Here is a 128,764-nt window from a genome sequence, read left to right as displayed (position 1 = left end):
GAAAGGGACATTTGACCCTCCCAACCCTTTTTCCACCCCTTTCCTGTCCATCCTCTTCCTCCTCCATCGTGCTCCAACAATTCCTTTCCCACACCACATTTTGGGATGAAAATCCCGGATTTTGGCTGCTGAGGGATAATTCCTCCCCCTCAACCCCAGCCAGGGAATGCGACCTGGAAATCTGGGACCACTCCCATCCCATCCCATCCTCCTCCTCGGGGGCTTAAAAGCAGTAAAAAAATCCCCATTTTCCAGGAAATTTGGGAATTCTAGGCCAAGGTCACCCCCCGAGGGGTGGCAGCGCCCGGCTCAGGGGACCCAAAGCTGCGGCCCCGGTTCCCGGTCCCTGTCCCGGCTGTCCCCGGTTGCCATGGAGATTTTCCCTCTTCCCGATGCCCGCAGGGAAGCAGCGGGAGCGGCGGGGACAGGGAGGGGACACTGCCGAGCGCTGCCACCGCCGGGGGACTGCCACCACCGCAGAGCTGTCACCATCGGGGCGCTGTCACCACCGGGGTGCTGCCACCATCAGTGCACCTGCCACTGCCACCATCACAGCGCCGTCACCAGCAGGGCACTGCCACCACCGGGACACTGTCACCACCGGGGCACTGCCACTGCCAGGGCACTGCCACCACCGGGACACCAGCAGGGCAGTGCCACCACCGGGACACTGCCACCACCGGGACACTGCCACCACCGGGGCACTGCCACCACTGGGACACTGCCACCACCGGGGCATCCCAGAGATTCCCAGGAGCGGGGCTGGCGGGTGACACCACGGATTTAGGGGATTGTGTGGGAAATGTCCTCGCTTTTCCCAGGATTCCAGGCGGATTCTTTCCAAGATTCCGGGTGGATTTTGGGAATAGAGCAAGGAACAGGAGGAATTTTGGAGATATGACGGGGGAGCGTGAGGAATTTTGGGCATGGAGGATGGGAAAGGCTCATTCCCGGTCCAGCACCGCAGGCAGGACCCCACAGGAGCGGGGCTGGGGGGTGACCCCACAAATCTGGGGGATCGGGAATATTCCTGCAGGATTCCAGGCGGGTTTGGGGTCGGAAAAGGCGAATTCCCGGGATGGGCTGCGAGGGCCGGAGCGTGACTGGGAGCGGTAAAACCGGGAGCGGGGGCGCGGGGCCGGGCCCGGCGGGGACAGATGGCGGTGGGAGGGATCCGTGAGGAGCTGCGGCAAAACCCAGCGAGAAGAGCTCGGGAGAGGATCGGGATTGGCTCGGGAAACTCCTCCCGGGAGAGGGAGGGAGAGGAGGGTGAGGAGGGAGCGCAGGGCTGAGCTTGGGGAGCAGAAATCCTCTCCTGGTTGTGGGTTTGGGGTGGGATGGACAGGATTCCAGCCCTGAATGCCCGGGAATCCCAGTGGATGGCTCTCGGTGGCACTGGAGGCACTGGGAATGTCCCAGCGCTGTTTGAGGGGCACTTCCTGGCCCTGTGTGCGGCCCAAAAAAACCCCAAATCACCCCAAATCTGCTCCTTGGGATGGATACATGGGATGGGGGATGGCCCCCGGCACCAGGAGGCCCCAAATTCCCCGGTGGCACCTCCAGGAGAGCAGGATTTGGGGTTAATGAGGGGTTCTGAATGCCAGGGGTGGAATTTTATCTCCACACCAAGGCAGGGACGGCACTGAGGGGTTGTGGGGTGGCACTGGGAGGTTGTGGGGTGGCACTGGGGGGTGGTGGGGTGGCACTGAGGGGTTGTGGGGTGGCACTGGGAGGTTGTGGGGTGGCACTGGGGGGTTGTGGGGTGGCACTGGGGGGGTTGTGGGGTGGCACTGGGGGGTTGTGGGGTGGCACTGGGGGGTTGTGGGGTGGCACTGGGAGGTTGTGGGGTGGCACTGGGAGGTTGTGGGGTGGCACTGGGGGGTTGTGGGGTGGCACTGGGAGGTTGTGGGGTGGCACTGGGGGGTTGTGGGGTGGCACTGGGAGGTTGTGGGGTGGCACTGGGGGGTTGTGGGGTGGCACTGGGATGTTGTGGGGTGGCATTGAGGGGTTGTGGGGTCACCCAGGATCACAGGACCAGCAGCCCGTGCCCATCCCAGGGCAGGGACATGGGGACACGTTGCAGCGGGTGCTGTCCCCCGTGCCCCCTCGCGTGCCCCGTGTCCCCCCCAGCCCGCCCCGCTGGCCGCGGCTCCACGGGGATGCGCTGGGCCGGAAAAGGCGCCGGTCCCTGCACGATCCCCTAATGGAGCCCGGGGGCGGCTCTGCCGTTAATGCAGCCATGGGGGCGGGGGGGCTCCGGGGGGACTCCTGACCCTGCCCTGACCCCGCCCCACCCCCCTCGGGCTCCCTCGGTTCCTCTGTGAGCCTCCCCACCCCCCCCGACACCCCCCTGAGCCCCCCCTGGGCCCTCCTGAACCCCCCCTGGACCCCCAGGGTTGGGTCCCCACTGGGTGGGTGGCGCTGGGTGTGTCCCCAAGGCAGGGGGCGCTGCCAGGCAGAGGCGGAGCCCCCCCGTCACGGTGTCCCCACCCTGGTGGGTGGCACTGGGTGACACCGGGTGTGTCCCCACGGTGGTGGGCCCTGCCAGGCAGAACCCGAGCTCCCCTCACGGTGTCCCCACCGCGCTCGGTCACCGTTGTCCCGGCCGGCACCCGCGCCGGTGCCACCGCGCCAGGATCCGCGCGCTGCCCCTCCCACCTGCCCAGGTGCGCTCACACCACAAATCCGCCCTCTTTTCCCCCAAAAAGCCACCCCTCAGCCTGTGCCACCTCCGGGCACATGCCCAAGCGCTGTCCCCAGCCCACGCCAGCCCAGGTGACCCCACCGACAGCATCCCCTTCCCCCCCTCACCCCCCGGCGACCCCGAACCTCGCGGGGCCGGCTCCTCCCTCCCCGTGCGCGCTCCCGCGGGTCCCCGCTGTCACCCAGCGACAGCCACGCGCGCGTGCCAGCGAATCAGGGCGGAAAGGGGAGAAAGCAGCAGCAGCAGCACCAGAAAACCCTTCGGGAGGGACAGAGAGGCCTTGGAGAGGCGGCGGGGGCCGGGGGCGGCCGTGCCCCCCTCCCCGCTCGGACCATCGGGAGCTGATGCGTTTGTGCCGCTCCTCGCTCCCTTTTGTACCTCGCGGGGCCGCGCGCTCTCCCACGCGCAGCCGGGCGCGCTCCCGGCGCGCTCCCCGCGCCCACTCCCCGCCGCCGCCGCCGCCGCCGCCGCTCCTGCCGAGCTCGGCCGGGCCTGAAGCCCCTTCTCCCCGCAGGAAAGGAGAGGAGGAAAAATAAAAATAGAGGAAAAGCCACCCCAAAAATCCCAAAAGCGGCGCAGCAGCCTCGGCCAGCAGCGATGGGGAATACACCCTCTCAAGGCATGTCACTCTCACTATGTGCATCCATTCTTAAGTAGCAGGTATTTTTTTTTATTTGTGTTGTTTTTTTGCCTCCCTTTCCTCCCTCCTCCCCAGCCCCTCTTTTCTCGCCCGGGGTGGGGTGAGGGGGGTACAAAATGCCGCCGGAGTTTCGGTGGCCGCCCAGCGCGGGGCTGTGGCGCTCCGGAGGGGCGTGTGACCAGCCCGGGACGCGGTGACCCCCCCCGCCCCTCTGGGGACAGCAGGGCCGCGGCTCTGGGGCCGGGGCTGGCGGCGGGGCCGCTTTCCGGGGCGTTGCTGCCCCACCGGGATGGGGAGCGCCGCGGGCTCGGGGGGCGCTCGGAGGGGGCGGTTTGGTGCCCGTGGCCGCTCCAGACGCCCTGGCCGGGATTTGACCGGGATGTTTTGGCGGCCGGGCCGCGCCGGGAGAGGCCGGGCTCGGGATTTGTTCCCAGCTGGGCGCGGAGGGAGCCGCGGGCTCGCCCTCACCTGCTGCGTGCGCTCTTTCTCCTCGCCAGCCTCTGCCGAGACACAAAGGCCAGCACGAGCCACCGGGTGGCCCCCGGGGCGACATTTTCAGCATCCTCGCAGCACGGGGGGGAAAAATAAAAAATAAAAAAAAAAAAAAAATCTGGCCCATGCCGGGCTGGGCTGGGGCGTGGGGGGAGGAGGCGCGGAGGGAAACTCAAAATAACTCCGGAGGTGGCCAGCCCTGAGCTCGCGGAGCCTCCGCCCTGCCCCGCGCCAGCCCCGCGGAGGTGACAGCGACACGGGCGGGGGTCCCTTTGTCTGCGCTGGCCGCGGGCAGCTCCGCTCCGCTCTCTTTGTTCTCGCGGTGGCACCGGGGCTGGCGAGCGGCGATGCCGCCGTGCCCACCCAGCCTGGCAGCCCCCGGCGGGCACCCAGCTCCCCGGGAAGTTGGGCCGGGGGCCGGGGGTCGCGGCCGGAACCGGCGGCAGGGCCCTCGGGAGCTGCGCCCCTTCCCGGCGCCCCTCGGGGTGGCACGGGGGGCGCATCTCAGGAGAGGGGTCCCGCGGCGGGAGGGGCCTTCAGCCCTTCCGGGGACCCCAGAGTCGGACCCTGGGATCCCCAAAGCCCCAGGCCGCGTTCTGGGTGCTCTCCAGCCCCCATCCCGGGGGTGCAGGTGCTCCCCAGCCCCTCTGAATGCCCCACGGCTTTCCCAGCCCTGGCAAAAGGGGCGGGGGGCCCTTCAAGGCCCCTCCTGTCCCCCCCAAACCCGCCCGGGCTTCAGGGCAGTGCAGCCCCGGGGCTGTTCCCGCCCCCAGCGGCGGCTGGTGCCGGGTTTTAATGAGGAATTCATTTCCAGCGCGTTAATTATCTCCCACCAGGCTGCCCCCGGCAACGCTCAGCAGCCCCTGGGAAGGGCTCGGTGACCCCGGCGGAGCCCCCTCCCCACCGGGAGCTGCTGGGCGGGACTGGGACCCCCTCGGGGGGCGGCTGACGAGCCCCCGGCCGTGGCAGGGCGGTCACAGCGGGTTTTTGGTGGCTTTGTGCAGAAGGAGCTGCGGGCTTTGTCCCCTCCCAGCAGGGTGGGATGGGCAGGGACAGATGCCCACCCACTTTTTTGGAAATCTTGGTTTTTATGGAATGTCCTTGTCGCGGTCTGGGGGTGCTGGTGCCCCTCCTGGGACAGGGGAGGCTGGGGACAGCCCTGGCTGGGGACTGGCACTGACTGGGAGCTGTGGGGCACTGGCGGGGTGGGGGTGTTGCTGCCAGCCTCAGCTCTGCTCCCCCACTCAGGAAAACCGCGGATTTCTCCCCCAAAACGTGTTTTTCCTTTAGGAAAAGGGGGCTAAAGGCGCCTCCCTGCTGGGCTGGGGGTGAGCCCGGGGCACAAACCCCATCCGTGCTGGCTGGACACCCTGGTGGGGGTGGCACCTCTGTCCCCTCACACCTTCCCTTCCCTTCCCTTCTCCCTTCCCTTCCCTTCCCTTCCCTTCCCTTCCCTTCCCTTCCCTTCCTTCCCTTCCCTTCCCTTCCCTTCCCTTCCTTCCCTTCCCTTCCCCTTCCCTTCCCTTCCCTTCCCTTCCCTTCCCTTCCCTTCCCTTCCCTTCCCTTCCCTTCCCTTCCCTTCCCTTCCCTTCCTTCCCTTCCCTTCCCTTCCCTTCCCTTCCCTTCCCTTCCCTTCCCTTCCCTTCCCTTCCCTTCCCTTCCCTTCCCCTTCCCTTCCCTTCCCTTCCCTTCCCTTCCCTTCCCTTCCCTTCCCTTCCCTTCCCTCCCCTCCCCTCCCCTCCCCTCCCCTCCCCTCCCCTCCCCTCCCCTCCCCTCCCCTCCCCCTCCCCCTCCCCTCCCTTCCCACCCTCCCATGCCAGCAGGGTGCCCTTGGCTCCCGAGTGTCCCCCAGGGTCCCCAGGGGCGGCCTCGGCGGGGCAGAGCCATCAGGGCAGGGTTTAATTAGAGCCATCGATTGTCGCCATCGATCCTCCGTGTGCTCCGCGCCCTGGGGACAGCGGCGACACGTGGCAGCCGCGTCCCACGGCAGAGAGGGCCCGGGGGCTGGCGGAGGGGACCGGGCCGGGCTGGCGTGTCCCTGTCCCTGTCCCTGTCCCTGTCCCTGTCCCTGTCCCTGTGACAGGAGGCGGGAGCGATCCTGGGAGGGGCGGGAGCGGCGGAGGGGATGGGAATGTTCACCTGGAGAAAAGGGGACCGGGAGGGACCCTGCGAGTCCCTGAGAGGAGGGGACAGCTGGGGGGCAGGCTGTGATCCCAGGCGACAGGAGGAGAGGGAGTGGCCATGGCTGGGATGAGGGGATCCCACAGGGTTGGGATGAGCAGATCCCACAGGTCCTTGCAGCGCAAATCATTCCGTGACCCCATGGAATTCCCTGATCCCATGGAATTCCCTGATCCCACAGACCCCAGCTCCAAGCTCTCCCGGGTGAGGAGCTGAGGCCGTTTCCCCAAACTCTGTGGGATTCTCCCATTCCAGACCCCCAAACTGGGGCTCCGACCCCCCGAGCCAGCATCCCCACCCCCCCCAGGCTTTGGGGACACCCCAAGTCCGTCCCCAGGAGGATTCTCAGGCTCTGAGACCCCTCCCCTCCCCTCGCTGCCCTCCCTCCCCGTGCCAGCTGCAGGTGCTGCGGGACTCGAGGGCTCTTCAGGCTGAGCCCTCCCCGATCTCAGCTCGGCGACAATGAAACTTTGCTGTCAGCTGGTTTTATTTTATTTTTATTTTAGCCCTCCCCCCACTCGCTTTCCACTTTCAGAATCCGTGCAAATGATGGGGTTGGGGTTTTTTCTCAATTTTTTTTTTTTTTTGGAGATTCATCTCCAGCAGATGATGGAGAGGGTGGGAGGAAAAGGAAGGGAAGGGAAGGGAGGGGGACAAAACACTTCGGGGTTGTTTGTGTTGTTCTCTCGCTGCTGAAATGTTCTGATTGCGGAGGCAGAGGAGGAGTTCAGAGATCCGGGAACAGCGAAAAGCTGGGAAATGTGGGAGCTGCATCCCAGCCCCAGACTGGGAAATGTGGGAGCTGCATCCCAGCCCCAGACTGGGAAATGTGGGAGACAAATCCCAGCCCCAGACTGGTCCTGTCAGGGTGTGGGCGGCGCTGTCTCCAGGTCCTGTCAGGATGTGGCCCTGTCCCCTCCGAAGGTCCCCAGGTCCTGTCAGGCTGTGGCGCTGTCCCCAGGTCCTGTCAGGGTGTGGCGCTGTCCCCAGGTCCTGTCGGGGCGTGGCGCTGTCCCCAGGTCCTGTCAGGCTGTGGCGCTGTCCCCAGGTCCTGTCAGGGTGTGGCGCTGTCCCCAGGTCCTGTCAGGCTGTGGCGCTGTCCCCAGGTCCTGTCAGGCTGTGGCGCTGTCCCCTCCTTCCCCCGCTCCTGCTCCGTCCCTCCCTCCCCGCGGTCCCGGCCATCAAATCCAGGCGCGCTCGGGGATTTTCAGCCCTTCCCGAGCCGCGTGCGCCTCCGAAGGACTCTCAAGGACACCGCCATGGAGCCTTCCCTGCCCTCCTCCTCCTCCTGGGAATCTCCCAAATCCATCCCCGCCTCCCTTCTGCCCCCCAGGTGACACAGCCCCGCCCACCCCCGAGGGTCTCAGGTGGGCTCTGGGCTCCTCCTCCCCTCCAAATCCCATAAAATTCCCTGCAGAATCCCGGGAATCGGCGCATGCAGGGAGCTCGGGAGGGATGGATTCTCCATGGCGTCACATTCCCGGAATTTGAGGGAATTTTTGTCTGCCCCATCCCAGGAAAAATAACTCAGGAGAGTGAAAACTGGGAGCTTTTCCCACTTTTATCTCCCTTCCATCCAAACTTTGGGAAACCCAGCTGTTCCCAGGACAGGTCCCAGCCCCGAGGCTGTGCAGGTGAGGCCGAGACCAAAGCCTGGGAATTCCAGGATTTGGAATTCCAGCTGGGAATTCACGATTCCAGTCAGGAATTCATGATCCCAGTTGGGAATTCACAATTCCAGCTGGGAATTCAGTATTCCAGTCAGGAATTCATGATCCCAGTTGGGAATTCACAATTCCAGCTGGGAATTCACGATTCCAGCTGGGAATTCATGGTTCCAGTTGGGAATTCATGGTTCCAGCTGGGAATTCATGGTTCCAGCTGGGAACCCAAGCTGGGAACAGCCCCGGCCTCCCCCTTCCCTCCAAAATCCTGAGGAGGGGATTGGAGAGCTCCATTCTCCCTCGAAAACCATAGGAGCCACCTTTGGCCTCCTCCTTTCTCTTCTTCCCCTAGAATTCCCAAACTTTCACCTCTCAGGTGTCACGAGGGAGAGGAAGGAGATCCCCGCAGGTTTTCCTGGCAGGTTGCAAAAGCGCGCATAAATAATTCATCCCCTCCTCAATTACCAAAACAAAGGAATAAAGCGAATTTCCGAAGGATTTTCTACTCACATTCCATGGTTTTTATTGGCTTTTTGTTTCCCTGCTTTTCTCATGCCTCAGAGATGATTTACTCTCAGCAGCCGTGAAATTCCTTCCCAGATTTCGGATCCATGGCCAGGAGCCCCCACAATCCCTCTTTTTGGGGGTGAAACTGCCCCAGAAATCCCGGGAGATGTGGGTAAAAGGGCTTGGCCAGGTTTTTTATCCTCTGGGGGGGTTTTGGGGTGGAGGAAAGGTCATGGATCCCTTTCCCACCCTGTTCCTGGCAGGAAAAGGGATTCCTGTGGGGTCTGTGTCCCCTCCCGCCCTGTCGCTTTCATTTCGGGTTTTTTCTCTGTGTTTCCCTTGTTCTGATTCATTTCTTTCTTTCTCCCTATCCAAATTCCTGGGGGGTGGAAAAAGAAAACAACCAAAAACCCAACAGAAATAATAAAAATTCCCGGCTGGAATTTCCCAAATTCATGAATGTCCTCCTTTCCTGTCCCTACCCAGGGCTCCATGGAATTGCGGGCGGGAAGAAGCCAGGACTGTGTTCCCTTTGTTTAAAGTCTCCAGGTCAGTACCAGGGGCCAACAGCGTCCTCCCCTTTTCCCTGGATTTCCCACAATTCCATGATTTTCACTCTTTCCCCACCCTTCTCCCCAGAGCAGGGCCGTGGTGGGTGAGGGCAGCACCTGCAGCCCCGATTTTGGGGTGGTTTAAAGGGTCCCACCCATTTCTGGGCTGTTTCAGAGGGTCCTGCCCAGAGCTTGGGATGTTTTTAGGAGGGTCCTGCCTGGATTTTGGTTGGCATCCAAGGCTGAGGTGTCGCTTCCCAAACTTCTGGTGGAGGACTGGATGGAATTGTGGAGTTTTGTGCTCCTGGAGGGATCCCTGGTGATCCTAAAAGGATCCTTGGTGCTCCTGGAGGGATCCCTGGTGATCCTAAAAGGATCCTTGGTGCTCCTGGAGGGATCCCTGGTGATCCTAAAAGGATCCTTGGTGCTCCTGGAGGGATCCCTGGTGGTCCTAAAAGGATCCTTGGTGCTCCACCTTTTTTCAGGATTCAGTTGGGATTACTTTTGGGATTCAGTGATTATGAGTTTTTGGGATTCAGTGGCTACATTTTTTGTAGTTTTGGAATTCAGTGGTGCTGCTTCTTTGGGATTCAACAGTAATTTTTGGGGGGGATTCAATCGTTATTTTGGGGAGGGTTGAGTGATGATGCTTCTTTGGGATTCAGTGGTGAAGATTCTTTGGGATTTGGTGGTGATGGTTTTTTGGGATTCAGTGGTGATGATTTTTTGGGATTCAGTGGTGATGGTTCTTTGGAATTCGGTGGTGATGGTTTTTTGGGATTTGGTGGTGATGGTTTTTTGGGATTCAATGGTGATGGTTTTTGGGATTCAGTGGTGATGGTTTTTTGGGATTTGGTGGTGATGGTTTTTGGGATTTGGTGGTGATTCTTTGGGATTCAGTGGTGATGGTTTTTTGGGATTCACTGGTGATGGTTTTTTGGGATTCAGTGGTGATTCTTTGGGATTTGGTGGTGATGGTTTTTTGGGATTCAGTGGTGATTCTTTGGGATTCAGTGGTGATGATCTTTTGGGATTCAGTGGCAATCCTTAGGGATCCAATGGTTGAACGGCCAGGCAGGTCCTGGAGGGGTCGAACCCAGCACAAGGAAGCACGGCAGAGAATTTGTAGATTTCTGGGATTTGGGGAATCTTTTCCAACCAGGAAAGCCCTTCCCGACCCCTCTCCCCCCCCAGCCCCGAACCAGGGCCCACAAAGCCTCGGTGGCATCTCCCGAGTCACGAGCGCCAGGGTGACATCCCGGAGGACGTTGATGTGGGATCAGGAGTGAGAATTATGAAAAAAACCCATTTTCCCGACCTTTTGGAACATTTTCCCTGCCTCCCGTCTGCGTTTCCGCCTCTGTCTGGGGGGATGAAAGCGCCGCCGCGTCCTGGCGGAGGTGACAGCGCCGCGAGGCCACCGCTAATGGGGACATTAATGAGCTTCGTCTCCCGGCCCCAGAGCGCCTCCTGACCCCTCCCGAGGGTTGCGAACACCTGCAGGAAACCGGCGCCGCTTTCATCCCGGCGCTCCGGCCCGGAAAAACCCTGGAGCGGCCAGGGACGGGTGGAGGTGGCTTTTGTCCCCAAAAGTCCTCGGGTTTTATCAGCAAAGTCCTGCTGAAGGTGACAGGAGGCGGCTGGGATGGGATGAGCCAGGAATTCTGTGTGGGATTGGTGGGAATACTTGAGGCTTTCCAGGGGAGGGGCGGTGGCCACAGGTGTTCCAGAGCAGGGGACAGAGGAAGGGACCCGTGGGACAGGGGAAGTGTCCCCAACCCGGTGGGACAGGGAAAGGATTGTCCCCATCCCGCTGGGAGAAAGGAAAATATTGTCCCCAAGCCGGTGGGACAGAGGAAGTTTGTCCCCATCCCAGTGGGACAGGGAAATGTCCCCATCCCCCAGTCCCCACTGCCCTCTCCTGTTCCCGGCCACCGTTTGCCTTTTAATTGCAATTATCCAATTATTGCTCCACCCCCATGGGCACCTTCCTCCCCCTTGTAAAATCGGGGCACCACCAGTGGCATCTTCATCCTCCTCATCCTCCTCATCCTCCTCATCTTCCTCATCCTCATCCTCCTCATTCTCATCCCGTGCATTCTCCTTGTCCTCCTCCTTATCCTCATCATCCTCGTCCTTCTCTTCATTCTCCTCTTCCTCCTCCTTCTCCCCATCCTCCTCACCCTCCTCCTCCTCCCTGGAGCTGTCTGAGCTCCCCGTTCGTTCTCCCGCTGGCTCCTGGCCCCGGCTTCCTCCTGGCCAGCCTCGCTCCAGACCCTTCCCCCCGGGAATTCTGGGGTGCATCCACAGGTGATCCAGCCGGGAGAAGCTCGGGGTGAGGTGAAATCAATTCCCCGGTAAAACCCCCCGCTGGAAACAATTCCCGGTGGAATTTCCCCAGGATGCGTGGCCTGGAGCCGCTTTTCCAGCCCGGAGAGCGGGATGGGCCGGCTCTCGCCCTGAGCAGGTGTCCGGGGGCCGGGGCAGCGCCGAGAGCTCCCCAAAATAGAGCCGGGAGCGGGGGGAGAGGATGCGGGCCCGGCTCCCCGGGCTGCTCCTGCCAGAGCCGCCTGACGGCTGCAGCCTCGTCAGAGCTGTACCTATAATTACTGCACCTATAATTACCGTCTGATGTGCCGCAATTAGAGCGCCGGCAGAGGAGCTGGAGCAGACAGGAGCGGCCTTGGCTGCCTGAGAGGGGTTCCAGCCCCAGCCCCAGCCCTCAAGCCGCTCCTGGTTCCATCCAACCCCTCCCGGTTCCTTCCATCCCCTCCCGGTCCTTCCCAGCCCTTCCCGGTGCTCTCCAGTCTCTCCCGGTGCCTCTTTCCAGATCCTTCCAGCATTTCCTGGTCCCTTCCAGCCCCTCCTCCCCTGCTGGGAGATGAATTCTGGAAAAGGTGTGAGACCAGCCTGGGACCCGCGGCGTTGGAGGGCAAGGGGATCTTTATGGGATCTTTATGGGATCTTTATGGGATCAGGGAATGGTGTGGGATGGAAGGACCTTCAACCCCACCAGCCTGGCCTTGGGCACTGCCAGGAATCCCGGGGCAGCCACGGCAGCTCTGGGAATTCCACGCCCGCCCCTCCCCACCCAAAATCTCCTCCCGAGTCCATTTCTCCATCTGCAGCCCCTGGATCTGTAAAGTTCTGGAATCCCAGAAGGATTTGTGCTGGAGGGCACCTCCAAGCCCACCCATCCCCACCCCTGCCAGGGACAGGGCCCCCTCCCACCATCCCAGCTGCTCCAAACTCCCCTTTCACCCCTAAACCCCAAATCGCCTGTCTCAGCAGGGATCCCTCATCCTGAACCACGGGGCTGAGCTTCCCTCCCTCCGAACACCCCAAATTTTATTTTTATCCGCGCAAAATCCTTACACAAAGCCACAGAAATTCCCCGGGAGGGCAGTGAGCATCCCCCAGCTCCCTCCTTTCCTGCTTCCCTCTCCATTTTCCCCCAATTCCCGTTTCCTCACCCCCATCCGGCCGTGCCCAGTTTAAACCACAACTCCCAGCCCAGTTTAAGCCACAACTCCCAGCCCTAGGCGAGGTTTTAAAGCTTTTATCGGAGCCCAGGGCCTGAAATTCACAATAAAACCCAACAAATAGCAATGATTCAGAACCTCTCCGCTGCAAAGCGCCAGACCAGGACCTCAATTAAGCCATTTGCAAATCGTTAATTTAAGAATTGCTCTCGGATGCCTTTAAACCGCTCCCTCCTGCCGCTTCCGAGCGGGTAAAGAGCGCGGGGATACAAACGGGGAGGTCGGGAAATGCTGATTTAACCGCGGATTTTGGCACCGGCCGCAGCTCCGGACTCGACTGAAATCCCGGGGCTGCCTTTGGAGGCAGAGCAGAGGCCCCAGGTGAGGTGGGAGCTGCTGGGGGTCCCCAGGGGATGGAGCTGGAGAGCCAAACCGCACTTGGCTTGAAAAATTCCATTTATTTCCTCTGGATTTAACCATTTCCAAAGCTCCAACACACCTGGAAAAGCCCCGGGATCGCTGGGGCTTTGGACATGGTTAAATCCAGAGGAAATAAATGGAATTTTTCAGGCCAGGTGAGGTTTGGCTCACCAGCAGCACTCCTGGAGCGGGATGGTCCCAGGGGTCTGAGTGACCCCCTGCATTTATCCCACCCTGCAGATTGTCCCCTGGGAGCGGGGACAGCCTGGCAGTGGCACGGCCAGGAGGTTTGAGACCTCTCCTGTGGCATTTTGGGATCTTCCTGCACGAAAAGGGGAGAAAATCTGGGGCTGCCTCATCCCTGGAAGTGTCCAGGGCCAGGTCGGAGCAGCCTGGGACGTGGGAGATGTCCCCAGCCATGGCAGGAAGTGAACCTTAGGGTTCCCCCCATCCCAAACCCTCCTGGGATCCTTCCAACCATCCCAAAGCTCCGCGAGGAGAGGGTTTGTGCCCCCAAGCCCCAGCGCTGCCCCTGTCGAGGCTTTTCCCCCTCCCCTCTCCCCAAATCTGGACTCTCCTGCCCGGGCCCCGCTCCCAGCGCTGCCGCAGCCGCTCCTGGCACTTGTCCTTCCCCTTCCCCCTCCCACGGGTGGATTTTTGGGATATTTTAAGGCAGAACCAGGCACATCTCCCGATCCTGTGGCCGATCTGAGCGAAGTGAGCAAAGGAAAAGGTTCTGGAGCAGCGGGGTTTGGGGCCGCGCCAGGGCGCCGGGTGCGGGCGGTGGGCGCCGGGCGCGCCGGGCGCCAGCCGGGCCCGAGGTGTTGCTGCAGCCCCGGGAGGCTGTGCCAGGCTCCGCTCGGCTCCGGGGAACAAATCCTCGCTTCTCCAGGAGGGGCTGGGTTCCGCCACCAGCTGGGGAGCAGAACCCCAAATCCACGGGCTGATCCAGAGGGTGCCGGGGCGGCCGCGGGAACAGCTTGGGATGAGAGGGCCGTGGGAGGCTGGAGGGGACCTGCGGCTGCCAAAATCCCTCGGCTCCACCTGGCACCGCTTGGCAGCTCCCGTCTGGGAGCTGCGCCGGGCGCTGCCAGCGCCGAGGGCGATGCCAGGCTCGGCAGATGTTGCCCGCGGATCCGAGCAGGCTGAGCCATCCCCGCCGCACCTCCGGCTGCTTCTGCTCGGGCTTTGAGGAGTTTTTGGTGTGATTTGAGCGCTCAGCAGCCGTCACTTGGCTGGGTTTGATCAGGAGCCGCATTTCCGGGCCCTTCAGCTGTGAAAGGCTCGGAGCCGCGCCGAGCCAAAAGGTCCTTGAGGGATTTCTTCACTGCTTAGCTCGGTTTCCTCCCGACCCGACTCCTCACTGGCACTCGCAGCCCCAGAGTGGAAAAGGTTTTTCTGTCCGCCGGGTGAGGGGGTTTTGCTCATTCGAGACCCCCCCAAGGGTTGGGGCTGGGTCTGGTGTGTCCCACCTGTGCTGCTGTCACTGTCCCTGCGGCCTCCAGCGCTGCCACCCCCACCCCGGGGCACAGCTCAGGGGCTGTGGTGCAAGGAGCGGGAATTTGGGAATCTGGGAATTTGGGAATCTGGGGAAGTGCTTCCTGACCAGGCTCTGACATAGCAGCGCCCACGGGAATGAAGGGGCACATCCCTCCCACCTGGAACCACCCGTGGGCACATCCATCCCACCTGGCACTGCCCAAGGAATGGGGCACATCCATCCCACCTGGCACTGCCCAAGGATTGGGGCACATCCATCCCACCTGGAACCACCCGTGGGCACATCCATCCCCACCTGGCACTGCCATCCAGGATTGGGGCACATCCATCCCACCTGGAACCACCCGTGGGCACATCCATCCCCACCTGACACTGCCCAAGGGATTGGGGCACATCCATCCCCACCTGGCGCCCCCACCCCGCCCTAAGCCGTGCTGGGCACAGGCTGATCCAACCATGGGCCGAGCTTTGCTGGCCTCCGAGTGTCCCTGCCCTGCTGGGTGACCCCTCTGCCCCTCTGTGCCATCCCCGATCCTCCCCCTGCAGCGCCCTGTTTGTCCCCATCTCTGGTGGCCCTGCTGGTGACACAAAGGCCCCTCTGTGCCGCCGTGAGGGCACCGCCTGTGCGAATATTGCTCTATAGACTGGGCCAGGGCACAAAGCCCCGCTGTCTGTGCCAGCTCCGGGAGGGCGCCCGCATTCCTGATCCGTGACTGTCCCACTGTTCCCACCCCAATCCCAATCCGTGACCGTCCCACTGTTCCCATCCCAGCCCTGATCCATCCGTGACTGCCCCACTGTTCCCATCCCAGCCCCGATTTGTGACTGTCCCACTGTTCCCACCCCAATCCCAGCCTGTGACCGTCCCACTGCTCCCACCCCAGCCCCGATTTGTGACTGTCCCACTGTTCCCACCCCAATCCCAATCCGTGACTGTCCCACTGTTCCCACCCCAATCCCAATCCGTGACCGTCCCACTGCTCCCACCCCAGCCCCGATCCGTTACTGTCCCACCCCAGCCCTGATCCGTGACTGTCCCCACTCCAGCCCTGATCCATCTGTGACCGTCCCACTGTTCCCATCCCAGCCCCGATCCGTGACTGTCCCACTTCTCCCACCCCAATCCCAGCCTGTGACTGTCCCACTGTTCCCACCCCAGCCCCGATCCGTGACTGTCCCACTGAGTAAAGCAGGACAGAATCTGAAAAATATAAAAGCTAAAACTTGGGGTGTCGTGAGGAGCTGAGCTGCGGGATTCACGGAGGGATGGGCTGGGAGCGGAGCGGGAATGGAATGAAGGGAGCATCCAGCGGCTCCCCGGGAGCTGCTGAGAGCCAAATCGTGTCCGGGAGCGCAGGTGTGAATGCGGATGTCTCACCCCGACGTGTCGGAGCTGCTTTTAGCGGCTTTTTCCCGGGAATTGCCTCCTGGACACGCCGCGGCTCCAGCGGTGTCACCAGCAGTGGGGTGACACCTTTGTCACCGCTCTGCCAGCTCGGGGTTCTGCCGCAGGGAAGTCACCGCCTTGGGAGAGCCCAGAGTGGGGGGAAAAAGGGGTTTGGATTTAAATCCAGGCCTTTCCCTCCTTTCCGGGGGGTTTCAGGGTGCAGGGAATGGTGGCGCTCCCCCTGGGGACAGCTGGACCCTGCTGGGGACTGTCCTGTGCTGGCTCAGCAGTGCCAGGCGCGGGTGATGCTGGCTGGGATTTATCCCGGGACAAACCTGAGCGCTGGAGCTGCCCCCGGCTCCTTCCCCCATCCCATGGCATAATACCTAACGGCATTTATATAATAGATGAGTTTATAATTTTTATATTTCTGTGTGTTAATAAGAGGAAATGAATCGTAGTCTTGATTTGTAACCTTGTTTTGATCGGAGCGTGGCAGCTCCAATCCTTGTGGAATGGGGGACCGTGGGGACAGTGGGTGACAGCGAGGTGGCAGCTCATTAACCCCTCGTCGGCAGCGCGATCACAATTAAAAGGTCACCGCATCCTCAATTAATCCTCCTCGCGTTTATCTGCCAGCATTTTCCCGGGAAAATCTCCGCTATTCCCGAGTTTTTCCAGGGACAGGGAGCGCCTTCCCTGGAGCTGCAGGTCCTGAGAAACGTCCCTGTCCCTGTCCCTGTCCCTGTCCCTGTCCCTGTCCCTGTCCCTGTCCCTGTCCCTGTCCCCATCCCTGTCCTGTCCCTGTCCCTGTCCCCGTCCTGTCCCTGTCCTGTCCTGTCCCTGTCCCTGTCCCTGCCCCTGTCCCAGTCCCTGTCCCTGTCCCTGTCCCAGTCCTTGTCCCTGTCCTTGTCCCCGTCCCCGTCCCTGTCCTGTCCCTGTCCCTGTCCCGTCCCTGTTCTGTCCCTGTCCCTGTCCCCGTCCCTGTCCCTGTCCCTGTCCCTGTCCTGTCCCTGTCCCTGTCCCTGTCCTGTCCCTGTCCCGTCCCTGTTCTGTCCCTGTCCCCGTCCCTGTCCCTGTCCCCGTCCCTGTCCCTGTCCCTGTCCCTGTCCCGTCCCTGTTCTGTCCCTGTCCCTGTCCCCGTCCCTGTCCCTGTCCCTGTCCCTGTCCTGTCCCTGTCCCTGTCCCTGTCCCTGTCCCTGTCCCTGTCCCTGTCCCTGTCCCTGTCCCTGTCCCTGTCCCTGTCCCTGTCCTGTCCCTGTCCCTGTCCCTGTCCTGCGGAGTGTCCTTGGTCACCTCTCCTCTCCATTTGTGCATCCAAGCTTTTTTTCCCCTTTGTTTTCGGAGCAATTCCCCTCTCTCCTCCAGGACGGAGCCAGCCTCACGTGGATAATATCAGGTATTATAAACGCGCAGGGAAAGATTTCCTGGGCCGCAAGGAGAGGGAGAGAAGGGGGGGAAATCCCCCGCGGTGCGTGTGGGGCGCGGGAGCCGGCCCAGAGCGCTCAGCTGCGAGGAGAAGGAATTTTTTGGGAAGGTTCCTGGTGTCGTGAGCGCCGCCGGTGCCAGCTGTGACTCACGGCTGCGGCTGCTGGGAGCCTGGAGAGGCTCCAAGAGGAGCTCAGGGCTCTGGAGTTTCTCCCTTCTTGCCCCGGGCTGGGAACTGGGGGCGCTCCTGGCCCTGCTCCCTCCGCGCCTCAGTTTCCCCAGAGTCAAAAATCGGGGGAAATCCAGGGGGGTATGAGCATTCCTGAATTCTCAGCTCTTCCCCCCTGGAGCCATCTGAGCTGCCCGGGAGGTGTGGAGTCACCATCCCTGCAGGGGGTTAAAGGTCAGGAGGAGGTGGCTCCTGGGGACACGGTGACACATCAGCACTGGGGGAATGCTTGGAGGGCTTTTTCAGCCTTATTGATCCCAAAATTCCAAGGTTTTTAATCCTGTGGCATCAGATTTGGATTGAAATAACCCTGGGGGACCACAGCCCTGTGGGGAGGGGCGAGGTCGGGCTTGGAGTCCCTTGGCTGGGGCAGCGTGTCCCCAGAGCCCTGGGGGTGGCACCGTGCGAAACCCCCCGAATGTGGGGGCAGGGATGGTTTTATGGGGTTGGGAGGAGCGGGCTGCGCCCCTCAGGCGTTCCCCTCACCCTGGGAATTTTGGGAATGGTCAATTCTGTCCGTGGAGGTTGTGGCCTGACCCTGCCTGCAGTGACCAGCGCCGTGTCCTGGGGACAAACCGGGAAAACCGCTGGAATTCCTTCCCCGAGCTCCCCTAGGGATCAGCCGTGGGCTGGCAGCGGGGACATTTCGGGGTGTCAGTGCCCAGGGTGGGCAGCTCAGTGCCATCAGGGACATCCTGGCTCGCTGGGCCCTCGGGGCTGGCTCCTGGGGGTGGTGGCAGCGCGGGCAGAGCCCCGCGAGTGTCACCGGCAGGGACACGGGGAGGACAGCGCGACAATCCGGGCGCTGATGGCACTGCCCGGCTGCTGGCACTGCCCGGCTGCTGGCACTGCCCGGCCCATGTGATGCGTTTGAGGGGGCACGCTGACATTTCCAGGGGAAGGAGGTGGGGGAAAATCCCCGGGGAACCCGCAGGGAGCTCCGGAACGGCGGAAAACAGAGCGAGAGCCGTCCGCGCCCAGCGGAGCGAGCGGAGGGACAAACCCAGGGGGAAAGTTGCCGGGGCAGGGCCGGGATGTGAGGGGAAGCGATGGGAGCTGGCAGAGCAGCGGGAGCGGGGAATGCCGGCGCGGGGACGGCCCTGGGAGCCCCTCGGTAGCGCGGGGACGGGAGCGGGGAGCGCTCGGCAGCAGCCCGGCCTCGCTGAGCTCCGCTCCCCGGCGCGGAGGACTCGGCGCTGGATGTGAGGTGGCGGCGGCGGCGCTGGGTTTGAGGTGGCGGTGGCGGCGCTGGATGCGAGGTGACAGCCGCAGCACGCCTGCGAGGTCCGAGCTGCGCGATCAGGTCGGTGCCGCCCTCCCCTCGCTCGGTAACGAGCCCACCCCGCCTTCGATGAGCCCCGGCAGCCAGCGCCGCCCGATCCGGCTGCTCGGAGCCGGCCCTGCCGGGCCCGGAGCGCGGCTTTAGGAGCCAGAATGATCCTCGAGCCCGTGCCCGGCCCGGGTTAGGCAGATGCGATGAGCTGCGTGTGTTTGTCGCGCAGATCGGCGAGCCGCGCTCCCAGCCGAGCCGCCTGCCGCTGCCCCCGCGATGCTGCCCCGCCGGGCAAAGCAGCCCCCTGGAGCCTCCCCCCGAGCCGCGGCGAGGCTGCGGGAGCCGGGCAGAGCCAGCGAGCCCGGGGACTACCGGCTGCCAGCGCTGCTCGTGGGTATGGACCGGGGGACGTGGGGATGGGGGGGCAGGGTCCGCAGGCTCCGGGGATGAGCTGGGCCCTGGGAGAGATGGATGGGGTGGGTGGGGTGGTCCCAGCCCCTGGCAGGGGGCTCTGGGGGGGCCTGGGGTGGTCCCAGCCCCTCACAGGGGGGCCTGGGGTGGTCCCAGCCCCTCGCAGGGGGCTCTGGGGGGGCCTGGGGATGTCCCAGCCCCTTACAGGGGGCTCTGGGGGGGCCTGGGATGGTCCCAGCCCCTCGCAGGGGGCTCTGGGGGGGTTGGGGTGGTCCCAGCCCCTTACAGGGGGCTCTGGGGGGCCTGGGATGGTCCCAGCCCCTCGCAGGGGGCTCTGGGGGGCCTCGGGTAGTCCCAGACCCTCGCAGATGGGTCCTGCCCCAGGAAGGGACAGAAGGCCCAGCCTGAGGACAGTCCCAGCCCCTCACAGGTGGGCTCGGGGGTGGCCTGAGGATCCCAGCCCCTCACAGGTGGGCTCGGGGGTGGCCTGAGGACCCCAGCCCCTCACAGGTGGGCTCGGGGGTGGCCTGAGGACCCCAGCCCCTCACAGGTGGGCTCTGCCCAGCAGCTGATGGATGGTGTGGGCTGGGGGAGATGGCCCCAGCCCCTCACAGGTGACCTCTGGGGTGGCCTGGGGGTGGTCCCAGCCCCTCACAGGTGGGCACAGACGGCGTGGGCCGTGCCCGGCTCTGAAGGGAGGAGGAGGAGGAGGAGGAGGCGCAGGGCTGCAGGCAGCTGCTGCTGCCCTCCTTTTGCTTGACTAAGCCCCGCTGCCTGGGCAGCTCCGGCTGCCGCTGGTGGGAGGCGGCGGGCGGGGGGGACGCGGCTGCGCCCCCGATGTGCCCGGCAGGGCAGGAGGGGACAGCAGGGGACAGCAGGGTGTGCTCAGCGGGCAGAGGGGTGGCACAGCGCGCTGGCCTTGTCCTCGTGTCACCCGCAGCGTCTGGAGGTGGGATGTGCTAGCAGCCCTGCGAGGGGCCGGCTCGGTGTCCCCGCGCCCTGCGGCCAGGGGGATGTGTCACATGTCCCCGCAGCGTCCCTGTCCCCGGCTGCTCAGGCTGACAGCGAATCCTTGCAGGATTTCACCCTGTGTTTTCCATCCCTGAGCACGTTTTCCTGCATCTCGGAGGCCCCAGCCCAGGCTCTGAGATATTTTTTTCCCAGCTTTTCTGATTTTTAACGAGCTGTGACTAACCAGGCTGGCACGGCAGGCGGTGACCAAGCACCAACGTGCTACCTGTGCGCCCAGAAATAGGGGCTGCTCTCCACACCCCCGCCGGGAGCATTCCCAGCCCCCCGGGACGCCCACCCAGCCTCTCCCAGCCTCTCCCACGCCTGGCAGTGCCCAGCTCCCCGCAGGAGTCACCCAAAGGGGCAGTGCCCCCCAAATCCTGCCTGGAGGGTGCGGGATCACGGCTCGGTGCTGGGGATGGAGCTGCTGAGCCCCGGGGTGGGCTCCGAGCCATCGTGGGGGTGGCAGAGCCAGGATTTGGATGAGTTGGGTCTCCTGTGCCAAGGATGGGGCTGGGCTGAGCGTGGCTGTGGGATTGCTGTGGTCCCAAACCCTCTGAGCCAGGAAAAATCCCCCCCCCGAGTGCTCCCTCGTGGAATTGAGCCCTCTGGAGATCCAGCCTTGTGGGGCAAAGGGTGGGAAACGCCGTGGGCTTGGCTTGGACCCCTCCCCTCCCGGCTTCCCTGCGAGGATTTATCCCCCAGGGAGCGGGATTTGGGGTGCCAAGGGCCCCGTGCCCGGCTCTGGGCTTTGCCCTGGCAGCTGCTGGTGGCCACAGGCCAGGCTGGGAGGTCACAGTCCCTTCTGCTGCTCCTTCCCGTTCCTCCTGTCATGGAAGTTTGGGTGGGATTTTGGGAAGGAATTCCTGCCTGGTAGGGCGGGGAGGGGCTGGGATCGAATTCCCAGAGCAGCTGGGGCTGCCCCAGGGTCCCTGGGAGTGTCCCCGGAGCAGCCAGGGACAGGGGGGCTTGGCTCTGCCTCCCCAGCCGAACTGACACGGCTGAGTCACGGCCCCACATCCTCGCCTGCCCCACACGGAGCCTGCCAGGACCCGAAATCCTGGGAAAATCTTCTCAATTCCGACCGTGCTTTCCGCCTGCTCCCACCCCGGCCTTGACCCCCTCCCCTCTCAGCAGCCGGAGCCGCGTCCCTCTCCTCTGTGCCTCAGTTTCCCTGTGCCAAGGGAGGTCCCCGGGCCATTCCCAGGCCGCTGGCAGGCCCTGGCTGTGCCGCGGGGGTGGGGACGAGACCACAAAGCTCCTTCTGTGGGAGCCGCGGGGAGCTGGCCAGCCTCGCCTCGCCGTTATTTTTATCCCGCCTCCCCGAGCTGCTGGCACGTCCCCAGCCCTGCCAGCCGAGGATGTCACCCTTGCCAGGGCACGCAGGGCTCCATCCTCCTCCTCCCGCTCTGCCCCGGGCAGGGATGTTTTCCATGCTCCGGGAATGCCCCGGCTCAGCCTCTGGCCAGCGGCCGGACACGGAGCCAAGGGCAGCGGGAAGAGTTTCCTGGCTCTCCCAGCTGGAATTTGCCCTTCCCTCTGCTCCTTATGTTTCCTTGGCTTTCCGAGGGCAAAGGGAAGATTTTCCCAGCTTTCCCAGCTGGAATTTGCCCTTCCGACCCTCTGCCCCTCGGTTTCCCTCGGCGTGCTCCTTGCTGCACAGCTCCAAGCGAGCATCCAGGTGTGCCGGCCCTTCCCTTGGCACTGGATCCCCGGGATTTTGGGAGGTGAACTCGTCTCCCGTCTCCATGTGGGCGCGTGGGCGCGATCACACCCGGCGAGGTGGGAAAAAGTGGCGGCTGCTTTTTCCAGGGCCGGCCAGATGGGATTTCTCCCTTCGCTTGGGCTCTGACAAGTGACATGCAGGATCCACCCGCTGGAGGAGCCGCCTGGCAGGGCAGTGCCGCGGGGCGATGCCAGCTGGGCTCCTCCGAGCTGCAGCCTTGGGCCCAGCTCCGCGTCCCGGCGCACTCCGGGGTGGGAATCTGTGGGATGAGGGGGGAGAAGGCGGCGCCCGGGGCTGGGAACGGGCAGGATCCCAGGATTTCACGCGGAGAATCCGGACTGGCGCCGTGAGCGGGCACGGTGCCCCTGCCCAAAGCCAGGCGGGGTCCGCGGGGTCCCGTCTGGGAAGTTCCCCGTGGAACTGTGGAGGGGAGGGGGGGGGTGTTTAATTTTCCGCCGTTCCACTGGAAATTGGGAGTGAAAGGCGCGGCGGGGAGCCCGCTGAGCCCCGGCAGGGATCCTTGGGAAGGGGGGGATGAGGAGGGAGAACAATTCCCGCACCCCAGGGGACATCCCGGGGAGGTTTGTCCCCTGCTGGGTGCTCACGGTCCCCTGCGGGTGGCCTTGGCGTCACCTGGCTCTTCCCAGGGGATTTGGTGGCCGCTCCAGGAGCCCGGCAGGGAGGGGAGGATGGGGAGTTTTCATCCCGGTCGCTGCCAGCTTTCGCTCCTGTGTCGCTGTGAGAGGGACAAGGGCACCCTGAAGTCCCCTCATTCCACATTCCCGTCCTGGATGGACCCTGGGTCCGCTCCCGGCATTCCCGCAGCTCCAAGGCTGGAATTCCCCGGGAATTGCCTTTAAGTGGCCAGACGCGGCCAGGGCTGGCCCTGTCGAGGACACGGAGGTGGCAGGAGTGGGGACACCGGTGTAGCCCGGGGTCATCTGCCTTGTCCCTGCTCCTGGCAATGGGTTTGCTTGTAGAACTTGAACATGTGGGCAGCTCCCAGCACTTTTTGGGTGTGAGGGGGGTCCTGGAAGGCGCTCGACCATCCCAAAATGAGGGGACACGACAGCGGCCAAGCGAGGGACGGGGACAGCAATGCCTCGGCCGGTGACTCTGAGCCACCTGGCGAGGTGGAATCTCCCTGCCCATGGCAGGGATGGGATCTGGCTGATTTTCCCACCTCAAACCACTCTAGAATTCCCTGATTTCCCAGAGGCCCGACTCTGGCAGGGCGCGCATTCCCAGGGCCGGCTCTGCAGCACCACAGGAGTTAAACCGCGCGGCGCAGGAGCTCCCCCCGCTCTCCCCACGCCTCCTCCCACCCCCGGCAGCGCGGCACGGAAGGGGTTAGCGCCGGGCAGGGCTCCGGGAGCCGGGCAGGCTCGCTGGGCGCCGGGCAGTGCGGCAGTGCAGCCTCCGGGAGGAAGCGGGAGCATCCCGCTCTTCCGGCCGCGCTAATGGCCGGGCGCGGGGCAGCCGCAGCGCTCCGGGGGGCTGCCGCCCTCCCGGCTGCCTCTCTCCCCAAACGCACTCCCCGCCTCCCCGCCCCTCGGCCCTTTTTGTGCGAGCGCTTTCTCGGGCGATTTTGCACGCTCCGCTGATCGCTCGCCGCGACCCGCGCGAGGTTTCGCTGCCTCATGAAGATTTATGGGACTGCAGTAATAAACTGGGTTTGAGACATTCCTCCGGATGATAAAACCCCGCTGCTGAAGGGGGGATCCCAGCCGGATCCCGCAGCCGCTCCGGTTTTTGGGGGCCTTTCCCTGCCCTGTCTCTCAGGAGCTCCTGCCAGCGCCGTTTCTGAAGATTTTCACCCAAACCGGTGCCTCCGGTATCGCTGTTTTCCCGGGAAGGACGCGATGGCCGTGCCCTGCTAGCAGCCCGGGGCTCCGGCCCCGGCTCGGGTGACACCTCTGCTGGCAGGTGGGGACGATGGGTGGATGAATCGGCAAAGAGAACCGCGTTCCCTCAACCTCCCCCTGCTCGGAGAGGGGCTGGCCAGGATCTACCGCGGCATTCTGGCCGTGGTGGGAGCCCTGCGCCCGGCCAAGGAGCCGCCTGCAGCCCCCGCCGAGCGGAGCGCTGCCCCCTCCGTGCCCCCGGAGCCGCTGCCCGGCCGCCGTGGGAGCCGCGCTGCGCCCGCGGGTAAGCGAGGGCACGGTCCCCGTGCGGGGGACACGGCCCGCAGCGGTGTCCCCGTGGGCTGGGCTGGGCTGGGCAGGCTCCGGGCAGCGCGCTGCCACCCCAGTGACCTACTTGGAAGCAGCCTCACTTTCCAGGGATCTGCTGCGGCCGTGCGGGAACCGCTGCATTCCTGAACTGCTGCCGGAGGAGGGGAAAAAAACTTTGTGGGGGATTTGAGGTGGAATTATCCCCAGGAGGGAAGGGTTAGCAGCCTTTCCTTCAGCCTGGCCCGAGGGTTTTCAGGTTCCTTTCCCCAAACGAGCCCCCCAGGCTGTTTCCTTGCGGGACCATCCCTGCCCGCTGCGGGTGGCATCTCCGGGTGGGATCTCTGGTGGCATCTCTGGAGCGCAGGGGGGGCTGACACGAGGCCAGAGCACGTGGCTGTGGCGACTTTTCCTCCCCTCGCCCCGGAGGGGTTCACGGATCAGAACATTGGCGGTGTTGCGGGGTCGGGGTCGCCTCATCCTCGCTGGCTCCACGTCCCGGGACGGAGCGGGCAGCGGACGCGGCGCAGCCGGGGCTGGAGGAGCCCCTGAGGGGCTGCAGCTCCTCCGTGCCCCTGTTCAGATCATCCCTCGGAGGGGGCGAGCGGAGCTGGCGCGTTCCGCTCCCGGAGCGTGTAACGAGGGAGCGGGGAGCTGCATGCTGATCGCGGGCGGGAGGGGCCGGCAGGGAGCTGCGGGCGCGGCCTCAGCCCGGAGCTGCTGCAGCGGGGCTGGAGCGGGCACCGGGAGGGGCTGGAAGGGAACCAACCCCCTCTGCCACCCCAAAAATCCCCGTCCCTGCAGCTTCCTCCGGCTCCGGGAGGAAGAGGAGCTGCAGCTCCTGCTGCTGCAGCTGCGGCTGGCGGGGCGCGCCTTCATCCCCGTCCCCGGCCACAGAATTCCCGAGGGACGGGACAAATCCGGGAGTTCTGCGGCGCTCGGAGCCCGGCGCTCCGCAGGGATGGTTTTGGTGTGCTTGGAGCCCGGCGGGGCTGGCCCAGGGTCCGATCCCCCAGCCCGAGCGGCCCCTGGCTGCTCCCGAGGGTGCCCCAGAGCTTTCCAAGGGCTCCGAGGCTGGGGCTGCGCTGGGTGTCGGGTGCTGGGCGCAGCTCCTGCCCAAATTTCTGCTCTGGGGTCGGGGCGCCGGTGCAGGGGAGAGCGGCCGAGGCAGGGAGGAGTTTTCCAGCTTGGATTTGCATTTCCCAGTGAGGACCGCGCGTTGTGGGGCTGTGACGGGAGCGGAGAGAGGGGCAGGCGGCCCCTGGGGGTCCCGGGGGGTCAGGACGAGCTGCTCCAGAGGGATTGTCCATCAGGGCTGGATTTCGGCAGCCGCTGGGAGCCCGGGGCGATGCCTTGCCCGCGTCCCCTCGGCCATCAGGGTCCCCTCGGGCCACTCCCCCCGGGGGAGTTTGGGGTGTTCGGTGTGTTGGAGGTGCCACTGTGACCTCCCCGGTGCCACCGTGACCTCCCTGGTGCCACCGTGACCTCCCCGGTGCCACCGGCACCCAGCAGAGCGAGGGAGGGACGGGACCTTCAGCTCTTGCCACATTCCAGCTCCATTTTCTGGGAAAAGGGGGGACAGCCCGGCCAAGGTGACATTCGGTGACAGAGCTGGGAGGGACGGAGCTGCACGGGTGGATTTGGAGGAGGGAAGGCTTTGGGATGTCCCCGTGGCATTTGTGAGCGCGTGATGTCCCCACTGGGCTGGTGACAAAGCCGCTCGTGCGACCTTGAGCAGAGCAGTCACGGCCGTGGCCCCGCTGATAACGCTTTCTTATCAGTTTGATATCAAACCGATCTGCCGGGCTGAGGGATAATTGAGGAAAAGGAAAAAAAAACCAAAAAAAGGCAAAAGGGGAAAAAACCTCTCTGTGATTTGTTTTCCGAGAGCTGGGGAGGGAAGGCACGGGAAAAGCAGGAGATGAATTATGGATCAAGGTTAAAAGGGGAGCAGGAGGGGGAGGCTGAGCCCCACGGAAGGAGCTGCGAAATTCACCAGCGGTGGCAAAGCCAGCCCCGCGGCCTCGGGCCAGGCTGGCACCGCTCCAGGGCCTGGGGGCAGCGTCTCCCAGATGGTGGGAGACCCCCAGAGTGGCTTTTTGGGGTCCTGGAGCCGCCCTGCAGTGGGCACGGGGCCGGCAGGGGCCGGGGGCTGCGGGGTGGGTCCTGAGCTGCGGGCACCGAGGCGGTGCCAGGCGCTGGCAGCGTGCGGGGACTTCCAGGCATCCATCGGCTCTGCAGCTTCCCTGGAAGTCAGATCCCAGCGTGCTCTGAATGAATTAGTAGCCAAAAGACAAGTCCCTGTCACCTCTCTGCGCCTGGGACCCTCTGTCTGTCCCCCTGTGCCCTCCCCTGCCTGCCCGGGCTGAGGCCCAGAAGGGCTGGGATGGGGCAGAGGATCTCCGTGATCCCGGGTTTGATGTCCCTGGGCTGGGCTGGGATGGGGCAGAGCATCTCCGTGATCCCGGGTTTGATGTCCCTGGGCCAGGCTGAGCCCCGGAAGGGCTGGGATGGGGCAGAGCATCTCCGTGATCCCGGGTTTGATGTCCCTGGGCTGGGCTGAGCCCGGGAAGGGCTGGGATGGGGCAGAGGATCTCCGTGATCCCGGGTTTGATGTCCCTGGGCTGGGCTGGGATGGGGCAGAGCACCTCCGTGATCCCGGGTTTGATGTCCCTGGGCCAGGCTGGGCCCGGGAAGGGCTGGGATGCGACTGGGATGGGATGGAGCATCCCGGAGATCCCGGGCTCGGTGCCCGCGGGCCAGGCTGGCCCCTGTGAGCAATGGATGGGCACTGAGCCCCCGCTGGGGTCTCTGGGGGGACATGGGGTCCTGGCCCCCCAGCACAGTGCCTGTACACACGACCCTCCCCCCACCCTGCCTGATTTCATTTTCTTTTCGCTCTGTCCTGTGTCCGTGTGTCCCCCGTGTGTCCGTGCTCTGGAGCCGTGTCCGTGTCCCCCGTGTGTCCCTGTGTCCCCCGTGTGTCCGTGCTCTGGAGCCGTGTCCGTGTCCCCCGTGTGTCCCTGTGTCCCCCGTGTGTCCGTGTCCCTGTCCCGTCCGTGCTGTTTGCAGTCACCCAGTGCTCTTTCATTCCCGTTTTGCTCCGATCATCACGGCTTTGGTGGGATCCCACCCCCGCGCCCCCGGCCCCTCCACCCCCGCTGTCCCCTCATCTCCTGCCGCGGGTCCGGGAGCAGGGTCACAGCAGGGGGATGAACCCGGCACCCACCCCCTTCCCCGGGCACCCCTCCGGGGGGTGATCCCACTGTCTGCACCCCACTGAGGGGTGATCCCACTGTGTGCACCCCACTGAGGGGTGATCCCACTGTCTGCACCCCTCTGGGGGTGATCCCACTGTGTGCACCCCTCTGGGGGTGATCCCACTGTGTGCACCCCACTGATCCCACTCCAGACATCCCACTGAGGGGTGATCCCACTCCCAGCGAGGCTCTGCCATTGCTCCTTGCTGAAATCCCTCTCCCCAGCCCCAAATCCCAACCTTCAACCTCTGCCCCATGGAGGGGACTGTCCCCCACCTTTCCCCATGGCCAGGGGCCATCACCCCTCTCTGCCCCATGGCTGGGGACTGTCCCTGTCCCTGCCCCATGACCGGGGACTGTCCCCCCCTTGTGCCCCATGGCCGGGGACTGTCCCTGTCCCTGCCCCGTGGCCGGGGACTGTCCCTGTCCCTGCCCCGTGGCCGGGGACTGTCCCTGTCCCTGCCCCATGGCCGGGGACTGTCCCCCCCTTGTGCCCCATGGCCGGGGACTGTCCCTGTCCCTGCCCATGGCCAGGGAATGTCCCCGCCTTGTGCCCCATGGCCGGGGACTGTCCCCGCCTTGTGCCCCATGGCCGGGGACTGTCCCTCCCTTGTGCCCCATGGCCGGGGACTGTCCCCCCCTTGTGCCCCATGGCCGGGACTGTCCCCTGACCCGCTGTGCTCTCCCGGACCCGCGCAGATCCCGACAGGACGAGCTCGCACATGATCTCCGCGGACGATGCCGAGTACCCGCGCGAGTACCGCACCCTGGGCAACGGCACCCGGCGCTTCTCCAACGTGGGGCTGGTGCACACCTCGGAGCGCCGGCACACCGTGATCGCCGCCCAGAGCCTGGAGGCGCTCACCGGCCTCCAGAAGACGGAGATGGAGCGCAAGCGGGACGCCTTCATGGACCACCTGAAGAGCAAATACCCGCAGCACGCCCTGGCGCTGCGCGGGCAGCAGGAGCGCCTGCGGGACCAGGTGAGGGCACGGCCCGGAATTCCGGGGGTGGGAGCGCCTCGGGCCGGGAGGGGCTGGATGGAGCGGAAAGGGAGGGAGGGAGGGGGCGCTGGGTGTGCCTGAAAAGGGGGGTGGGTGCGGCAGCCACCGGGCAGCATCCTCCGGGGGTGAGGACGGGGATATTCCTGGGGTGAGAGAGGGAATATTCCAGGCATAAAGAAGAGAATATTCCAGGGGTGAGGAAGGGAATCTTACAGGTGTGAAGAAGAGGATTCTCCAGGCGTGAGGGAGAGAATATTCCAGGTGTAAGAAGGGGAATATTCCAGGGGTGAGAAAGAGAATATTCCAGGTGTGAGGAAGGGAATCTTTCAGGTGTGAGGGAGAGAATTCCCCAACCCTGAGGGAAGAATCCCCCAGATGTTGGGAGCAGAATCCCCCAGGTTTGAGAAGCAGAATCCCCCTTTGGTGGGGAGCAGAATCCCCCTTTGGTGGGGAGCAGAATCCCCCAGGTTTGGGGAGCAGAATCCCCCTTTGGTGGGGAGCAGAATCCCCCAGGTTTGAGGAGCAGAATCCCCCTTTGGTGAGGAGCAGAATCCCCCAGGTTTGGGGAGCAGAATCCCCCTTTGGTGGGGAGCAGAATCCCCCTTTGGTGAGGAGCAGAATCCCCCTTTGGTGGGGAGCAGAATCCCCCTTTGGTGGGGAGCAGAATCCCCCCTTTGGTGGGGAGCAGAATCCCCCTTTGGTGGGGAGCAGAATCCCCCAGGTTTGGGGAGCAGGATCCCCCAGGTTTGAGGAGCAGAATCCCCCTTTGGTGGGGAGCAGAATCCCCCCTTTGGTGGGGAGCAGAATCCCCCTTTGGTGAGGAGCAGAATCCCCCTTTGGTGGGGAGCAGAATCCCCCAGGTTTGGGGAGCAGAATCCCCCTTTGGTGGGGAGCAGAATCCCCCTTTGGTGAGGAGCAGAATCCCCCAGGTTTGGGGAGCAGAATCCCCCTTTGGTGGGGAGCAGAATCCCCCTTTGGTGGGGAGCAGAATCCCCCAGGTTTGAGGAGCAGAATCCCCCTTTGGTGGGGAGCAGAATCCCCCCTTTGGTGGGGAGCAGAATCCCCCTTTGGTGAGGAGCAGAATCCCCCTTTGGTGGGGAGCAGAATCCCCCTTTGGTGAGGAGCAGAATCCCCCTTTGGTGAGGAGCAGAATCCCCCTTTGGTGGGGAGCAGAATCCCCCTTTGGTGGGGAGCAGAATCCCCCAGGTTTGAGGAGCAGAATCCCCCTTTGGTGGGGAGCAGAATCCCCCCTTTGGTGGGGAGCAGAATCCCCCTTTGGTGGGGAGCAGAATCCCCCCTTTGGTGGGGAGCAGAATCCCCCTTTGGTGAGGAGCAGAATCCCCCTTTGGTGGGGAGCAGAATCCCCCAGGTTTGGGGAGCAGAATCCCCCTTTGGTGGGGAGCAGAATCCCCCAGGTTTGAGGAGCAGAATCCCCCTTAGGTGGGGAGCAGAATCCCCCTTTGGTGAGGAGCAGAATCCCCCTTTGGTGGGGAGCAGAATCCCCCAGGTTTGGGGAGCAGAATCCCCCTTTGGTGGGGAGCAGAATCCCCCTGTGGTGGGGAGCAGAATCCCCCTTTGGTGGGGAGCAGAATCCCCCTTTGGTGGGGAGCAGAATCCCCCCTTGGTGGCCTTTGCTGAGCGCAGCAGAGCCCTGGGGCTGGACTGTTTGGGAGGGGGGTCTGACCCTGTTTTGGGGTGTGCTGGGGACCCCAAACCCCTTGGGGTCGGTGCCGTGTGCCCACAATGTCCTTCGGTTGTCTGTCCCCTGGCTGGCCCTCGGGGCAGGTGACATCTGGTGGCCTTTGGGGGTTCCTGTCCTGTTTTGGGGTGTGCTGGGGTCCCCAAACCCCTTGGGGTCGGTGCCGTGTGCCCACAATGTCCTTCGGTTGTCTGTCCCCTGGCTGGCCCTCGGGGCAGGTGACATCTGGTGGCCTTTGGGGGTTCCTGTCCTGTTTTGGGGTGTGCTGGGGACCCCAAGCCCCTCGTTTGGCTCTGGTGACACCCCGGTGACACCGATGTGGCAGCAATGAATCCCCACCTCCCCCTGGGCAGCAGAACCCGGAGCACCCCCAGCAGGAACCCTCGAATCATCCCAAAAATCCCCAGGGGACAAAGGTCTCAACATTCCAAAGTTCCCAGATCTGGCACGCTGGAAGGAAATCCAGCTTTGCCAGGAAAACCGGTGCCATCGGAGCTGCTGCCCCCCAGATGCCTCCAAACCCCCAAACTCTGGTGAGGGGACAATAATTGACGGCGGCTTTGCTGTCACAATCCATATTTGGGCCATCTCCAGGCACGGAGCGCTGCTTCCCGGTAAATAAATGGGATTTTTTCCTATTATTACAGGGATTTAAAGACTTTCCTTTCTTAAAATAAGCAGCAGCTCTAAAAAAAAACAGGGAAAAAATCCAGCTGGGGTTGGCTCAGGTCTGATAAGCTGCTGAGGATTTTTATAGGTGAAGGAATGATCTGGATTTGGGAATTATCTCCTTTATTCCCAAACCCAAGTGAATTTTGGGCTTGGTTGCTGCTCATTCCCTACCCAAACACCCCAAAATCCTACCAAACCCTATTTTTTTTCCTTTTCCCCCTTCTTTTCCTTCATTTCCCTGGCAGGCAGTAAATAATAACAGGAATCCAGAAATCCTGGGAAGCTCAGGTGCCAGCCTGTAAATGACATTGGGATCCAGCCCTGCCTGGAATGTTTGAAACTCACTTTGATATTCCAGAGGAGCCTGGAAGGGATTTCAGAGTCCCAGGCTTTGCTGTTTTATTTGAATTAAAAAAAAAAAAAAAAAAAAAAAAAAAAAAAAAAAAAGAGAGAGAGAGAAAAACGAACAAACAAAAATTAAAAAGGAAGAAAAGGAAAAAAAAAAAAAAAAGACATTTGAGGGAGTTTGGAATATCAGAGGTGAGCAGGGACATTCCATAAATGTCAACATCCCTTCCAGCCTGGCAAAAATCTGCTGCTCCTGGGAATCCTCTGCGTTTCCTGGTGGCGCCGTCGGCTCTGGGCTGCAAGGGCCGTGCAGGGGACACGGGTGGCAGCGGGCACAGGGGGCAGAGGGGAACAGGGGGCACCGGGCACAGGGAACACCGGGTACAGGGGCACCGGGCACAGGGAACACCGGGCACAGGGGGCAGTGGGCACAGCGGGCAGCGGGCACAGGGGGCCCGTTATTCCCCGTTATTTCCCCATTATTCCCCGTTATTATTCCCCATTATCTCCCCGTTATTTCCCCATTATTCCCCGTTATTATTCCCCGTTATTTCCCGTTATTTCCCCTTTATTTCCCGTTATTATTTCCCGTTATTTCCCATTATTTCCCCGTTATTCCCCGTTATTATTTCCCGTTATTTCCCCGTTATTTCCCCGTTATTTCCCCGTTATTATTTCCCGTTATTATTTCCCTTTATTTCCCCATTATTCCCCGTTATTATTCCCCATTATTTCCCCATTATTTCCCCATTATTCCCCGTTATTATTCCCCGTTATTTCCCGTTATTTCCCCTTTATTTCCCGTTATTATTTCCCGTTATTCCCCGTTATTTCCCCGTTATTCCCTCACGTGACCCCGCAGGCCCCGCCCCCCGCGCTCTCAGCGCCCCCTGCCGGCGTCGCGGGGACGGGGCGGAGCCGCGGTTGCCATGGTGACGGCGCCGCGGGCGGGGCGGGGCGGGCCCGGCGGCGGGAGGGGCGGTGGGAGCCGAGCGGGGCCGAGCGGGGCCGAGCCGAGCGGGGCCGAGCGGGGCCGAGCCGAGCCGAGCGGGGCCGAGCGGGGCCGAGCCGAGCGGGGCCGAGCCGAGCCGAGAGCGGCCGAGCCGAGCGGGGCCGAGCCGAGCGGGGCCGAGCGGCGCTGCGGATCCCGACCCGCAGCGCTCACCTGCCGCAGGTACCGGGCGGGAACGCGCGGGATGGCGCGGGATGGAGCGGGGCACATCCCTGCGGGCGGTGACGGAGCCGGTGTCCGCCGCTCGCTGCTGCGGTTTCCCCGCCGATCTCCCCTGCCCAGCTGTCCTGCTGTCGCTCCTACCCACCGCAGTGTCCCCCTCCCCAAAATTCCCACCCCGAGCTCCCGGTTCCCGGCAGCAGCCGGGTGTCCTTACCCCGGCCCCAGACCGGGGGCTGCCCCTCCACTGTCCCCTTTCCTTTAGCCCCCCTCTTCCCCAGGCTCCCCCCTTCCCCAGCCCCCCTTCCCTCCAGCCCCCCTTCCCTTCAGCCTCCCCCTCTCCCCCATCCCGGGGGTCCCCCCCCGTCCCCGGTGTCGCGGCGGGGAGGGGGTGGCACTTCGTGGCTGCCATCGTCCCTGCGCTGCCCTTCGGTGCCGCAGCCGGGGGGGCTCCCCTTGTCCCCTCGTGGTGCACGGGGGGGGGGGGGTCGTGCAAAGCCCTGGCGGTGCCCGTGCCGCCCTCCTGCGCATCCCCCGCTGTCCCAGGGCCGCTCCACCTTGTCACCTGTGTCCCCCTGCCCCGGGAGGGGACACCGATTCCCTGTGCGCCCCTCGGGCAGCGGAGAGGGGCAGATGGCGGCCGGGGCACGCAGCGTCCCCGCGCCCCGCGGGCGCTCCTGTCGCCTGCAGCTCACCTGGCCCAGCGTCCTTCCCGCGGGCTGCGCCCAGAGCGGAGCCCTGCGGAGGCAGGAAAGGTTCGACCTCCGCTCCAAACCCCCCAGGAGGCGGCACACGGCCCTGGCACCGCCCGGTGCCCGCTTGGGCTGGGTTTGGACGCGGGCAGGTTTGGGGGCAGCGGGGCGCGCGGTGGGGACGGGGAGCGCCGGCCGAGGCGGCAGCGCGGTGGCAGAGGGGACGCGGGGTCCCTCGGGGCTCTTCCCGCGGTGTCGTCTTGGTCTCCAGAGGTGGAGAGTGACGGGAGGCGCTGGGAAGCGCTGAAATGGTGGAGCGCGGCTGCCGGGAGTAACACGAGCGCTGTGTGCGTGTCCCTGGGACTGCAGCCGGAGCCGGCGCTATCGATTCCCTCCTTCCCCCCCGCCAGCCATTCCCGGCTCCTTCCGGCAGGGCTGGCTGGGAAGGGGGCTCTGGAGTCAGGCTGAACTCCGCGGGGCACCCCACTTCTCCTCGTTTGGGGTTTTTTATGGAAGTGGCCTTTTACCCGGGAAGTGGGTAAAAACCAGGCTGGGGACAGCGATGACAGCCCCGGGGGGCAGAATGAGTTCGTGGGAGTTGGGCAGGAGGTGCCCAGGAGGTGCCCGCCCGGAAATGGAGGTGGGATGCTCCCCTTGGCAGGACCGGCCTCCCGGCGCTCCCCCTGGAAGGGCTGCGAGTGTTCCTGCTCTCCCCGGCACACAGGGGCAGGGTGAACGTGTCCATCCATCCGTCCGTCCATCCATCTGTCTGTCCAACCATCCATCCATCCATCCATCCATCCATCCATCCATCCATCCATCCATCCATCCCTCCATCCATCATCCCTCCATCCATCCATCCATCCATCCATCCATCCATCCATCCATCATCCATCCCTCCATCCATCCATCCATCCATCCATCCATCCATCCATCCATCCGTCCATCCGTCCGTCCATCCATCCATCCGTCCCTCTGTCCATCCATCTGTTCATCCATCCGTCCGTCCATCCCTCCATCCATCCATCCATCCCTCTGTCCATCCATCCCTCCCTCCATCCCTCCCTCCCTCCCTCCCTCCCTCCCTGCCCTGAAGTTTCCCGCTGTTCCCAGCCCGAATTTCTCTCCTTTTCCCGGTGACCTCGGGGCCCGTGCCGAGCCCGCCGTGCCGGGGGCGGCTTTTCGGGGAGGGGGCGCCCCAGCCCTGCAGCTCCGCCGTCCCTGCGGCTCCGCCAGCCGCGGCTCGCGAGGGGACGGAGGAAGGGCAGGGCGGGCTCCAGCGGCGGCTGCTGCCTGCCGGGGTCTTCCTCACCGCCAGCTCTGCGGGGGACGGGGGTGCTCAGCCCCCCCCGCGCTGCCGCGACCCCCTCGGGGACCCTGCGGTGGGGACGCGGCTGCTGTGACCCCCCCGAGGGGACCCGGTTCCTCGTCCTTCGCGTTTCTCAAGGATTTATCCCTCTTTGCGGGCTCTGGGGTGCCGGATGCACCGGAGGGGTGGTCCCGGAGCTGCCGGGGGTGGGCGCGGTGCCGAGCGCGGCGGGGAGCGGAGCCGGCTTCACCTTGCGCGTCCCCATTGTGTTTGGTCCACCTACGCCGTGCCGTTGCCATGGCCACCGTGCCATCTGATCTGCCCAGCTCCTGCCAGCGTCCCCTGCCCTGCCCTGCCCCAAAACCTCCGGGCTGGCGCCTCAGGGGCGCCTTGGCCCCGCTGCGGGGCTCTGGGGCGCGGACCCGAGCCCCCCCTCCTGAGGCGCGCGGGGGGCGGAATGCGGCCCCCGGGGCACCTGCGGCGGGGAGGGGGCTGACCTTGGCCGGGGCTGCTGCGGGAGGGAGGGTGTGGAGCCCCGGCATGGCTGCTCTCGGCGCAGCACGTCCGGGTGCGCTGCTCCGAGCAGGCGCTGCGGATTCGCCTCGCACCGGCGGAGGAGGCGGCCGGAGCCGGGCCGGGGGCAAAGGCGCCCCTGGCCAGCGGTGCTGGGGCTCCGGTGTCACCTGCGCTGTCCCCAGGGGCCGCGGCGGAGGTCGGGGCTGTAATTAGCGCTGGTGGACTTGGGGAGGAGGAGGTGCGGGGGCAGGTGGAGGGGCCTGGAGGGGAAAGCTGGAGCTGTGTGGTTGTGCTGGGGGGTCTGTGGGGGAGTCCTGACGTTGAGTCGCCGCGACAGGCGGCGGTGGCATCTCTGATGTCACCTCGATGGCCGTCAGAGCCGTCTCTGGGTGGAGGGGCAGCGGAGCCCGAGGCTCTGCCTGAAAGAGGAGCAGCAGAACCTCGTGGTGGGCTCTGGGAGCCTCCTGAGGAGCCCAGGTGTGACAGGGATGAGTCCCAGCCCTCCTGCATCCCATCCTGTCCCTGCTGTCCCCTCCCCTGGTCACGTCTGCAATAATTGTGACACCTCAGGTGACAAAATCTGCAGCCCCGCTCTGTCTGGTCACTGCTTCCATTCTTCTCCCTGTCTTGTCATGCTGCTGTTTCCACTTAAATTCACTTTCGCTGGCGCTGAAAAGCATCAAAAAAAAAAAAAAAAAACAGAAAAACCACCAAACCAAAACCCAAATAAAACCAAAAAAAAAAACCACCAACAAAAAAACTTTAATAAGCAGAAACAGATTAAATTCACTTGGCTGCTATTTTTCAAGGAGATTTTTGTTTGTCAAGACGCGGTGCCTGAGGGTGGGGGACTCGATCGGAAGCTGGAACTCCTGGAAATGAGTTAATTAAAAAGCCGATGAAGCTGCCTCTGTCCTCCCCGGGAGCGCGGCGTGCCGGGCGGCGGCTGCCGCTGCTGCCCTTTCGAGAGGGACAAGGCCGTGCCTCGTTAATCACCAGCAGATTTGTGATTTAATTGCCGTTCAGGGGAAGTCCCCCTCGGTCGAGGCGCTGACTCACTTGGATTTCATTTCATTTACCTCCCGTCTCCTCCTGGGACAACCACAAGCATTTAATTTATTTAATTTTTTCAAACTCAACTCCCGAAATATCCGCGATTGCATCACTCCAGCCCTGCTCTCCTGCGTGTGTCCATCCCTCCTCCCGCGCTCTGGGGACCCTGAGCTCCTCGTTATTCCCTCGCTCGGCAGCACCACGGACATGACTCTCATTGTAATTATAAATCACAGCCTCTGTAATTCCCCGCACCTTTCGCAGGGCTGCTGCTGCGAGGAGCCGCCTGCTTTATGGCTCGGAACGCGGCTGTCGCTCCCAATCCTCTCCCGGCCCATTATCTCCCTTTGATGCTTCTGAAGAGCCAGCGAAATGTTAATTCCGGCTCGGCCCCCGCCCCTCCGCTCCTCTCCGGGCAAATCCAGCCGGGGAGGGGCTGGCAGGTGGTGCCTCCGTTTGAGGTTTTGTGGTTTTGGGGTCTGCGCTGCTTTCGTGTGTGGGTCTGGGCTCGGGGCTATGGGATGGGGAGCAGGAGCTGTTTCGTCTCTGTGTTTGTTCACAGAGCAGGGAGACGAAACAATTCCTGCTCCAGCTGGGCACCGAGGACAAATGAGCCAAATCCCAGCCCAGGAGCACAAACCCCGCGGGCTGGAGAGAGAAAAACAAGGGTGGGACTGGGTGGGCCAAAGCTGGGATGGGACAGTGACCTGGAAGGGGCAAACGGAGCAGAGCTGATCCCGGGAGAGACCCCGGGCCCGGCCGCGCATTTTGGGGCCATTTTGGGTCATCCTGGGTTCATTTTGAGTTCATTTTGTGACCGTTTTGGTCCACCTTGGGTGCAGCCCTGGCTGGGCTCTGGTGCTGCCCCAGGTGGATCCATGGAGAGATCCTTTAATAAATCCCTGCTTTATCTGTAATTCCTCCAGCCTCTGTTCCAGCTCAGCCTTCCCAAGGCATCGCAGGGACCTGGACACTGCCCTGGGGCTGTCCCCGGGTTTGGGGGGCTGGGGGTGAGGCCTTGGGAAGGCTGGGCTGGAGCTGAGGCCAGAGTTGCAGATAAAGCAGGGATTTATTAAAGCATCTCTCAGTGGATGCACCTGGGGCAGCACCAGAGCCCAGCCAGGGCTGCCCCCCAGGTGAGCCCAAATGGTGCCAAGATGACCCAAAATGGCCCCAAAATGATCCCAGGATGACCCAAAATGGCCCCAAAATGCACGGCCGGGCCCGGGGTCTCTCCCTGGATCAGCTCTGCTCCGTTTGCACCTTGCAGGTCACTGTCCCAGCCCAGCTTTAGCCCAGGCACTCCCACCCTGCTTGTTTCTCTCTCTCCAGCCCACGGGGTTTGTGCTCCTGGGCTGAGATTTGGATCATTTGTCCTTGGTCCCAGCTGGAGCAGGAATTGTTTTGTCTCCCTGCTCAGTGCACAGAGCTCCCCATCCCATAATATGAGCCCAGACCCTCACACCAAAGCAGCACAGAATGTGAAAAATGCAGAAAATAAAACCAGGGGGAGGTGGCTGTGCCAGCCCCCCCCGCCCGGGGCTGCCCCCTCTGTGAATTTGGGACCTTCGGGGCGGGCAGGGGTGGCAGCAGCGCCAGCGGGGACAGATGGTGGCACCGAGCGCCCCGCGGAGCTGGCACTGCCCGCCTGGCACTGCCACCGCGCCAGATTGGCAGCCCTGGGTGGGCCAGCAGGGCACGGGCAGCGCGCCCCTGTCCCCTGGGCAGTGCCACCCCCGGGGCCGCCAGGGAAAGGCACAGATGCATGTCAGAATATCCTACTTTTGGTGTCGTAGGTGAATGTTTTTATATCGGCAAATATTAGAATATTTTAAAATATTAAAATTTAAAAAATATTTAAAAATTTTTAAACACGCTAAAACATTTAAAAATATTAAAAATATTTAAAAATTTTTAAACACTTTAAAACATTTAAAAATATTAAAAATATTTAAAAATTTTTAAGCACTCTAAAACATTTTAAAATATTAAACATATTTAAAAATTTTTAAACACTCTAAAACATTTTAAAATATTAAAAATATTTAAACATTTAAAAACATTTTAAATGCTAAAAAATATTAAAAATATTTTGAAATATTTTTAATTTATTTTATTTATTGCAATAAATATATCATATATAAATAAATAATAAATAAATATATCATATATAAATATATATTTTATAAATACATATTATTTATTATATATTATTCTATATCTAAAAATATATTATGAATATTTATTATAATAAATATGCAATAGGAAGAAATATATAAAAACTGGTTTTTAAAAAATATAATTATATAAAGGTTGTTTCTAAAATAGCAAATGTGCTCTTGGCTGAACGCCAATCTTTGATTTATTGTCTTTATCTCTTATTGTCCTTTATTAAACTTTTAAATTTTTACAGGAGGGTTAAAAATGGGGTTAAAACTTTGTTTTTCCCAGCTGGATCCTCTGAGCTGGGGTGGGGACGGGTGCTGTGCCCCCAGGTCACGGTGCCCACCCCAAACGGTGCCAGAACCTTCTGGATTTGGCTGTGATTTATGGGCTCGCTGAGGAGCCTGTCCAGTCATCCCGAAATAATAAATGAAATCCACACTGTCATCCAGAAATAATAAATGAAATCCACGCTGTCATCCCGAAATAATAAATGAAATCCACAGCCGGCGCTGGCAGCAGATAGGATCAGCAATATCAGGGAGGGAAAATCACTGAGGGTCCTCGGGAGGGAGGTGAGGAGAGGGGGGAAGGGAAAAGTCATGGAGGGAAAAAGGAAAGAGTTCGGGAGGGAAAAAGTGGGGAGGGGAGAAGTCAGGGGACACATCATTATCCGGGTGATTTCTCCTTCCAGCCAGGTGGATCCCACCTTGATCCCACTCCTTGTCCCTGGATCCACTCCTTGTCCCTAAATCCCACTCCTTGTCCCTAAATCCCACTCCTTGTCCCTGGATCCACTCCTTGTCCCTAAATCCCACTCCTTGTCCCTGGATCCACTCCTTGTCCCTAAATCCCACTCCTTGTCCCTGGATCCACTCCTTGTCCCTAAATCCCACTCCTTGTCCCTGGATCCACTCCTTGTCCCTGGATCCACTCCTTGTCCCTGGATCCACTCCTCACCCCTGGACCCCCCTTCCCTGCTGCGGGGGGGCGGATGGGGCTGGGAACAGCCTGGAATATCGGGATCCCCTGGAATAGGAACGCCTTTCAATCCCTTCCCACCCGACTCTCCCGCAGCCCCGGCCCCGCGGGGGGCTGTGCTGCCGCTGCCCCGGCGCCCTCCGGGACCCCGGGCTCCCATCCCATCCCATCCCTTTATCCCATCCCATCCCGTTATCCCACCCCATCCCACCCCATCCCATCCCATCCCATCCCTTTATCCCACCCCATCCCTTTATCCCATCCCATCCCTTTATCCCATCCCATCCTTTCCCATCCCATTATCCCATCCCACCCCATCCCATCCCATCCCATCCCATCCCATCCCATCCCATCCCATCCCATCCCATCCCATCCCATCCCATCCCATCCCATCCCATCCCATCCCATTATCCCATCCCATTATCCCATCCCATCCCATCCCATCCCATCCCATCCCATCCCATCCCATCCCATTATCCCACCCCACCCCGGAAGGGGAGCTGGGGAGCGGTGCCAGCTCCTGTCGCCGGCGGTGGCACATGGCTGTGACAGCGGTGGCACCAGCGCGGGGAGGGGCTGGAAAAGGCCCGGGAAATGCCTGGGAAATGCCTGGAAAAGGCCTGGGAAAGGCCTGGGAAATGCCTGGAAAAGGCCTGGGAAAGGCCTGGGAAATGCCTGGAAAAGGCCCGGGAAATGCCCGGGAAATGCCCGGGAAATGCCCGGTAAATGCCTGGGAAATGCCCGGGAAATGCCCGGGAAAGGCCCGGGAAAGGCCCGGGAAATGCCCGGGAAAGGCCCGGGAAATGCCCGGGAAAGGCCCGGGAAAGGCCCGGGAAAGGCCCGGGAAAGGCCCGGGAAAGGCCTGGGAAATGCCCGGGAAATGCCTGGGAAATGCCCGGGAAATGCCCGGGAAATGCCTGGGAAAGGCCCGGGAAATGCCCGGGAAAGGCCCGGGAAATGCCCGGGAAATGCCTGGGAAATGCCTGGGAAATGCCCGGGAAAGGCCCGGGAAAGGAGCGCTGCTGGGCTGCCCGCGCCGCGGCGGGGCCGGGCGGGCCGGGCGCGCCGGTGAGCCCAGCAGCCGCGCTGGGCTGCTGTGCCTGCCCCTTTTCCCTCCTTTTTCACCCCAGTCTGCTCCAATGCCCGCCCCCTGCTTGCTCCCCGGACCCCCAGCGACCCTCGGGGAGGGGCAGGAGCCCGGGCAGGTTGGAGCCCGAGCTCAGCCGTTCTCCAAGGGAAAAACCGAGAGTCAAACCAACAATCTTAATGGTGTTTTTTTGTTTGTGTGTGTGTGTGTGTGTGTTCTTCTGTTTTATCTCTTCCTTGTTGATAGCAACCCAACTACTGGAGCTTTAAGGTCAGTATTTCGGATTTTTCCTGCTTTCTCTCGGAGGTGCATGTGCCTGGCCGTGGCTCTGGAGGGGGTGGGAGCCCGGGTGGGATTGTTTGGACGAGGATTCCTGAGCTCAGCCGGAGCTGAAGGTGCTGGGGGGGAACTGTGGGTGCGGGTGAGCCGAGAGTTGTTCTGTGAGGCCTCGTCCTGAGCGCTCCCCGCGGCCAAATCCTGGGGCTCGGGAGGATTTCCGAGACAGGATTCAGGGAAAAGGACGGGAAAAGGGTGGGAAAAGGACGGGAAAAGGGTGGGAAAAGGGTGGGAAAAGGCCGGTTCTGGATGGGATCGGAAGCTGGGAGTGGCTGCTCCCAGCAGGGGTACAGGGCTAGCTTGGTTTCCAGCCTCCTCCTCCTCCTCCTCCTCCTCCTCCTCCTCCTCCTCGCCAGGGACTCCCTGGCTGCCCCTCAAGGTCGCCGCTTGCCGGGTGACCTTGGAGCCTTGTCCCGGTGGATTCGCTCTTCCCGTGATAAAAAACCCCAAACCCCGGGAATGTGGGGCCGGGAAATGCGGGATGCGAACGTTTGTCCCGAGTTCTCACTCCCGGCGCGAAGCAGGGGTGGTGCCGCGGCTCCGGGGGGTTCGGCCGGCCCCGGCTCCCACGGGGCACTCCCGGCGCTGCCAGGGGAGGGAAGGCGCGAAATCCTCACGTTTTAAATATTTTACAGATTTTTTTGTGGCAAAGAAACAAAACAAATCTGGACTTTAGGAGTCCCCTGGCCCCTCAGGGTTCCACAGGGCTGGATTTTCTCTAATCCCATATTTTCCCACCCAAACTTTGCAAGGGGAGCATCTTCCCTGCTGGGAATGTTCTGGGGGATAAATCCCAGCCCTGGCCCCGCTGCCAAGTGGGGCAGGAGGCAGCTGGGGCTGGCTCGGTGTCACCAGCAGCTGCCGCTGGCTTCCCTGGGGCCACCGCCTGTGTCCCCGGGGGCTCCAGGCGTGGCCTGCAGCCTCCCCCGCCCCAAAATTAGGATTTCACCCCAAAATTAGGATTTCACCCCAAAATTAGAATTTCGCGGCCCTTTAGGGTCCCGGCTGTGTCCCCCCGCGGCTCTGGGGGGCAGGGGTGGCACTGAGGAGGGGGCTGCGGGGGGGGGGGGGACAGGGGAGGGCCGTGCTGGGGTCCCAGGGACAGCCAGGAATGGCACACGTGGCTGCTGCTCCCGCCCTGGTGTCCCCACCTGCTTGGGGACAGGTGGCGGCTGCGATCTGGGGCTGCTCGGGCGTGGAATTTGGGGAAGGGAATTTGCGTTTGTCACAGATCTTCGGGGTGTTGGTGGCAGTGCAGAGAGGCTCCAGGGTGTCACCCTGTCCCCAGGCTGGTCTTGGGGGTGTTGGTGGCACTGCTGGTGTCACCCTGTCCCCAGGCTGATCTCGAGGTGTTGGTGGCACTGCTGGTGTCACCCTGTCCCCAGGCTGATCTCGAGGTGTTGGTGGCACTGCTGTCACTGCAGAGAGGCTCCAGGGTGTCACCCTGTCCCCGATCTCGTGGCTGTTGGTGGCACTGCTGTCCCAGGGTGTCGCCCCAGGCCTTTCCCCTGCTGTCTGTGGGGACATGGTCCCTGTCCCTGTCCCTGTCCCTGTCCCTCCGGCCCCATCCCTGCCATTTCTGCCCAGACCCAGCCGGCCCCGCTGGCCCTTCCCCCGGGGCGTGCCATCGATCTGCCACCCCCGTGCCACTGTCACCTCTGTGCCGCTGCCATCTCTGTGCCACTGTCACGCTGCTGCCAGCCCCAGCCCCCAGGCGGATTCCCGATTCTCCAGGACATCCCAGTCTGTCTCCAGGACATCCCAATCCTCTCCGGGCTTTTCCATCCCCTCATTCCCGCGCTCCCTGCCCGAAAATCCCGGCCGGGGCCATCCCAAAGGCTCGCGGGGTTTTTGGGACATCCAGGGCCGCATCCAAGGGGGGAAAATCCCGCGGGGAAGTTCAGTGGAGAGGGCCGGGGGCTCCCGCCGCGCTGATGCGAGGGGAGGGACGGAGTTCGGATTCCCGGAGGAACGGGAGATCCAAAGGCTCGGCAGAGCTGCTTTGGAGCCGGGACTTTAAAGGAACATCAAAGGCAGCCGGGTAAAAGATCCAGAAGGGCAAAACCGGCGGGGGACGCACAAAGGACGCGTTTGTCTCTAAAAGCAGAGTCAGGAGCGGCTCGGTCCGCGCCGCGCTCCCGCTCCGGCCTCGGCGCGGCGGCTGCGGCTCCCCGGGAGCGCCGCGTCCTCGCGGGGAGCCATTCCCAGCCCGGCGGCGCTCGGCCAGCCGCAGCCAGCGGCAGGAGATGAGTGTTTGCTCGCAGGAGACGAGCAAATAGCAGGCAGCGAGTCCTGGGCTGCGGTGATCCCGCCGCTCCCGCTGCCGCCGGGCGCGGGTGGGTGGCTCCCGGTGGGAACGGGGACTGGGGCGGGTGGAGAGCGGGGACAGGCTGCTCCGACCTCCTCGCTGCGGTGTCTGGGGTCCTCGCTGCTTTTGCGGCATCGCCGGGAGATGCTGCCCGTTGTTGTCCATCGATCCCGGGGCTGTCGATATTTATGGATGGTTTGGGTTGGAAAAGCGATTGAAGGTCTCCTGATCCCACCCCGCTGCCACTGGCGGGGGTGGCGCCCACCCCATCAGGGTGCTGGGAATGGGAGAGGCATCCTCAGCGCAGGAACGGGGAAACTGAGGCACGGCGGGAGTGGGCGGGGTTGGGGAAGGTGTGGGGCGAGCAGCAGCGTCAATATTCATGAGGCTGAAGAGGATCCAGGCTTTTAAATATTCATCAGCACGCCGAGCCTCTGCTGCCAGCCGGAAAACCGGGGAGAGGGGACGAGCAGCCCCCCTTCTTCCTTTCCTTTTTCATTCCCTTTCCCTTTCCCTTTCCCTTTCCCTTTCCCTTTCCCTTTCCCTTTCCCTTCCCCTTTCCCCTTTCCCTTTCCCCTTTCCCTTTCCCTTTCCCTTTCCCTTTCCCTTTCCCTTCCCCTTTCCCCTTTCCCTTTCCCCTTTCCCTTTCCCTTTCCCTTTCCCTTTCCCTTTCCCTTTCCCTTTCCCTTTCCCTTCCCCTTTCCCCTTTCCCTTTCCCCTTTCCCTTTCCCTTTCCCTTTCCCTTCCCCTTTCCCTTTCCCTTTCCCTTTCCCTTTCCCCTTTCCCCTTCCCTTTCCCTTTCCCTTTCCCTTTCCCTTTCCCTTTCCCTTTCCCTTTTCCCTTTCCCTTTCCCTTTCCCTCTCCAGGGACCGAGGGGTGGCTTTGGGGACACCCTGCTGTCGCCTGCAGCGTGTCAGGAGTTTTTGGGGAAGGGGTCAGGGGTTGGGAATAGCCCATCCCGGAGCCCGTCCCGAGGCCGGGGGTCCCGCTCACTCCGAGGGGACCCCCCTTCCTTTAGTCAAGGGGTCCGGTTTAAAAACCCTAATCCGATTTGAAGGCTAATCCTGTTAACATTGAGATCGGGATTAATTCTGCCTTAACCGGGATAATCCTGACAAAATGTTCAGCATTAGACGTGGGATGAGTTATTGCTGCCGGCAGCGGCAACGATTTCAGTTTGGGGGCGGGGGGAGAGGGGGCTGGGAGGGCGGCGCTGGAGACGCCACAACCCCTTGGATGGGGGACACTCCTGGAAAAACCCTTTGGATGCACTCGGAGCACCCCGGGCCTCTCATTTCTTCCACTTCTGCCTAAATTCCCTCCGGTTTTCCCCATTTTTCCTCTCAGCTGGGCATCTCCCGGCTCCTCGGCCTCCAGCGGCAGGAGCTGGGATGTTGGAATTCCGTCCCGGATGGAATCCACGGCTCCTGGCTGGTGCAGGAGGGAAGAGGCGGAGCAGAGGGGTTGGGTTTCGCCGGCCGGGCTCAGGTGGCCGGGCACTGGGATGCAGCTGGGACCAGGGGGGGATGGCCAGGCTCGGGGTGCTGAATTCCCCTGGGGAATGCTGGGTTCTGGTCAGGAATGTTGTGTTCCAACTGGGAATTATAGTTTCTCATCAGGGATGCTGGTTTTTGGTCAGGGATGCCGGTGTCTGTCTGAGGACACTGTATCCCAGTTGGCAGAGCTGGTTCCCGGTCAGGAATGTTCCATTCCAGCTGGAATGCTGGGCTCTGGTCAGAAATGCTCTATTTTAATTGGGAATGATGGTTTCTCACCAGGGATACTGCTTTCTGGTCAGGGATGTTCTATTATTCCAATTGGGTATGCCCCTCCCATGGATCCCACCCCATGGATCCAAACTTACCCCATGGATCCCATCCCACCCCACAGTTCCCATCCCACCCCATGGATCCCATCCCACCCCATGGATCCCATCCCACCCCATGGATCCCATCCCACCCCACCGTTCCCATCCCATCTCATCCCACCCCATGGATCCCATCTCACCCCACGGATCCCATCCCATCCCATGGATCCCATCCCACCCCACCGTTCCCATCCCATCTCATCCCACCCCATGGATCCCATCCCACCCCACAGTTCCCATCCCATCTCATCCCACCCCATGGATCCCATCTCACCCCATGGATCCCATCCCACCCCACAGTTCCCATCCCACCCCACCCCATGGATCCCATTCCACCCCACGGTTCCCACCCCACCCCACAGTTCCCACCCCACCCCACCCCACGGGCTCAGCACCAGATGGGGTCTGGGCGGGACCCCGGGATTAAGCCATGAGAGGGGGATCAGCCGGGATTAATCCCGATCCGTGTCCAGCCGGAGGCCGGAGCCTCGGTAAATACCCGCGCCGGGGCCCTGCCGGCCGTGCCAGCTGTTTTCCAGGGATTTCAGGGCTCCCTCGCCTTTACCCCCATCCCGCAGAGGAGCTGCAGACCGGCAGCAGAGGACAGGGAGCTGCCAGGACCTGCCGGGCCCCACCAGGGCCGTGCCCGGCTGAGCTCCGGAGCACCCTCGGTGCCCATGGGGCGCGATTTTGGGGGGTCTGGGGGCTCCTGGAGGGCGCGGCCCCCACCCCAGAGCTGCCCAGCCCAGCCCGGGAAGCTCCTCCCGGGGACGGGAGGGGAGGGGAGGCTGAGCTCGGGGACAGGCGCCGCCGGTGGCACCGGGACAGCGAGGGTTTGTCCATCCCAGGTCTGTTTTGGGGCTGGTCTCGGGGCTTTTGGGGTCTGCGGGGTGCGGAGCTCGGGACCGGGTGGGAATTGGAGCTCTGAGTGTCCCCGAGGGGCTGGCAGAAGGGGAAGGAGCCGCTTCTCCTGCCGTCTCTGTCACCAGTCATGACCTGATGTGGGATGGGTGTGGGGTGGACGGAGGGGTCGGGCAGGACCCGTTTTTCCCTCGGGAGGGGTCGGGCACGGCCCCGGGAGCCTGTGGGGCTGGCAGCAGCGCCGAGGCCCCTGGCGGGGTCGGAGGGGGGAAATCCGCGGCTGCGGGGTCGCTCCGGGAGCTGACGGGAGCAGCTGCTCCGTCCGGCAGGATTCCTTCCCCACGCATTTTTCCCTCGGCTTTTTTCCCTCCTATCCACTTTGAAGTGACCTCTGGGAGGTCCAGGGCCGCTCCTGTCACCTCTGTCCCTGTCCTGACCCCTCTCCCCCCTCCATCCAAGCGGCTCCGCCGCTTTTCCCCATCCTGAGGGGTGACCCCGCTCCTTTCACGGCTTCCCCAAAATCTGCTGGGCCCTGTGACCCTTCCCTGCTCCTCTCCGAGCATTCCGCCCTCCCAGCTGGGCCGGGAATGTGGGAGAGGGCTGTGGAGGATGAGGATGAGGAGGGTCAGCAATGAGGAGCTCCTTGTCTCCAGGCAGAGATAACGGAGCTGCTTCCGCAGGGATGATCGGGGCTCTTTAGGAGCTCAAACAATCCCTTAATTGTGGCTTTTTTTAGCTCTGGGGAGACAAAAGGGAAAAAAAATCGACATTAAAAAAAACCCTCCATTCCCCATCCCGCCGTTTTTATATAAACCTCCCGGGGACGGGGGAGGGGAGGGGGATGCTCCTGTCCCTGCTGGAATTGGGGATTTTCCCCATTTCCTCCCCCAGAGGCTCTGGGGATGCTGCTGGCCCTGCTGGAATTGGGGATTTCCCCCATTTCCTTCTCCAGAGGCTCTGGGAATGCTGCTGTCCCTGCTGGAATCGGGGATTTTCCCCCATTTCCTCCCCCAGAGGCTCTGGGGATCCTCCTGGCCCTGCTGGAATTGGGGATTTTCCCCATTTCCTCCTCCGGAGGGGTTTTTGGGATCGGGATTTCCCCGGGACCATCCCCACGCGGGCACTGCCGGGAAGGGAAGGGAAGGGGGGCTGGGCTGGCTCTGCCCCGGTGCCGGTGACAGCTCTGGGGCTTGGGGACGTTGTGCCGAGCATCAGGGCAGAGCGGTCCCTTCCGGGCTAAAAACCCATTAGCTCCCATCTCGCCCGGCCTGGTTGGGTTTTTTTGTGTTTGACTGATTCCATAAATTATCCACAGCGGGGAACTTCGGTGCCCGGGGCAGCTGCAGGGACAGGGGGGGCTGGGCTCACCTGGGACAGGGAAATGTCCCTGTCACCCCCGGGGGGCGGGGATGGGGGGATTTGGGGGTGGGGAGGGGAAGGGATGGATGGAGGGATTCAGGGATGGATTCAGGGATGGATTTGGGGCAGGGTGAGACCCCAGAGCACGGGGACGGGGCAGGGACAGGGGGGGCTGGGCTCACCTGGGACAGGGAAATGTCCCTGTCACCCCCGGGGGGCGGGGATGGGGGATTTGGGGGTGGGGAGGGGAAGGGATGGATGGAGGGATGCAGGGATGGATGGAGGGATGCAGGGATGGATGCAGGGATGGGTTTGGGGCAGGGTGGGATCCCAGAGCACGGGGACGGGGCAGGGGAAGGACCCAGGAGGGCAGAGCCAGGCAGAGCTGCAGCCCTGGCTCACACCCACCAGGAGCTGCCGGCCCCATCCCTGTGCCTCCCCAAGAACCCCCCCAGGCCGGGATCGGGGTCAGCACCGCCCCAAACCCAGAGCAGGGTGCCCAGAAACCACAGCCTTGAGGGGGAGCCCCAAAATCCCCCTCCCCCACCCCAAAATCCCCCTCCCCCACCCCAAAATTCCCCTTCCCCACCCCAAAATCCCCCTTCCCCACCCCAAAATCCCCCTTCCCCACCCCAAAATCCCCCGCGAGGGGCCGGAGCTGCGTCCCGCGGCCCCGGGGGTGCGCGCAGGGAATGTTTCCCTCCATCCCCGCATCCCTTCCTGGGTGTGGGGCTCTGCCAGCGCTCTTTGTGCTCCAGCAACAACAGCCCAGCCCAGCAGTCAATTTTCCAGCAATTAACTACGGCGAGAACATTTCAAGTCCTCCCAAACCCCGCCTCGCAGGATTAATTAAATCTTCCAATTAATGTCTCATTTAAATGGCGATGATGGCTGTTATCATTTCATATTGATTTCTTTGGTTTTTTTCCTTTTTTCCCCGTCTTAAAATAGAGCTGTTGTCCCTTTCCAGCACCGCCTTTTCCACACCAGGGAGCTGCTCGTTCCCTCTGTTGGATTTGCCAGCCTTCAACAAGTGTCTGGAAAATCCAGCCTTGGGTTTTCGGGGTTCTGAACAGGCAGCAGTGCTGGGGACGGCCACAAATTCGGAGATATTTGTGGATGTTTTTGGGTATTTGTGGATATTTTTGGGTATTTTTGGGAATTTGTGGATATTTTTGGGTATTTGTGGATATTTTGGAGTATTTTTGGGTATTTGAGGATATTTGTGGACATTTGTGGATATTTTTGGGTATTTTTGGGTATTTGTGGATATTTTTGGGTATTTGTGGATATTTGTGGACATTTGTGGATATTTTGGGGTATTTTGGGGTATTTGTGGATATTTTTGGGTATTTGTGGATATTTTGGGGTATTTGTGGATATTTGAGGACATTTGTGGATATTTTTGGGTATTTGTGGATATTTTTGGGTATTTGTGGATATTTGTGGATATTTTGAGTATTTGTGGACATTTGTGGATATTTTTGGGTATTTGTGGATATTTGAGGACATTTGGGGACATTTGTGGATATTTGGGGATATCAGGGATATTGGAAAATCCACCTTTTCCATGTCTGCGGTGCAAACTTTCTGGCAGCACGCTCCTGTGAGATGGGGCTGCTGGAAAATGAAATCCAGAGCCATAAACCTTCCCAGCGCTTTGCTTCCAGAAGGATCCGGGCCTTGAGGGCTCCCGGGAGTGGATCAGTGGGCGTGTAACCTCCGGGAGCAGCCGAGGTCGTTCTGGCTCCTTCCTGCGGGGTTAAATCCCAGGGGTTTGCCGGTGTGGGAGCCCGGAGGCACCGGGCTGGAGCTGGGAAGGTTTGGGATGGGATTGGGAATGGGGTCTGTGCTGGGAGCAGGAGGTGGAGCTGGGGGTGAAACACGACACAGCCTGAGATGGGGAGGGAACGTAGGATGGAGCATCCCTGGGTGTGGGATGGAGCCCCCCTGGATGGGGATGGAGATCCTGGATTTGGGATGGAGCATCCCTGGATTTGGTATGGAGATCCTGGATTTGGGATGGAGCATCCCTGGATTTGGGATGGAGCCCCCTGGATGGGGATGGAGCATCCCTGGATGAGGATGGAGCATCCCTGGATGTGGGATGGAGCATCCCTGGATGTGGGATGGAGATCCTGGATGGGGATGGAGCCCCCCTGGATATGGGATGGAGCATCCCTGGATGGGGATGGAGATCCTGGATTTGGGATGGAGCATCCCTGGATGGGGATGGAGCATCCCTGGATGTGGGATAGAGCCCCTGGATGTGGGATGGAGATCCTGGATTTGGGATGGAGCATCCCTGGATGTGGGATGGAGCATCCCTGGATTTGGGATGGAGATCCTGGATTTGGGATGGAGCATCCCTGGATTTGGGATAGAGCATCCCTGGATGTGGGATGGAGCCCCCTGGATGAGGATGGAGCCCCCTGGATGGGGATGGAGCCCCCCTGGATGGGGATGGAGCCCCCCTGGATGGGGATGGAGCCCCCCTGGATGTGGGATGGAGCCCCCTGGATGAGGATGGAGCCCCCTTGGATGGGGATGGAGCCCCCTGGATTGGGATGGAGCCCCCGGGTGCGGCCCAGCCCCACCCTCGGGCACAGGGGGGATTTCTGGGGGTGTCCCAGGGGCTGCACTCGCTGACCTTGTGTCTCCCATCCCAGGCCATCCCGCGATCCCACCACCCACGCCAGCCTCTCCATCCCGGCCCCGCGTTCCCGAGGAAATGATGGCTGTTATCATTTCATGTTGATTTCTTTGTTTCTTTGTTGATTTCTTTCCCGAGGAAAGGCGGGACCAGCCTCACCAGGGCTGTCCCCCGACCTGTCCCTGTCCCCTGTCCCGTTGCAGACCAGGAGCTCCCGGCACTCCCAGGGCTCCCAGCCTGGCCTGGCCGACCAAGCCAAGCTCTCCTTCGCCTCGGCCGAGTCCCTGGAGACCATGTCGGAGGCGGAGCTGCCGCTGGCCTTCAACAGGATGAACCGGTTCCGGCAGAGCCTGCCCCTGTCCCGCTCGGCCAGCCAGACCAAGCTGCGCTCCCCAGGTACCCCGGGGCCCCAAAATCTCCTTTTGGGGGCGGGGTTGGGCTCCATCACCCAAAATTCCAGACCAAGCTGCGCTCCCCAGGTACCCCAGGTGCCCAAAATCTCCCTTTGGGGGCGGGGTTGGGCTCCATCACCCAAAATTCCAGACCAAGCTGCGCTCTCACCGGTTCAAGATCTCCCAGCCCCTTTTATGGGTGCTCCCAAGCCTTCCACCTTCAGCAGGGTGGGGTTGCTTGGCCAGAAGTTCCCCATCCCATTTTTTTGGGTGCCCCAGAGCCCTCTAGGAACACCTCCCCTCGCCAGGGCAAGGCTGGGTGGCCAAACATTCCCCATCCCTTTTTTTGGTTGCCCCAGAGGCTGCCACCTTCACCAGGGCACTCCTGGGTGGCCAGACACCCCCCAAACATTTTATTTGGTTACCCCAGAGCCTTCTGCCTTCACCAGGGCACTGCTGGGTGGCCAGAGCTCCCCCAGCCCATTTTTATGGGGTCTCCCAAGCCTTCCACCTTCAGCACGGTGAGGTTGGGTGACCAGAGCTTGCCCATCCCCTTTTTTTGGTTGCCCCAGAGCCTTCCACCTTCACCAGGGCACTGCTGGGTGACCAGACACCCCCCAAACATTTTATTTGGGTGCCCCAGAGGCTGACACCTTCACCAGGGCACTGCTGGGTGGCCAGAGCTCCCCCATCCCCTTTTTTTGGTTACCCCAGAGCCTTCCACCTTCACCAGGGCACTGCTGGGTGACCAGACAGCCCCCAAACATTTTATTTGGGTGCCCTGGACCCTTCCACCTTCACCAGGGCACTGCTGGGTGGCCAGAGCTCCCCCAGCCCCTTTTTTGGCTGGCAAGAGCTCGGTGGAGAAGGGCAGGCTCAGAGCTGACTCGGGCGTGCCCCCTGTGCCCCAGGGGTGCTGTTCCTGCAGTTTGGGGACGAGACGCGGCGCGTGCACATCACGCACGAGATCAGCAGCATGGACACGCTGCACGCCCTCATCGTGCACATGTTCCCCCAGAAGCTCACCATGGGCATGCTCAAGTCGCCCAACACCGCCATCCTCATCAAGGACGAGTCCCGGAACGTCTTCTACGAGCTGGAGGATGTCCGGTGAGCGGGGGGGTCAAGGCCCACCCGGGCTGGCCTCCTGTCCTTTAAACCCCTGGCAAAGCAGGAAACCTGTGGGATTGTCTTGGTTTGAGCAGTCAGGTGTCTGCTAAGGAAGGCAGGAGTTCCCCTTAAATGGAAAATGTAAAACCCCTCCCTTCTGATTATTGTTCTTTGAAAATTAAAATGTTCTCAGACAAAGATATGGGAATAGGAATAACAGTTCTTTAACAGGAAAATCAAAAATTGTCTTGGTTTGAGCAGTCAGGTGTCTGCTAAGGAAGGCAGGAGCTTTCCTCTGTCCTTGAAATGCAAAAATGCAAACCCCCCCTCTGGATTATTATGAATTTGAAATTAAAAGGCTCTCAGGCAAAGATATAGGAATAACAGTTCTTAAATAGGAAAATTAAAATACAAATGCAACAGTACAAACAAAACAAACCACTGCCAGAGTGAGAGCAGGCCCTGGCACGCTGTGGGTCAGGGTGGTGGCACAGTCCCATCCCAGGGGGGCTCAGGGTGGTGGCACAGTCCCATCCCAGGGGGGCTCAGGGTGGTGGCACAGTCCCATCCCAGGGGGCTCAGGGTGGTGGCACAGTCCCATCCCAGGGTGGTGGCACAGTCCCATCCCAGGGGGCTCAGGGTGGTGGCACAGTCCCATCCCAGGGGGCTCAGGGTGGTGGCACAGTCCCATCCCAGGGGGCTCAGGGTGGTGGCACAGTCCCATCCCAGGGTGGTGGCACAGTCCCATCCCAGGGGGGCTCAGGGTGGTGGCACAGCCCCATCCCAGGGCGGTGGCACAGTCCCATCCCAGGGTGGTGGCACAGTCCCATCCCAGTGGGCAGAGGCTGCTGGGCTGTTCCCAGCACCTCAGATTGGATCCAGGTAGGAATGCTTGGCTCCTCCCCTGGGCGGAGCATCTCCCCTGGGATGGTGGAATTTGATCAGCCCTGCAGGGACACTGTCGTGAACAGAAGATAATTAATAATTAATGGCCCATTAAGAGAAGATATCTCCTGGAGGGAGGATTGGCTGTGGGAGAGATAAAGAAAACTGCCCCAAGAACAGAACAAAACTGCCCAAAGAACAGAACAGAACTGCCCAACTGACAGAACAGAACTGCCCAAAGAACAGAACAGAACTGCCCCAAGAACAGAACAAAACTGCCCAAAGAACAGAACAAAACTGCCCCAAGAACAGAACAAAACTACCCAAAGAACAGAACAAAACTGCCCCACCTCTATCAGATAATAGAACACACTCTTGTCTTACAGCCCAGGGCAGGGATGAAGGAAAAAAGGGGGTGGTGGGTGCAGTGCTGGGGGTCTGGGGTCTGTGCAGGTGCTCAGGCTCTGCCTCTGCTTCCAGAGACATCCAGGACAGAAGCATCATTAAAATCTACCGGAAAGAGCCGCTCTACGCCTCCTTCCCAGCCTCACACATCACCAACGGCGACCTGAGGGTGAGAGGGGACACGGGGCAGCCCGGCGGGGTGGCAGGGGACACGGGACAGCCCGGCAGGGGACACGGGACAGCCCGGCAGGGGACACGGGACAGCCCGGCGGGGTGGCGGGGGACACGGGACAGCCCGGCGGGGGACACGGGACAGCCCGGCGGGGGACACGGGACAGCCCGGCAGGGGACACGGGACAGCCCGGCGGGGTGGCGGGGGACACGGGACAGCCCGGCGGGGGACACGGGACAGCCCAGCAGGGGACACGGGGCAGCCCGGTGGGGTGGCAGGGCCAGGTGGAGCGGGAGCAGAGGGGAGAGAAAGCGGCAGAGATTGGGAATTGGGAACTGTGTGTGGCTGGGATCCATCCTGCCAGCGCTGGGGGGGGGATGGCAGTGGGGTGTAAATGTGGTTTGTAGGGAATTAAATAATGGGGATAATTGGTCAGGGTAAATCAGCAGGACAAATCATCAGGATAAATCAGGCCACTGCTGGCTGGGAATCACAGAATCACAGGATCACAGGATCACAGAATCACAGAATTACCGGGTTGTCAGAGACCTCCAGGATCATTGAGTCCAGCCCTGCCCCAACACCTCAACCAAACCCTGGCACCCAGAGCCAATCCAGGCTTTGTTCAACACCCCCAGGGATGGGGACTCCACCACCTCCCCAGGCAGAACATTCCAGAACTTTATCCCAATATCCAACCTGTATTTCCCTTGGTGCAGCTCCAGGCTGTGAGCTCTGGTTCTGTCAGTGCTGCTGCAGACAGAGCCCAGCCCCAGCCGGGCCCTGGCACCTTTCAGGAGCAGTGAGAGTGGTGAGGGCACCCCTGGGTCTCCTTTTCTGCAGGCTGGGCACCCCCAGCCCCCTCAGGGCTTCCTCTCAGGGTTTGTGTTCCAAGGGAAGGATTTGCCGAGGGTTTGCCAGAGCTGCTGCTCCTTGCTGGGCCGGAGGGCCGGCAGGGCAGGGCTCCCCCAGCGCTGACCCCCGCCCCATTCCGCAGCGGGACATGGTCTACACCTCCCGGGAATCCTCTCCCACCCGCCGGCTCAACAACATCCCCCCAGCCTCGCACCTGGCCTCGGGCTCGCCCCCGCCCGTGCTGCAGTCCTCGTCGCCGTCGCGCTCCCGCATGTCCTACAGCGGCGGCCGCCCGCCCTCCTACGCCGGCAGCCCCGTGCACCACGGCGAGCGCCTGTCCAGCCTGCCCCCCGCCCCGGGCGTGTCCCCCAGCCCCAGCGCCATCCTGGAGCGCCGCGACGTCAAGCCGGACGAGGACCTGGCGGGCAAGAACGTGGTGCTGGTGAAGAACGAGGGGCTCTACGCCGATCCCTACGGGATGGTGCACGAGGGCCGGCTCAGCATCACCTCCACGCAGTCGCTGGCGGGCATGGGGGACCCCTTTGGCTACTCGGGGGGGCTCTACAAGCGGGGCTCGGTGCGCTCGCTCAGCACCTACTCGGCGGCCGCGCTGCAGACGGAGCTGGAGGACAGTTTGTACAAGCCCAACGCGCCCATCTACAGCGACACGTACGGCCCGGGGCTGGGCTTCCGCATGCCGCCCTCGTCCCCCCAGAAGATGGTGGAGCCCGGGCAGAGCCCGCACAGCCCCTACTCGGGCCCGCCCAGCCGCTCCTCGCCCGTCCGCCAGTCCTTCCGCAAGGATTCCTGCTCCTCCGTCTTCATGGACAGCCCCGTGGGCAAAACGCGCAACCCCAGCTCCTCCGGGCCCCCCGAGCTGTTCCCCGGCCCCGCAGAGCGGCCGCTCTCGGCCTTCGGATCGCCCGCGCCCGCCAAGGACACGGAGACCAGGTGAGGAGAGGTGGTGTGCTTGCACCTGGGCTGCTCCAGGTTGTCCTGGATCTGTGTTTGTGCCTGGCATGCTCCAGGTTTTCCTGGATTTGTGTTTGCACCTGGGATATTCCAGGTTGTCCTGGATCTGTGTTTGGGCCTGGGCTGCTCCAGGTTGTCCTGGTTTTGTGTTTGGGCCTGGGCTGCTCCAGGATTTCCTGGATTTGTGTTTGCACCTGGGATATTCCAGGTTGTCCTGGATCTGTGTTTGGGCCTGGGCTGCTCCAGGTTGTCCTGGTTTTGTGTTTGGGCCTGGGCTGCTCCAGGATTTCCTGGATTTGTGTTTGCACCTGGGATATTCCAGGTTTTCCTGGATTTGTGTTTGCACCTGGGATATTCCAGGATTTCCTGGATTTGTGTTTGCACCTGGGATATTCCAGGTTGTCCTGGACTTGTGTTTGCACCTGGGATATTCCAGGATTTCCTGGATTTGTGTTTGCACCTGGGCTGCTCCAGGTTTGCCATTGCCTTTGGATTTGGGATGCCTGGTGGGTCAGCCGTGTCCCCAGGGACAGGCTGCGAGCCGGGCCAGGCGCAGCCGGGGGTGGCCGCAGTGGCAGAGGCAGCCCCTGACCCGTCCCTGTCCCTGTCCCTGTCCCCGTCCCTGTCCCGTCCCCGTCCCCGTCCCTGTCCCTGACCTGTCCCTGTCCCTGACCCGTCCCTGTCCCTGTCCCTGTCCCTGTCCCGTCCCTGTCCCTGTCTCTGACCCGTCCCTGTCCCTGTCCCTGTCCCTGTCCCTGACCCATCCCTGTCCCTGTCCCTGTCCCATCCCTGTCCCTGTCCCATCCCTGTCCCTGTCCCTGACCCATCCCTGTCCCTGTCCCGTCCCTGTCCCTGTCCCTGTCCCTGCCCCTGTCCCTGTCCCTGCCCCTGTCCCTGTCCCCGTCCCTGTCCCTGTCCCTGACCCTTCCCTGACCCATCCCTGTCCCCATCCCTGTCCCTGTCCCTGTCCCTGTCCCTGTCCCGTCCCTGTCCCTGACCCGTCCCTGTCCCTGTCCCTGTCCCTGACCCGTCCCTGTCCCTGTCCCCATCCCTGTCCCTGTCCCCATCCCTGTCCCCATCCCTGTCCCCATCCCTGTCCCTGTCCCTGTCCCTGTCCCGGCGCAGGGAGCGGATGGAGGCCATGGAGAAGCAGATCGCCAGCCTGACGGGGCTGGTGCAGAGCGCGCTGCTCCGCGGCTCCGAGGCCGAGACCCCCAGGTGAGGGCAGCTCTGGGACCCCAGGGTTGGATGTCCCTCCGGGGGGTCTGTCCCCCTCCCGGGGGACACCAGCCCCGCCCACTCTCAGCCCCCTCCTCTCTTTGGTTTCAGCGAGAAGACAGAAGCCACCAACGGCGGGACCCCCCCGTCAGCGTGTGAGTGACCCCCGGCCCCGCAGGACCCCCGCGGGTGCCCAGGGTGGGCTCTGCAGCCCCCCAGGTGCTGGTGATGCCCTTCTCAGGCTTGCCTAAAACCAGAATTAAGGGAATGAAAGTTAATCTATTTAATGAAGGGCCTCCAGGTACGTTCAGGGCAGACCAAGCCTCCCCAAGGGGCTACGCCCAAAATGGGTGATGGTCACGAGATTTTCAGACCATTATAAGCTTGGTCTATTTACATATCAATTAATTGATATTAATGGATGTAATTTGGGTTAATCCTCCAATTACAGATTCAGGTAATGAAGCAATTTACTCCCAGTTTGGTTCCCCAACCCCAAATCACTTTTTTAATCATTTTTGGGGCTTGAGGTAGTGAGGTGTCCTTGAGTGACAGGCCTGGAGAGGAGTTGCTTGTCTGAGGAAAACAGGAGAGCAGCAGCTGACAGGCCATGGAGTTTCCGAGTTATTCCCTAAAGCAGTGCAGCATCTGGAAAATAAAAACGCTGAAATCCTACGGCATCACTGGCAACCAGCGGGACCCCCCCGTGCTGCTCTGGGGCGGCCCCCGAGGAGGCAGGGAGGGCTCAGCCTGGGGGGGGAACTTTGGAGACCACCAGAGCTGAAGGATCGGGTGGGGAAAGAAAAGAGAGGGGCACCAAACCTGTCCTGGGGCGGTGCCACCCCTCAGCAGCCCCTGCTTGCCCCCCCAGCCACCAGCCGCAGTGGCATGGGCACCCCGGTGCCCGCGCCGCCCCCGCCCTCGGCCACCAGCACCCCGGCGGGGCAGCCCACGGCCGTCACCCGCCTGCACATGCAGCTGCACCTGCACGACCTGCAGCAGAACGCCAGCGACCTCCGCAACCAGCTGCAGCAGCTCAAGAAGCTGCAGGTGGGCACCTGGGGCGGGGGGACCCCGAATCTGGGCCAGCTCTCACTGGGTGGGGATGGCAAAATCCCCTTTGTGCCCCGGGGCTGCTGTGGGAGAGCCCGGGGATCCGCCCTGGAGATGAGCTTGGGGATCCTGCCAAATCCAAGCTCAGGGATCCTTCCTGAATCCAAACCTGGGGATCCTTCCTGAATCCAAACCTGGGGATCCTTCCTGAATCCAAGCTCAGGGATCCTGCCAAATCCAAACCCAGGGATCCTTCCTGAATCTGAGCTCAGGGATCCTTCCTGAATCCAAACTCAGGGATCCTGCCCAAATCCAAGCTCGGGGATCCTCCCCAAATCCAAGTTCAGGGATCCCTCTCCACTCCAGCCTCGGGGATCCCCTCCCATTCCAACCCCAGAGAACCTTCCTGAATCCAGCCCCAGGGATCTTCCCCAAATCCCGGCTCAGGGGTCCCTCCCCACTCCAACCCCAGGGATCCCCCCCGGCGCCCATCCCAGGGCTGCTCCCGGGTCAGGACCCTTTTCCCCTCGCGAGGGGTCTCTCCCAGCCTGACCCCTGCTCGTCCCCCGCAGCTGCAGAACCAGGAGACGGTGAAGTCGCTGCTGCGGCGCACGGAGACGGAGCTGAGCGTGCGGGTGACGGACACGGTGCGCAAGCACGAGGACCCTCTGCAGCGCCAGCGCAGCTTGGTGGAGGAGGAGCGGCTGCGCTACCTCAACGAGGAGGAGCTCATCACCCAGCAGCTCAAGTGAGCCCGCCGGGGCTGGGGGCACAGGGGGCACGGAGCCGCTCTGCCCTGCCCGGGGCGTGGCACCGAGCCGGGGGTCCGCATGCAGTGACATCCCCAAATCAGGGGGTCCCCATGCAATGACCATGTCCTCAAATCAGGGGGTCCTCATGCACTGACATCCCCAAATCAGGGGGTCCACATGCAGTGACATCCCCAAATCAGGGGGTCCCCATGCAGTGACATCCCCAAATCAGGGGGTCCCCACGCAGTGACATCCCCAAATCAGGGGGTCCACATGCAGTGACATCCCCAAATCAGGGGGTCCCCACGCAGTGACATCCCCAAATCAGGGGGTCCCCATGCAGTGACATCCCCAAATCAGGAGGTCCCCACGCAGTGACCATGTCCTCAAATCAGGGGGTCCCCATGCAGAGACCACGTCCCCAGATCAGGGGGTCCCAGCCCAGTGACCATGTCCCCGAGTGAGGAGGGGTCCCCAGCCCAGACTGAGGAGGGGTCCCTGTGCAGTGATCACATCCCCAAATCAGGGGGTCCCAGCCCAGTGACCATGTCCCCGAGTGAGGAGGGGTCCCCAGCCCAGTGTTCCCCTCTCCCACTGCCACCCTCGGGGCTCTCCACCCCCCTGACCCCCCAGTGACCCCCCAGTGACCCCCCGGTGACCCCCCGGTGACCCCCTGCCCTCCCCCTGCCCTCCCAGCGACCTGGAGAAGTCCGTGGAGAAGATCCAGAAGGATCTGGCCCACAGCCACCGGCCGGTCCCGCCGCAGGAGCTGGAGGAAAAGGCCGTGGTGCTCAAGCAGCTGGGGGAGACCCTGACGGACCTGAAGGGTGAGGAGGGCCCGGGGGGCAAACGGAACCTTCCGGCATTGCCCTGCTCCGCCCGGGCCTGGGGGCGCTCCAGGATCTCCTGGATTTGTGTTTGCACCTGGGATGCTCCAGGATTTCCTGGATTTGTGTTTTCCCCTGGGATGTTCCAGGATTTCCCGGATTTGTGTTTTCCCCTGGGATGTTCCAGGATTTCCTGGATTTGTGTTTGCCCCTGGGATGCTCCAGAATCTCCTGGATTTCTGTTTGCACCTGGAATTCTCCAGGATTTCCTGGATTTCTGTTTTCCCTGGGATTCTCCAGGATTTCCTGGATTTCTGTTTTCCCCTGGGATGCTCCAGGATTTCCTTGCCCCAGGATTTCGGTGTTTGCACCTGGGATGCTCCAGGATCTCCTGGATTTCTGTTTTCCCCTGGGATGCTCCAGGATTTCCCGGATTTGTGTTTTCCCCTGGGATGCTCCAGGATTTCCCAGATTTCTGTTTTCCCCTGGGATGCTCCAGGATTTCCCGGATTTCTGTTTTCCCCTGGGATGCTCCGGGTTCTCCCCGTGGGTTTGCCCCTGCTGGGACGGTCCCCTGCCCTCCCAGGTGCCCCTCAGTGCCACGCCCTGTGCCCACAGCTGGGGAGGGGACACCTCCACCCTCAAATTGGGACGGAGCCATCAGTCCAGCCTTTCCCTGGGTCCATCCCGCCCCACCTGGCGGGATGCCCGCGGCACGGGGTCCTGGCTGCCCGGGCAGCGCGGGCGGGGCCCCGGGAGGGACACGGCGGTGACAGAGGTGTCCCCTGGCAGCCCAGTTCCCCAGCCTGCAGAGCAAGATGCGGGTGGTGCTGCGGGTGGAGGTGGAGGCCGTCAAGTTCCTCAAGGAGGAGCCCAACCGCCTGGACGGGCTCCTCAAGCGCTGCAAGACCGTCACCGACACGCTGGCCCAGATCCGCAGGTGAGCCCCGAGCCCCGGGGCACAGCCACGCCCGCGGTGTCCCTCTGTCCCCACAGTGCCACCTCTGTCCCCTCTGTGCGCGTCCCAAACTCTCGGGGCGGGACGGCATCCGAGGGGTGTGCACAAAATGATCATTTTTCTGCGGAAGGACCCCAAAATTACCCTCAGTCCTTTTCAGAGACCCCTCTTTTCATACAAGCCTCATTTTTTCTCGGGAATAAAGCACAGACACACAGCCCTTGGCATGAGCAGAAACCTCTTTCCCGAGGAGCAGGGAGCTGTTCTGTGCTGGAAAAACCCTCTCCCAGAGAAAAATCCTCTCCCGGAGCTGCTACAACAGGGTGGATTTCACCTGCCCGATCCCATTAGGATCCCATCAGGATCCCATTAGGATCCCATTAGGGCCGGCTCCGGCTGGCCTCCGGGATGGCCCCGGGCTCTGCTCTAGCCCGGTTCCGCAGGGAAACGAGCCTGTAGGACCCCACAGCCCCCTCATCCCGAACAAATCCTCAATCCCAGGGGCGGCTCCAGCCGGATCTGGAGCAGGGGAAGGGTTTGCAGGGATCCCGTTTCCTGCTGGGCTCATGAGGGGGGACAGCCCCCCAGACCAGCACCAAGCCCCACCCAGAGCACCCCAGCCTCCAGGAAATTTAGTGGATTGAGGATTTAGTGCCCCCCCGCGCCCCACGGCCCCTCAGTGCCTCCGCTCTGCCCTAGGCAAGTGGACGAGGGCGTGTGGAGCTCGCCCAGCGGCCTGAGCCAGTCGCCCAAGAAGGTGGCCCCGGAGACGGATTTCAGCAAAGGGCTGGAGCTGGAGATGCCCACCAGCCCTCCCGTGAGCCTGCACCACCTGACGGGCACCCCCGAGGCCCTGGGCTTCGCCGCCCAGCCCCAGAGCCTCCCCAGCAAGAGCAATAACCCCTCGCGGGCCCCGGAGATGGTGCCCGCCAAGACGCAGACGGGGCCCGAGACCCCCAGCAAGAAGAGCGCGGACAAAGCCGTGTCTGTGGAGGTGAGAGCCCGGCCCGGGGGGCTCAGCTCGGGGGGGCTCCTCCGGGGGGTCTGGGAGGGTGAAAATGGGAGAGGGAGCAGCGCCTGACCTGCTGCTGGGGTCGGAGGAGAGCTGGGGGTGCTCAGCCTGTGGAAAAGGAGGCTCAGGGGTGCCCTCACCACTCTCACAGCTCCTGAAAGGTGCCTGGGCCCGGCTGGGGCTGGGCTCCTTCTCCAGGAACTGACACAGCCAGAGCACACAGCCTCGAGCTGCACCCAGGGAAATTTGGGTTGGATATTGGGAAAAAGGTTTTACAGAAAGGGGATCAAGTTCTGGAATGTTCTGCCCGGGCAGTGGTGGAGTCCCCATCCCTGGGGTGTTGAACAAAGCCTGGATTGGCTCTGGGTGCCAGGGTTTGGTTGAGGTGTTGGGGCTGGGCTGGACTCGGTGATCCTGGAGGTCTCTGACAACCCGGTAATTCTGTGATTCTGGGAAATTTGGGGATAGGGGTAAAAACCCACCCCCCCAGCTCCTCGCAGCGGGTCTGGGGGTGTCACGGGGCTCCGGGGTCGCGTCCTGTCCGCCAGGGACGGGGCTGGAGCGGGCTCTGTGTCCGCAGGCGGCGGAGCGGGACTGGGAGGAGAAGCGGGCGGCGCTGACCCAGTACAGCGCCAAGGACATCAACCGGCTGCTGGAGGAGACGCAGGCCGAGCTCATGAAGGCCATCCCCGACCTGGAATTCGCCGCCAAGCACAAACAAACCCCGGGCAGCGGCAGCGCCGCCTCCACGCCCGAGCACAAGCCCTCCAAGCCACAGCACACCCCCAAATCGGGGGGCAAAGGGGACCCCAACGGCCGCCGGGGCTCAGGTACGGCGGGGCAGGGACGGGGCGGCCCCCAGAGGTGAGGCTGGGGGCGCGCGGTGAGGTGCCCGAGGCGGGGGGTTGGATGAGAGGGGCAGGGCCGGGCGCGGTGCCCTCAGAGCCCCCTTTGTGCCCAGACGAGCTGACGGTGCCGCGCTACCGCACCGAGAAACCCTCCAAGTCGCCGCCGCCTCCCCCGCCGCGCCGCAGCTTCCCCTCGTCGCACGGGCTGACCACCACCCGCAGCGGCGAGGTCGTTGTCACCAGCAAGAAGGAGCCCGGCTTTATGAAGGTGAGGATGGTGGCTGGGCAGGGAGGGCAGCGCGACCCCGCCCGGCGCCCCCGGCGCTCACGGCCCGCTCCCCCCGGCAGAAGGCGGAGTCGGAGGAGCTGGAGACGCCCAAGCCGCAGGTGAAGCTGAGGCGGGCGGTGTCCGAGGTGGTCCGGCCCGCCTCCACCCCGCCCATCATCGCCTCGGCCGTCAAGGACGACGACGACGAGGACCGGATCATCGCCGAGCTGGAGGTGAGCGCGGGAGGGGGGCGGGACCCCGGGACCCCGCCCCCAGGTGACAGCGGCCCGCAGGTGACACCGGCCCGCAGGTGACACCGGCCCGCAGGTGACACCGGCCCGCCCTTCTGCTCCGGGGGCAGCTCGGGGGGGAGGGTTCGGGGTGTGACATCCTCGGCACCGGCACCACACCAGGGTCCCTGCTCCTCCTGGGGCTGTGGGGACAGAGCGGTGGCACCGCCAGGGACAGGTGCTGCACAGCTGGGTGGTGCACAGCTGGGTGCTGCACAGCTGGGTGATGCACACCTGGGTGATGCACAGCTGGGTGACACACAGCTGGGTGATGCGCAGCTGGGTGATGCGCAGCTGGGTGGTGCACAGCTGGGTGGTGCACAGCTGGGTGACACACAGCTGGGTGACACACAGCTGGGTGACACACAGCTGGGTGCTGCACAGCTGGGTGGTGCATACCTGGGTGATGCACAGCTGGGTGATGCACAGCTGGGTGCTGCACAGCTGGGTGATGCACAGCTGGGTGGTGCACAGCTGGGTGATGCACAGCTGGGTGATGCGCAGCTGGGTGACACACAGCTGGGTGCTGCACAGCTGGGTGATGCACAGCTGGGTGATGCACAGCTGGATGATGCACAGCTGGGTGATGCACACGTGGATGATGCACAGCTGGGTGATGCAGAGCTGGGTGATGCGCAGCTGGGTGCTCCTTCTGCACTTCCCTCCTGCCTGGGATTTAAGCCAGACTCACCTGGGTTTGAGCACGGCACAGGTGCTGCAGTGGGGACAGGGCGGTTTTTCCTTGGATGGATTTTCCTTGGATGGTTTTCCTCCAGGAGGGAGGAGAACGGGGCATGCTGCAGGTGTGGGACAGGTGCTGACACAGGGGACAGGTGATGCTGCAGGTGTGGGACAGGTGCTGACACGGGGGACAGGTGATGCTGCAGGTGTGGGACAGGTGCTGACACGGGGGACAGGTGATGCTGCAGGTGTGGGACAGGTGCTGACACGGGGGACAGGTGATGCTGCAGGTGTGGGACAGGTGCTGACACAGGGGACAGGTGATGCTGCAGGTGTGGGACAGCTGGTGATGCTGCAGGCAGGGGAGCTGGGCCAGTGATGCTGCCAGACTGGACCAGGGACTCTGCTGCCCAGAGGACCAGTGACTGTCCTGGCCAGGGGACAGGTGGCCCTGCCATCAGCACAGGGGACAGGTGGCCCTGCTATCAGCACAGGGGACAGGTGGCCCTGCCATCAGCACAGGGGACAATGCTGCCTCTGGCCCTGCCAGCCGCCACCCCAGCTGCCGCCAGCCCCGCTCAGGCCCAGGTGGGCCCTCCCTCGCTCCAACGGCCCTGTTTGACTCCCCAGGTGTTTCAGCGGAGCTCTGCCTCCCCTTTCCTCCCCGTGCCCCGCTGTGACCCCCTCGAGGCCGTGTCCCCGGGCCACGCGGAGCCGTGGCCCCTCGGAGCCGCGGTGGCAGCCGAAGGATGGAAGGTAACGGCTCCACGGGCTGCGCTCTCACCTTCCTCCTCTGCCTCCTCTCAGCTCACTTGCGCTGCTTTTCTCCGCTTTAACCAACTAATCACCACCTTCTGTCCGCACTGCCTCGCTCCCGGCACTGACACGCACCGGAGCCCGCACTAACCCCCACGGCCGCGGCTCCCGGGAGGCTCCCGGGCCGCCCCCGCCCCCACCGGGCACGGCACGGGCGGCACCGGGGGCGGGCGGTGCGGGGGGACCCCGCCCGAGCGCACGGAAAGGGAGGGGCTGGAGCAGAGCCCGTGGTGGGGGTCTGCCCGGAGTCAGGTCCGGCCCCATCCCAGCAATCCTGAGATCCGGGCTGGGCTCCGGGGTGGAGAGAGCCTGGAGAGTGGCTGGGATGGAGCAGGGAATGCCAGGGTGGAGCAGGGAATGCCATGACGGAGCAGGGAATGCCAGGATGGAGCAGGGAATGCCGGAATGGAGCAGGGAATGCCAGGGTGGAGTAGGGAATGCCAGGATGGAGAGAGCAGGAGGAAAATACCTGGAGAGTGGTTGGAATGGAGCAGGGAATGCCAGGACAGACCAGGGAATGCCAGGACAGACCAGGGAATGCCAGGACAGACCAGGGAATGCCGGAATGGAGCAGGGAATGCCAGAATGGAGCAGGGAATGCCAGGATGGAGCAGGGAATGCCGGAATGGAGCAGGGAATGCCAGGACAGACCAGGGAATGCCGGAATGGAGCAGGGAATGCCCAGGGTGGAGCAGGGAATGCCAGGGTGGAGCAGGGAATGCCAGGACGGAGCAGGGAATGCCGGAATGGAGCAGGGAATGCCAGGACAGAGCAGGGAATGCCGGAATGGAGCGGGGAATGCCCAGGGTGGAGCAGGGAATGCCGGAATGGAGCAGGGAATGCCGGAATGGAGCAGGGAATGCCGGAATGGAGCAGGGAATGCCCAGGTGGGGGGCAAAGAGCAGGACAGGGCCTCCTGCCATGCCAGCAGCAAGGGCAGCTCTGGCTCATCCCGGCAGCTCCTGGGGAGGGTCTGGCACCTCTCGGGGATCCTGCTGAGCCCCCCCCTCTCCTGGGACACCAGGACTGGATTGTCCCTCTGCCCCGGCGATGGGATGGGCCCGGCTGCAGCCCCAGAGCTCTGCAGCCTCCCCAGCGCTGGTGCCCAGGCTCGGGGGCAGCTGCAGGGGCACGGGCTCTGCCAGGGCATCCTCCAGCTGCCCTGCCCTCCTCGGGTCCCGCAGGCATCCCGGGGATGTCCCTCGGGACAGGAGCAGGGAAGTGGGGCAGGAACAGCAGCATTTTCTGGGGGGTTTGTGGCCTCTCAGGGTGGGAAAGGTCAGGCTGGGATGGCTCAGCCCCGCTGGAGCTCACACCAGTGCTCCCAGTTGGGACCTGCACGGAGAAATCCCAGCTGGATTTCTGCTGGTGGCAGCGGGATTTCCAAAGGTGTTTGGGAGGGGCACAAACACCAGCTTGGTTTTTGGTTTGAAGTTTTTTGCTCCAATGGGATGTCAGAGCGGACAGGAGGGAACTGAACTTCCCCTCCATTCCCTGTCCATGCTCTGGGTCCCTGTGGGATGTCAGGGCTGGAGGAGGGAGCTGAGCAATCCCCTCCAGCCCCTGTCCATGCCGTGAATCCCGCCGGGAAATGTGGGATGAGCAGGAGGGAGCTGAGCCTCCCTCCCTTCCCAAACTCCCGCCGGCAACTCTGCCATGTCCGGCGGCGCCGGCGTGGGGGGACCCCAATAATTTGTGGCGCCCCGTGGTGCCTCCCCAGGCGAAGCCCGCTGCCGCCAGGCCCCTAACCTGTCTGAATTCTCTACCTAGGAGCCGCTGGCGCCGGCAGCCCCGGCCAGCCGGGCGCTCTCCCTGCCCCAGATCGTGCTCACCGAGTGGGTGTCGGAGCCGCCGTCCCCCGAAGCCGAGCCGGAGCTGTGGGTGGCGCCGGGCAGCGCAGCAGCAGCAGGGCAGCTGCCACCCGAGGGGACAAGGAGAGGCCGTGTGGCGGCTCCTGGCAGCTCCCCAAGGTCCCCGCTGGCACAGGAAGCCCCTCCAGCCCCGCAGCCCCCCGGCAGCGAGTCCCGCGCCTTTCCCTCGGCAGCCCCGCCTTTCCTGAGGGATAAAACGGGGGGACGAGGAGGGGACGCGGCTCTGCACGCTGCCGGCAGGCCAGGAGGCGGTGACAAGGCTTGTCCCCAAAGTCCCGCGGCGGCGCAGCCTCCTCGGAGCCGCGGGGAAGGTGCCGGAGCCGCGGGGGCCGCGCTCCCCTCCGTGGGGGCCGGGACCGTTCCCCAAATTCCCGCTGGCGACGGGGACTCCCAGAGAGGAGCCAGGCTCGCTCCTGGACACCCAGCTGGGGCTCCCAAAGCCGCATGGAGGGAGGAGAGCCCCCCGGCCCGCCCGGGGGCACATCCCGGGGTTCCCGCGGGCAGGGACCCCGTCCCGAGGGCGGCGGGACCTTCCCGGGCGGAGCAGCCGCCCCCGGAGCCGAGCCCTGCGCGCTCCAGCCGCGCCGCGGCACCTCCGCGCTGGGACGGAGCGGCGGAGGGGCTCTGCAGAGGCCACTCGTCCCCCCCGGCCCCGGGCAAGAAGGAGATTTACGAGGACACCTACCAGAGACTGGACAGCCTGGAGGAAACCATCCGCGAGCTGGAGATGACCATCAGCGAGATCAGCAGCCACCCCGCCGTGGAATTCGCCTTCCCCAAGGACGCGCTGCGATCCGAGGAGGCCGGGAGGAGCCTGGGGGACCTCGGGCACGGCGGCTGCGACGGTGACACCGCGCTGGACCTCAGCCAGGCCAAGGATGGCGCTGCCAAGAGTCCCTTTCCGAGCAGGACCAAGCCAGCGCTGCTCCCCAAGCCGCAGCTGCCCCCCGGCACTCCCCAGGTTCATTTTCTCTTCTCCCCCGCGCCCTGCTCTGCCCTGGATTCACTCTGATGTCTCTTCCTCTGCCTGCTCCCTCTCTGTGACTCCACCTCCAGGCAGAGCCGAGGTGGAGAACGCATCTTCTCTTCTCCCTGACTCTCGGAGGGGTTTGGGAAGGGCAGGAGTGAGCGAGGCAGGAGCTGGAAGGGAGATGGTGCCGAGTGGTGCTGGCTGATCCCGTCCTGGAACGAGACCCTCAGTGAGGGCGAGTCTTCTGCCCTGGCAGGATTTTGCACCAGGTCCAGGACGGGCATCCCATGGGATCCACGAGCATCCTACGGGATCCACGAGCATCCTACGGGATCCACGAGCATCCCACGGGGTCCACGAGCATCCCACGGGGTCCACGAGCATCCCATGGGATCCACGAGCATCCCACGGGGTCCAAGAGCATCCCACGGGGTCCACGAGCATCCCATGGGATCCACGAGCATCCCACGGGGTCCACGAGCACCCCACGGGGTCCAAGAGCATCGCACGGGGTCAGCCAGGGCTGATTGCTGAAGCACCGCTCTCAGTTTCACCATTTTCCATAAAATCCCTCTCCTAACGAGCGGCAGCCGGGGCCTGGCAGATGTTTCTCCTAATTAAACCACAGCACGAGCTCCCTGAAGCCATCCCAAATTGCTTTCTGCTGGAATCCAGCTGAATATCTGGGAAAAAAACAGGGAGGGGAAAAATGCCCTGAGCTCCGCTGTGACGACAACCTGCTCCTTTATTAACAGTCGGCGCTGGGGAATAAATCTCCTTTTCCATTTGGAGCCGTCCTCTCCCTCCTCGGGGGGCTCTCCCGGGCTGAACGGGGCTGTAGCTGCAATTTTTCCCAGTTTTTTTTCCTGGGAGACGGGAAGTGGAGCTGCGGGATGGATTTATGGCTGGGTCTGGGGCAAGGCCAGGCTCGGGGTTGGGCGGGGGAGGCTGCGATGGGTCAGTCCTAAAGCAGGGCAGGGCGGGGCGGGGCTGGTGTCACATTCCAGGGGAGATTCCCAGCGCTGGAATGCCGGGGATGGCGTGGCACAGGCACCTGTGGGGCTCTCCAGGGCTGGGATTTGCACTCTGAGCATCCTCGTGGGTCCCTTCCAGCTGAGGATTTTCCATCCTTTGATGATTTCCTCGTGCTGCGGGGTGCGGGAACGCCCCGTGTGCCCCCGGAGGATCCCAGGGCTTCACCTGAGCCGTGGATTCCCAGCCTGGGCTGGAACAGGAGAGGACAGGCCACCGGGAGGGGACCTTGGCACGGGAGGGGACACGGGGCCGGGTGGCACTGCCGTCTGTGTATCCTCACCTGCGCACAGTAAATAAACTCCTCTGTACTCCCACTGCCGCCGTTCCCTCCTGGAATCTGCTTCTGCCTGCCGCCGCCTCTTTCCCTCTCTCTTGGCCCCGCGGGCTGTCCTGTCCCGCCCTCGGTGTCCCGGTGTTTGCCGTGTGTCCCCAAAGTCCCTCTCGGGTGCTCCCGGTAAGTCCCGGCGGGGTTTGGAGCTCGGGCCGAGCCGGTGACCCCGGCCGGGCCGTAGGGGTGGCGCAGCTCCAGGCACCCAGCGGTGCGGCCAGGCCTCCGCCAGCCAATTTTAACCCTTTCCCCCCGGATTTTGTGTCCCGGCAGAGCGGCGGCGTCTCCATCCCGGCCATGAAGGTGGTGAATCCGGCGTCGCGGCTGAAGCAGGGCCAGCAGGGCAGCCCCGACAAGGGCAAGCACATCAAGCAGCGCATGGAGTACATGCGGATCCAGGGCCAGCAGCAGGTACTCCACCCCTAGGGCCGCCCCGGGGCTGCCCGCCGCCCTGGCACCGCCCAGGGCACGGCCTGGGCCGGGCGCAGCCGCGGGATGAGGTTTGGGGCTGCGTCCTCTCTCCCTTGGTGCCTTCTTGGCTCCGGCTGAGCCCGGCGGGGTCGGGGACAAAGGGACGCGTTGGTGGCGGTGCGGGAGGGGCTCTTGTCACACTCTGTGCCCGCCCTGGGGCTGGGGACAGGGACACGAGAGAGTCACAAACTCGTCCTCGCTGTGGGGTGAGGCTGAGGGCTTTGTCCCCAGCGCTGGGTGTCACCCTGAGGGGGGGCTGAGCCCCGGCGTTGTCCCCTCACACCGGGGGACAGTGCCACCTCCTTGGCCGTGCTGACGAGCGTGGCAGAGCCAAGTGGGGATGGGGATTCCTGCCTGGGGAGGTTTTGGGGAGCGGGGACCCCCGTGCACCCACAGAAGCAGCTTGTGGGTGTCCCAGGCGGGGTGGTGGCACTGTGGGGACAGGGTGAGTGGGCCACAGCAGCTGGAAGAGAAGCGTTTTGGGGTGGCATGGAGCATGCCCAGCGGCCAGCAGCCAGCACTGACCCCTCCCCACCCCGGGGCAGCCCCCAGGCTCCCCCCCTCTGTCCCTGCTGTCACCCCAGGGCTGGCCGTGCATTCCCAGCTGGCCCGGGCCACAGGCCAGGGGATCACGGCCACTTGGGTGGCCTCCCTCCCTCCCTCCCTCCCTGCTGGCCTGTCCCCCCCCGCCAGCCGCCTTCCCCTGGCTGGGCAGAGCACCACGAGCGGGTTCCCCTGGAGCCCACTCTGCCCTCTGTGCCTCGAGCCCTTTCCACCCCAAACCGGGCAATAAACCCAACTCTGCTCATCCCGTGCGCCCCTCAGCCCCGCCCCACAAACCCAGGGAGTCCCGCAGCAGGGCTGGGGGGAAAGGTGGAATGAGCAAAAGGGGCACCTGTCAGCAAAAAGGGTCAAACCCCCCTCGGCTGCTCCATTCCCAGTGGAAAAACTTCCCGGGGGAGGAGGGGTTTTTGAGGGTTTTTTGAGGGTTTTTTGAGGGTTTTTTGAGGGTTTTTTGAGGGTTTTTTGAGGGTTTTTGAGGGGTTTTTGAGGGTTTTTTGAGGGTTTTTTGAGGTGTTTTTGAGGTGTTTTTGAGGGTTTTTTGAGGGGTTTTTGAGGGTTTTTTGAGGTGTTTTGAGCTCGGGGTGTCCCTGACTGTCCCCTCTGCGTTGTCCCACCCCATGGAATCAGGGAGGGGCAGGGGGTTCCCTCTGGATTCCCCCTGCACTGGACACTGAGGGGCCGGGAAGCATCTCCTGACCCCGTGAGGCCACCAGGTCCCCTCCCCTGGCGGCCACCCAGCAGCACAGCCCCGCCTGTTCAGTGTCACCGCCCTGGTGACACCTCTGTCCCCCGTGGCCCTCGCTGGCGTGGCCTCGGCAGGACTTTTCTGTCACTTTTGTCCCCGTGCAGGATTTGGGGGCGTCCCCCCTCCCCCCCTGCAGCCCAGCCCCTCACTGGGGGCGAGGTGGGGCTGGAGGGTCCCGGATCCCCCTCCCCATCCCTGGGGGATTCTCGGTGTCACTCCCAGGCCGGGCCCGCGTCCCCTGGCACGGCGGGGACAGGGACAGGGTGGGCGCCGCCACCCTCGGGCGCTGCCCCGGGGGCTGTGCCCGCTCTAACGCTGCCCTTCTTGTCCCCCCTGTGCCTCCCCCGTGTCCCCTGTGCCCCCCCGGCTGTGTGTGCCCGTGTGTCCGCGTGCCCGTCTGTCCGTCCGTCCGTCCTTTCCTCTCGGGGCCGCCCTGCCCGTGCAGTGACACGTGGGACCCGCTCTTGTCGCGCTCTTTGTGGTGGCCCTTTTCCAGCTGCTTGACCTCAGGCCTGGCTCAGTGCTGCTTCTGAACGAGCTCCCTTTGCTTCTCGGTTCTTTCTGGGTTTTTCCTGTCCTCGTTTTTGTTGGTTTTTTTCCTCTTTTTTATTCCTTTCTTTCGTCTTTCTATTTCTTTAAAGCTTTTCCTTTTTCTTTGGACTTTCCACCCCTTTCTCCTCCTCCTCGTCCTCCTTGAATCTTGCTTTTCTTTCCAGGCCACTAGACCATCTAAAGAGGCCAGTGAGACCTCCCCCACGGTCTCAGAAAAACCCGCGGCGGGCAGAACCTCCATCCCCGTATTGACTTCCTTTGGGGCCAGGAACTCCTCCATCTCATTCTGAGCGCCCCTGCCAGCTCCGCCCGGCCGCGCCTGCCCGGGGGGCTGCTCCTCTTCCTCGGGCTCCTCTTCCTCCCTGGGACTTGGCTTCTCCTTGAGGCGCTCTGGAGGGAATCCGCCACCCGTGTCCCCTCCTCTTTCTGTTCGATCCGTGTTTTTGTCGCCTCCGCTCCGCCAAACGAACTTTTGTTGTGTCGCCTGTGCCGCGCCTCGGCCCGACCTCTGTGTCCCCTCCCGCTCCGCCATGGCCAACCAGCCACTTTCTGTTTCTCTCTCTCTCTTTTTTTTCCTCCTTTTCTCCTTTTTTTCCCTCCCCTTTGGATCGCTGTTGGTTTGGTCCCCCCCACCCTTTTTCCCCCCTTTTCCCTCCCCTCCTTTTTTGGGTTTTTTTGGTTTTTTTCCTGTTTATTTAAGAGCTCTCAGAGCTTCCCCCCACCAGCGTCCAGCCAGGAGCAGCTTCCAGCTCCCACCGCGCGGAAAACCGGGAAGCAGCGGCCGCCGAAGACCCCCCCGGAGCGACCCCCGGAGCGACCCCCGGCGCGGCCCCCGAGCGCCCCGGGAGCGGCGGCGGTGTCCCCGCGGGAGGAGAGGACAGCTCCGGCCAGGGCTCGCCGGTGGGTGCCCGGCGGGGCCGAGGGCTCGGGGACCCCCCGGGCCGCCGCCGCCGCCGCCGCGTCCCCCCGAGGGGGGCCGGGGGGGCCCCGGGAGTGCCGGAGGGGCCGCGGGGGGGAGCTGGGGAGGGGGCCGGGGCCCAGCGGGGGGCGGTGATGCCGGGGGGGCCCGGCCGCGGCTCTGTCCCCTCCCGGTGGGACGAGCCCGGAGCCCCGGGGGAGCAGCCCCGGCCCGGCCCAGCCTGGGGGCAGCGGGCGGGGGGCCCGTGGCCGCCTCCCTGCAGCGTGGCTGGGCCAGATGTGCCCAGGTGTGCCCAGGTGGGCCTCAGGTACACCCCAGGTGTGCTCAGGTACACTCAAGGTGTGCCCCAGGTGTACCCTCCTGTGCCCAGGCGTGCCCAGGTGTGCCCCAGGTGTGCCCTAGCTGTACCCACCTCTGCTCAGGTGGGCTCCAGGTGCAGCCAGCTGTGGCCAGATGTACTCCAGGGGGGGCCCCATGTGTGCCCAGGTGTACTCCAGGTGTGCCCAGGTGCTCCTGAGGTGTGCCAGGTGCACCCGGCTGTGCCCAGGTGTGCCCAGGTGTGTCCAGCTGTGCCCAGGTGCACTCCAGGTGTAGCCGGGTGTACCCATACATACCCCAGCTGTGCCCAGGTGTACCCAGGTGTGCCCAGGTGCACTCCAGGTGTGCCCAGGTGTGCCCAGGTGTGCCCAGGTGTGCCCAGGTGTGTGTGTGCGTGTGCTCTGTGTGTGCAGCACAAGATCCAATCACTCCTTGCGTTCTCTGTTTCGTCCTTGGGTTGATCATTTTCGGGTTTTTTTAAATTTAAATTCCTTTTTTCTTCCTTTTCCCCCCTCCTCTGATTTTTCGGTTTGTTTTTTTTAATTTTTTTTTTTTTTTTGTATCTCGATCATTTTTGTACAGAAGAAACGAGAGCCTTTTTTTGAATAACAAAGAGAAAACACACACAAAAAAGAACAAAAAACCAAATAAAAAAAAAAAGACCAAAAAAAAGAAAGGAAAAAAAAAAGGAAAAAAAAAATCATGATGCAATTTCTTTGGATTGCAAAAAAAGCAACTCTTTACATTTAAGTGAAGTGTCTTAACATTTTATATTGTTTTAAAAAATATATTTACATATTATAAATATATAATATACGTAATATAAATCTATATATAAATATTTAAAGAGGGGAAAAAAAAAACCTAAAATAAAAAAAACCTTTAAAAAAAAAAAAAAAAAAGGAAAAAGAAGAGAAATAAATAAATCACGTCCGGTATTATTTAGGGGTGGAGTTAAAATCCCTGCTTAGGTTTAGAGCTCCTCGTGGTGCCCAGAGCGGCTCCGTCGCCCTCGCGCTCAGTCCTGCCCTCTCTCCTTGGCCCCAGGTGGCCCCGGGTGGCCCCAGGTGGCCCCAGGTGGCCCCGGGGACCCCCGCCCGCCCCCAGTGCCAGCAGCAATAGCAGTCGCTGACGCCTTTGCGATTAATTTCGTTTTTAATTAATTTCCGTTCTCGGTACCAAAGTGAATTCTCTGTAGCAGCTCCCGGCCCGGCGGGGGGTGGCACCTGGCGCTGTCCCCTCCCCTGCCCCGCGTCACCCCCCGGTGGCACCTGGCGCTGTCCCCTCCCCTGCCCCGCGTCACCCCCGGTGGCACCTCCTGTCACCTCGTGTCACCCCGGGGGGTGCGGTGACAGCTCCCGAGCTCTGCTGGCTGGAGGTGACAATGCCACCCCTTGGGGACACCCACATGGAGAGGTGACAGTGCCACCCCTTGGGGACACCCAGATGGAGAGGTGGCAGTGCCACCCCTTGGGGACACCCAGATGGGAGAGGTGACAGTGCCACCCCTTGGGGACACCCAGATGGAGAGGTGGCAGTGCCACCCCTTGGGGACACCCACATGGAGGTGACAGTGCCACCCCTTGGGGACACCCAGATGGAGAGGTGACAGTGCCACCCCTTGGGGACACCCAGCTGAGGGTGACAGTGCCACCCTCCTTTATTACCCCCTCAGAAATGACACGGGGGGTGACAATGCCACCCTTGTGGTGACACGCACAGAAATGACATGAGGCGGTGACAGTGCCACCCCCTTGAGGACACCCTCAGAAATGACACGGGGGGTGACAATTGCCACCCTCCGTGGGGACACGTGCACGGCGTGGGTGACAAGTGCCACCCCCTTGTGGACTCCCTCGAGAATGTCATGGGGGGTGACAAGTGCCACCCTCCGTGGGGACACCCACGTGAGGAGGTGACAATTGCCACCCTCCATCCCCAAAAATGACACCGGAGGGGGCTGTCCTCAGTGTCCCCACCTGGGTGTCCCCACCTGGGTGTCCCCACCTGGGTGTCCCCACCCCGATGTCCCCAAGCTGTCCCCGATTTTGGGGGTGTTGTCCCCAGGCCGCCCCTCCCAGCTCGGTGTCACTGGCTCAGAGCAGGGAGGTGACAGCGCCAGGGGAGGGGGCGGCAGCGCCGGGTGAGGGGGTGGCAGGCCCCAGGCTGTCCCCCGCCGCCCCCAGTGTCCCCTGTCCCGCCTGGTGTCCCCTGTCCCGCCTGGTGTCCCCGCGTGCGTGTGCGTCCGTCCCCTTCATGGCATCGCGCAAATCCCTCGCTGAAGCAAGACGACAACAACAACAAAAAACACCAAAAAAATCAAAATTAACAGCAAAACAACGCAGTTCTGGCTCAGACCAGGAAAAAAGCATTTTTAAAAAGATTGAAAAAAAGAGGAAAATGTGTAAAAATGACAAAAAAAGCCCAAACCCGAGCGCTGCCTGCATCGTGCATGTGTCGGAGGCGCCGCTGCATGCGCTCCCCGCTTTACTCGTCTGGATGTTGTTTCAAAACAAACAAACAAACAAAAGGCTACGACACTGAAAAGGACAAAAAAAAAAGGACAAACTGGGAAGAAAAAGTGAAAAAAGGCCAAAAAAAGGAACAGGAAGGAATTTCTGGTTCTCCTCAGAGGCTGTTTTGGGGTTTCTACGCCGTCGTGTGTCTCTCTCTCTCTCTCTTCCGCATGAATTTTCTCGTGAACTGTTTTAAAAAGGAAATAAAAGGAACAAAAAGTACAAAAAAAAAAAGGGTTGAAAATGGAGGGGAAAAAAAAAAAAGGAAAAAAATGAAGAAAAATGTAAAAAAAAAAAAAAAAGCCTCGCACAGGGGAAAAGCGGGGGAGGGGAGGGAGGGCCCCCCCACCCTGTGCCACCCCCGCCGTGTCCCCCGTGTCACCGTGGATGCCATGGGTAGTTGTGTGTGACCGTTGTAATTCCCGTGACAAAAGGGTTGCTTTTTATTATTTTCCTTTTTCCCTTTATAATTTTTCTTTTCTATCAGAGTGTCTGGCTTTAATAAAATTACTTTTTTTTTTTATTTTTGCCTCTTTTTGTCTTTTTCTGGCGATTTTTTCTCTCATTTTTACCCCCCTCCCCGAATGTCGAGAAACTGAGAATTAAGAAATTTGAGAAATTGAGAAACCTGATAAATTGAGAAACCTGATAAATTGAGAAACCTGATAAATTGAAAACTGAGAATCTTGATGGGGATGGGGCATCCCCAATTCTGTTATTTCCTCCCCAGAGGCTCAGAGAAAAATTAGATTTTCCTCCCATGGGTAAATCCAGGAATAAAAATTCCCAGCACCAGGAATCTGAGGTCCCTGCCCGCCAAAAAAAGGGAATTAATACCAAGAAAACCTTGAATAACCAGTTTATTTCCAATATATAGACTGGAGGTGGGGGGGCCGAAGCAGAGGGATTTTTTGGGTTGGTTTGGGGATTTTTTTGCAGTTTTGCAGATCCCGACGGGGCCGGGAATGGGGGTGGGAAGGGGTTTGGGGGGGACATGCAGGAGGGTTTAAAAAGTCACCACTGGTGCAGCACGTCCCCTGCTCGGGGCTGGCCTTCCCGCTGAGCAAAACTTCTTAAAAAATCCTTATAAATCCTTTGGGATATGTTACACGGCAGGGCCGCTATTTACAGGGCAAGGGAACAAAAATAACCCCAAAAAATGGAAAAGAAAAGAAAAACCAACGACTTTACAGCAAATATTTGCATAACGAATGAGAACGACACGGAGAGACGGTGACAGGGTGTGACACCGGGCCACTGAGGTGGTGGCACTTGTGTCCCCGCGTGGCCGGGCCGGGGGTCCCCAAACTCCCTTCCTAAAGTGCTTCTGGCCTGGGGGCAGGAAGGGGACAGCGACGGGAGGGGACAGGGACATCCCAGGACGCGCCACACGCGGCTCGTGGGGGGTAAAGGGTGGCAGTGTCCCCCCGCCGCCAGGTGACCCCCTCAGTGCCACCCCCTGCCCGGCTCCCCCCACTCAGCAGAGCCCCCCAGGTGAGGGTGACAGTGCTGAGGTCCCCAAGGGACCCCAGCACACGGGGGGGGTCTCTGGGATGGGACCCCCAAGGTCCTCAGGGCATGGAGAGTCCCCAGGTCCCCAGGGCAGGGGTCTGCCATCGGGGTCAGCAGGGTCCCTGAGGTCCCCAGGGCAGGGGTCTGCCATCGGGGTCAGCAGGGCAGGTGTCTCTGACCCTGATGTCCCCGACCCCCATGTCCCCAAGGTCCCCCAGAGCAAGGGTCTGTGACACTGAGATCCCCAGGGTCCCCAGCAGGTTTCTGACAAGGTCCCCAGGGTCCCTCACACAGGGCTCTGTGACACCGAGGTCCCCAGCGTCCCCAGTGTCCCCATGCCGGGCAGGTCCCGGCCGGAGCGGCCGCAGCGCCCAGGGAAGTGCCCGCACTTCACTCCACCGCAGCTGGGGACAGCAGTGCCACCACGGGGGACAGTCCCCGTGAGCCCCCACGCCCCGGTGGCACTGCCTGGGGGCTGGGGCAGCGCCTGGTGGCACCGCCGCTGGTCCCCAAGCGGGGGGGACGGGGCGGCTTTGTCCCCCCGCGGCGCGGGGCCACCAGGTCCTGTTAAATAAGACCAGCAGCTGGTCCGGAGCACAATTAAATACGGGGACAAGGGACAGTCCTTAAGTTAAACACGCCCGGGGGTCACAGACGCTGCGGGAAGCGCAGGGGCGCCGGGGGGCCGGGGCTGCCCGGGGGGCTCCTGGGGGCCGCGCCCAGGCCGGCAGCGCCCGGCGGGGTCGGGGCGGGAGCCGCGGGCCGGGCTTTGGTGGACTCCAGGCTGCTGAGCCCCGAGTCCTTGTCGCGACAGGGTCCCGGTGTCCCCTCGAGTGCCCGCGGCTCCTTCCACTCGTTGAAGTTGAGGTCCTTGAGGCCGCCGGGCACCACCACCGTGTGCCGGCGCCAGCTGCTCTTCTTGCGGCGGGTCTCGGGGGAGTGCCCCCGGCGCAGGCGGACCCCCGTGTCATCGGCGGAGCCCCGCAGGTGCTGCCGGAGCTGCTCCCGCAGCGACGCCCGCCCGGGGGCCGCCCAGCCCGGCCCGTCCCCGCCGGCCGCCGCCGCGCTGTCCCCGGCGGGCCGCGGCCGCCCCAGCTTCCTGCGGGCCAGCGTGTCGCACTGGATCAGGCGGTGCGAGTTGAAGGAGGGGCGGCCCAGGGGTGACTTGTCCTCGTCGCCCGCCCCCGGCCCGGCCCGGCCCGGCCGCGCTCCCTCGCGGCTCTCGGTGTCCGTCTCCATGTGGCTGAGCTCGCTGCGCTCGTCATCCGCCTCGTCCCCGCGGCTCCCGGCCACCGAGTGCACCTCGGAGCACAGGCTGCGGTCCATGGTGGACAGCGTGGAGTAGCCGGACACGATGGAGCGGGCGTCCGGGGCGGGCTCGGAGCCGCTGCCCGCGGGCTCGGCGGAGCATTCCCGCTCGGTCCCGGCCGGGCCGGTGCCGGTGCCGCGGGGGGCTTTGCCGGGTGCCACCGCGGGGCCCTCCTGCTCCTGCTGCTGGCCCGGGCTGTCCCTGCGCTCCGCGTCGTCGTCGGTGCTGCTCCCAACGCCTTCGGCCTCTCTCCTCTTCTTCCTCTTGCGGGCGGCGGCCGAGACGAAGGGGATGGCGAGGAGCTCCCGGTGCGGCGGCGCTTTGCGCGACGGCCAGGTGCCCTGGGAGCGCGGGGACAGCGGGGTCAGGGGTGACGGTGACACGGACAGGGACGGGCTGAGTGTCCCCACCCCCGCGTGCCCACCGTGCCAGCCCCAGCCCAGGACCCCACTCACCTTCGGTTTGGCGGAGCCGCTGCGGGCGGAGCCTGGAGAGCAGAGGGGAGAGGGGGGTTAGAGGGGTCCCGGCAGGGGGAATGTGCTGGGGAGGGGTCTGGGGTCTCTCTGGGGATGCTACGCCATTCCCCCAAACCAGGACGGGGACATGCTGGGGCTGTCACACCGGCTGGACGTGCCACGAGGGGCTCCGGTGGTCACTGGGGGGTCCCTGGCATTGCTCGCCTCACCCAGGGGGAGGACTGGGGACAAGGGGGACACACGCAGGCACACACAGCCAGGACACACAGCCAGGACCCCCGCGGTGGGACCCCAACCTTCCCGCGGCCACGGGGCACAGAGGGGACAGGGACAGGGACAGGGACAGGGCGCTGCCACCGGAGGGAGGGCAGGGAGGTGGCTCTGTGCTACAGCCAGCCTCAGAGCGGGGGCTGGGACAGGTCGGGGGGTTACGGGGTAAAGAGGGGACGCACAGGGGACGCACAGGGGACGCAGAGGGGACACAGAGAGGACAGGCAGCCCTGGCCCTGCTGCCACCGTGTGAAGGACAAGGACAGGACACAGACCCCTCTCCCGCCCCGCATGCCCGGGACGGGGTTAGCAGGGCTGCCAACGAGAGAGGGGGAGGCAGAAAGGGGCTGCTGACCCTCCCCGGGGCTTTGGGACCCCCAGCCCAGAATGTGAGGGCTCTGGGACACCCCACACCCATCCCTGCAGCGGGGTGCCACCCCAGGCGCTGGCCAAGGAGAAGCAGAGCGAGAAGGATCTGGGGCTCCCCTGCCGGTGTTGGGGACCCTGGGGACAGTGCCAGGCAGGACAGCGTCCCCTCCCCTCCCGGTGTGGCCCTGCTCCCCCTCTCTCGTGGTCCCCCAGGGGTTAGTGCGTGAGCAATGCACCCGGGATCAGACTGTACCCGCTCTAGCTCTCGAGGAGATCCGCTGGAGGAGGAAGAGGAGGAGGAGGAGGAAGAGGACAGCACAGAGAAGTTCAAGGAAAGAAGGTAAGAAATCAGTCCAACGTCAGAGGCTCCCGGTCTGCAGGCGTGGCAGCGCGGGCAGGGGCGGGGGTCCCGCGGGGCGGGTGCTGCCCTGAGGGACAAGGAGCGGCCACCGGAGAGAAGGGGGACGGGACGGGGCGGGCAGGGGGCTCCTCGGGCATCCCCAGGGCTGCTCCCAGTTTTGGAGAGGAGGGCGCTGGGATGTCCCATCCAGCACACACAGGTTGGCCGTGGCCATGGCAAGCTGGGCTGGCTGCCCACGGATGTAGGGGGGGCACAGAGAGTCAGGAGGGGCACTCTGGGGTGCCAGGAGTGGAGGGGACGATGTCACAGGTGCCACCCCTCACCTGCGGCATCGCCGGGCGCCGCCGTCCTGCCGATGTTGGGCAGCAGGTACTCGATGTTGGGCACGGACTGAGCCTCCTTCTCATCCACGGGGGTCTGCGGGGGCACACAAGGGATCAGGGGGCTGCCAGGAGCCCCCCAGCTCCCAGATGGGGCCCTGCACCCCCCTGAGCCACAGCGAGACCCCCGAGCAGGGACAGGGCTCACCTTCTCACCCTTGTCCTCCTTGTCACTGAAGAACCAGTCTGACTGTGGGGGAGACAGCAGGGGGGTCAGGAGCTCCGTCCCCATTTCTGGGGTGCAGACCCCCCCCGCCCACCCAGGGGTGCCACTCACGTGCTGGATGAGGGTCTCCACGATCTTGTAGCGGTCGGGCATGTGCGTCACCATGTCGGTCATGTTGTCCTCGGACGTGCGCACCAGCGTGGGGCCGAACACCAGCGCCAGGTTCCGGGGCTCCATCTGCACCCAGAGCCGGCTCAGAGCTGAGCCCAGCCCGGCCCGGGGGGCTCAGGTGGGGCAGGACACTCGGGGGGGGGGGCTGTACCTTGTTCTTCTCCGAGTGGTCAGCGATGGTCTTCAGGTGACCCACCAGGAATTTGAGCGTCTCGTAGTAGTGGCCTGGCAGGTCCCGGATCTGTGGGGACACGTTGGGTCACCCCTCTGCTCACTGTCCCCACCCAAGGGGGGCTCCAGGGCGGTGTCCCCAGCCCCCGTCCCCCGTCCCTACCAGCTTCCGCAGAGTCCGCATCCTCTCGCTGGCATCTTCGATCCGGTTGGCTTCAATAAAGTCGTTGTATTTATCTGAAAGTGGCACATGAGGGTGTCACAGCAGGTGGAGGGGACAGGCCACCACCCCCCCAGAGTCAGGGACCCCCGGATGAACCTGCTGGAGATACTGGGGAAGGGTCTCAGTGCTGGACCCACTGCAGGGCAAGGAGGGACGAGGACAAGTGGCCTTGGTGACAGGGGGCCTGCATTGTCCCCCGCCGTGGGTGGTTGTGTCACTGGGCCTGGGGACCTGTCCCCAGCACAGGGGGATGGGGCTGGGGACTCTGGTGGCCCTGGGGGACAGGGACTCACCGTCGGTGAAGAGGGGCTCGGGCAGCTTTCGGAAGAAGGATTTCAGGAGGCTGCTGATGACGTTCAGGTCCTGCCACCGCTGCGGGGGACAGAAGAGGCTGCTCAGAGGGACAGCCAGGGACACCCGGGGGACAGCGGGATGAAGTCCCCAAACCAGGCACAGCCCTGGCGACAGAAGTGTCCCCAGGATGTCACCGACAGTGCTGGAAGCCACCGCTAGGCGGCGCCACCACTCCAGGGGATGGAAACGGGGCTGGAGGGGACAGGGACAACGGGGACAGGGACAACGGGGACAGGGACAACGGGGACGGGGGTGGTGGGACAGGGGTGGTGGGACGGGGATAACGGGGACAGGGATGGTGGGACGGGGATAACGGGGACAGGGATGGTGGGACAAGGACAACGGGGACAGGGACAACGGGGACAGGGACAATGGGGACAGGGATGGTGGGACGGGGATAACGGGGACAGGGATGGTGGGACAGGGACAACGGGGACAGGGATAACGGGGACAGGGGTGGTGGGACGGGGATAACGGGGACAGGGATGGTGGGACAGGGACAATGGGGACAGGGATGGTGGGGACAGGGATAACAGGGACAGGGACAACGGGGACAGGGATGGTGGGACAGGAACAACGGGGACAGGGACAACGGGGACAGGGGTGGTGGGACGGGGACAATGGGGACAGGGACAACGGGGACAGGGATGGTGGGACAAGGACAACGGGGACAGGGACAACAGGGACAGAGACAACGGGGACAGGAGTGGTGAGACAGGGATAACGGGGACAGGGATGGTGGGACAGGGACAACGGGGACAGGGATAACGGGGACAGGGATGGTGGGACAGGGACAACGGGGACAGGGATAACGGGGACAGGGATGGTGGGACAGGGATGGTGGGACAGGGACAACGGGGACAGGGATGGTGGGACAGAGACAACGGGGACAGGAGTGGTGAGACAGGGATAACGGGGACAGGGATGGTGGGACAGGGATAATAGGGACAGGGGTGATGATGGGGACAAGGATGATGATGGGGACAGGGATGATGACAGGAACATGGATGATAACAAGGACAGGGATGATGATGGGGACAGGGATGATGAGGACAAGGATGTTGATGGGGACAGGGATGATGACAGGAACGTGGATGATGACACAGACAGGAGAGCATTCCAGAGGCATGATAGGGATGGGAAACGGGATGGGGCCAGGCATGGGGACAGTCACCTGCCCTGCCTCACCTCGTCCTGCAGGTTGATCTCGGTGGCTCCCTTGTTGAGCTGCTCCTGCAGGCTGGACACCACCGCGTTGTTGCCGGGCACGCGGTAGATGCCCATGTACTCCAGCCCCCGGTCCTCCACCACCTTGCAGCACGCTTCCACAATCAGGGGCACGTTCTGCAGGGACAGGGACAGGCTCAGGGCGTGCCAGGCCTGGGCAGAGTCCCCAGGGGCTGGCGGTGGTGACACGGCCCTACCTTGTTGTCCGGGGCAGGCTGACAATCCTCCAGCCTCACGCCGAAGGCGCGCGGGGCAGATTTCTTGTTCTTCTTCATGATGTTGATGCCCCACGGGGCTTTCTGGGAGCTGCTTTCATCTGGGGTGGGGGGGAAAACCCACAGGATCACTCGGGGTAAATGGGAAGAGCAGCCCTGCGGGGATGAGCACCACAGCAGCCCTGGGGGACACAAAGCCCCCGGGTTTGTCGTTCCGGGGGTCCCACGCACCTTTCGTGGCAGCCGCGTCCTGCCGGGGGGACCGGGGCGTGCTGGTTCCCGCCTGCTTCAGGAACTCGGCCCGGATCCCCAGCCCACGAGGGCCCTTGGGCGACGAGTCGGGCTTGGTGCCCGCAGGGCTGCAGGGAGAGCGGGGAGGGCTCAGGTGGGGCACGGCCAGGGGCACCAGCCCGGCACAACACCTCCCAGAGAGCATTGCCAGCCTCACTCCCAGGCTTCCCGGCATCCTACAGAGAGCCCAGCGAGCACCGGGCTGCTCCAACCCGGTTACAAGAGCCAGGTGCCACTCTGGCTGACCCCAGGCCACGCCGGCTGCGGGCGGCTCTTCCATCACTGCCCCATCCAGGGAGCCGCCGGCTTTGCTCCGTCACCGTCACGCCAGGGTGACCAACGCCCCGGGGGTCTCGGTGCCCACCACCCCGGTCCGTACCTCACTTTCCGGTAGTCGTTTAACTTCTTGCTGATAAGGGCTTGGCTGGCAAAACCGGGGTCCTGGGGAGGCAGAGAGAAGAGGGGAAGGGAGAGCTTGAGCAGCGCGTCCACCAGACAGCCCCGGGCAAGTCCACGCTCTGCCGGGCGCCGGGCGGGGCCGGGCGGCACCAGGCAAGGGCAGCACCAGGTCCCCGCTGCCCCGGGACAGCCCCGCTGCTGTCCATCGCTCCAGGCCACGGAGCAGGGTCCGGGCCAGACACAGGTGTGTCCTTCCACGGCACGCACACCTCCGCTGGCCCACGCCGGCCGTGCACACCTCTGCCTGCACCGCGCAGCCGGCACGGGCACGGAGCCATCCCCGCAGGATGCTCCCCACAGCACCGCAGCACCGGCTCTGCCCAGGCAGCTCCAGGTGCTCCAGCCTTGGAGCACCGGTTCAGACCCGGCAGCACCATCGGTTCCGACCCAGCAGCACCATCCAGTTCCAAACCAGTCATGCCATCTGGTTCTAATCAACAGCACTGGCCATTTCCAACCCAGCAGCACTGTCTGGTTCTGACCCAGCAGCACCATCCAGGTCCAACCCTTGGAGCACCAGCTGGGTCCAACTCAGCAGCACCACCCAGTTCCAAACCAGCAGCACCGTCTGGTTCTAACCCAGCAGCACCGTCCGGTTCTGACCCAGCAGCACTGTCCGGTTCTAACCCAGCAGCACTGGCCACTTCCAACCCAGCAGCACTGTCCGTTTCTGACCCAGCAGCACCATCTGGTTCTGACCCAGCAGCACTGTCCCGTTCTGACCCAGCAGCACTGTCCGGTTCTGACCCAGCAGCACTGTCCCGTTCTGACCCAGCAGCACTGTCCCGTTCTGACCCAGCAGCACTGTCCCGTTCTGACCCAGCAGCACTGTCCGGTTCTGACCCAGCAGCACTGTCCCGTTCTGACCCAGCAGCACTGTCCCGTTCTGACCCAGCAGCACCGTCCGGTTCTGACCCAGCAGCCCCGACCCCGCCGAGCCCCCTGTGCCCTCCGGCGCGGGGCTGTGCCACAGACAGCCAGAGACTGCTCCGAGCTCAACGCGCCCTCCGGGGCCGGAGCCTGCCACAAGCCCAGCGTGACCACGGCCACCAAACTCAGTCACTGAGCCACCACGACACCGTGACACTGCAGCCGGCCCTGCGCCGGCACGGCCATCCCGCGGATCCACCGCTGGAGCCAGAGCAGCCCCGGGGCAGCTCTGCCCATCCCACACCCGAGCGACCTCGCACGGCCACGGCTGCCCGGGGAGGGCTCAGCCTCGGCAGCACCACACGGGCACCGTGACCCTCGGTCCATGGACAGAGCCACGGCAAACCAGGCAGAGCCACACCGCACCACGGCGGGGACAGGTCACACCACAGCAGGGACAGGCCACACCACGGCAGGGACAGGCCACACCATGGCAGGGACAGGCCACACCACGGCAGGGACAGGTCACACCACAGCAGGGACAGGCCACACCACGGCAGGGACAGGCCATACCACGGCAGGGACAGGCCACACCATGGCAGGGACAGGCCACACTACGGCAGGGACAGGCCACACCACGGCAGGGACAGGCCACACCACGGCAGGGACAGGCCACACCATGGCAGACCACGTCAAACCACAGCAGGGACATGTCAAACCATAGCACAGCCACATCACACTGTGGCGGGGACACATCACAGCCTGGCACAGCCAAGTCACACCCTGGCACAGCCAAGTCACACTGTGGCACAGCTATGTCACAGCCTGGCACAGCCATGTCACACACACTATGGCACAGCCAGGCTGCACCCTGGCACAGCCACGTCGCACCTCACCAAAGCCAGGACGCACCCTGGCAGAGCCACACCAGACCTCGGCAGAGCCACGCCGGCTCCTCTGCCACCACAAACCAAACACCAACACCGACCGGGCGGGTGCGGCGCCGGCCCCGCCTGCAGAGCCCCGGCCCCTCCGCCGCGCGTCCCGCGCACCCTGCCCTGCCCGAGGCCGCGGGGCCACGCTCTTCTTGGGAGCCACGAGCCCCCACGCACCCCTGGGAGCACGGCACGGGCCTGGCCGTGGCCTGGGGAAGCAACGCAAGGCAAAGAGCCGGAGAGAGCCGAGGCGGTTAGTGCCGGGAGAGCCAGAGGCAGCCGGGAGCCCCATGTGGCTCTCACCTCGCCCTCAGCCTTGCTGTTCTCCCTGATGACTTTGATCCAGGCCAGCATGTCTTCCCGATCCTCTGCCTGAAAGAGATATTCACAGAAGTCAGCGGTCGTCAGGCGGAAGACGTGCTTCCTCTTGGTCTCGCTGTAGGAGATGTCCACCAGGCACGCTTGGATGCTGATCGGCGGCTCCTCCTCACCTGGGGCCGGGGCGCAGGTCACCGCCTCCCGCCTGTCCTTGCACAGGTACAGCGAGTGGGTGCGCAGCACGGCGAAGACGCGCTTCCACTGCCGGATGCCTCCACCGACCTTCTGCGGGGAGAAGGGATGGAGCGCCGGCCTCAGGGAGCGGCCCCCGCGGGCGCGGGGCTCCGGGCTGGGGGCAGCCCCCGCCTACCTTCCCCTTTTTGGTGAGGATCTGCTTGCAGTGGAGCCAGCCCTCCTTCCTCACGGCGCTGAACGGCACGTCCGAGAGGTCGGAGGTCGAGTGTCTTTTGGAACGGGCGTCTTCCGACGTGCCCAGGCTGTCCAGAGACTGCGAGGGGCCGGAGGGAGGTGTCGGGGTGAGGCCATGGGCACCCCCTGCTCCACCAGGGAACCCCCCGGGCCTTTGGGGCAGCCCCAGCGCGGCACTCACCCCGTCGGTGAAGAAGCTCCTCAGCATGCGGAGGCTGGGGACCCGGCTGGGCATCCTCCTGGGGGGAGAGCAGCCCCCGTCAGCGGGAGGGGGTGGGAGCTGGGGGGCGCTGGGACCGGGAGGGGGCTCCAGCCCTACCTTAGGATCTTCCCCTCGTCCCGAAATGCGTTCAGACCGTCGTCGCAGGACTTGGAGCGCTCGGTGGTGATGGCCAGCAGGTAGGAGGAGCGGCGGCCGGCCTTGATGCTGCCTGCGGCGGGGAGGGGGCAAACCCGCCCTGCTCAGCCCGGGGGCACCGGGCAGGGCTCTGGGGCAGGGGCTGCTCCCCGCCGAGGCTCCCAGGGCGGCTCCCCCTCCCCAGCACTTACTGCAGTCCTGGGAGTAGTGCCGGGACAGGGCAAAGGCGAAGGTGGGCGAGGCGGGGCTGGTGGCCATGGCAGGGGCCGAGTTCATGGCGCTGGACACCACTGAGGAGGCCGGGACGTGCTTGGCCTTCAGGTCGATGCTGGGGCTGGTGGGTTCGTCTGTGAGGGGGGTGGGCAGTGTTGGAGGGGGGGTTTGGGGCAGGGGGAGGCCCTGCTGGGACCCCCCGGCACTTCTGAGGATGCTGGGCGTGGGGCACTGTGGGGCGTGGGGCACTGTGGGGTGTGGGGCACTGTGGGGTGGGGGACACTGTGGGGTGGGGGGCACTGTGGGGTGTGGGGCACTGTGGGGTGTGGGGCACTGTGGGGTGGGGGCACTGTGGGGTGGGGGCACTGTGGGGTGGGGGGCACTGTGGGGTGCCAGGCATTGAAGGCGTTGCTGGCCCTTCCCATCTCCACTGTGACCACAGACGGATGCTCTGGACTCCTGACCCCCGAACGTGCCCTCCCTGGCACGGGACCCCCTAAATCCCTTCCCGGAGGTGACCAGCGACCCCGCGCACTCACCGATGAAGGGGATGGACGCCAGCGAGTCCTCGGGGGCTGCCAGGGGAGCCACTCGCCGGCCCGGCCGCTCGTTGCCCGGCCTGTCCCCTCTGCCCGCGGCCCCGGCAGGGTCACAAATGTCCGTCTCCTTCACCCCCTCGGGGAACACAAAGTTCATCTGCCGCAGCGGCGCGGGCATCTTGCGGCCCGTGGGCGGCTTCTGCCGCAGCACCACCTCCTCCCGGCGCTCCTCGGGCGGCTCGGACACGCGGCCGCCCTCCTGCCGCGGCTCCCGGGGCGCGCCGGGCACCGCCGGGGCGGCCGCGGGGGGGCTGCCGGGGCTGACGGCGCTGTCCCTGAGCGGGGCCACCGCCCGCTGCGCGATGCTGAAGGTGGGCAGCCCCCCGAAGGCGGGGTCGCGGCAGGACAGGGCGTGCAGCAGCCCGGTGCGGCGCTGGAAGGACGGGCTGTAGCTGCGGTAGCCGATGTAGCCCGAGTCATCCGCGCTCTGCAGGTTGGGCTGCGACGGGTGCTTCTGCACCGGCTCCCGCGATGAGGAGGAGGAGGAGGAGGAAGCAGCGAAGGAGCCGGGCGGGATGGGCTGCCCGGCGGCGGCGGTGACAGCGACAGCGGCCCGGCAGAGCCTCTCGGGCCACGCGGAGCGGTCGAGGTGCGACGCGAGCAGCGCGCCGGGCTCCAGCGCCTCCATGGAGCGGCCGTACCTGCCCAGGTAGTGGTCGGAGCGGGCGCGGGGGGCCCAGCCCTCGCGGCTGGGCTGCAGCAGGGTGTCGTGCGAGGCGCTGTGGGGCCAGCCCCGCGGGGCCGCGGCCCCGGAGCCGCCCAGGCGGTCGTGGGACACGCTGCGGTAGCGGGGCATGGCGTGCCGCCGCTCCTCCGAGGCGCTGCGCCGCGGCTCCTGGCTGCAGAACCAGCGCGACAGCGCCTGCTGGCACTCCTGGCGACCGGGCACACGCGGGGCACCCGACACGTCCCGGGGCGGCCGCCCGGTGCCCTCCTTGAAGCCGCAGTGAGTCCGGTGCTCCGGGAGGTGCTTGGGGACGCCGCGGCAGGAGGCGGTGGCGGGGGACATCCCGTAGCGGTCGGGCACGGAGGATGCGGCGTTGGTGGGGCGGGAGAAGGAGCCGGGGTGCCCGTGGGGGGCGGCGGGGCGCGGGGGGGGACCCCCGGGCTGCGGCTCCTCGGGGCGGTGCGCGGGGCTGCCGCCGGTGTCGCTGCGGGCGCCCAGCGGGGACGAGGGACCGGTGGTGGCTGAGCGGGGGGCGCGGGGGTCTGGTGGCTGGCCCGGGGCGGGCTCGGCACCCCGGGCCTGGAAGGGGTACGTTTTCCGTGGGTAGCAGATGGGAGGGGGCTCGGGGATGCTCTGAGCCCCCCCGGAGTACGGCTCGTTGCCCTTCAGGTAGGCGTCCTGGGAATAGGCCTGGGGAGGGGGGGACAGCGGGTCAGGGATGGGGACAGGGTCACAATCCTCCATATGGCCACTGTAGGGGTGGTCTCTGCACCCCCTAACCCCTGAGCAAGCCTCCTGTGGGGTCGGCTGGGCTGGAAGCAGCCCCCCACAACCAGCCCGCTTTCCCACGGGGTCCCCTGGCTCCGAGCAGCGCTGGCAGCAGCCGCAGCCCTTCCGCTGTCCCCTCCCCTCCTTCCTAAAATACCCCGGCACGGCCATCCCGGCATCCCGGTTTTACAGGGACCCCCCGGTAACACCCCCCAGCCCCATGGGAAGGGGTCTCCCAGGCTAGGGACAAGCAGTGGAGGACCCCAAAAGCCACCAACTCACCAGCTGGAGGATGTCCTCGTCCTTGGGCATGATGGAGAGCTCCAGCACATCGTCACTGCGGGACAGGGGACAGAGGGGTCAGTCCCCACCTGTCCCCAAGCTCACACCTGGCCGGGTCCCCCACGAGATGAACATCCCTGTCCCCAGGCGATGGTGACAGCACCTTGCTGCCTGTCCCTGGTCACCCAAGCCCCTCAGGGCCCCGTCATCCCAGTGACACCCAGAGGGACAGAGCCTGCTGTGACGTGTCCCTGTGCTGTCACCTCCCCTCCCGGGAAGGGCGCTCACCTGTTCTGGATCAGGGCGATCACCTGGGAGTAGGTTTTCCCGATGATGCTCTCCCCGTTCACCTTGACCAGCCGGTCACCTGCAGAGCCCGGGAAGGGGACAGTGTCACCACGAGGGAGTGGTGGCACCTGGATGTCCCCACAGTCGCTCAGGGCAGGGTTTGAGCAGATCCCTGACAGACCCCGCGAGGCAAAGGGAGCAAAGGGGGACCCCAAACCCAGGAGAACCCCAAGGCTGCTCCGAGCACCCCAGCACCAGAGAGAGCAGAGAGCCCTCAGAACCAGAGAGAAGGGTCAGAAAAGGGCAGGAACGCCAGAAGAAGAGCAGAATAAGCAAGAAATTCCCCGGCAGAGGAGGCGGAGCATTCCCGGGATCCCGCGAGCAGCCGGGAGCCGCCCCCGGCTCCGCGTCCCCGCTCACCCGTGCGCAGCCCCGCCTGGTGCGCCGGCCCGTCCTCCCGCACGTTCTTCACGAAGATCGTGTCCATGGGCTCCAGGCGGCTCCGCGGGGGACCTGCGCCGTGGGGACAGCGTGTCAGGGAGCTGCCACCACTGTCAGGGAGCTCCCGTGGCGGGGGAGTCACCTCCTGTCCTCCCCCTGAGTCACCTCCTGTCCTCCCCCAGATCCCCGGCCCGCCGCCCCCGAGAGACAAAGCCACCGGGCGCTGCCAGGCGGGCACGGTGCCCACCGGGGATCCCAAATCCCACCCGGAGCGAGGTCGGGGCCCCCCAGCCCCGCCGGGTACCGGTGCCAGGTCTGGCACCGCCGCCCGCACCGGCTGCGCGGGGAGCGCGGCCCCGGCGCCGTGTCACCGCGCCAGCGCCGATCCGTTCTGACACCTTCACATTCGCTCACGTCACCCTGAGCCTCCGGGAGGGGACAACGGCGCCGCGTCCCTGTCCCCAAACACCCCGTGCTCGCCCGGGGCCGGTGCTGGCCACGCCGCAGCCCCTCGGGGTGTGACATCCCGCAAAGCTCCCGGGGGGCTGGGGACACCGAGCCCATGGCCGGGGCCAAGGGCCACCAAGCTGCCACCAAAGCACCACCTGGCTTCACCACCAGCTGATATTTAGGGCTGCGGTGCCAACAGCAGCACCCAGTGCGACCTGTGACAGCCGCGTCACCCCCCGTCCCCTGTGCCACCCTGTGCCACCCTGTGCCACCCTGTGCCACCCTGTGCCGCTGCCCCCAGGGTCCCCATGCTGGTGCTCACCTGCTCGGTTCCCATTCTCCTCCTCCTGCCAAACACAAAAAGAGAAAAGCATTGATTAGGTGGCGGGGCCGTGACGAGGGGACCAGGAGGGGACAGGGGGTGCCAGCCCCGCAAAGCCCCCGCGGGACCAGCGCGTCCCTCTGCCCTCCGCCGCCCCCGGCTAAAGTTACTGACACCGGATCCGCCGGCCCGCGGGACCCGCGCAGCCCCCCGCGCCCAGCTGCCGGTTTGGGGCCGGGTTTGGGGCAGGGGAGCGGGAAGGGGCCCTGCCAGCCCCGGGGTGGCATCTCACCCTCACCCCGGGGCACCGAGCCCGGCCGGGAGAGCCCAGCCCCTGCCGGGGGGTTCCAGGGGAGGGATCGGTCCCATCCTGGATGAATCCGCATCCCTGCCCATCCCTGCAGCCTCCCGGTGCACGGCGGGGGCTGCCAGGGCTGCGGTGGGCACTGATCTGTGCCAAATCTCTGCCCTTTTAACCCAAACCCCCTGTGGGGAGCCTCAGCAGAGCCGCGCTGCCCCGGCGGGGGGTGCCAGGTTGGGGTGGGGCACAGGGCGGGTCTCGGGTCCCCCCAGGGAGGGAGCTGGGCACCTGGAAGGGGAATTCTCATTTTCCAGGCCCGGCTGGGAGCACAGGCCTGGCTACAGCCCCCAGTGGTGGGGACACAGCCCTGGTGTCCCCAGGGTGCTGGGGGGACACCAGTGCGGGACACTGCCAGCGACAAGGAGCAGCGGGCGGCCCCAGTGCAGGTGCCCAAGGAACAGCCACATTCCAAGGGCCACAGCGAGACCGTGGGGCCACCGAGAGCCCCTGCGGGCACGGACTCAGCCCCTCCCTGCCCGCCCTCGCCCTGCGGCACCCCGGAGCCCTTCCCGGCCCCGGGGGCATCCCGGCGGCCGCGCTGCCAGGGCGATGAGCGCGGCCAGCGTGGCGAGCGCGGCTCCCGGTCCCCTCCCTGCTGAGTCAAGCCACCGAAACTCAGCCCCCGGAGATGGCGGGGTGCCGGCCCCCGCGGCTGCTGAGCCAGCCCCACCGCGCCCTGCCCCGCCGGCTCCGGCTGGCACGGCGGCCGGGAGCTATTCCCAGCCTCCTTCCAAGAGCATCTCCAGCTCCCGGCGCTGATCCGGCTCCACCCCACGCGGCCCCGGGCGCTGCCGCCCGGGCAGGGCCCAGCCCGGTGCCCAGCGGGGCAGGAGCAATCTTTCCGAAGGCAGAGGAGAGGTGGGAGCGGGCTTGGAGCAGCTTCAGGCCGTTCCCATGACAAATCTCTCCGGCAGAGTCACGCTGCTGAAAACGGGGGCCGTGTTCCCGGCACAGGAAGGCAGGAAGGGGTTGGAGAGGCAGAGTGAGGAGCCTGGGAAAAGCCGGAGGTGCCGGAGGATGGCGAGCGGGGATTCCGGCGAGTCGGTTCTCCCCACCCTGTGACTCACTTCCCACGGCACTTCCCTGTCTGCCAGCGCCCGGGCCGTGGGGCAGCCGGAGCCGTGGGGCAGCTGTGGAGCTCCAGGGGTGATGGGATGGTCCAGGGATCTGCCCGGCCTGGAGCAGGGAAAGGGATGTGTGGGATCACCCAGATCCCAGACCCTCCTCCTGTCATCCACAGGAAATGGGGAGAAGGGGGCTCTGAATTCCGGAATTCCAGGAGTTTGGAGCTGGTTCATGCCTCGGGGTGTGGAGGGCTCTTCATCCACGCCGGAAGCTGCTGCTGCGAGGCTCCGTGGGATCTCTCCATCCTCGAGGGGAGAGGCACTGCCTGGATCGGGGCTCAGAGGTGCCAAGCCAGGGCCATGTCCCCCAAAAGATGTCACCCGGAGGAGTGACCAAAACACAGATCCCAGGGAAGCTCCAGTTGGAAAATCCCCACCAACAGTCAGGAAAGTGGGAGCCAAAAATCCGCCAGCCCTGGTTGGCCCCGGGAGCTCCGAGGAGCCTCGTCCTGCCGTTCCCAGCGGCGCCGCAGCCGTTGTGGGGAGCTGAGGGATCCTCTCCGTCCCCACAAACAATCCCACATCCCAAAAGGCTCTGGGATGTCTCCAGAGGTGCTGCTTGCCCAGAGCTCATCTTCCAGCAGCTCCAGCAGCCCCACGGGCTCCTCCATCCCAGGGTGGGACCGCCACGGGGGGATGATCTCCACGGCAGGCAGGGGCAGCTCCAGGAATGCCAGCAGAGCAGGAGATGGACGCTGCCCTCCTCAGCCCTGCCCACCCCCAGCGCTGCCCTCCTCACCCCCTGCCCACCCCCAGCGCTGCCCTCCTCACCCCTGCCCACCCCCAGCCCAACAGGAGCATCCTGCACCCACGCTTCCCACGGCAGCATTCCCGAGGGATCCCAGCCCTACCTTGGCCGAGTGCACGGCCGACTCCGGGGGGTACACGATGAAGTGGCGCAGGGTGAAGCCGAAGCCGCCCTGGGGGCTCTTGCGCAGCGCCACCGTCCTGGGCCCCACCCAGGGGAAGGACCCCCCCTCCGGGGGCGCGTTGGAGTTCGGGGACGCCCCATCTCTCCGGCCGGGCGTTGGCTGCAGGGACAAGGACAAGGTGTCACCCCCAGGTGCTCCTGCTGAGCCCCGTGGTGGGGGCTGAGCTCTGCCCAAAAAGCTGCCCCCGTTCCTAACCCCCCCCAACCCTAATCCCAGCCCCCCACCACCGAATTCCAGCCGCCCCCACCCCATCCCAGCTCCTCCTGTGGGGCCTTTGGGAAGGAGATGAATGGAAAGGAAATCAAAATAAATGAGCTGTGCCTGGGGGTCTGGATGGGACCCAGGAGGGGAGATGAGGGGACGGGATGTGGCACTTGGGGACAAAAGGCCCCAGTGCCACCGCAATAACCTCGGGCAAAGGAGGAAAGAACCTCCTGGGAGATGGTGGGATGAGTGAGGCTTCCCCAGACGGGGCAGGACCTGGCAGGGGACACTGCCCAGAGCAGCAGTCAGGGGAGGTGGCTCCATCCCACAGCTCCCAGTGCCGGTGCCAGGAGAGGGATTGGGCTGCGGCACAGCCGGAGCAGCCACGGGCACCTCTCCTGGCACCGAGGAGCTTGGGGTGCCAACACCTGGGGTGAGCTCCTGGGTTCCCAATTCCAGGAGCTCGGAGTTGGGTTTGGGAGGGCTCAGCACAGCCCCAGTGAGCGCCGGCGCTGCTCCCCGTGGCTGCACATCTGGCAGCACATCTGGCTGGGGCGGGAGCAGCTCCAGGGCCGAGGGGAGCAGAGGGCACTGCCTGATGTCCTGGCACCGCCCAGCTCCGCCACATCCAGGGGAATCGGGAATGTGGGAGCAGGGGGACAGGCAGGGATCCAGGGGGGATCCACAGGGATCCAGGCAGGGATCCAGGCAGGGATCCAGGGGGGATCCAGGCAGGGATCCAGGCAGGGATCCAGGGGGGATCCAGGGGGGATCCAGGGGGGATCCAGGCAGGGATCCAGGCAGGGATCCAGGGGGGATCCACAGGGATCCAGGCAGGGATCCAGGCAGGGATCCAGGCAGGGATCCACAGGGACCCACAGGGACCCACAGGGACCCACAGGGACCCACAGGGACCCACAGGGACCCTGGCTCCCTCCCCGCTGCAGCAGCCGGAGTCAGCCCGCGCTGGGATGAGGGTGTTCAAATCCAGGGTCTGTCTGGGTGGATGGGAGGGGACGGGGACAAGGGACACAAAGGGACAAGGCACAAAAAGCCTTTGTGTGTGCCTGTGCTGAGTGGGCCTTTTCGCTGCCGGTGGGGAGATCAGACAGCAGGGCCGGGCTGTGCCCCCGGTCCCGCACGTCCCGCACGGAGCCCGGGGTGGCCATGGGGGTCCTGCCCCCCTGAGGACGGGGTCCCTATGCTGACCACACACCTCTGCCACCGCCCTGACCCCCTCCAAAAATCGGCTGCCCCCAAAACCACACAGACCCAGCAGGGGAGAGCCTCAAACCCCACTGCCCACACCCAACCCTCCCCAACCCGCCGAGTCCCAGGGGATGATGACCCCAGCCCAGATGGCAGCAGGCGCCCCCCACTCCCGGGGGACCCCGTCCCGCGGCCCCGGGGCCCGGAGCATCCCGGCGGCGCCCGGCCCCATCTGCGCCCTCCATTGTGCCGGCCCCGGCTCGCCGGATTATTTTTAAGCTGACAGCTGAATGTGCCCCGCTGATTTTAACCGGCACGGACAGGCCCGGCAGCGAGGGCTGCACGGCTGCCGACACCACCGTGTCCCCGCGTCACGGCCGTGCGGGCGGCTCCAGCTCAGCCACGCGTCCCCAGGTGTGAGGTGACCGTCCTGCCTGGCTGCTGTGCCTCAGTTTCCCTCTCCACCACCCGGATTTGGAGGTTTTTGGGTCTTGAAGCCTGCAGCTGTGGCCTTGGGCAGCCACACAGTGCTGGCTGAGATGCTCCAGCTCCTCCAGACACCCAGTTTGTCACCTCAGCCGCTTGTCCTCAGAGTCCTGTCCCTCCTCCCAGATTTCTGGCTCGATTTTAGCCTGGCCCTGGTGGGTCCTGCCGCCCTCCCCCAGCTGCATCCTCATCCCAGCATTCCCAAATCCCCATCCCGCGAGCGCTGCAGGGGTGGGGGCACCCCCTTGATCATCCTGTGACACCCAGACCCCCCAGCTGGGTCACCCCAAGCCCTGTGAGCTCCTCCACCCCCAGCACAGGTGTCACCACGCCCCTGTCCCCCACGTAGCTGAGCCACCCCCGCGGGGACACAGTGGGGACAGGTCCCTGCTGCCGGTGTCCCCTCCTGCCGAACAAAGGAGCGCTGTCCCCGCACCCTGGGGCTCAGGATTTGTCCCCACCCCGGACACGGCAGCGGGAGCAGGACCCTGACCCCAGCCCTGATGGGGCACAGGAGGCGGCCGAGGGGACGCGCGGCCACCGGGGCGCTGTGACAGAGCCCACCCCCTCCTGAGCCGCCCCCCACCCTCCCCACCCTCCCCACCCTCCGGGCGCGCCCGCGGCTCTCACCCGGCGGCACCGCTCGGTTCCGGGCCCGCGGCCGGGCCGGGGCCCGGGGGCCGCCCGGGGCTCGGCGGCGGCGGCGTGGCGGCGCAGGCTGCTCAGCCAGATGCAGCGGGGCTCGGGGGAGCTGCAATCCACCCCGACCGGCCGCTCCAGGCGCCAGCCCCTCCCGCAGCGCTCCACGCTCCACAGCCTCTTGGGGCTGGGGGCCGGGGGGGGCCGGCAGCGACCCCGCCGCGACCCCCGCGCCGGCCCGGCCGCGCTCTCCTCCACCATCCCGCCGGCGGTCGGGGGCTCTCAGCCCGGGGTCGGGACCCCCATGGGGGTCGCAGCCCCCCTCCAGGAGCTGGCAGGCCGGAGGAGCTGCCTCCCGCTCGCACCGGCGCTCGGTGGCTGGCTCAGCCCCCCCAGCGACACAGCCCCCACCCAGGCACGGCCACCCCCGGCCCCGGATGGAGGGAGGGAGGGAAAGAGGGAGGGAGGGATGGATGGAAGGATGGACGCAGGGAGGGCGGGCTGCCACAGTCCCGGCTGCGGCTCCAGCTGCTGGCAGGGATCAGTGCCCAGCCCACCGCCCCCGGCCAGACCCCCGCCCCCAGCCCCTGCACCCCCCGGTGCCACTTTGCCAGGACTTTCCCTTTTTGCTTATTTTTTCTTTTTTTTTTTTTTTTCCCTTCTTTTTTTCCCCTTTCATTTTTTTCCCTTCATTTTTTTCCCCTTCCTTTATATTTATTTTTTTCAATCCGCCCCCTTCTTCCTCCATCACCCCGGGCAGCATCCCACCCTCCCCGCTTCCTCCTCTCCCTCCTCCCGGCCCCTTCCTTCCTTCCTTTCCGCAGGGCACCGGGCGATGCCGGGGACACGGAGCGAGTTGTCACCCTCTGTCGCCACCGGGGAGAGCCGGGGGGGCTGCGGGACACCCCTGTCCCCTCTCTGTCCCCAGCTCTGTCCCCCCCCGGCAGTGGGGGGTGGGGGGGACACGTGTCCTGCACCCCGAGGACCAAAACCCCCCCGAGGGTTCAAAACAGCCCCGTGGAGGCCAAAAACGGAAATATTGCCCCAGAGACACACACAGCCCCTCTCGGCCCTCTCAGTGCCTGTGGCAAAAAGGAGACCAAAAAAATTTAGAAATATATTAAAAAAATTTTAAAATTTAAAAAGAATTTTAAATTTAAAAAATAAAAAAATAAGAACATTTTTTTAAAAATTAAAATAAAAAAAATTCTCCAATTCCCAGCTGGAATTAAACCAAGAGCCCCCCAGCCCCACCTCTCATTCTGGGGGATGCCCTGGCGCGGCGGGTCCCCTGCTGTCCCCCAGGCACAGCGACACCACCACCCCCCGCGGGTCCCTCCGGGCCCCCCGGCAGCGCTGGGGACACCCGGGACAAGAAGCCACCCTTGTCGCAGCTGCCGGCAGGGGACAAATCCCCCTCCCCTGCCCGCCCCCCTCCGTGCGCCCCCAACGCACGGCAGCCAAATTTGGGGAGGAATCAGGAAAAGAGCGGAGCGGCACAGCTCGGCTTGGGGCTGGGGGGTGGCAGCGCCCCCCTGGGCTGTCCCCTCCCACCCTGCCTGTCCCTGTCCCCGCTCGAGGGGGTCCCGGCCGCATTCCTGCCGCGCTGAGGCCGCCGCGCCGGGGAAATGCCGGGCATTGCTGGCATTGCAGCCCCGGGGCCCGGCACCGGCACCCCGGCCGGCCGGGTCACCCCCGCTGTGCCCGCCCCGCCAGGGACATGCCACACACCCCCAGGTGGGCACCGGCGAGGGGACACGGAGTGCGGGGACATGGGGACACGGAGTGCGGGACACGGGGACACGGAGTGCGGGACACGGGGCCACGCTGCGGTGGCCGGAATGCCCCCAGTGTCCCCCCACAGGTGACACGGATCTGTCCCAAAACAGCCCCAGCACCCGCCCCGCGGCCGGCTGGGTGGCGTGGCCTGGTGGCAGCCCTGTCCCCAAGGACCCAAATTGTCCCCAGGGACCCAAAGTGTCCCCGGGGACCCCTCTGCACACCCGGGGCACCACTCCGGGGCCTCCACAGGGACACAGCCGCGACAAACCGGGATGGAGACACGAGGGAGCCACACCCCGCCAGCAGCACCCCCGCGGCCACCGCGGTGTCACCGGGGCCTGTCACCGAGCCAGCCCGGGGCCACCGCAGTGTCACCTGGGGTCTGTCACCGAGCCAGCCCGCGGCCACCACAGAGTCACTCGGGCCTGTGCCCGGGGTCTGTCACCGAGCCAGCCCAGGGCCACCGCGGTGTCACCGGGGTCTGTCACCGAGCCAGCCCGCGGCCACCGCGGTGGCCTCGCCCCAGCCCGGGGACAGGCACCGGCGTGTCCCGGCTGGCAGCGCTGCCCGGCTGGAGCAGCCGGACCCGGCTGAGGGTGGGAGCAGCCCCGGGGGGCTTCGCTTCCCGGCTCGGGGGGAAATCCAGCCGGGAACGGGGGCTGGACCCACCGGGGCTCCCGGGACAGCTGGGGACAACAACGGGTGCCACCCTGTCACCGCCCTCAGCCCTGGTGGCGGCGCTGAGCTGTCCCAGCAGCCCGGAGGGGGCTGGGGAGGGGTCCCCGGGCCCTGGCGGGGGGCACAGCGAGGGGCCGCGGCCCTGGGATTGCTCCCGCAGCCCAAAGCGGGAAAGGTCAGGCGGCGCTGGCGGGGGCAGATTCCACCCCGAGGAATGCGAGCGGCCTGGACGCCTTCCAGAACGTTCCGCTTGCACAGGAGTGTCCTAAATACGCTCCAAAGGGAGCTCCCGGCATGCACAGGGACACGGCCAGGGGACACGGCCAGGGACAGGGGGACACACGGCCAGGGGGACACACGGCCAGGGGGACACACAGACAGGAGGACACACGGCCAGGGGGACACACAGGGGGATACACGGCCAGGGGGACACGGCCAGGGACGGGGGGACACACGGCCAGGGGGACACACGGCCAGGGGGACACACAGACAGGGGGGACACACAGACAGGAGGACACGGCCAGGGACGGGGGACACACAGCCAGGGGGACACACAGCCAGGGGGACACACGGCCAGGGGGACACACAGACAGGGGGACACACGGCCAGGGGGGACACACAGACAGGAGGACACAGCCAGGGGGACACACAGACAGGGGGACACACGGCCAGGGGGACACACGGCCAGGGGGACACACAGACAGGGGGGACACACGGCCAGGGGGACACACGGCCCTGCTCCCTGTATTGAGGGATGCCCACATCTGTCCCCCATGCCACCCCCCTGTCCCACCCCTGCTGGTCCCGGACCGCCCCCCACCCCGCCCTGAGCGCGGTGACATCGCCGGGCTGCAGCCGCTGGGCCCAGCTGGGGACATGTCACCCGCTGTCCCTGCCAGCGGCGCCATCGCCCTGGCACGCGGCGGGGATAACGTCACCCTTTGGGCAGGGACAGCGACAGCGACAGGGACAGGGACAGGCAGCGCTGCCACCACCGCGGCGACACAGCCGCCCCCCCTCCGGCCGCGCTTCTGCCGCACGTCCCCGCGGGCCCAGAGGGGGGGGACACAGCCGCTAATCCCCCCCCAGAAGGGCCAGCTGAGATTAGGGTCAGAAAAATGAGGTTTTAATAGGATTTGGGAGGAGGAGAAAGCCCTGCTGAGACAATAACCCATTTCCAGCCCTTTTTATGGCAAAGCTGCCATGGGAAGGGGGTCGGGGGTCTCACACGCCCTCCCCGGGCTCCAGGCCGCGTCTGGGGGGGGCTGCACCCCCCAAAAAGAGCCGAGATCGACGCTCCCCTGCGGGCTGGAGCTGCCCCGCACCCCCCAGAGCCCCGGGCAGGGCGGGGATGCTCCGGCAGCGGGACCTGGGACCGGGCAGGGCGGGTGAAGTGACAGCGGAACGGGGTGGGGACAGGTGACCACGGCGGGAGCATCCGGACATCCCTGGCGGCTCTGCTGCAGCCGTCGGGAGGAGAAAGCATTTTAATTCTCTTTAACTCGAACCCGGGCTGAGGAGCTTTGCAGCTCAGCGGGGATTTCAGGGGGTGCTGGCACGCTGCGGCGCCCCCCGGGATGCTCCAGGCGCCTGGAATGCCCCCTCCCCAATCCGCCATCCCTGAGACATTCCTGGGTGTTAACACAGGGATGGAAATCCATTCCTTCCTTCCTTCCTTCCCTCCCTCCTTCCTTCCTTCCTTCCTTCCTTCCTTCCTTCCTTCCTTCCTTCCTTCCTTCCTTCCTTCCTTCCTTCCTTCCTTCCTTCCTTCCTTCCTTCCTTCCTTCCTTCCTTCCTTCCTTCCTTCCTTCCTTCCTTCCCTCCCTCCCTCCTTCCTTCCTTCCTTCCTTCCTTCCTTCCTTCCTTCCTTCCTTCCTTCCTTCCTTCCTTCCTTCCTTCCTTCCTTCCTTCCTTCCTTCCTTCCTTCCTTCCTTCCTTCCTTCCTTCCTTCCTTCCTTTCCTTCCTTCCTTCCTTCCTTCCTTCCTTCCTTCCTTCCTTCCTTCCTTCCTTCCTTCCTTCCTTCCTTCCTTCCTTCCTTCCTTCCTTCCTTCCTTCCTTCCTTCCTTCCTTCCTTCCTTCCCTCCCTCCCTCCTTCCTTCCTTCCTTCCTTCCTTCCTTCCTTCCTTCCTTCCTTCCTTCCTTCCTTCCTTCCTTCCTTCCTTCCTTCCTTCCTTCCTTCCTTCCTTCCTCCTTCCTTCCTTCCTTCCTTCCTTCTTTCCTTCCTTCCTTCCTTCCTTCCTTCCCTCCTTCCCTCCTTCCCTCCTTCCTTCCTTCCTTCCTTCCTTCCTTCCTTCCTTCCTTCCTTCCTTCCTTCCTTCCTTCCTTCCTTCCTTTCTTCCTTCCCTCCTTCCTTCCCAGCCCGGGTGGCTCTGTCCTGTCACCAAACCCAGCTCCCTCCCGGCACTGTCACCCCAGGGTGCCACCCCTGGGCCCGCAGGGACACCCGCAGGGCACGTGCCAGGACAGCCAGGGCCAGTTTTGGGGACACTTGAGGCAGCGAGCCGCTCTCCCCGGCGCCGTGCTCTGTCCAGCCCTCCCAGCCCCTCACCCCTCCCGGGCCGTCCCCAGCACCCAGTGCCAGGGCCCCGAGGCAGGGACAAGGCTGGGGACACTCCAGGGGCAGCACCAAGACGGGAACCACGGAGCCAAGGAGGAGTTTTCATCCCCCAGCCCAGGAGGAAGCGGGACCACGAGGGCCGTGCCGGGGCTGCCTTCATCGCCAGCTCCTCCTCCTCCTCCTCCTCTGCCCCATCCTAAACACGGCGTTATCGGCGGCGGGCCCTAGAAAAGTAACAGGATTCCGTTTCCTGTTTTTCCATGGAACTCAAATAGAAGCTGGCCTCGTTAGGGCCGTTTTTCGGGTCTCGGTTTTTTTCAGCCCGGCTAACAATGAGCCATTTCCTCCGGCGGCTCCAGAGGCACCTTGCGCTCCCCTCCGCGGAAAATCCAACCCGGGGGGTCAGGGGGAGGCTGCAGCTCCTTCTAGCCCCTGCCCCCTTCAAGGATGGGGGGCCTGGAGTGGGGAGCCCCCCATGAGCCCCCCACAGATGTGAGAGACACCCTTGAGGTGACGCCCGAGGGTTTGGGAGGGAGCACAAACCCCACAGCCCTCGCAGGCTGGTGGAAAGCAGGAGCCAAAAGGGGCCCTGAGCTCCCCCCAGACGCAGCGTGGACAGGAGGTGGCTTTGGGGACACGGCTGGGGGACACAGCTCCAGCAGCAGCCCAGCAGCGTTTTCCTGGCATTAGGAGCAGCCCAACATTTCTCCCCATCCCACACGCGTCCATCGGCCGAACGTCCAGCCCGCGTCCCCTCCCCGGCTGGGGACATCGATGTCCCGCCCCTGCTGCCACACCAGTCACCGCCAGCCCCGCTGGGGACCACGCTTGGCCCCGAAAGCGCTGGCAGCGCAGCCCGGCCCCCGCCCCGCGCGCAGAGAAAGAGCCACTATGTGCCACAATGGCCCGATTGTCCCCCGGAGCCACCGGGTCCGTCCCGCCGCCCCGGGGCTGCCCCACGCGCTCGGCCCATCAAGGGACCCTCTGTGGCCCTCGGGGGGGCCGGGGGGGGACGGTCACCGCGGGCACCCCGGGGGGTGCGGTGACAGGTCGGGGGGTGCCACCGGTGGTGGGTGACCGGAGGGGTGACAGGGACCTGGCTGGGCACTGAAGGGGACACGAGCCTGGGGCTCGGGGCTATGGCAGGAGCCCGTTCCCTGGCCTGGGACAGCTCCTGGAATCCCAAATCCTTCCTGCTGCGACTGGAAAAGGGATTCCAGTGGGCAAGAGCAGGGTCTGCCCCCACTGTCACCAGGGCTGTCCCCATGGCCACCAGATCCCATCCCCACGGTCACCAGGGCCATCCCCATGGCCACCACGGCCATCTCCACGGTCACCAGGGCCATCCCCACGGTCACCAGGGCCATCCCCATGGCCACCAGGGCCATCCCCACGGTCACCAGGGCCATCCCCACGGTCACCAGGGCCATCCCCATGGCCACCAGGGCCATCTCCACGGTCACCAGGACCATCCCCATGGCCACCACGGCCATCCCCACGGTCACCAGGGCCATCCCCATGGCCACCACGGCCATCTCCACGGTCACCAGGTCCCATCCCCACGGTCACCAGGTCCCATCCCCACGGTCACCAGGGCCATCCCCATGGCCACCACGGCCATCTCCACGGTCACCAGGGCCATCCCCATGGCCACCACGGCCATCCCCACGGTCACCAGGGCCATCCCCACGGTCACCAGGGCCATCCCCACGGTCACCAGGGCCACCCCCATGGCCACCACGGCCATCTCCACGGTCACCAGGTCCCATCCCCACGGTCACCAGGGCCATCCCCACGGTCACCAGGGCCACCCCCATGGCCACCACGGCCATCTCCACGGTCACCAGGTCCCATCCCCACGGTCACCAGGGCCATCCCCATGGCCACCACGGCCATCCCCACGGTCACCAGGGCCATTCCCACGGTCACCAGGGCCATCCCCACGGTCACCGCTGCCTCATTTTGGTCACTTTGGGACAAGCCACCCCGTTTTCCCAAGACCAGCCCAGCTCCACTTCACCCCCCAAGGACTGGGGCCGACCCCTCACCCCAACACCCCCCACCCCCAAAACCACCCCTAAACCCCTCCCCAGACCCTGGTGACACCGAAGCCATCGGGAATGTGACCGATCCCGGCGAGGCCGCGGTGGCACCGAGCTGCCCGACCGCGCCACCGCGGCTCTTGCGCCACGCCGAGGTGCGCCGGGCTGGCAATTAGCGAGGCCTTAATGAACTCCTGGGGAGAAGCTGCCGCAGAGAAAGGAGGCGACCGCTCCAGGAGCTCCGGGCAGGAGGTCGGCGGCGCCTTTGAAGGAGCCACCTGGGGCATCCCGAGCTGGGCGGGTTTTGGGAGACCTGGGCGGGTTTTGGGAGAGCCAGGGGGGTTTGGGGAGAGCCAGGGGGGTTTTGGGATAGCCAGGCAGGTTTTGGGATATCCAGGAGGGTTTTGGGATATCCAGGCAGGTTTTGGGATATCCAGGAGTGTTTTGGGAGGACCAGGCAGGTTTTGGGAGAACCAGGGGGGGTTTGGGGTGTCCAGGAGGGTTTTGGGATATCCAGGCAGGTTTTGGGATATCCAAGCGGGTTTTGGGATATCCAGGAGGGTTTTGGGATGTCCAGGAGGGTTTTGGGATATCCGGGAGGGTTTTGGGAGGACCAGGCAGGTTTTGGGATGTCCAGGAGGGTTTTGGGATATCCAGGCGGGTTTTGGGATATCCAGGCAGGTTTTGGGATATCCAGGCAGGTTTTGGGATATCCGGGATGGTTTTGGGAGGACCAGGCAGGTTTTGGGAGCGCGTTGTGGCCCAGCTGGCACAGCCGGCCCCGCCGCTGGCGGGCTGGAGGCAGCCAGGTCGATATTTTCCAACTTGAGAGCTTAAAATAGGTCATCTATCTCCATTCCTTTTTAAATCAGGTCTTGCTGCCTTGCCGAAGACAAACTTGGTTTATTAATGGGACGGCACCGACTTGAAACCTAATCCTGTTTTTTCCCTTTTAATGAGAATAAAAGGCCATCGCGGGGCTCGGCGGCTCCCCGGACACCCCCCTCATCCCCGTGCGCCTTCTCCCAGGGAGTGGCTCCACGTGCACCAGGGAGAGGCTCCAAATTCCAGTTTGGAGCCAGTTCCACACTCAGCATCCCCCACACCGACCCCAAGTTGGCCCCCCATGCCAAAGTCCCCAAACCCAAATTCCCAAACCCAAATCCCCAATCCCACAGTCCCCAAGCCCCCAAAAACGCCCGGCCTGGCAGCTGACTCTGGATGATGGCACCGGGCAGCGCTGTCAGCCCCGGGGGGGTTTGGGATCGCCCACCACCCCCGGTCCCCCCGCGGGTGCCAGCGGTGACACGGGACACGGGGTGGCTGGCGGGACCCCGGGGTGGCACGGTGGGACCCAGGGTGGCATGGTGGGACCCCAGGGTGGCCGGTGGGACACGGGGTGGCACGGTGGGACACCGGGGTGGCACGGTGGGACACGGGGCGGCACGGTGGGACACGGGGTGGCACGGTGGGACACGGGGTGGCACGGTGGGACCCCGGGGTGGCTGGTGGGGACCCGGGGTGGCCGTGGGGACCCCGGGTGGTCGGCAGGACCCCAGGGTGGCCGGCGGGACCCCGGGGTGGCCGTGGGGACCCGGGTGGTCGGCGGGACCCCAGGGTGGCCGTGGGGACCCCGGGGTGGCCGGCGGGACCCCGGGGTGGCCGTGGGGACCCCGGGTGGCACGGCGTGGCCCAGCCCGGTGCCCGTGCCAGGTTTCGCGCTGGCGAGGCGGGATTGCGGCAGCAGCCCCGAGCACAGGCTTTTCCTGTCTTTCAAGTTCAGGGTTCAGAGAGAAAGGAGGGGGGGAAAAAAAGAAAAAAGGCGTTAAGAAATTCAATTTGTAAAGCAGAAACAGCGAAAAGGGTTCAGGGGCAGGAGCCATAAAGGGGTGAGGGCTTTGGGGACAGTGGGACACCGTCCCTGCCACGCAGCCCTGGGGGTGGCTGCCGGGCAGGATTTCTGCTGGCACAGCACTAAATCCTCACGGGAGGATGGCAAAGAGCCTTCGTCCCCACACGTGGTGGGTAACGAACCCCTCCAAAGTCACCCCAAATCCCCCGGCGCCCCAAATCACCCCAAATCAGTGACTCGAGCCTTGCCCCAGGGGCCGCCCCCCAGGAGGGCAGATTTCACCCCAAAGCGCAGCAGAAAAGCCGATCCCGAGATTCACACACACACCCACCCATCCCAAACGCCGAGCACCGCCGGCGGTACGGGGTAGGCAGGGACGGGTCCAGGAGGAACCATGATTAATGCTCAGCAGCTCCTCATCCCGGGCCACTCCGCACACCCCAATTAACCCTTCCAGCCCGGTTAATTCCCCCATGGCCGGGGCCGAGGAAGCCGAGCTCAAAAAACCAGGGACTGAGGGACAAATTCAGCTCTGGGGCCAGGATGTGCCAGTCCCGCACCGCGGGGTCCCCCCGGCCACCAGACCCCTGCCCCACGTCCCCCTGCGCTGTCCTCATCCCCACGCCAAGGTTCCGCCGGGATCTGGCATAAAACGGGCAGGAAATGGGGATTTAGCCAGGGCTGGGCTGGCCTTCCTTGGCACCACCGGGAGACGGGCATCGCCCTCCGGGGCAGCGGCGCCGGGCGATGCCGGTGCCCACCCGCGGGTCAGCAAATCCTGGGGGGCTGCTCGGAGCTGGGGGGTTGGATTTGACCTCCAGGGGCTCCTGGGCACGATGGGGGGCTGCTGCCAGCCTAGAGGCGAGCGCTGGCGGGGATGGATCCGCCGGAGCCACACGGAGCCAGCCCGGCCGGGAGTTTCGGAGGAAGTGCGTGGGTGTCCGAGGGTCCCGTCCCGGGAAGGGGCAGCTCCTTCCCGGGGTCTCCCCCTCGGCTCCGGGGCCGGACCCAGCCGCCGCAGCCCCTCCGCCCTGCCACGACGCCGCTGTGGCTGGGGACAGGCCACCGCGGCCACCATCGCCTGTGGCATGGCGTGGGTGGCCGGACACCCCCCGCTCCCGCCGGCCCCGACCCACAGCCCAGCCCCGAGGAACCGGCTCGGTCCCGGCCCAGTCCCCGAGGGGCATCCCCCAACACCCGGCCGCGCTGCCAGACCTCGGCGCCATCCCAGCGCTCCCAGTGCCGGCCCCACACGCTCCCAGTGGCTCCCAGTTCCCCCAGTCCCATTGCCCCAGACCTACAGCTCAGCCGGGATCTCCGTTTCCTCCCAGACCCTATTTCCCCGAGCCTACTCCCTCCCCAGTCCGCCCAGTACGCCCCAGTTCCTCCCAGACCCCGCTCCGCCGAGCCAACACGCTCCCAGTCCGCCCAGTGCCCCCCAGCGCCGCTCCCAGTGCCCACTGCCGCGCCCCCGGTGTCCCCGGTGCCGCCGGTGTCGCTCACCGCGGGGGCGGACGGCGGGATCCCGACCAGGCAGAAAGCGATCCCATTCATCGGGGCGCGGCGGGCGGGCTCGGCTCGGCCCGGCCCGGCCCGGCTCCGCACGGCTCGGCTCGGCACGGCCCCGCACGGCGCTGCCCGTGCGGCCCCGCGCGGCGCGCTCCCGCTGGGTTCGGCCCGGCCCGGCCCCGCACGGCGCGGTCCGGCTCGGCTCGGCTGGGCTCGGCTGGGCTCGGCTCGGGCTGGGCCGGCGGCGGCCCCGGCCCCGGTCGCGGCTCCGCCTCCTCCGGGCGCCCGCGGCGGCGGGCGGGGCGCGGGGCGGCTCGGTACGGCCCGCCCGGCGGGAGGGACCGGCACGGCACGGCACCGGGATGGCGGGGTGGGAACGGGAACCGGCACCGGGACAGTGGAACCGGCACCGGGACAGCAGAACCGGCACCGGGATGGCGGGGTGGGAACGGGAGCCGGCACCGGGACAGCTGGAACCGGCACCGGGACAGCAGAACCGGCACCGGCACCGAGATGGCGGGGTGGGAACGGGAACCGGCACCGGGACAGCTGGAACCGGCACCGGGACAGCTGGAACCGGCACCGGGATGGCGGGGTGGGAACGGGAACCGGCACCGGGACAGCTGGAACCGGCACCGGGACAGCAGAACCGGCACCGGCACCGGGATGGCGGGGTGGGAACGGGAACCGGCACCGGGACAGCTGGAACCGGCACCGGGATGGCGGGGTGGGAACGGGAACCGGCACCGGGACAGCAGAACCGGCACCGGGACAGCTGGAACCGGCACCGGGATGGCGGGGTGGGAACGGGAACCGGCACCGGGACAGTGGAACCGGCACCGGGACAGCAGAACAGGCACCGGCACCGGGATGGCGGGATGGGAACGCGAACCGGTACCGGGCCAGCAGGAGCCGCCGGCAGGATGGGCCGGGGGGAATGAAGACGAGCCCCGGAGGGGCGGGGAGGGAACGGGGACCGGCACGGACACCGGGACAGCAGGAGCCGGTATCGAGCCGGCCCTGGGATGGGAGCGGGATGGGCAGGGGACCCCCAGGAACGGGGAGGGACATCCAGGGACCAGGACAGGGCACACAGGGACAGGGACAGGGGTGGGACACCCGGGGATGGGCAGGGGACAGCCAGGAACAGGACCAGGCAAGGGACATCCAGAAACCAGGCCAGGCATGGGCAGGGGACAGCCAGGGATGGGGATGGGGACAGGGATGTGTCACCCAGGCATGGGCAGGGGACAGCCAGGGATGGGGATGGGGACAGGGATGTGTCACCCAGGGATGGGCAGGGGACAGCCAGGGATGGGGATGGGGACAGGGATGTGTCACCCAGGCATGGGCAGGGGACAGCCAGGGATGGGGATGGGGACAGGGATGTGCCACCCAGGGATGGGGACAGGGGACAGCCAGGGATAGGGATGGGGACAGGGATGTGCCACCCAGGATGGGCAGGGGACAGCCAGGCCAGGAGCAGCCAGGACAGAGGGACAGGGACCATGAGCTGAGCAGGACGGGCACAGGGGCGCTGGCACAGGGACACCAGGAGAAGCGGGACAGGGAACGCTGGACAAACAGCAGCAGCAGGGCGAGGCCAGGGCCGGGCACTGCCGGAGGCGAGGCACGGAAGGACACACGGACAGGAAACGCCAGGACAGAGGGACAGCAGTGACGGGGACTGGCACAGGCAGACAAGGGGACGGAAACAGCCGGGTCGGGGCCGACAGACGGACAAAGGCTGAGAGAGCCGCGGGGAAAGGAAACAGCAAGGGCGGGAAACAGCTGGACAGACGGACGGACAGAGCCTGGCCTGGCAGAGAGAGGGATGGGGACAGCCAGCATGGGGACAGCTGGGTTGGGGACAGCCAGCAGGGCCTGGCCTGGCTCAGGCCGCCTGGACACAGCAGAGCATCCCAAAACCAGCTGAGGAAACAAATCCCACCGCCGAATTTCGGGGTGCAAACGGCACCTGAAAGGCTCCGCGGCGGCAGGAGGTGACATCAGTGCCACGACACGAGCCCCGAGTCACCTGGGCCACCAGCTGGCACAGCCAGGACCCAGCAGCAGCCCTGGGGTGGCGTGAGGGGCAATTCTGGGAGCCATGTGTGACAGGAAAGGGGGAGGAGGTGAAGAACACCGGGAGGAATGGTGGCCACAACCCTGGGGACGCAGCAGGAGGGGACAGAGCCACCACAGGGACAGGGCTGGAGCCAGCAGGGCCCAGCCAGGGGTGGATGAGCCCAGGGAGGGGCTCAGGGCAGGGCACAGCGGGATCAACCCCCACAGCACCCCGGGATGGCTCCTCTGCTGCTGGCAGGTGCCATTGTCCCCTCTCTGTCCCCAAAAGGGACACAGCTCCACATGTGGGACAAGGGTGGGGCTTGGAATAAACCCCCAGAGCACCCCAGAATTCCAGGGGGACGCAGCATCCCAAATTCTGCAGCTGGCACGGTGCCAAGGGCTCCGGCACCTCCACGCGATGTCCCCGTGTCCCTGCCAGCCCCAAGCCGCTCCCCAAGTCCCTCCTGAGCGGGCGTTTCCCAGGTCTGCCCTCAGGGATGCCAGCCCCTGCCACTCCTGGGAATGCCAGCCCTTGCCATCCTGCATTCCTGGGAATGCCAGCCCGTGCCACGCAGCATTCCCAGGAATGCCAGCCCGTGCCACCCCGTGATCCCGGGAATGCCAGCCCGCGACACCGCGGCTGCCAAGCGCGAGTTTTCCGTGACACCATTAAGAAAATCTCGTGTCAACAACAACTTCCTGCGGGCTCCGGGGCAGGCGCGGCGCCCCCAGAACAAATAAACGCCCGAGCCGCAGCCACAGCGCCGGAATTCGGGGCTGGACGGAGGCCACGGGGGCCGGAGCGGCTCACGGGTGGCAGCTCCCACATCTGTCACTCCTGCCGGGATGGGCAGGGGACAGGGGAGGGACAGCCAGGGAAACACAGGGACGAGACCACCAAGGACATCCAGAAACAGGGAGGGACAGGGGTCACGCAGGGGTGGTGCCACCCTGGTGCCACCCACAGCAGCCAGGGGTGGGCTGGAGGGGTTTCTGCCTCTGGAAATGGGGGTGTCAGCACTGAGGGGACCCACGGGGTCACTGCCACCACCGCTGTCCCCTGCCCTGCCTTGGGAGCCGGGGAGGACGAACAGTGGGCTGGCAGTGACGGGAGTTTGCTCCCACAGGGCACAGCCGGACACCCCCACCCCGAACTGCCGCACCCCCAGGGGGTCCCTGTGTCACCAGACGTAGGGACACCTCCCATCCGCTGTCCCACCCATGGGACCCCTCCCCGGGTGTGCCAACGGCTGCCCTCTGCCTGCCCGGCCGCGCGGCACCGCCACCCGGCTGGCCCCGTCCCGCTGGCCGCTCTCCAGAGGGACCCTCCAGGAAATGTCCCCTCGGCTGGGTTTGGCACCACGGCCCGACCTGACCGACGTCCGTCTGTCCGTCCCCAGAGGACAGGCCGTGGCAAGGGCAGAGACCTGCTCCGGCTGTGCCACCCGCTCCTGTCCCCTCCTGGCAGTGCCACCCCTGGGGGGCCCTCCTGCTGTGTCCCCCACGAGGGGACACACGGCCACGGCCGGCCCGTGCCCCCCAGGCAGGACCCCGGCCGCTGGTGGCAGGACTCAGCTGTGGACTCCGGCACTCTGAGTCCCCTCTCGGCGTCCCCAGCGCCACCCAGGAGGTGACACAACCTGAGCTGGCCCCGTGGCTCTGCAGGGACAGGGACTGACCTGACACGGGGTCAGGGACAAGGACACGGCGAGGGCTGAGCCCCATCCCGGGGTGCACAGCCGGGGGGGCTCCAGGAGAGCCCCCAGCCCCATCCTCACCCCTGGGCGCGTGCCCACAGGTGTCCCCAAGGCGCGGGTGCCACCATGGCCCCGGTGCTCCCTCCCCGCTCCAAGGAATTCCCACTCTTTGTCTCCTGAGCCGCACCCGCAGCCCCCCGGGGACACCCCGCCCGTGTCCCCACGTGCGGGGCGGGACACGCACCTGCCAGGGCTCTCCCACGCCCCATTCCGTGACCATCCACCCGAACATCACCGCCCTGCCTCCCTCCCGCGGCCCGGGCAGCCGCCCCCGCTCGCTGCCCACCCCCTGGGGGGCACAGCCGTCGCTGCTCGGCCCCCCACCCCAAATCCCGGCGGCCGCAGGGGCGGGTCTGGGGGAGCAGGAGTGGGTCTGGAGGAGCAGGAAGGAATCTGGGGGAGCAGGGGCGGGTCTGGAGGAGCAGGAGCGGGTCTGGGGGAGCAGGAGGGAATCTGGGGGAGCAGGAGCCCCCCGCCCGCCGCTCCCTGCGGAGCCGCTTCCGCGCCGCAGACAAAGGCAGCGAGAGGGGAATCCAGCCTAGATGGAAGATGGGTTTTAACCTAATCCCGGGAATTAAAATGAAGAAAAGCAAAAGCGGGGCGCGGGGAGGAGCTGGGGGGGCAGCGGATCGGGGCGGGGCGCGCAGAGTGACCCCGCGCTGCCCGCGGGGGTGCCGTGGGTGCCCCGCTGGGGTGGGGTCTCGCCGGGTGCCCCCCCAGCGCCCTCCCGGCTCCAGGCAGGCGCTCCCAGCTGGCAGCTCCCGTTCCCTGGCGGCGGCAGCAGCACGAAGCCATTTTGAGCGGGCGGCCAGACGAAAGGGTTACGGCCGCAGCCCCTCCTTCCCTGCCCGCCGGCGGGGCCGTGGGGATAAACAACAGCGCGGCCAGGGGGGCTCGGGGCCGGCAGCGGCCGGGGGTCCCGGCAGCGGGGCAGCGCGGAGCCGGGCAGGGCGGCGGGGGGGCGCCGAGGACTTACGTGCTCACCCCACATCAGGGAGGGGCCGCGATCCCGCCGGGGTTCGGGGCGCCTCGGGCGCTGCGCAGCATCCCCGCTGCCGCGGGCTGCGGGTGCCGCTCCCGGCAGGAGGGAGGGCGGCGGGGCAGCGCTGCCGGAGCCTCCGGCCGTGCCCGGTGCCGGCGGGCACATGCCAACCTGCTGCCGCTCACGGCCTAAAATTACCACGGCCCTTCCAGAGGCGTCGCCGCCAATCAGGGCGGCAGGGAAGGCGTGCGGGCGGCTCGGGAGCTCCTCTGCATTGCAGCTGGATGTGGGAAGAGGGGGATTTTTCCAGCGGGGAAAATGCAGCCGACACGGTGGGCCGGGCGCTCGCAGCCCCCGGGGAGACGCTGCACCCCGCCATGTCCCCGCGGGCCACGCGCGGTGGCTTTGCCGGGGGGGCGGGGGACGCCCCGGGGGTCCGGGGTGTGGGGTGGGGGGTGGTGATGGCGGGTGGTGACCCAGCTGGGTGACACGGCCACGCTGTGGCACCCCCGGCGCTCCCCCCCGCCGCGGCTCGGGGAGGGGGGGTGGATTTTGCAGCACGCGGCCCCCAACGTGCGGCCGGAGCTCGCTGCGTGCTGGGGACGTGTCGTGCCCGCAGCGGTGGCCCCGCGCGGGTCCCCAGCGCTGCCCCAGCCCCTCCAGCCCTCCGGAGGGTCTGGGGGTGCGGGGCACCCACGAGGCATCAATTCCTGCGCTGGGATCTGGGCTGAGCCGGAGCGATGGGGGAGGCGGGGGAAACACGAGGCAGAGCCCCGGGGGCTGCGGGGAGGGAGCTGGACCCCAAAACTGAGGAGGATGGTCGGGAGGGCGGTGATCCCCACCCCAGGGACCCTCCTGTCCACGCAGAGCCACGGCACGGGGGGTCCGAGAGACCCCCAGCCGCAGGTGGGCGGCGAGGAGGGGCAGCTCAGACCGACCGGAGCGGGACGGGGGCTGGAGGCGTTGGTCGGTGAATAACGGGATGGGGACACAGAGCTAAGGACACCCCGGGGTTTTTCCACACCCCACGGCGGCTCCAGCCCGTTCCCCGAGCAGAAGCCCCCTCCCCAAATGGCGGGCGGGACCCGCCCCGGGCTGTGGCAGGAGGCGGTGGCAGAGCAGGGGCACGGACAGGGTCCCGCGGCACACCTGGGGTGGGTGGGGGGCGCAGGGGGTCTCAGGGGATGCTGCCGAGGGTCCCGGGTGGGCGATGCTGCGGCGGAGCTCAGGTGGTGCCGGGGCAGCAGGCGGGCAGCGGGGGTGACGCCGAGGGCCGGGGGAAGGTGGGTGGGGCAGAAAGCAGCAGGTGGGGAGCACAGCGGTGGCAGGTGGGGTCCCGCCGGCGGCAGGTGGGGTCCCCGGGGCTGTCGGACCCCCGGAAGGGCGCCGCGTCCGTGGGTGCTGGACCCGCCCGGTCCCCGCCCCGGCGGCTCCGGTCCCGGTCCCGCTCCCTGTCCTGGTCCCGCTCCTCATCCCGGTCCCGATCCTACCTGCTCCATGGGGCCGCTCAGGGGGCGGGCGCGGCGGTCCGGCCGCGGGCCATGGGCCGGTCCCGCTGCCGGTGCTGGTGGCGGTGCCGGTGGCGGTGCCGGTGGCGGAGCCGGTGGCGGTGCCGGCGCGCCCCGGTGCGGTCCCGCTGCCGCCGCCTCTCGCCGCCGCCGCCGCCCACGCCCGGCGCCGCCCGGCGCATCCCGGGAGCGGCGTCATGTGAGCGGCGACGGGAGGGGGCCCCCGGCCCCACCCGGACCCCGCCGCCGCCGCCTTCCCCTCCCTCCCCTCCGCCCGGCCCCCCGGGACCCCGCCAGCCCCATCCCGCTGCTTCCCTCCTCCTCCATCTCTCCTTCCATCCATCCATCCATCCATCCATCCATCCATCCATCCATCCATCCATCCATCCATCCATCCCTGTCCATCCCTCCATCCATCCATCCGTCCATCCATCCATCCATCCATCATCCATCCATCCATCCATCCCTGTCCATCCCTCCATCCATCCATCCGTCCATCCGTCCATCCGTCCATCCATCCCTCCATCCCTCCCCACCTCCCTCTCCCCCATTCCCCAGGGGCTGTGGCTCTCCCTGGCAGTGCCCAGCACGGGGGTGGCACGGTGGCAGGGCCGGTGGCACTGTCTGTCCCCCCAGGCTGGGTTGGTGGCCCTGGCCTGTCCTTTCCCGGGGTGGCAGCCAAGCCCTCGGGGCTGGGTAAATGTTAGCTGGGAGCGGCGCCGGTGCCAGCCCAGCGTGGCCTCTGACCCTGGGGCGCTGCCAGCGCCCAGCCGGGGACAGCGGGGACAGCGGGCACCATGCCTGCCCTCCCCTCCCTGGGCACGGCCCCGGGCACGGCCCCGGCTGCATTGGCCTGGGCCTGGGCCGTGCCTCAGTGTCCCTTGGACTGGTCCCGTGCCGTGCCTCAGTTTCTCTTGGATGGCTCCAGGCCATGCCTCAGTTTCCCCTGGAGTGGTCCTCTGCCATGCCGCAGTTTCCCTCGTTCCCTCCCCACCCCGTGCCTCAGTTTCCCTCATTCCCACACTCCCCTCAGCACACTGGGCCGAGGAGGGGCAGCGTCCCCACCCCCCGCAGGACCCAGCCCCAAAATGGGGGTTCAGACACCCCAGACCCACCCCTGGGGCAGGGGCAGAGCTGGGGCAGAGTTGGCCAAGGGTGGGATTTGGGGGTGGGATTTGGGGGTGGGATTGGTGGATGGGATTTAGGGACGGAATTTCGGGGTGGGATTTGGGGAATGGGGTTTAAGGACGGGGAGCAACACCCCGCCACCCAACGGGATTTTTTCCACAGGGTGGGCATCACCAGCAGCCCCCCCTGTCGCCGACCCCGCGGGGTCCCGGGGGGCCCGAGGGCGCAGCAGCCCCGCGGGACTGGGGTTGGGGTCGGGGGGAGGCGGCGCGGGAAGAAAGCGCCCTTTGTCCGGGGGCCGCGCCGCCCGCGGGGGCCGCGCCGCTTTCTGATGCTAATGAGGAGGTAAAAATAAAGCTCCGGCCCTCTGGGCCCTGGCCAGGCCCGCTCGGGGGCGGCCGGACAAAAGCCGCTTTTTTTGGGGGGGCCCGGGGGTAGCGAGGGGGTGCCCCGGGTCCCCACGGGCTCCTCCGGGCCGTGGGCGCATCCCGGGGTCCCGAATCCCCGGAGCATTCCCGGGAAGGCGCCGCTCCAGAGCTCCCTCGGGCTGTGGGGACCCCAAATCCGCCTCGCTTCCCATGCCAGGGACCCCAAATCTCCCTCGCTTCCCATCCCGGGGACCCCAAATCCGCCTCATTCCCAGTCCTGGGGATCCCAGCTCCGCGTCGTTCCCCATTCCGGGGACCCCAGACCCGCCCCGCGGGGCCCTCGGGCGCTCCGGCAGCCGCGGGGCCCCAAAACCCGAAATAAAAACCCCAAAAGGAGCCCGCAGCCCGCCCGGCGGGCCCTGCCAAGGGCGCTTTGTCACCGCGGCACGGCCACTGTCCCCAAGGCCCGCGGGGACCCCGAGCCCCCGGGGCTGGGGTGCAGGAGGAGGAGGAGGGGGGGTGAAGGGGATGAAGCTCCCCGAGGCTCGGAGCCCCCCCAGACCTCCCCAGCCCCAGTTGTGTCATTCCCCCGCCTTTGATCTGCGTGCCCCGAGGGGATCTGGGGGGCGGGAAATGGGGAAGGGGCTGGGGAGGGATTTGGGGGGCGGGAAAAGGGGAAGGGGCTGGGGAGGGATTTGGGGGGCAGGAGGGGGGTTTGGGGGGAGAGAAATGGGGCAGGGGGTGGGGAGGGGATTTGGGGGGCAGGAGGGGGGTTTGGGGGGAGGGACATGGGGCAGGGGGTGGGGAGGGATTTGGGGGGCAGGAGGGGGGTTTGGGGGGAGGGAAATGGGGCAGGGGGTGGGGAGGGATTTGGGGGGCAGGAGGGGGGTTTGGGAGGAGGGAAATGGGGCAGGGGGTGGGGAGGGATTTGGGGGCAGGAGGGGGGTTTGGGAGGAGGGAAATGGGGCAGGGGCTGGGGAGGGGATCTGGGGGGCGGGAAATGGGGAAGGGGCTGGGGAGGGGATCTGGGGGGCAGGAGGGGGGTTTGGGAGGAGGGAAATGGGGCAGGGGCTGGGGAGGGGGGTTTGGGGGGAGGGAAATGGGGCAGGGGCTGGGGAGGGATTTGGGGGGCAGGAGGGGGGTTTGGGGGGAGGGAAATGGGGCAGGGGCTGGGGAGGGATTTGGGGGGCAGGAGGGGGGTTTGGGGGGAGGGAAATGGGGCAGGGGGTGGGGAGGGATTTGGGGGGCAGGAGGGGGGGTTGGGGGGAGGGAAATGGGGCAGGGGCTGGGGAGGGATTTGGGGGGCAGGAGGGGGGTTTGGGGTCCCCCATCCCTTGGGTCACAGCCCACCCCACAGGGATGCAGGAATGGGAGCACCAGGGGCACCCCGCTATCCCGGGGGGCACTGGGAGCCCCTCCTGGGTGGGTTTTGGGGTCCAGGAGCACCCGGGGGGGACCCAGAGCCCCCAAAAAGGGGCAAAAGGGACCTGGGGGGGCGGGGAGGGGGGCGAGGACTCTGAATTCACCACAAAAAGCATCCAAGAATTTCCAAGGTTTTTATTCAAACCCTTTCTCTCTTCCCTTCCCACCCCCACTGCAAAAAAAAGAAAATCCCTAACAACCCAAAAACCCCCAAAAAAACCCCAAAAATCGATGCTAAAAATGAGTTTTACAAACACCAAGTCAGCTCTTCCTGGCCGACCCTGTAGGAAAAAAACACCCCCAAAAAAACCCCAAAACCCCCAAAATCCAGGAATTCCACGCCAGCAGTTCCTAAAATCCCCCACAAGAGGCCAAACATGCCTATAAATACAATATTTACACACAAACCCCACAGCTCCCCACCCCAAAAATAACCAAACACACCCAAAAGTGCATTTGTGGTTCATATCAAAACCCACTATTATTAATATTATTATTATTAATTAATTTTTTCATTAAATCTGAAAGATTGGCCTGCAAAGTCCGTTTGGTTTTTTTATTATTATTTTTTAACCATTTAGTAACTTTTCTCATATATTTATGAAAATAAATTATACAGCCACTATTTGAATAAATTAAGCACACACCAAAAAAAAAAATTAAGATTAAAATTAAAATTAAAAATTAAAAAAGGGGGAATAAAAATAAAATTAAGCAAAAGCTGCATTTTTTTTTTCTTTTTTTTTTTTTTTTAATTCCCAAGGGTGATTCCCAAAATCCTGGGAATCTCCTGCCCTGGGAGCTGCTGGAATCTGCTTATTCCTCCTCCAAAGGTGAGGCTGGATCCCATGAAATTCCTGGGACTGGGAGCACTGGGAGCTGCCCGGGGTGTGGGTTTGGGGCATTGGGACCCCCCAGGATGAGGTCTGGGGGCGGTGGGAGAGCCCCAGGGTGGCAAAAATCCCAAACAAAACCCAGCTCTGCTTTTCCCTGCTCCTCCTTCCCAAACCTCTCCCACTCCACAGGAGAGTGGGAATGCTGTCAGCACCAGGATCTCCCCTGGATTTTCTGTGCATTGACTCACATCTTCCCAGGTCCTGGCACCCCATTATCCATCCCTGATCCACTTTTCCTTTTTTTTTCCAGGGTCTCTTTTATTTTGGGAAGAAAAGCTGGAGCAGGCCTGGCTCCGGGGAAGGTTTTCCCTCACACAGTCCCATGAGGTATTTCCATGGATGTTCAGGCTCAGTTTCACCCAGAAACCTGGAATTTTTTAAGGATTGTGGGTTTTTTCCTCCAGATCCCAGCCGGAGGAGGCAGGCAGGGCAGGATGTGTAGCACCTTTTATGGCAAAGCAGCTTGGAAACTTTTCCATTAAAATCCACAGGAATTCCAGGGCTGGGATCGTCCTGGCAGCTCCCAGGGCTCCAGGGAATCCTCAGATCCAGCAGGATGGGGCAACGCCTTGGATTCAGAGCACTGGAATGCTGCTCCTTGAAACACAGCAGGGAAGAATGCTCCAGAATTCCCAGCTGGAAGTTCCCCCATGGAATTCCTGCTCAGGGGATGGAGCAGCAGCCCGGGGTCCCAAGGGGTGAGGGAGGGAATTTGTGCCCAAAATCCGGGAAAGAGCCAAAACTCTCCTGGACTTGCTGTTCCTGATGTCCCAGGGAGAGGAGGGAGCTGCTCCAGGAGGATCCTCCAAAGGGAATTGCTCCATTCCCAGCCTCTGGAATCCACCAGGGCCAGGCTGGGAGAGCCCATCCCGAGTCTGGGATCCCTGCAGGATCCAGGGTAGCTCCAGCAATTCCAGCAGCAGCTCTTCCACCTTCCCAGGGCTCCAGGGGAATCTTCCAGCAATGTCCCTTTGGACCCACCACATCCCACGCTCCTCCTTCCTTCCTTCTCCCACGGCTCCAAGCTTTTTCCAGGATGCTCCTGCCACTCCTGGAGGCTTTGGATCTCTTCTCCCAAATCCTGGGAAGTGGGGGAGCTGTGGAGCTGCTCAGAACTCCACACTTTATTTGTTCCCAGGGGTTCTTCCATCCCCTGGCTCCGTCTGCAGCTCTCCAGAGAGGATCAAAGCCTTGCCACGACGCCTTGGAGCAGATGGATCTTCCCAGAGAATTCCCCCTTTTTCCTCCCTCTCCCCCACCTTGAAATTCCCAAGGTGGGATCAAAAATCTAGCAAGATCAGAAAATCCAGTTTGTCCTCATGCTGAAAATCCAAAAACGAAAATTAAAACCCGGAGACATCCAAACGGAAAACTTCCAGGGCAGCTCGGGAATAGTGCCAGGACATCCTCTGTTCCGCGGGGTCCCGCGGGGCCGGGCTGGCTTCCCCCAGGACTCCTCTTCCCAGGAGCTGATCCTGCTCTGCTGGGTTTCCTGGGAACGCCGGGCCCTCTCCTCCAGGAAAAGAGCAGGAGCAGCAGCAGCAGGAGCTCGGCCTCCTCCCCACCACGGCAGGAGGGCAACAACCAAATTCCTGCCAGGAAGAAACACGGGGAATCGGGATCAGATGGGATTGGGAATGGGAACAAGGGAGGAGCAGGAGGGTTGTGCCCTTCCCGAGGAAAGATGGGAATGGTAAAAGGCCAAGAAGCCCTGTTCCCCTTCCCAGGGAAAGCTGGGAACGGTAAAACACCCTGAAATCCTGTTCCCTTTCCCAAAGAAAAGCCGGGAATGACAGAGGACCCCTGAGGGAGCAGCCAGGACTCCTCTGGGGGGTTGTGGTTCTGAGGGAACAGCAGGACAGCACTGATCCTGGGATGAGGCACCATTCCCAGATCATTCCTGGGGCATTCCCAGACCACTCCCGACCATCCCTGGACCACTCCAAACCATCCCAGACCATTCCCGGACCATTCCTGAACCATCCCAGACCATTCCTGAACCATCCCACATCCCACCCCCATCACTGGACCACTCCCAATCATCCCGGACCATTCCCAGACCACTCCAAACCATTCCTGAACCATCCCAGACCATTCCTGAACCATCCCAGACCATTCCCAGATCATCCCACATCCCACCCCCATCACTGGACCACTCCAAACCATCCCAGACCACTCCTGGACCATTCCCAGACCACTCCAAACCATTCCAGACCATCCCCAGACCATTCCTGAACCATCCCAGACCATTCCTAAACCATCCCAGACCATTCCTGAACCATCCCAGACCATTCCCAGATCATCCTGCATCCCACCCCCATCACTGGACCACTCCAAACCATCCCAGACCACTCCCGGACCATTCCCAGACCACTCCAAACCATTCCTGACCATCCCCAGACCATTCCTGAACCATCCCAGACCATTCCTGAACCATCCCAGACCATTCCTGAACCATCCCACATCCCACCCCCATCACTGGACCACTCCCAGTCATCCCAGACCATTCCCAGACCACTCCAAACCATCCCAGACCACTCCCGGACCATTCCCAGACCACTCCAAACCATTCCAGACCATCCCCAGACCATTCCTGAACCATCCCAGACCATTCCCAGATCATCCCACATCCCACCCCCATCACTGGACCACTCCCAGTCATCCCAGACCACTCCAAACCATCCCAGACCATCCCAACCATCCGGAGCACTCCCGCACCGCCAGTGCCGGCTGCGCTACGTGGAGGATTCGGGCTCCTGCTTCTGTCGGGAGACGAGCTGCGCCTCCTTGAGGGACAGGTACTGCTCCTCCTGCGGGTCGTAGTAGTAGAACTTGCGGATGTAGGAGATCAGGGGCCTGGAAAAACACCAGAACAGCCGGATCCCTGAGCCACAGCTCCTCTGAAACATTCCCAAAACACAGCCGGAGCCTCTTCCATGGAAAAACACCGGGAGCAGCCGGATCCCTGAGCCACAGCCCCTCTGAAACATTCCCAAAACACAACCAGAGGCTCTTCCACGGAAAAACACCAGGAAGAGCTGGATCCCTGAGCCACAGCCCCTCTGAAACATTCCCAAAACACAACCAGAGCCTCTTCCACGGAAAAACACCGGGAAGAGCTGGATCCCAGAGCCGCAACCCTTCCAATATTCCCGAAACACAGCCAGAGGCTCTTCCCCAGAAAAACACCAGGAAGAGCTGCATCCCAGAGCCCAGCCCCTGTGACATTCCCAGCCCTCCCAGCAGCTCCACAGGAACTGGCACAGCAGGGAATTCCTCATTCCCAAGCCGCTCAGAATTCCCGCCGCACCCACAGGACACCGATCCCGCTACCCCAAAGCTGGAAAAGCCAATGATTCCCTCCCGGATCTGAGCTCACAGATCCCCTCCCGCTGCCTGGGACTGATCCAGGGGGAATCCCGGGGCTCACTTGGGCAGCGGGAGCTCGGGAATGTGGTCGATCCGGACCAGCTGCCGGATCCGGAAGCGGCAAAGGTGCTGCAGGGATTTGACGTTGCTGAACCTGGAGACGGGATACAGGAGCTGGACGGGCGTCGGAGGGAGACCTTTTGGGGGAAAAAAGGAGGTTTTGGAGACCAGGACTAGGTTCCTGGGCTCACCTGGAAGATCCCATTCCCAGGCTTACGTGGATCACAGGAAAATCCCACTCCTGCGCTCGCCTGGAACCCTGGACAATCCCATTCCCAGGATCACCTGGAGAATCCCTCCCATTCCCAGGATCACCTGGATGCCTGGCCTGTCCCATTCCCGGGCTCACCTGGGACCCGGGAGCGCAGGAAGTAGAGGAATTTCCCGTTTTTGGAGTGCATGATGGCCCTCTTGATGAACTCCACCACGGACTGGCAGCGGTCCTCGAACTTGGGGTGGCACCACAGGCTGAAGGTCCCTTCCACAAGAGAAAGAATTCCCATTATTCCAGGGGATTTTTGGCAAAGCACAGGGGAGGTTATTCCTGTTATTCCAAGGAATTTTTGGGAAAGCAGCTTCCCCAGCACCATCACGGAAACAGCAGGGAGAGGATTTTCAGTGACAAATCTGGCATTCCCAAAATCCCCTGGAATGGGCTCTGTTTTATGGATTTGGAAACAGCTAAACTTTTCAATATTAATATATTGAATCAATTAAATATTCTTATATTGAATCAATTAAATATTCTTATATTTAGTGAATTTAATATTATGATATTTAGGAAATCAAATATTCTCATATTCTGGAGTGTCCCTCTTCCATCCCAACATTCCCAAGGAAAGGTGCCCTTGGAGCATTCCCAGCTCCAGGTGCTGCTGTCCCCATTTCCCAGCCCTGGGATCATTTTCCATGGGAGCAGTTTCATGTTCCTGCTCCTTGATTAACAGGATTGTTAATTAGGCCCTGGGCCACCCTTTGTCCCTGTGCTGTCACCTGACCCGCCCAGGTGGCCCAGGATGAAACTGGAGCTGGGGACACCAGAGCTCCCAGTGGATCACACCAGTCTGGACACACCTCCTCCCACCAAAATCTGGGAATTCTGCAGGCTGGGAAAGACCCCAGCTGTCCCCTGGACACCGGTGTCACCGTGTCCCCAAGGGCCACATCCACGTGGGGTTTGGACACTTCCAGGGATGGGGACTCTGTGTGCAGCCTGTTCCAACGCCTGACCACACTTCCCAGGAATAAATTCTCCCTAAAATTTCCATTTGTCAGAATTTCCTTCAAATCCAGTTTTCCAGGGCACTGCCAGCTCCTTATTCCCACTTTTCCAGGGCACTGCCAGCTCCTTATTCCCACTTTTCCAGGGCACTGCCAGCTCTTTATTCCTCAGTAGTGCTCCATGCAGGTGTAGTGGGTTATTTATAACCTCCTGGAGCTGGGAATGGCATCCAAGGGGTCTGGGATCCTGGGAAAGGCTCACCTCGGTAGTGCTCCATGAGGAGGGTTGTTCATAACCCTCCTGGGGCTGGGACTGGCACCCCAAAGGTCCCCAGAGCCCGGGAATGGCTCACCTCGGTAGTGCTCCATGCAGAGGGCTGTTTCTAACCCCCTGGTGCTGGGAATGGCACCCCAAAGGTCCCCAGACCCCCGGGAATGGCTCACCTCAGTAGTGCTCCATGCAGAGGGCTGTTTCTAACCCCCTGGTGCTGGGAATGGCACCCCAAAGGTCCCCAGACCCCTGGGAAAGGCTCACCTCGGTAGTGCTCTATGAGGAGGGCTGTTTAATCCCCCTGGGGCTGGGACTGGCACCCCAAAGGTCCCCAGAGCCCGGGAATGGCTCACCTCGGTAGTGCTCCATGCAGAGGGTTGTTTAACCCCCCTGGGGCTGGGAATGGCACCCCAAAGGTCCCCAGAGCCCCGGGAATGGCTCACCTCAGTAGTGCTCCATGCAGAGGGCTGTTTCTAACCCCCTGGGGCTGGGAATGGCACCCCAAAGGTCCCCAGACCCCCGGGACTGGCTCACCTCGGTAGTGCTCCATGCAGAGGGTTGTTTAACCCCCCTGGAGCTGGGAATGGCACCCCAAAGGTCCCCAGACCCCCGGGACTGGCTCACCTCGGTAGTGCTCCATGCGGGTGTGGTGTGTGGGTTGTTTCTAACCCCCTGGGGCTGGGAATGGCACCCCAAAGGTCCCCAGACCCCCGGGACTGGCTCACCTCGGTAGTGCTCCATGCGGGTGTGGTGCGTGGGTTGTTTATAACCCCCTGGGGCTGGGAATGGCACCCCAAAGGTCCCCAGACCCCCGGGACTGGCTCACCTCGGTAGTGCTCCATGCGGGTGTGGTGTGTGGGTTGTTTAACCCCCCTGGGGCTGGGACTGGCACCCCAAAGGTCCCCAGACCCCCGGGACTGGCTCACCTCGGTAGTGCTCCATGCGGGTGTGGTGTGTGGGTTGTTTCTAACCCCCTGGGGCTGGGAATGGCACCCCAAAGGTCCCCAATCCCCGGGAATGGCTCACCTCGGTAGTGCTCCATGAGGAGGGTTGTTTCTAACCCCCTGGGGCTGGGACTGGCACCCCAAAGGTCCCCAGACCCCCGGGACTGGCTCACCTCGGTAGTGCTCCATGCAGAGGGTTGTTTATAACCCCCTGGAGCTGGGAATGGCACCCCAAAGGTCCCCAGACCCCCGGGAATGGCTCACCTCGGTAGTGCTCCATGCGGGTGTGGTGCGTGATGCCCTGCGAGCGGAAGCTCAGGCTCAGGATGTAGCGGGGGTCGGAGCTGTCCCGCACCAGGAAGGACCCGTCCGGTTTCCCCTTCAGCTTCATCTCGGCGTCCTCCCAGTTCATGGGGCCCCAGTACCACCCGCACTGGGAACAGAGAGCGGCGGCTGGGACGGGATTCCCTCGGGAAAGCTCCCAAGAGGTCAGTCCCCGTGTGGAATTTCACCCGGCGTGGGCGGTTGGGACTGAGGGATGAGGGGACGCCACGGCCTGAGGGGACAGAGGGGATCCAGACCCCCCTTCCACACTCCAAAAAGGATTTCCTGGACTCCAAAACCATGGATTCCCAAACCCTGAGGGGCCGCATTCCCAAATCCCACTCTATGAGGGGCAGGAATCCCAAATCCCACTCTATGAGGGGCAGGAGTCCCAAACCCCAGTCCCTCAGGGCCCCCAATCCCAAACCCCAGTCCCTGAGGACCCCAATCCCAAACCCCAGTCCGTCAGGGCCCCAATCCCAAACCCCAGTCCCTGAGGACCCCAATCCCAAACCCCAGTCCCTCAGGGCCCCAATCCCAAACTCTGAGGGCCCTCAGGGCCCCAATCCCAAATCCCAGTCCGTCAGGGCCCCAATCCCAAACCCCAGTCCCTCAGGGCCCCATTCCCAAACCCCAGTCCCTGAGGACCCCAATCCCAAACCCCAGTCCGTCAGGGCCCCAATCCCAAACCCCAGTCCCTGAGGACCCCAATCCCAAACCCCAGTCCCTCAGGGCCCCAATCCCAAACTCTGAGGGCCCTCAGGGCCCCAATCCCAAATCCCAGTCCGTCAGGGCCCCAATCCCAAACCCCAGTCCCTCAGGGCCCCATTCCCAAACCCCAGTCCCTGAGGACCCCAATCCCAAATCCCAGTCCGTCAGGGCCCCAATCCCAAACCCCAGTCCCTGAGGGCCCCAATCCCAAACCCCAGTCCCTCAGGGCCCCAATCCCAAACCCCAGTCTCTCAGGGCCCCATTCTCAAACCCCAGTCCCTCAGGGCCCCAATCCCAAACCCCAGTCCCTGAGGGCCCCAATCCCAAACCCCAGTCCCTCAGGGCCCCATTCCCAAACCCCAGTCCCTCAGGCCCCCAATCCCAAACCCCAGTCTCTCAGGGCCCCAGTCCCAAACCCCAGTCCCTGAGGGCCCCAATCCCAAACCCCAGTCCCTCAGGGCCCCAATCCCAAACCCCAGTCCCTCAGGGCCCCAATCCCAAACCCCAGTCCCTGAGGGCCCCATTCCCAAACCCCAGTCCCTCAGGGCCCCCAATCCCAAACCCCAGTCCCTCAGGGCCCCAATCCCAAACCCCAGTCCCTGAGGGCCCCATTCCCAAACCCCAGTCCCTGAGGGCCCCCATTCCCAAACCCCAGTCCCTGAGGGCCCCAATCCCAAACCCCAGTCCCTCAGGGCCCCATTCCCAAACCCCAGTCCCTGAGGGCCCCAATCCCAAACCCCAGTCCCTCAGGGCCCCATTCCCAAACCCCAGTCCCTCAGGGCCCCATTCCCAAACCCCAGTCCCTCAGGGCCCCAATCCCAAACCCCAGTCCCTCAGGGCCCCATTCCCAAACCCCAGTCCCTGAGGGCCCCAATCCCAAACCCCACTCTCTGAGGGCCCCATTCCCAAACCCCAGTCCCTGAGGGCCCCAATCCCAAACCCCAGTCCCTCAGGGCTCAGGTTCTGGCCCTGTCCCCGGTACCTTCTCCAGCTCCCTCAGGCTGGCGGCGAAGCTGCTGGGGTCGGGCCGGGCCAGGGGACACTGCAGGTGAGGGGGCGGCTGGCCCGGGGCCTCGGGGGGCCGCAGGGGCACGATCCGGGGAAAGGCGTCTGCAGGGAGGGACAGACGGGTCACTGTCACTGCCACTGCCACCCAGAGACAGCGGGGTCACTGCCACTGCCACCCAGAGACAGACAGGGTCACTGTCATTGTCACTGTCACCCAGAGACAGCTGGGTCACTGCCATTGTCACCCAGAGACAGCGGGGTCACTGCCACTGTCACCCAGAGACAGACAGGGTCACTGTCATTGTCATTGTCACCCTGAGACAGCGGGGTCACTGCCATTGTCACCCAGAGACAGCGGGGTCACTGCCACTGTCACCCAGAGACAGCGGGGTCACTGTCATTGTCACCCAGAGACAGCGGGGTCACTGCCACTGCCACTGTCACCCAGAGACAGCGGGGTCACTGCCATTGTCACCCAGAGACAGCGGGGTCACTGCCATTGTCACTGTCACCCAGAGACAGCGGGGTCACTGTCATTGTCACCCAGAGACAGCGGGGTCACTGTCATTGTCACCCAGAGACAGCGGGGTCACTGCCACTGTCACCCAGAGACAGCGGGGTCACTGCCATTGTCACTGTCACCCAGAGACAGCGGGGTCACTGCCATTGTCACCCAGAGACAGCGGGGTCACTGCCACTGTCACCCAGAGACAGCGGGGTCACTGCCATTGTCACTGTCACCCAGAGACAGCGGGGTCACTGCCACTGCCACCCAGAGACAGCGGGGTCACTGTCACTGCCACTGTCACCCAGAGACAGCGGGGTCACTGCCACTGTCACCCAGAGACAGCGGGGTCACTGCCACCCAGAGACAGCGGGGTCACTGTCACTGCCACTGTCACCCAGAGACAGCGGGGTCACTGCCACTGTCACCCAGAGACAGCGGGGTCACTGCCACCCAGAGACAGCCGGGTCACTGCCACTGTCACACAGAGACAGACAGGGTCACTGTCATTGTCACTGTCACCCAGAGACAGACAGGGTCACTGTCACTGCCACTGTCACCCAGAGACAGCGGGGTCACTGCCACCCAGAGACAGCCGGGTCACTGTCATTGTCACCCAGAGACAGCCGGGTCACTGCCACTGCCACTGTCACCTAGAGACAGCCAGGGTCACTGCCACTGTCACACAGAGACAGACAGGGTCACTGTCATTGTCACTGTCACCCAGAGACAGCGGGGTCACTGTCATTGTCACCCAGAGACAGCTGGGTCACTGTCACTGTCACACAGAGACAGCCAGGGTCACTGCCATTGTCATTGTCACCCTGAGACACCTGGAGACTGCAGGAGGGAAAAAGTGGGGACTCCAAGAGGGGAAAAGGTGGAGATTCCCAAAGGGAAAAAGCGGGATTCCGGGAGGGGAAAAAGCAGAATTCCAGGAGGGGAAAAGCGGGATTCCGGGAGGGGAAAAAGCGGGATTCTGGGAGGGGAAAAAGCGGGATTCCGGGAGGGGAAAAAGCGGGATTCCGGGAGGGGAAAAAGCGGGATTCCGGGAGGGGAAAAAGCGGGATTCCGGGAGGGGAAAAGCGGGATTCCGGAAGGGGAAAAAGCGGGATTCCGGGAGGGGAAGGCAGAGCTGGCCAAGCCGAGCTGACCTGGGGCGTGGGGCGGAGGAGGCGGAGGCAGAGGGAAGGATTGCAGGGAAGAGCCCATGGGCCCCACAAGCACAGCCGGAGGCAGCGTCCCACTGATATCATCTAGGAGAGAGCAGAGACAGGTCAGGAAACAGGGAAAGAACAGCCCCAGAGCCCGGAAAACAGCGGGGAAAAGGGAACTGGGGGATTCCCCACACAGCCAGAGAGTCTGGGAAAACAGCATGGAAAAGGGAACGGGGGGATTCCCAGCAGAGCCCCAGAAAACAGCCTGGAAAAGGGAATTGGGGGATTCCCAGTGGAGCCCCAGAAAACAGCCTGGAAAAGGGAATTGGGGGATTCCCAGTGGAGCCCCAGAAAACAGCCTGGAAAAGGGAATTGGGGGATTCCTCACAGAGCCCTAGAAAACAGCCTGGAAAAGGGAACTTGGGGATTCCCAGCAGAGCCCCAGAAAACAGCCTGGAAAAGGGAATTGGGGGATTGCCAGCAGCACCTCCTCTCCAGCGTGGGTACTGTTGGAGGACACGGATCCCTTTCCAGCACTGGAATTCCCAGGGCTCCAGGGACCATTCCCAGGTTTCCAAGGACAACCCCCAGGTTCCCAGGGCCCACCCCCAGGTTCCCAGGGACCATTCCCTAGTTCCCAGGGACCATTCCCTAGTTCCCAGGGACCGTCCCCAGGTTCCCAGGGACCATTCCCAGGTTCCCAGGGACCATTCCCAGGTTCCCAGGGCCCACCCCCAGGTTCCCAGGGACCATCCCCAGGTTCCCAGGGCCCACCCCCAGGTTTCCAAGGACAACCCCCAGGTTCCCAGGGACCGTCCCCAGGTTCCCAGGGACCATCCCCAGGTTCCCAGGGACCGTCCCCAGGTTCCCAGGGACCATCCCCAGGTTCCCAGGGCCCACCCCAGGTTCCCAGGGCCCACCCCCAGGTTCCCAGGGACCACCCCCAGGTTCCCAGGGACCACCCCCAGGTTCCCAGGGCCCACCCCCAGGTTCCCAGGGCCCACCCCCAGGTTCCCAGGGCCCACCCCCAGGGCAGTACCGAGCAGGCTGAGGCTCCGGCGGGGCGGCGGCGGAGGGGTCGGAGGGTGAGGGGAGCTGAGCCCTCGCTGGGAAATGTCCACGTCCACCAGTGACACTGTCTCACCTGGAAAAGGAGAGGGAAAAGCCCAGTTAGGGCTGGGATCAGGCAGGCCTGGTCCCCAGGAGGAGCACAGGAAAGGGAATTCCACAGGGTTTGGGATGTTTTTCCCGTTTGCTGCTCCCAAAGTAAACTTCTCCGTCTTCGGAGAGGCCTTGAGGGAATTTGCCCCAAGCCCAGCAGCTGGATGGGATGAGGAGGCTCCAAAGGATCTTTTCCAGCATGGAATTCCCACACTGAGCAGAGCTGATCCATGCGTGGCAACAGGGACATGGTAATTTTTAAAATAATTAAATTTTTAAAAGTCATGTTAAAAATAATCAGAAAAACTAATAATTAATGAAATCAACCTCCCAAATTAAAGCAAAAATTTGGCATCTCCAGGTTTTCCTCTGCAGATTCCTTTGAGGAAAAGCAGCTCCTCTCCTGGGGGTCCAAGACCCCTTTCCTGTGGCTTAAACCCTTTCCTGTGGCTCTCAGGCCCTGTCCTTGGGCTTAAGACCCTGTTCCCGGTGGTTTAGGCCCCATCCTGGGCTCAGATCCTCTTTTTGGGGTCTCCTTTTTGGGTGTGAGGCCAGCAGGACCAAGGGACACCACAGAGATCCCAGCTTGGGATCCCACAGAAGCAGAACTCCCCATTCCCTGCTCATCCCACAGCCAAACAAAAAACCCCAGACTTGCACAGATCTCCCCCAGATCCTCACCTGTGAAGAGGGGGCTGAACACAACCGGGGAAAAGGCACTTTGGGTTCTTGTCAGTCTGTGTTTCCTGGGGGGCAAAAACGGGGGAAGATGGGGTGAGGAGAGATGAGGAGACTCAGAATCCCAGCAGGAAAAAAACAGGAGAAGCTTCTCCCACCAGCAGAGCCCTCTCCATCCTTCCTGCCCCCTCCATCCACGTGTTTCTCCAGCTCCAGCTCAGGGCAGGGAACCAGGAAAAGCTGGCACTCCGTTCTGCTCCAAAGCAAATCCCTGAGCAGGGAATTAATCAAGATTTTGGACAGAAAAGCCCGAGCAGGTGCCAGGGAGCCACGGAGCAGTTTCACAACAGACCTCACCCTGCTTCCCAGCATCGGGAATTGCCAAATTCCAGGGGCAGAACAGGGCTGGGTCCCGGAGCAATCTGGGGGTTCTGCCTGGAGCACCCCAAAAATGCAGGTGAGGGGTGGGGGAGCTCAGCCAGAGAGGCCAGAATGGGTGGGAACAGCTCAAAAGGCAGCCCTGGTGAGCACCAGCATTCCCAGGAACAGCAGAACTCCCAGGAAAAGCAGCATTCCCAGCCAGTTTTGTAACTGCCAGCTCCCACCAGATCCATCACACATCCACGGGGGCCACAGGTCAGGAGGCAACAATTTCCATCTCCCAGCAGAACCAAGGAAAGGTCCTGGCTCATCCTCACCATCATCATCATCATCATCCCACCACAAATGACCCATCCCTCACCACCAGGAGGGGATTCCTGGGACTGGAGGCAGCCAAGGGCTGTGTGACCACAGGAGCTGCTGCATCAGGCACCTTGGGGTAACCTTGGTTAAAAAATGCCTGATTAGTGTGAGGAGCTGCACGAGACGTGACCACCAAAGGGAGCACCCCACCCCCCGAGCAGAGGGAGGCCAGGCAGCGATTCCCAGGTGTTTCCCTGCTCCCAGCCCTGGGAGGTCCCAGGCCTGCTGGAATAACCCCAATCCCATGAGCAAAGCTTTCTGTCGTTCCAGGCACCTCCTCTGGGGCTGTTTGAGTCACCTGTGGGCAAGGAGCCACCGTCGGAGGCTGCTCCAGCTCCCCACGTGCCCAGGGAGGCTCCTCGGGGCCACAGCAGCTCCAGAGAGGCCTCAGCAGCTGCCCAGCTGCAGGGCTGGGAGCTGCCAGCTCCCCACCCAGCCCCTGCTTCAAAGGGCAGCTCGTTTGGGGGTAATTTTGGCCTCCTCGGGCTGCCAAAGGGCGCTGTCCCCACACGCCAGGGCTGCAGGTCACGCCTGACCCCGGGTCAGCAGCTCCAGCCTGGAGAAAAGCTTCCTGAAGCTCATCCACCAGCAGGAGGAGGAGGAGGCACCCCAGAATCCCCACCGAGGGTGGGCACTGAACCCACCCTTAACTCCCTGCTGCACAGACCCGGGTCTCCTCCTGACCTTCTCCAGCAGAAACCTCGGCCCTGCTGCTGGGAATGCCACGGAAAGTGGTTCCAGGGGCCCGGGAAGCAGGGATGGAGCAGCCCTGCACCGGCCACAGCTGGGACCGAGCAGCTCCTGCCCCGCTGGAACAGGGGTGAGGGACAGGAGGGACCTGTGGGGTCCCACACCAAGAAATCCCAGGATCTGTGTCCCCATCCCAGCCAAGCTGGGGCTGGTAACGATTCCTCCTGCACGGAGGGAGGGACAGCTGAGCCCCCACAGCAGCAGAGCCCGGGAGCCCCCAGCTCCCTCAGCCGCTCCTCACGGGACTGATGCTCCAAGCCCCGCTCCCGGCGCCGCTCCCAAGGTTTCTCCACCAGCCCCATCAGGGATGCGGGCCTGGATCAGCGCGACCCTGTTCCGCCGGCCTCTCCCGGGCTCCAGCGTCCCCGAGGGAGAGACGAGGCCTCGGCAGCCGCTCCGAGAGCTTGATCCCAACCCGCGGGATGGCCCCGGAGTCCCGCATCCCCCTCCGGCCGAGCATCACAGCACGGCCCCGGGACACGGCCCGCACCCCGCGCTGCCCCGGCGGCATGCCCCCATCCCAGCCCGGTGCCCCGTACCTGCCCGGCTCCTGCTCCCGGCCGCGGGCCCCGCACACATCCGTGAGGCTCCCGGCCGAGGCGGCGGCGCTGGCGGCGTCCCCGGTGGCCGAGCCGCCGCTGCAGCTCTTCGTGCGGAAGAGGCGGCTGAGGCGGATGCGGAGCGAGCCCTTCCTGCCGCCGGGGCCGGGGCCGGTGCCCGCGGGCGGCGGCGCGGGGCCGGGGGGTGCCGCTCTGCCGGCGGCACGGGCGGCCCCGCGCCCGGGGGACCCCGGCTCGTCCTCGGAGCCGCTGCCGCCCTCGTCGGGCTCCAGCGCCTCGAGCACCAGCAGCGCATCGCTGGTTTCCTCGCCGGCGGGCGGCCCGAGGCACGGGCAGGGGGTGCCCGCCGCGCCCGCCGCCCCCTTCGCCCCCAGCCCCGGCGGGCGCAGCCCCAGCGCCGCCAGCTGCAGCTCCAGCCCGCTCTGCGCCGCCGCTCCCCAGCCCGCCGCCGCTTTGGGCTCCAGCGCGCAGCGGTGCCGCGGGCACAGCTCGGCCCCGCCGCCCCCCGGGACCCCCCCGCCCGCCGCCGCCGCCGCCGCCGCCGGGCCGCAGTCCTCGCCGGGCCGGCCCTCGGCCGCCGCGTTGCGGAAAACCATCAGCTGCGGCCGCGGGCTGCGCAGCGCCGGCCCGGCCCCCGGCAGCCGCCCCCCGCCGCCGGGCCCCGCGCCCGCCGCGCCGGCACCGGTACCGGCGCCGCCCGCCGCGCCCGCCTCCGGCCCGGTGCCATAGCCCAGCAGCCGGCTGAGCACCCGGTACGAGGCCGCGGCGGCCGCCGCCGCATCCCCGTCGCGCTGCATGGCTACGGCCGCCGCATGGCCCGCGGGGACCGGGACCGCACCGGCACCGGCGGCCGCCGCCGCCGCCCTCGTACGGCCGCGGCGCCCCCCCCTCGCCGCCGCCGCCACCGCCCCGCCCCCGCGCTTCCGCCGCTGGCCGCGCCCCCCGGTGCCGGTCCCGCCTCTCCCGGTGGCTGTGGTCCCTCCCCGGTGTGGAGGTCGCGCCCCCGAGCCCCCCGACCGCCGGTGGAGGGGCCGCGGGGACCCGCGGGGACACCCTGCGGGCAGCGGGACACGCACCGAGCACAGGGAGCCGCTCCGAGCCCCCGCACCCACCGGCGGCACCGGCACCCAAGGGTGGCTCCGGCACCCACGGAGGGACCCGCTCCGAGCCCCGGGAGCCGCTCCGAGCCCCGAGTACCCACGGGCGGGAGCGGTTCCGAACCCCGGCACCACCGCGGTCCCGGCACCCACGGGGACGGGGGGGTCACGGATAATGGGGCCGGGGAGCTGCGAGGGCTCCCGGACACTCAGCTCCGGCCGTGACCCATCTGGCTCATCCCCCGCTCCGGGACCGAGGGGTGCGGTGGGGGAAACTGAGTCACGGGCACGCAACTCTTCGTACCGCGAGCCCTGCGCGGCTCTTGCTCGGTTCTGGCGGGCAGCGCGTCCCAACCGGAGCAGAGGGGACAGGGACCGGCTCTCCCCACAGCTCCCCGCGGGCTGGGGCTGGGGAAGGTCATGCTTGTTTGAGGCTGGAGCAAGGAAACTGAGCACCCTCCCGTGCCTCAGTTTCCCCTCTGTACCCCGGGTCTGCTGCGCGGGACATCGCACTTTTGGGGGGTGGGCTTCAGATCCCGCTCTTGCCCGCACCCAGCACCCCAGCCCCACAGGGACACCCCCCATTCCCACCCCCATTCCCACCCCATGGCCCGGGGGGGGCGGGCACTGCGGGATTGGATCCCGCCAACGTACGGGGACCCCGAGGGCGCCCCGTTCCCCCCGGCTGCCGAGGGGCCGCGGGGAGGGGGATACGGGCAGGAAAATTCCGGCTGCCGTTGCCATGGCTTCCCATCAGGATGCGCTTGCATCACGGCCAGCCCGAGGGGCCGGGGCGCGGGGTCCCTCGGGACTCGGAGCGCGGTCCCCACGGGGCTCAGACCGGGGGGCTCCGGGCAGGGCTGAGGCCCGAGCGGGAGCGCGGG

At 64.2% G+C, this 128,764-nt stretch overlaps 4 protein-coding genes and 1 long non-coding RNA gene across 7 annotated transcripts; 2 read left to right on the top strand and 3 right to left on the bottom strand.

Moving 5' to 3' along the window:
• The first annotated feature begins 49,279 nt into the window (after positions 1–49,279).
• On the top strand, positions 49,280–70,101 carry SRCIN1 (SRC kinase signaling inhibitor 1). Of its 2 annotated transcripts, XM_059869485.1 has the most exons (17): positions 49,280–49,512; positions 50,420–50,618; positions 51,984–52,077; positions 53,078–53,886; positions 55,033–55,125; positions 55,237–55,280; positions 55,997–56,175; positions 56,751–56,926; positions 57,627–57,757; positions 58,550–58,697; positions 59,415–59,709; positions 60,308–60,557; positions 60,689–60,843; positions 60,924–61,076; positions 62,445–62,570; positions 67,108–67,245; positions 69,060–70,101. In XM_059869485.1, exons 1-17 carry the CDS (start codon positions 49,410–49,412, stop codon positions 69,060–69,062), a joined length of 3,096 nt encoding a protein of 1,031 aa, XP_059725468.1. In that variant the 5' UTR covers positions 49,280–49,409; the 3' UTR covers positions 69,063–70,101. The 2 variants fall into 2 exon arrangements, with proteins under 2 accessions (XP_059725468.1, XP_059725467.1); XM_059869484.1 differs by lacking the exon at positions 69,060–70,101 and having other exon boundaries at positions 67,108–67,479.
• Positions 70,102–70,240: 139 nt separating this feature from the next.
• LOC132339168 (uncharacterized) lies at positions 70,241–73,441 on the top strand. The gene is made up of 2 exons (XR_009489609.1): positions 70,241–70,714; positions 70,766–73,441. It is a non-coding gene; the product is annotated as an uncharacterized LOC132339168 (long non-coding RNA).
• Positions 73,442–73,760: 319 nt separating this feature from the next.
• Positions 73,761–103,323, bottom strand: ARHGAP23 (Rho GTPase activating protein 23). Of its 2 annotated transcripts, none has more exons than XM_059869263.1 (24): positions 103,184–103,323; positions 90,150–90,329; positions 87,814–87,838; positions 87,021–87,113; positions 86,601–86,679; positions 86,313–86,367; positions 84,536–85,952; positions 83,975–84,130; positions 83,745–83,856; positions 83,607–83,664; positions 83,367–83,504; positions 82,982–83,281; positions 80,794–80,855; positions 80,355–80,482; positions 80,106–80,224; positions 79,870–80,025; positions 78,621–78,699; positions 78,268–78,341; positions 78,085–78,174; positions 77,874–77,999; positions 77,745–77,786; positions 77,540–77,633; positions 76,196–76,227; positions 73,761–76,081 (listed from the first exon to the last, which is right to left on the bottom strand). In XM_059869263.1, exons 1-24 carry the CDS (start codon positions 103,232–103,234, stop codon positions 75,080–75,082), a joined length of 4,668 nt encoding a protein of 1,555 aa, XP_059725246.1. In that variant the 5' UTR covers positions 103,235–103,323; the 3' UTR covers positions 73,761–75,079. The 2 variants fall into 2 exon arrangements, with proteins under 2 accessions (XP_059725246.1, XP_059725248.1); XM_059869265.1 differs by having other exon boundaries at positions 82,982–83,278.
• A 4,267-nt stretch (positions 103,324–107,590) lies between these two features.
• On the bottom strand, positions 107,591–109,497 carry LOC132339090 (basic salivary proline-rich protein 1-like). The gene is made up of 2 exons (XM_059869130.1): positions 109,489–109,497; positions 107,591–108,778 (listed from the first exon to the last, which is right to left on the bottom strand). The coding sequence occupies exons 1-2, from the start codon at positions 109,495–109,497 to the stop codon at positions 107,591–107,593; spliced, it is 1,197 nt and encodes a 398-aa protein (XP_059725113.1).
• Positions 109,498–112,544: 3,047 nt separating this feature from the next.
• Positions 112,545–127,638, bottom strand: SOCS7 (suppressor of cytokine signaling 7). Its single transcript, XM_059869283.1, has 10 exons — positions 126,763–127,638; positions 124,733–124,797; positions 123,930–124,034; positions 122,888–122,989; positions 121,203–121,330; positions 119,450–119,618; positions 117,099–117,227; positions 116,751–116,886; positions 116,039–116,176; positions 112,545–114,912 (listed from the first exon to the last, which is right to left on the bottom strand). Exons 1-9 carry the CDS (start codon positions 127,578–127,580, stop codon positions 116,056–116,058), a joined length of 1,773 nt encoding a protein of 590 aa, XP_059725266.1. The 5' UTR covers positions 127,581–127,638; the 3' UTR covers positions 112,545–114,912; positions 116,039–116,055.
• Between the last annotated feature and the right edge of the window lie 1,126 nt (positions 127,639–128,764).

The sequence above is a fragment of the Haemorhous mexicanus genome, chromosome 28, assembly GCF_027477595.1.
Source record: "Haemorhous mexicanus isolate bHaeMex1 chromosome 28, bHaeMex1.pri, whole genome shotgun sequence".
NCBI lineage: Eukaryota > Metazoa > Chordata > Aves > Passeriformes > Fringillidae > Haemorhous > Haemorhous mexicanus.
This window is presented reverse-complemented; position numbering and strand designations above follow the sequence as displayed.

Bases quoted from the DNA above. Each gene is read 5' to 3' on its own strand.
- SRCIN1 (XM_059869484.1), top strand. From the start codon at position 49,410: ATGTCGGAGGCGGAGCTGCCGCTGGCCTTCAACAGGATGAACCGGTTC. The intron at 53,887-55,032 runs GTGAGGAGAGGT...GTCCCGGCGCAG, and splicing joins GCCAAGGACACGGAGACCAG to GGAGCGGATGGAGGCCATGG. The intron at 60,844-60,923 runs GTGAGGATGGTG...TCCCCCCGGCAG, and splicing joins AGGAGCCCGGCTTTATGAAG to AAGGCGGAGTCGGAGGAGCT.
- ARHGAP23 (XM_059869263.1), bottom strand. From the start codon at position 103,234: ATGAATGGGATCGCTTTCTGCCTGGTCGGGATCCCGCCGTCCGCCCCC. The intron at 80,225-80,354 runs GTGCGTGGGACC...CCCCCACCCCAG, and splicing joins GGACGCGGCTGCCACGAAAG to ATGAAAGCAGCTCCCAGAAA. The intron at 80,026-80,105 runs GTAGGGCCGTGT...CTGTCCCTGCAG, and splicing joins AGCCTGCCCCGGACAACAAG to AACGTGCCCCTGATTGTGGA.
- SOCS7 (XM_059869283.1), bottom strand. From the start codon at position 127,580: ATGCAGCGCGACGGGGATGCGGCGGCGGCCGCCGCGGCCTCGTACCGG. The intron at 122,990-123,929 runs GTACTGCCCTGG...GCTCTCTCCTAG, and splicing joins CCGGAGCCTCAGCCTGCTCG to ATGATATCAGTGGGACGCTG. The intron at 116,177-116,750 runs GTGAGCCCCGGG...GTGTTTTTCCAG, and splicing joins CCCGAGCTCCCGCTGCCCAA to GCCCCTGATCTCCTACATCC.